Source organism: Rhamphochromis sp. 'chilingali' (assembly GCF_963969265.1).
Source record: "Rhamphochromis sp. 'chilingali' genome assembly, chromosome: 7".
NCBI classification, from domain to species: Eukaryota; Metazoa; Chordata; class Actinopteri; order Cichliformes; family Cichlidae; genus Rhamphochromis; species Rhamphochromis sp. 'chilingali'.
In genome coordinates this window covers 8,509,018-8,630,913 of record NC_137934.1, presented here as the reverse complement: position 1 = coordinate 8,630,913, position 121,896 = coordinate 8,509,018, and the positions used below count along the sequence as shown (strand labels likewise).

The 121,896-nt window shown below is 39.1% G+C and overlaps 7 protein-coding genes across 13 annotated transcripts; 3 read left to right on the top strand and 4 right to left on the bottom strand.

The window, feature by feature from the left end:
- Window positions 1-1,247: 1,247 nt before the first annotated feature.
- Window positions 1,248-4,088, bottom strand: LOC308400123 (uncharacterized protein). 2 transcript variants are annotated; one of them, XM_080887622.1, is made up of 4 exons: window positions 2,805-4,088; window positions 2,348-2,506; window positions 2,213-2,269; window positions 1,248-1,783 (listed from the first exon to the last, which is right to left on the bottom strand). In XM_080887622.1, the coding sequence occupies exons 1-4, from the start codon at window positions 4,012-4,014 to the stop codon at window positions 1,536-1,538; spliced, it is 1,674 nt and encodes a 557-aa protein (XP_080743748.1). In that variant the 5' UTR covers window positions 4,015-4,088; the 3' UTR covers window positions 1,248-1,535. The 2 variants fall into 2 exon arrangements, with proteins under 2 accessions (XP_080743748.1, XP_080743749.1); XM_080887623.1 differs by having other exon boundaries at window positions 2,213-2,266.
- A 72-nt stretch (window positions 4,089-4,160) lies between these two features.
- Window positions 4,161-10,242, bottom strand: LOC308399656 (histone-lysine N-methyltransferase set-1-like). The gene is made up of 7 exons (XM_080887016.1): window positions 9,724-10,242; window positions 8,930-9,055; window positions 8,684-8,846; window positions 8,378-8,570; window positions 6,957-7,058; window positions 6,640-6,745; window positions 4,161-4,770 (listed from the first exon to the last, which is right to left on the bottom strand). The coding sequence occupies exons 2-7, from the start codon at window positions 9,030-9,032 to the stop codon at window positions 4,754-4,756; spliced, it is 684 nt and encodes a 227-aa protein (XP_080743142.1). The 5' UTR covers window positions 9,033-9,055; window positions 9,724-10,242; the 3' UTR covers window positions 4,161-4,753.
- A 19,975-nt stretch (window positions 10,243-30,217) lies between these two features.
- Window positions 30,218-55,716, top strand: lrrc17 (leucine rich repeat containing 17). Of its 2 annotated transcripts, none has more exons than XM_080886669.1 (5): window positions 30,218-30,634; window positions 39,484-39,833; window positions 40,749-41,235; window positions 49,562-49,717; window positions 54,815-55,716. In XM_080886669.1, the coding sequence occupies exons 2-5, from the start codon at window positions 39,561-39,563 to the stop codon at window positions 55,255-55,257; spliced, it is 1,359 nt and encodes a 452-aa protein (XP_080742795.1). In that variant the 5' UTR covers window positions 30,218-30,634; window positions 39,484-39,560; the 3' UTR covers window positions 55,258-55,716. The 2 variants fall into 2 exon arrangements, with proteins under 2 accessions (XP_080742795.1, XP_080742796.1); XM_080886670.1 differs by having other exon boundaries at window positions 39,481-39,833.
- A 2,458-nt stretch (window positions 55,717-58,174) lies between these two features.
- On the bottom strand, window positions 58,175-63,390 carry LOC308399410 (ras-related protein Rab-19-like). The gene is made up of 4 exons (XM_080886671.1): window positions 62,427-63,390; window positions 60,167-60,350; window positions 59,353-59,456; window positions 58,175-59,269 (listed from the first exon to the last, which is right to left on the bottom strand). The coding sequence occupies exons 1-4, from the start codon at window positions 62,619-62,621 to the stop codon at window positions 59,078-59,080; spliced, it is 675 nt and encodes a 224-aa protein (XP_080742797.1). The 5' UTR covers window positions 62,622-63,390; the 3' UTR covers window positions 58,175-59,077.
- A 1,385-nt stretch (window positions 63,391-64,775) lies between these two features.
- Window positions 64,776-74,708, top strand: LOC308400138 (tetraspanin-8-like). The gene is made up of 9 exons (XM_080887636.1): window positions 64,776-65,379; window positions 66,031-66,096; window positions 66,452-66,565; window positions 66,712-66,786; window positions 66,905-67,003; window positions 69,109-69,195; window positions 72,925-72,984; window positions 73,236-73,319; window positions 73,436-74,708. The coding sequence occupies exons 1-9, from the start codon at window positions 65,299-65,301 to the stop codon at window positions 73,538-73,540; spliced, it is 771 nt and encodes a 256-aa protein (XP_080743762.1). The 5' UTR covers window positions 64,776-65,298; the 3' UTR covers window positions 73,541-74,708.
- Window positions 74,709-85,625: 10,917 nt separating this feature from the next.
- On the bottom strand, window positions 85,626-92,801 carry LOC308400308 (tetraspanin-8-like). Of its 2 annotated transcripts, none has more exons than XM_080887944.1 (9): window positions 92,592-92,801; window positions 89,646-89,711; window positions 89,240-89,356; window positions 89,043-89,120; window positions 88,879-88,962; window positions 88,056-88,145; window positions 87,339-87,410; window positions 87,121-87,204; window positions 85,626-86,698 (listed from the first exon to the last, which is right to left on the bottom strand). In XM_080887944.1, the coding sequence occupies exons 1-9, from the start codon at window positions 92,649-92,651 to the stop codon at window positions 86,564-86,566; spliced, it is 786 nt and encodes a 261-aa protein (XP_080744070.1). In that variant the 5' UTR covers window positions 92,652-92,801; the 3' UTR covers window positions 85,626-86,563. The 2 variants fall into 2 exon arrangements, with proteins under 2 accessions (XP_080744070.1, XP_080744071.1); XM_080887945.1 differs by having other exon boundaries at window positions 89,046-89,120.
- A 6,524-nt stretch (window positions 92,802-99,325) lies between these two features.
- pus7l (pseudouridine synthase 7 like) lies at window positions 99,326-106,881 on the top strand. Of its 4 annotated transcripts, XM_080887138.1 has the most exons (11): window positions 99,332-99,386; window positions 99,488-99,517; window positions 99,928-100,749; window positions 101,115-101,274; window positions 101,435-101,654; window positions 103,803-103,901; window positions 104,038-104,119; window positions 104,463-104,628; window positions 105,039-105,165; window positions 106,127-106,180; window positions 106,281-106,881. In XM_080887138.1, the coding sequence occupies exons 3-11, from the start codon at window positions 99,960-99,962 to the stop codon at window positions 106,599-106,601; spliced, it is 2,019 nt and encodes a 672-aa protein (XP_080743264.1). In that variant the 5' UTR covers window positions 99,332-99,386; window positions 99,488-99,517; window positions 99,928-99,959; the 3' UTR covers window positions 106,602-106,881. The 4 variants fall into 4 exon arrangements, with proteins under 4 accessions (XP_080743263.1, XP_080743262.1, XP_080743261.1 ...); XM_080887137.1 differs by lacking the exon at window positions 99,488-99,517 and having other exon boundaries at window positions 99,326-99,386; XM_080887136.1 differs by having other exon boundaries at window positions 99,326-99,740.
- Window positions 106,882-121,896: the final 15,015 nt, after the last annotated feature.

Here is a 121,896-nt window from a genome sequence, read left to right as displayed (position 1 = left end):
GAACGGTCCACATGATCTATCCATTACTTTTCCACTGCAGTAATTCCACATGCCCAGCACCATATGACACATATCTTACTCTGAACTGAAAGCCACACAAAACAGAAACAGGGACTTTAGAATTAAAAGCCTATATCACCAAAAGCACTTATCATGAAACAGTATTACTTTGCCGTGATATTGAGCTGGATGGAACAACGGAAATAGGAAAAAACAAAACAGAAATAGGAAAAAACACAAGGGAAGTATTTCTGGGGAGACAATAACACGACGGACCAGTTGCAGGAACCCAAAACATGCTAGGTGTGTTTTATCATGATTAATACTGATGACAGATTTTTAGGCTAATAGTTAGGCTAACACACTTACCTCTCATCTATTCTTTCCTCACAAAACCAATAGAACCTCCACTTCTTTTAAGTGTCTCTCAGCGCAATTCTTAGTATATTTTGGTTCCTGCAACTGGTCCGTCGTGGGAAGAAATACTTCCCTTGTGCTTTTGGACATGTGTTTTTTCTATTTCTGTTTAGTTTTTTCTCATTTCCGTTGTGTTTTGTGTGCTTTTGCAGCATTTTTCTTATTGCTGGTGTTTTCTTAAGTTGCAGTCCATTTGGCCTCTCAGGGCCACCATAGGGTATCTCTCAGGGCAGATTTTATAGAATTCTGAATTTCCAGAATATTCCTTTAAGAAAAAAAAAACAAAAAAACAAGAAAGCCACAAAGCTGCTGCTTTCTTACAACAGACAGCGCATAGACACACACACACACACACACACACACACACACACACACACACGGGTCTATGTGGTATGGAGGGACTATACTACGTCAATCCGCCCGGTGGTGGTTTAAGTGGACTACCATTTTCAAAGGACTTAGAGCCAAGGGAGCGAGGTTAAAGTGTTCGAAAAAAATCTGAAAAAAAATTTGGGTCACTTCAGACCTCATACACTCCCTATAGAAGTCTAGATACACTGATACACATCAACCAGATTCTATTGTGTTTTCTGTAGACATTGTCCACTTGACAACAATGTGTTTTATGAGGTCCAAAAAAAAAAAAACCAAAACAATATTGGGTCTTTAAAGGGACAATGATGTAATATTTAAATAGCTCATCATTACCATGAATACACATCTGACAGGACACAGGATTACTGGAACATCATTTTATTAGTGTTCTTGGATCTGAACATTAATTTTAACCATAAATAAAAAAGAAATCTATGGACAAAAATGCCCACGCTTCCCACAGAAATATAAAAATATAGAAAACAGAAAAATTAAAAACATTTAAAATGAATTTTAATAGTCTAAAGGTAAATATTAAGGGGAGAAAATATGCATTTATAATTTTTTATTTTAAATATAACCTGTCAAAAAAAACCCCTAAATAAATTAAATGTAAAAATTATGAAATACAAACTACTTCTGTAATTAACAAGAACTTTTTTTTTCTTTAAACAGAACATCAGTGTTAACAACAATTGGCAATCTGACCAAGATGTAAAACCACATCTGGCTAAACAGTTATTTTAGTTCATTTTTTTCTGCCTTTTTGCAGTTAATCCTCTGTTTCTTACAAAATCTCGTATGTTTTGAACTGTTCTTCCTGCCAACACCGGATCTTCTACCAATTTGCAATGACTGCATTCATTTTTGGTGGCTAGTTTCCCTTCGTTTATGTGGTCTTTAAAATGCCTCATCACTGCAGCAACCTCAGCCTTGGACCACATGTTTTTGGGAGCTCTTCGGGAATTGTGGGATTGAGCAGCATTTTTCTCTGGAAGATATATAAAGTAGTAGTAGTTAAAACAAACAAAAAACCAAACAAAAAAAACAAAAAACATTTGGTGGTTAAAAGAATGGATGCTACCCTGTACTAACTTCTGAAATGTGTTGCTACCATCTATATCAAAACGAGCTAAAATTCTCTTTGAAAATTTATCAAATTTCTAAAATGAGACATTTAGTGTTCCGCTGTGAATAAAAGACTGAATAAAAAGTTGAATAAAAGTCTCTTGATGCATGCTCAATCATCCAGGTAAGTAAATCCCAAAACGTTGATTCTGTTAATCTGGACGTAGCGTTTTCAGTGGGAGAAACATTTTGTCACTCATCCAAGTGACTTTTTGCCACCACTCTGCAGTTTGCCATATGTTGCAAAGTGATGAAACAATAATAAGCTTAGAGAACCAACTGCACCCCTTACCTTCAGAGGGAGCAGCAGTCTCACTTGCTGCAGGCATTGTGAGTGGTCCTTCATCTGCTGATTACACAATTTGATTAAGTTTTAATATTTGTAACAAACATTTTATCCACAGAAACCAAGCTAGTGGTAACTTACCACAATCTACAGTGTCTTGGAGCTGCGCTGTGTTTGTGGAATCAGCTACTGCATGTACAGGCTCACTGGTGCCACACGCCAACATTGTGAGTGCTGTGTCATCATCATCTGATTCACTCTCACTGTCCTTTGTTTCAGCATCACTTAATGCAATTTCATCTGAGAAATTGTGGGAAAAACCCCCCAAAACACCAAACACAAACCCCCCAAAAACCTCACATTAACAACGAGATATGACAAAATACAGAACAAATACTGGAAATTATAGTACATAGTTTTACTATTTAAGGCCACCACTCTGCAGTTTGCCAAATGTTGCAAAGTGATGAAACAATAGACTTCAAGAACCTTAAATCATGGACATTTAACAGAATGGTCTGTGCTTTTAGGTTTTAATTCTGTTGATAAAGCATAATATTCAACTACTGCCCTAATATTTGCTCCTTTCAATACAAACCTTCTATTTTGATCTCATCCAGTGATTTCCCCTGGATCTGGGAAAGTTGTCCTTTTTCCAGTGTTAAAAGCAGTTTGGAAATCTTGGCCAGCTGTGTTGTGGGAACTGGTAATCTGTAGAATTCGCGGTGAACGCGGATATCATGACCCAGGAAATCTGCAACCTGATCAAGTTCGTTGTTTTTCAAATTAAGGACTTGTGAGAGTGTGGCAACATGTTTTCTGAGCTGTGTCGATCTTAGATACTCAGGCTGCTTTGCTCCACACTGGTGTGCATGAACACGCAAGGAATCCATTCCTCTGTAATGACTCATTGATCGGGGTCTTGCAAAGAGGTAGATATTAGTGGCACAAATACCACAGTCAGGCCTCCTACTAACCAGTAGTGACAGAGCATCCAGCATGCTTGGTGTTAGCAGAACTGGAACATTTCTGTCCCTTTTTCCCATTATTTCTATTCTACAGAAATAGTTACAGAGTCTCTGTTCCATTTCTGAGAGCCCCATGGCAACATCTGTGTGGAGTGCTGTTTTGTCTCTTTCAAGAAAACTTTTGAGGCGCATCTTTGAAACCTCTCCAGAACGTCTTCGGTTGAACACAATGATTTGTGAGAGTGTAACTTGTGCAAGTTGGGCATAATTCTGAGCTGTGGCTTCGTTCTCCAAGCTGCAAAAGGCACTTTCTGCAGATTTTTGAAGGTAGTGATGGAGAATCCGAACATCTTCTGTAAAGGGCAATGTTGATGGCTTGTTAAACTTTGCCTCACTCAATGTGTTCAAGGCACGGTGAGACACCATCTCAGACCATTTGGAGACATACAACTTCTTTAACGCATCAGTGGACTTGATTAGGGCTTCATCCTCTGTCATGAGGGCACGACAATGGATAATGTCAGACATTTTATGCAGTGTATGTCCCAGTTTCAGCGCAAGGCTTGGAGTTTTGTATGACAGTGTCTCTTCATCAAAACCTGAAACTTTCTTTACTGCTTGCACAACTCTCTGGAAATTAGCAGGCTTAATAGCTTCTTCCATGTTATGCACTGAGAATTCTGTGCGCAGACACAACAACAAACGTCCCGCTTCACGAAGCTTCTGTCGTATATAATCATACTTTGTAGGGTCTTGTCCATGTTTATTGTAGAGGGACTGGGCAAACTGAATAACAGTAAAGTCATTTCGCACAGCTGAGGCAATCTCATCTTGTTTCATAACAGCAAGAACCTTCCAGACTCCACTTGACACCTGCGGATAACACTGAGACTCCAGAGTTAAAGCCAGGCCGAGTACTTTGGTTCTTCCAGGTTTTTTATCCGTGTCATCTTTTGGTTTGTTAGGACATCTGCGGACATGTCTCCAAAGATCCTTGCGAACATACATCCCTTGACAATAAAAGCAATGAGCAAACTTTCCCTCTACTGCTTTAATCTTGGGTCTTCTCTTCACTTTCAGTGGTCCCACTCCACCATGCAAAACTGCAGCATTATGCTTAAAATTTCCCTTATTTCTCAATTTCTCTAACAGACTTTTACGCTCGTTTGAGTCTCTAGGCAGGGAAAATGCATGCACAACATCAGGAGCCGTTTTGTGCGTTTTCAGGTGGCGGGAAATTTTAGCTTGTGGTTTGCCACAAAAATAGCAGTAATTTCTTTTACTTAAAGTCATTTTTTCTGATTCAGTTTCGCAAAGCTCACTTTTATCTTGTGGCTTGTCCTTTGTCAAGTTGTGGATTAAATTCGTTGAATCTGATTGTTCATGCGCTTTGGAGATGTCATCTTGGCATAGCAGACCTTTTGATGTGCTTGGCAATAATGAGATGTCTTCATCTGAATCTTCATCATATGACTCTGAATCTGGCACATATTCTTCTTCTGATATGCTGTGGTTGCCATCATCATCGCTTGATATTTGATCCAGAACTGAATGTGGCAATCCATCCTCCCCTGAATATTCAGAAATTTCTTCTTTCTGGAATGTAAGAACAAAAGTTTTTTTTAATTGATCAATACTTTAGACAGGTAAAAAATTAAACTGAAAAAAAGTCAAGCCAAATATGAATGGGATACACACCTGTGTTGACTGGTGGCAATTCTGATTTGCCAATTTTGCAAGGCAAGATTTGTGCCAGACCCCTAAACAAACTGAAACACATTTTGATAGACTTAATTTAGCTTTGCAGTTCTATTTAAGTGAAGTAGTTTTTTGTCAAAGCATTGCAGTAATGTCAAATGCTGAAAAAAAAAAAAAACAAACAAAAAAAAAAAACTGTTCACATTAAGGATATTTTAATGACTACACATACACTGCTAATCCCCCCCCCCCAAAAAAAAGGACATCCCAGATGTGAATGAAGGAATTATTCTTATTAAATACTTTGTTCTTTAGGTAGTTGAGTGGCATGAAAGTGTGTAGTTGAATGTGTGTGGCCTCCAGATGCCTGTACGACTTCCCTACAATGCCTGGGCATGCTCGGGATGAGGTGGCGGATGGTCTCCTGAAGGATCTCCTCCAAGACCTGGACTAAAGCATCTGCCAACCCCTGGACAGTTTGTGGTGGATGGAGTGAGACATGATGTCCCAGATGTGCTCAATTGGATTCAGGTCTGGGGAACAGGCGGGCCAGTCCATAGCATCAATGCCTTTGTCATGGAGGAACTGCTGACATACTCCAGCCACATGAGGCCCAGTGTCGTCTCGCATTAGGTGGACCCCAGGGCCAAATGCACCAGCATGTGGTCTCACAAAGGGTCCGAGGACCTCATCTTGTTACCCAATGACAGTCAGGCTCTCTGGCAGGCACAGAAATGCCACCCCTCACCATTACTGACCCACTGCCAATATGATCATGCTGGAGGATGTTGCAGGCAGCAGAACGTTCCCCACGGCATCTCCAGACTGTCACGTGCTCAGTTTGAACCTCCTTTCAGCTGTGAGGAGCATAGGGTGCCCGTGCTGAAGTTGCCAAACTTTGTGTTTTCTGGCAAATGCCAAACATCCTGCATGGTGTTGACTGCAAGCTCAATCCCCACCTGTGGATGCTGGACCCTCAAGCCACCCTCATGAAGTCAGTTTCTGACCATTTGAGCAGACAGATGCACATTTGTGGCCTGTTTGAGGTCATTTTGCAGGGCTCCTCTTGTTCCTCCTTGCACAAAGGTGGAGGTAGCGGTCCTGCTGCTGGGTTGTTGCCCTCCTATGGCCTACTCCACATCCAGGTAGCACCTCCATGCTCTGGACACTACACTAACAGACACAGCAAACCTTCTTGCCACAGCTCACATTGATGTGCTACGCTAGATGAGCTGCACTACCTGAGCCCCTTGTGTGGGTTGTAGACTGTCTCATGCTACCACTAAAATGAAATCACCGCCAGCATTCAAAAGTGACCATAACATCAGCCAGAAAGCATAGGTGCTGAGAAGTGGTCTGTGGTCACCACCTGCAGAACCAGTCCTTTATTATGGTGAATTGACTATAATTTCCACTTGTTGTCTACTCTATTTGCAAAACAGCATGTGAAACTGGTTGTCAGTGTTACTTCCTAAGTGAACAGTTTGATTTCACAGAAGTGTGACTGACTTGGAGTAACATCACATTGTTTAAGTGTTCCCTTTATTATTTTGAGCAGTTTATGTTATGGAATGGGGAATTGAGGACAATCCCAAGTATACCATTTTTACAAGGTCCTGCACCAATGAGGTAATACTGTATTTCTTTAATTAGACGTGACCACCCATTAATTAAAAAGGGAGCAGTGTTCATTTCAGCTAGTCTTAACTTGTTGAACTCTATTAATGCTTTTTACTATACACTGTACCTATTCACTAAATGTCTCACCTTTGCACTTATAGCCAAGCCACTTGAGGGAGGAAACCGGTCCCACACACTGAATGCACTTGTCCAAAGATGATATTGTTGTGCACACCAGACGATGATTGTGACACTGTTAGCAAAATATTGCAACATTTATTTGTTTTGGACAGTTGGAAAGGTGTGTTTTCAATTCAGTTGCAGATATCAACTAATAAACTTCGTCCATGTAAATCACATCACACCCAGGTGACTGCCAAACACACACACACACACAGCATCCATAAAGAATGATGATAGATTAAATTATTAGTTCATTAAGTGGTACACTGGATTATATTTACCCTTTCAGGCTCTGGATGTTTCAGGTCCAGATCATTGTTTGGAAAGCTGTTTGGTTGCGGCTTTAGGCAGCTCACAGTCTTCTGAATCTGGCTGGTCTCCGTCTTCGTGTGTAACAGATAGAAAATGAATATACAGTGCATTTTTGAAGAGGCTTTTGAAACATTAAATAAACTGTATGAGAAAGATAAGTTTCAAGCTATTGTCTTTAAAATATTCACTGTCATGTATAGAGAATTTAAGGCCCTATGATTAAGAGACAAATAGTCAGTGTGATTTCTTTATTTTTTAAGCCATTGCTAAAGGAGTAAAACAATCACCTGTAGCAGCAACGAACTGTCACTAGGGCCCATTTATCTTCGAGGGACAAAATTTAAAATGAATCTAACTAAAGAGGCTACACAGCAAAATCTCCAGTGTTAAATTAACACTAGAGAGTGTCTATATGGGTCCACACAACACTGTTGAGTGTTGAATTAACACTTTTGACAGTGTTATATGTTTAAAAGTAACCTAGTCAGTTTTGAAGATTAACAAAGACTAACACTGAGCAGTGCTGATTTTCTAACACTGGAATATTTCTAACATTTTGAGTTATTTTCCAGTGTTAGAAAATCAGCACTGCTCAGTGTTAGCCATTGTTAATCTTCAAAACTGACTAGGTTACTTTTAAACATATAACACTGTCAAAAGTGTTAATTTAACACTCAGTGTTGTATTTAACACTCAGAGGTGTGGACCCTTATAGACACTCTCCAGTGTTAATTTAACACTGGAGATTTTGCTGTGTAGAATCACATTAAACATCAATCACTGTTAAAATTTAGAAACCGAAAGCCATTTTTTATTTCTGCATACCTGCTGATATTTTTTTAGTGCTTTTAGAGGGCTTTGATGTGGCAGCCATCACAATTGCCTGTTTTCCATTAGTACCTACCCCTGTTTTTCCAGTAGGTTATAGTACCATGTAGTTTTTCAGTAACTACTGCAACCAAGGTTCCAAGTGATCCAAAGTGATCAGAAAATTTGACATAGACTGAATGCCACCAGGTGGCTGGTCAATGGTGTCACTTGATAAGTTATGAGTGTGCCTCCTTCGTGAAAATCCAAGCCATCATTTTTGAAACTCTGAAATGTTTGAAATAGCGACCAAAATTAACAGCGTGATCCCTGAATTGAACACTAAAGTATAGACTGAGCAGCAGGCATTTTGTCACCTTGACGTCCATGCTTGCTGTGGCATTTATATCACTGGATGCTCGGCTGCATTGCTATAGTTACCCCAGGCACAGTAGGTGATACTCAATTTCAGTGAAAAACTAGATGCCCTAAGTCACGTTAAGCCAATTTGAGTAGGTACAAATGTAAAAATGGCTTAGGGTATGCAATTTATCAGTTCCAAAAAGTACAATTGTAGAAATACCTTGCATCTCCAGAGCCAATCCGAGTCACCATAATTATAGTCTATTTCTTCACCTGGACTTATGTCTCTGCTTGCAAATAAGCATAGATGGGGCTTTCCATTGATATTTAATATTTTCATCTTAGCACTTGGACTGATGTGGTTGTCGTTGACAAGTCTGCCTAATGACCCATCTTCTTGAGATGCATCCACACTGTGGGGTTAGGCAAAAAAGTATTAGCTTAACTAGTTAGGAAGCTTTTTTTTCATAAATCAAAAGCAATGTGTAATTTAATCTTAATCAAACTACACTGATATAATACGCACCACCAGAGTTTTCCATCAAACTTGAATTCAAACATGAACACCTTCAGGCTGTCATGATAAACTCTGTGTCTCTGCTCACATTCTTCTTTTGTTATGAGTTTACCTCTGTATTCCAAAAGAAAGTCTCCTTTTTGGAATGGAACAGTCGTGAAAATGCCCCGACCTGAATTGCAGAGGCATACCAAGTGAGTGACAAAAGACAAAGTGACAAACTCCAAATCTAATCCAAACTAAAGACCAACTTACCTTTGAAGGCATTTATGTAGTGGATATCAAGTCCCAGTTTGTCCCTTCCAGCAGAAACATGACAGACTGCATCCTCCCGTGGAGGAATGCGTCTCCTTCGCATGTTCTCCTGTACGTTTTGATTGGCTGTATTACCAAAGCATATAAAGTATTACGATTATCGTCATCATTGTCATCATCATCAGTAGTAGCAGAACTAGCAGTAGTGTAGTTTACAGCATAAACACAGCTGACTTATTCATAGTGCTAAGGCCTAGTACTCAAAATGGCGACATGTGACATTTCTGTAATGGCGACTGCAGAGAGTGATACAAGTACTGAGAAAGCTTAGGCATCAAAACTGTAAGAAGTTTTTTCTTCAGGCATATAAATAAATAAACGACTAAATACACTTATACCCTTGCTTTTATTTTAGGGCTGTCAGCAGAATGGACAGACATTGGACAAACTGCCCGAAATTAGCTAACAGCGACATCAGGGATTTTGACTCAGACTGCGCTGGTTTAATTGTTAATCGCGTTAGTCGCGATGTCGGCATTAACACGTTTAAGCCACAATAATGCTTTAACACCGAGTAAATCCTAACACGGGTTAGCCCGCTTTATCGCGTTGACGCGGTTAGTCGTCAGCCCTATTTTATTTACTCAATGACAAACGCTGGGGCCGTTTTACTTCTTCAAAGACTCACTAACAGTCCATAAAGCATAAATTAAACCAGTTTAATATAGGCCTGTGCACCTATAATTTCATATAGTATTAAAGTCATGGTGCATTTTACATTAAAAAAGGCTTACCTTTGTGTTTTTAATCAGTCTTCGTATTGCCGTCGACATACACTTGTTAAAGGGCACGCGCGCGAAAGTTGTGGCGCCGTTTCCTGTAGGTACCGCCTATATATATAGCCTACCAATCACAATGACTTCCGGCCGTGTGTATTGAAAATGTGTATTAAATTGCAGTACCTACACACATCCACTCTAACTCGAAACGTCGCTGTGCAATACACTGGAATACACAAAAATCAGGTGAGGGGTATAGGTGGACTTTTAAGAAAATCAGAAAATCTTTTAATTATAGTTTAATAAATGAATTTACACTACAGTTTAAGCAAATACAGGTCAAAAGATAAATAATGACCTCATAAGAAGTAGAAAAAATTATTATTTAGACACTTAAAAATGCATTTACAAGTCATGTTTTAGGGGGACACATGAATACACAGCAAAAAGTCGAAATGTCCCCGGAGCCCAGGTACAGCGCAGGTCAAATGTCAATCCATACCACATAGACGCACTCACACACACACACACACACACACACACACACACACACACACACACACACACACATATATGTGCAGACTTTAGCTTGTTAGTGTTGGAACACAGATGTTCTAATGAGAAGTTACCCTTAATAGTAAATCACTCTTTGACACGCCATGAATGTATTTCATTCCAACATGCAAACACTCTGGCAGATACTGAAGCTGAGTACACCCTAAATCACAGATTTGAAGAAAACACCAAGAGATCCTATATCATATAACAAAAAGATTTATTTATCTCACAGCAGTGAGCAGAACATGTGAGCAGAGGTGTATACACAGTTTGTATAGACAGACTATGATGTGGGACAGTTTTCTACTTAATGCCTAAACTGTTTCACTCTTTGTCTGTAAGAGAAAGACAGAAAACAAGTGTGAATTTTTCCCCAGAACACATTACGCGAAACTGTCTAATAGAGTTCTTTGGAAGTTGAAGGAGATTTTGCAAAAACAAAAAAAAAATACTATGCGGTATCTGTGGTGCTGACTCGGCTTATTTTCAAGTGGAGATGCACTCAGCCAAGAAACGGTTGGTTCATCTCTCAAATGATGTGTGTAAGAGAAACACTTGTGTTGGATATAGGTTCACACAAAGTGGCTGACACACACAAACACACGCTGCAGTCTTTTAGATGAAATTAAGCTTTGGCCAAAAGTCTTGAGTCCCCCCTCATTCCTTTATATTATGCTTCCAAGGAGCTGAACTTTCTCGTAATTATTTTAAAGTGGTTTCAAACAAAAGTTCTCCAGTCTTTCTGAATGTCTGAAAGTATAGAGTAAAAGAAGAAATGGTAGGCCTGAAAAGATAGCTGCTAGAAATTTTGCACTTAAGGAAAAGAAAAAACAGCAGCCACCTGACACAGGATATTGGAGATGCATCTGCACCTTCAGTTGATCCATCCACAGTTCAATGAAACCTCATCAGAAATGGTCTCAGGGGAAGGGTGGCTGTCATGAAGCCAATCTTAAGGGAGGGAAACGGGGAGAAAAGGCTGAGGTACCCCAAATTACACAAGAACTGCATGTTTTTTATGCATTGACCTCTGGTGTCTGCCATGCATTTTCTGTGGCTTTAAAGGTGTTACACAGGCTATTTTGCATAATGCTAAATTAATGCTTTTTAACCACTAGGAGCATGTTTATTAGACATGTAATTTACCAGAAAATGTGCTGTAATATCTAAAAGGGGATATTTTCTCCAGCTCAGGCAGCTATGTTCACATCTTTCACTGTTGTAAACAGACATCCAGTTAACGGAAAGAGTCTAATAACTATATTTTAAGGCATCAGATCATCATTGACTCACAATACTGTGCAGTCAGGTTTATAATGCCTTAAACAGCTTTGGGCTTCATGGGTAAGAGAAACTTGGAAGAATTCCAAAATGCATTAATGCTCCTTATCCTTATCACCACAGTGAGATTTGCAAGAGTCCAGCCAATATCAACAATTTTACCTCTGCCTTATCAAAGCTGTAGATTATTAGCTAGTAAGCCAGTTGTAAAATATCTCTGTAAATTAATGAAACATAAATAAAGTGCAAATGCTACATTGATTTTAGGTGGCCTCTCAAATTAATGTGCCAGATGTAGCACATCACATGTGCTTGGCGCATTATTACATTTTCACACATCTCATAATGTTGGTCATAATTTACTCTTCTTTTGTTTAAGCAGCTATTTCTAGACTGACACTAAAGACACCCCGTGGACATTTGCAACATTCCGATTATGAGTAATCTCAGTTTGGATTACATTACAACATGTACGGTATCGTAGCTAGAAGTTATGGCAGTTCAAGTAATGACATGACAACAACTGTCAGCCCCCATTTCTCCCCAAAGATTTGGCTTGTCTGAGAGAAACATGAGCGGGTTTATTGGACAACATAAAGCGCACCTGGACATCGGCATGATAGAATTTTAAAAGTAGACTGGATTCGCCTCATGCGAGTTTCTCTTCTCTCCCCCAAAAGGCTTGGCTTGGAAAACTTTGCCTTCTTTTGTGGAAAAAAGAAGCAGGGGAGTATGATGAAAGCTTACCATTGGTATAAATTTGACATGTTCAAAGACATCTGGAAGGTAAACAGAAAGAGGAGAAAAGAGAGGCTAAAATAAAGGGTCAGGAAAAGAATAAACTGAATAAAATGATTTTAAAAAGACAAAAAAAAAAGTCTAGGATATACAAATGGAAAATGGATGAGTGAAAATAGTGAGGGAAGATGAGATGAGTGATGAGAAGGGATGTGGGTTGAATAAATGTTTTTGGACATAGCTGGGATGGGGGGGAAAAACAGCCTCCAGAAAAGAGGAGAATGTTTTGCAGACATATTTTAAACTTTCATGGGAATCAGCAACATCCTCTTTGGCTTAAGACATACAGACCATTTACTCTTTCACAGTTTGACTATGCAAAGTTACAAGTTCTTTTCTATATTGCAAGTACAGTTGAACCACAGTCAGGTTTATTACAGCGATGAATGATTTGTAGACTATAAAATCATAAACAGCCTCCTTTTATGGCTTCTGCTGAGCTCTTGTTCTAACCCAGAACACCGATGTTAGATGATTACATCCCATGGAAACTATTTCCAAAGATCACACTTAATATTTTGAAGTAATTATTCCAAAAATATCCATGCATGCCAACTGCAGTTTAGCTAAGGTGTAACTATAAGACTACTCTACTTAAAACTACAGCGAATAAGCCCATAAACTAAACTGTTTGAGGTTCTTAAAATAGACTGCATGAGTGTGTGTATATATGGATGATTTCTATCTTCTTTGTTATGTTTTTGTCCACTATACTGGGACAGCTGCTGTATAAAGCTGGCTGGCAACACTGACAAATGGCCCATTGGGTGGCAGAAATCAGAGTACTTCCCACAGCAGTTTAGGCTTGTGATCTTGATTAAATCACAGAGTATGCATGAACATACTGGTATATAATCTGGTCTTTAGCAGGTGATAAAATCAGGTAAATACAACATAAAAAACCTTGACATATTAGATTGTATCATTTTTTATTAAAAAACAAACAACTATATCAAAATGTTGAAGCAGTGGGTGAAAAAACGTGTGCAACGTAATTGCAAATTTTTAGAGCAGTACAACATTTAAAGTAGCATTTAGTACAATATTGCATAGTAAGAGCTTTTATTTTTATGATAACAAAGATAAAAAATAAAATCCACAGTGCAGAGTGTGCTTGAGAAACTGTCGGACAGTTTCTGTGTGCATCAGGTGTGCACTAAGAGAGTGCCAAAGAGGAAAAACATCAGTGTGCTTAATCTTAAAGAAGGGTTATTAAATCATTTCCAAATAATTTAAAGTCCATCGTTCAGTCCATCATTTACTGAGAAAGACTATTCACAAGAGGAAAACATTCAAGGCAGCTGATGATCTTCCCAGGAGTGGAAGTCCAAGCAAAATCACCCCAAGGTCAGACTGTGCAAGCCACAGTTAGCATGTTAAATGTTAAAGTTCACGACAGCACAATTAGAAAACGACTGAACAAGTTTGGCTTGTTTGGAAGGGTTGCCAGGAGAATGTTTCTTCTCTCTAAAAAGAACTTGGCAGCATAACTTACGTTTACAAAGTTAAATCTGAACAAACCATAAGACCTCTGGAACAATGGCCTTTGGACAGACAAGACCCAAGTGAAGATGCTTGGCAATAAGGCACAACACCATTTTTGGAGAAATCTAAACACAGCATATCAGCATAAACACACTGTAGCGCAGTGGAGGGATAATGATTTGGGCTTGTTTTGCAGCAGGACCTGGGCACCTTGCAGTCATTAAGCTGACAATGAAGTCCTCTGTACTTCTAGTTGTCTGTACTCATTTGACTACTCTAGAGTCAAATGTCACAATAGCAAATCTACAGCAGAATGGCTGAAAATTAACAAAGAATAAAGAAAGGTATTGCAATCCGGTTGTTCAGTCTGACGTCACTAGCCGTGTCTGGGTCTAAACTCCGCTGCAGGTCCATATATCAAACGATCACTGTGGCATTACTGAGAGTTGAAAAACTGTCTAAAGTCTTTCATCTTTAATAAAATGATCAGCGTTCTGCTCTACCAGGTGTAACAATTGAGTTTAACATCCAGGCATCCATGAAAACGGAATTTATGACATTTAACGGAGTTAGAAGTTAGCAGGGAGTTAGCTCGCTAGCTTCTATCTAAATACAATATAGCATGTCCTGACTGCGGGGTTTTGGAAACAAATTAAAACGTACAGCTCTGTTATCACTTCCAGCATAAATGAAGACAGAAAACTAAACAGCAGTAACGTTTGTAGGGTTACTGAAGTTGGGCTAGCTGGTATATAATGATGTGCTGCGTGACCGCTAGCGACACAGCTACGTTAGCATAATATAAACAAGCTAACTTCTTTTTCCACTCGATAAAAGTTACCGTGAGTGTTCTCGGTGGTCAGGAACAAATGTAATCGCATGGCAGGATGCTGTAAAAGGACCAAACTTCAGCCAGGAGAACAACTGAGATAATCCATCCACAATACGAGGTTAGTCATTCATATACTGCTGCATGGGCTGGGCTGTAGTTACATCCTAAGGTTTTAAAAACTGAGCTTAAATAAATGATTAGCGGTAATAAAAGCCAAGGGAGGTCAACAGTGATCACTGACTGTTTTAGGAGCTTTTTGAGATCAAATAGAAGAAAATACATAGCATTAAACATGTTAACAACACAAAAGCCATATTAAACGCAGACTACTTTAGACCCGGAAGTAGGATTCGTCGCGTCATCACTGAACAACCGGATGGCCCTGTAAAAGGCCTCAGACCTTAGCCTGAAATGGTATTATGGGAAAGCTGTGCACTAACAATGCCTGGAAACCTGAATAAAATTAAGCAACACTGAAGGAGATTTCCTGTACGATACCAAATTAAGCTAGGCAAGAAGGGAAGAAATGGCATTCCTACTGCTCACATAGACAGAGAACCACATAGATGAGGAAGAGAGCAGTGGGAAAACAGGGAATAAGAAGTCAAACCAAGGACAACAACAAATACAAAGTATTGAATTTAGTTTTTTATTAATAATCCACAGCCTTTAGAATCTATTGCATTTGCAGATAATTGAGACATATTTTCCTCTGGAGCTGTGTATTTATGTGTGGACTCATAACACAGACCAATGATTCTTGGAATATCCAGTTAAATGGAATGACATGTGATACATCTTCAACAAGTAATTTGGGTTCTGCAGAGCATGTTCCTTGTTTTATGTGTCCTTGGATTAAAGGCTTAACGATGTCATCATAGACAAAAGAGATAAATGAAACATGCAAAAAGCAGCTCTGCTTTAAACAGGAATTAGATACAAAAATTGGGGTAAAAAAGCATTTAGTGGCAATGAAAGCAATAGTGATTAGCAGCTTGCACGGCTCATATTTCAGCTTGAAATGTTGGCTTAAAAGGAAAAAAAGACTGAATTATGTTCATCATTTTGTAACATTGCACTAGTAGTTTTGAAACTAAAACTGCTTCCAGATCGCATACGCAATGATTGGTCTTGATTTGGAGAGACAAGAATTGGTACACAATCAATTGAGAATATTATTAAGGTATATGTTTGCACTGGCCTGCACCAGTTACCAGTCACTTTGTGGAGCATTGGACTGCCACTACCTCATAAGACTTTGTTGTTACACTATCTCTTACCGTACATTACCAAATCTCCATTTGCACTACTCTGCCTGGTTTGCACTCAATGTCATTTACTCATTATATTGTATATTGTATAGCTTTCTTGTTATATGTAAAAATTGTATTGTATTTATTTATTTAAATTTTACTTTTTAATTATTTTACTTGCATTTTTAATCACTCTTATATTTAAATGTTCATTTGCTATTTTATCTAGGGATTGAGAGTAACGTAGTTTCTATTCTCTGTATGTCCTGTACATGTGGCAGAATTGACAATAAAGCTGACTTTGACTTTGACTTTGACTTAAATTCCGCTCTCAGACAACAAGAGAAGGATAACCTCTAACAATAGTAAGAAATCTCCCTTCTATTAGGCATTAGCCTTAACAGCATTAAGTTCTACAAAGCAAGACCACAGGTCTAGCATAATGAACCCAACGCTTCTTGTAACAACGTCTCTTCTTCATCATAGCATGTTTCCTTCTTTCTTGATCCTCCCCCATCTGCCTATCAGTGGCAGAGCAGTCTTGTAATGTGGACAGACGAACAGCTGTGGTATGTTTGGACAGTGCTGGCCTCCACAGTATGGTCTCCTTGGTAGCAGAAGGAAGTGCAAGAGAGGTTCTGTGAGAACTTTTAGCAACATCAGGATTAAGTGGGATTTTTACCATGTTACAACAGAAGGTGATGGTGAAGTGAAAGTGATTATTTTTCGTCTTTTCTATCTGTGTTGGACTGTCTGCAGGCAAAGCAACATGCTATTTTCATCACCCTGCCCTGCAACATTTGCCAAAAACCTTAAGTCTGTGAATGTCACATTTTCCCATATTGCCTCAAACTCATAATTATCCATAAACTATGTATCAATGGAGCTTATCCCAGCTATCCGGGGTAACATTCAGATTCTGATATACATATATTTATATTTATTTTTATTTGTTATCAAAAGGTGAGACCCTTCTCCCTCTGGTGCACTACACAGACTCTACCCCACTCCTAGAAAAATTTATTTTCCTTACACAGATTCTTCAGTCTAACATGTGCTATTGTGTTATTGGTTAAACCAAATTTACTCTTTGAAGGGGGCATGTTGAAGATTTCCATTTCATGCTTAATTTTAGTTATTGACAGGGCCATTGCATCAGAAAAACGAGTGGAAACACTGAAACCAGATAGTTAACACAGCGGAGAATTCATTCCTGGTCTCGGGCTGATGCAACTTTTGAATGTTTAAGGTGATTGAAACCATTTTAAGTTAAATGTAAGACACTTGAGAGCCAGAGAACACATCTGGGTGTACTCAGTGCAGTACATAATATAGCCTGCAGCTCCTTGCTATACTTGAGTAAGAATAGCCCATTCTCTCATTTTCCTAGACATACTGTAGAATAGCTTAGCAACACAAAAATTCAACCAGGAGACGACAAGCACCACACATTTCTGAGAACAAAGCTAGTTCAAAATGACTCATCATTTAGTCAAAAGGAGATTATTATCTATATTTGATGGCATGGGTCTAGGCAGTGGCAATTCTAGAGTCTGTTAGGGGGGCATCTCCAGCCAACGCTCATCACCATTATCTTATAAATAAGCTGACACAAGCTTCAACAACAGGAACTTTAAAATAAATAAATGCAGAGCTATATATGGACAGGCAGAATGAAAACTTATAGTGGACTTTTAATAAAATAATCCATAAGATATTGCGTCCAAAATGTCCAAAATTCCAGAAGGTTTAGGAAAATCATGAGAATCCAGTCGTTAAGTGATGACGTGACGAATCCTACTTCCGGGCCTAAAGTAGTCTGCGTTTAATATGGCTTTTGTGTTGTTAACATGTTTAATGTTTTGTATTTTCTTCTATTTAATCTCAAAAAGCTCCTAAAACAGTCAGTGATCACTGTTGACCTCCCTCGGCTTTTATTACCGCTAATCATTTATTTAAGCTCAGTTTTTAAAACCTTAGGATGTAACTACAGCCCAGCCCATGCAGCAGTATATGAATGACTAACCTTGTATTGTGGATGGATTATCTAAGTTGTTCTCCTGGCTGAAGTTTGGTCCTTTTACAGCATCTTGCCATGCGATTACATTTGTTCCTGACCACCGAGAACACTCACGTTAACTTATCGAGTGGAAAAAAAAGTTAGCTTGTTTATATTATGCTAACATAGCTGTGTCGCTAGCGGTCACGTAGCACATCATTATATACCAGCTAGCCAATCTTCAGTAATCTTACAAACGTCACTGCTGTTTAGTTTTCTGTCTTCATTTATGTTGGAAGTGATAACAGAGCTGTATGTTTTAATTTGTTTCCAAAACCCCGCAGTCAGGACATGCTATATTGTATTTAGATAGAAGCTAGCGAGCTAACTCCCTGCTAACTTCTAACTCCGTTAAATGTCATAAATTCCGTTTTCATGGATGCCTGAATGTTAAACTCAATTGTTACACCTGGTAGAGCAGAACGCTGATCATTTTATTAAAGATGAAAGACTTTAGACAGTTTTCAACTCTCAGTAATGCCATAGTGATCGTTTGATATATGGACCTGCAGCGGAGTTTAGGCCCAGACACGGCTAGTGACGTCAGACTTAACGACCGGATAGGAAACCAAACCAACCAGAAACATGATGGGAGATAACAAAGCACCGCCAGCAACAAAGGACTGACCGGGTTAAAGCACACACACTGAGGGGAAAAGGGAAGTGGAGACAGATGCAAGGAACAACTGGAGAAAATAAGATGAGGGAAAAAATGACAATAGTTTCTAATTAAAACAGGAAGTAAAAAGCGATTACTAAATGGTGCAAGAGACACTAATGAACTTAATAAGGTGGAAAAGACACGAGACGATGGAACTAAACTCTTAACAACCAAAAACTGAGAACAGGACTAAACAGCAAAATAGATAAAGAATATATATATATAATATATATAATATAACTTATTCTATAACTGCAGTTAAGAAAATGGAGCGATGGCAGAGGGAGAAAGCCAGAAGTGAGGATAGAAGCTTCAAGCCACCTTACATGAAAGAGGGAGAAGTTAATGAGAGCAGATTGGATATTAAAAAAGTCACACTGAGGAAATTGTGTAAGTTATAAAATAAAAATGCACTGTGAGCTTTTATTTCTTTTATAAAATGTTCTCTCTTCTGTTTGAATTCAATCTTTGACGTTAAGAAGAACTCATTTTGCTGCAGAGGAGCAGAGGGAGCAGAGAGTCTTAGGTCAATGCAATTCTGCTTGGAACAAACTACAAAGATGTTCCTTCTACTCTTTCCAGAATGCTGTCACTTTTGGTTTGCTTCTTGTGCAGCTGTGAAATAAAGTAATGTGGAATGAAAGCGTATTATGGTTCGCAAATGATGAGCTGATGTAGAAAGACAGGTAAAGTTTGGACACGTGTCAGGATTTTCTTCAACATTTTCAGGGAAGTCAAGTTATAAATCTAAGGGCAAGTCATCTAAAATAAACTAAAGATGAAGCATTTCAAACGGAAATAAAACCCCAGCAAATAAATAAGTCTGTGATATTTTCATATTCACAGCTCAGTGTAAAGCGCTTTTAAAAACAGCAGACCAAAGCAGTAATTAACCACAGTCCTTCTAATTAAAATGGTTTATGCTGAAATTGCTTTACACAACAACACTGAAATTTATTTTGACATCTTGAAGAAGTTATGGAATTGGCCTTGATATCTCCGAGACAGAGCTATTTGGGGTTTGTGGAAAACTGTTCTACTGCTTTCCCCAGTTTTCCCCCTTTATGGAATAGTAACTGGCGACACAGCCAATATCAGCATTGTTGTCTTGATCTTTTAAATCTTAAAAATAGAAAACATAGAACAAAGTAGACTACTAATACAGACTCTGATCAGTGCTAGAAACATTTGCAGCCAGTCAGAATTGTATTTAAATATGCACAAAAAGATACATCTGGCCCCAGCTTGCACATATTATTTTAAACACCTTATTATCTGCAAGGGTCTTTCTTAACACCACTCATCTGGCAGCTTCCTTAGGAGGTCAAATGATTCGTGCAGATTATTTTTAAATGAATGTATCTATATTTTCTTTCGCAGCACTGAAAACACCGAGCTTCCCTGGAATAGTGTTGGCTTGGTAGAGGAAATTTCCGGTCCCGGATAACTTGTCCTGGTGACCTCATGGTGCACTCCACACAGGGAGTACAGCTATGTTGCCTAAGGGATAGTATGTCTTTAGTTTAAGCTTTTGTCAGGTTGACTAAAGTTTGCATTGTCTTTGTTCAAACTCCCATTTTATAATCTTTGGTCCTGAGGGAAAACAGAAAGGAAGATAAGTTGGATAACCATGCCTGCCTCTCTGGCTTGTTATTTTATCTCATTGGAGGAAAGCGCTGAAATGATGGTAACAACTCTGAAATGGGATATGGCCATTAGAGGAATAGAAAGCATGCTGGTTTAATTTGGAACTTTTATTAGAACTTAGTGTGATGATTTTATTACTATGTCCAGTCTGTTTTTTATTTAGTTGTGCCTACCTAATAGTGATATGTATCAACTCCTCAAGTAGTAAGATGGAAATAATTGCAGTAGCTAATCTAAAAAACTAATCCAAAGTCTACAGCCACCCCTCATTTCTTGATATTTTGCTTCCAGACTCTTGAGCTTGGGCTCCAGACTCTTGGCTTTGAGCAATAGGGCTTTTTTTTGTCATCTCCAAAACAGTTAGACCTTTTTTTTTTTTTTTTACACCAACAAGGTGATTCCCAGGGAGCTATTAGCTAAAATCTTGGTGTAACCTGTCACGGTTTGGCATGGCAAACCGTGGGGGGTGTGGGGAAGGAGGACCCAGGCGCGGTGCTCTATGCATTTATTTACAGTGATGGAACTGATACACAACAATAATACATCCCCGTGTGCTCCCGACTTCCACTCCGTGTCTTCTCCCAGTGTTTGTGCCCATGTGTCTGCTCCCTCGTGCCAGTGCACTCTGTGTCTGCTGCCCTCTCATCCAGCAATCCTTCCTGGGAAAATAGAGGCAGTAGTTAGTACCCTCAGTTCACTTGGTAAGCTCACACTCACAAACAGACCAGCTGGAGAACTGACGGGAAGTCTCACGAAATGATCCCACGCCGGTGGGAGCTCCAAGACTCTCTTAAGTAGCTCCCCCGACGAGGCCTGATCAGCAGCAGGTGTGTGGCTTCGGGTGTGGCCAGTCCGCCAGCAGGGCCACACCCACCAGGCCTGAAGGCGCCCGCAGAAACACACACACACACACACACACACACACACACACACACACACACACACACACACACACACACACAAGCAGGGATAACGAGGGACAGCAATACAAAATATATATTATAATATTAGTCCATAACTGCTCAGGGATTCTGGGTCGCTCAGACCCAGGACCCTGACATAACCTTAGTTTTGGCATATGTATTTACTTATTTATTTACACACTGAACTTGTATAGATTATAAAATAAATGTATGCTTCATAATATGTTTTGCACTAATATTGCATGCTTTTTACATATCCTACAGGGCTCTCAAAATTTCAAAATCCCTGGTAGCCCTTCGGGCAGGGACTCTTCAGTTTTTGGTAGCCCAAAATAAATCTAAGTAGCCCGAATAAAAAAAGAGAGCAATTTTTTGATTGACGTTTTGTTTCCTTTACAATATTATACATTAAAGTATAATATTGTAAAGGAAACAAAACATTAATCAAAAAATTGTTGAAAAACAAATTACAACATTGTATAAAAATTACAATCATCAACTCAAATACTTGGTTCTAATTGAACAGAAATTTCTATGAACTTGTAAGAACTGTGTAGGACATGAATCAGTCTGTGTCAGATCCTGAATTTGAAATTTCCGCTGAAGTCACGGGTAAGAGACAAGTGGAACCAAGATCTAGGCCATTTGCTTTTTGAAGTTTGCAAAGACTGCTAAATTTTGCCAGTGGTAGTTCACTCTTTGCAACATAGTACGCTGTTCTAAACAGATTTTTCAGGTTTATTTTTAGTATGTTATTTGCAATTGGTGTTTGTTCTGGGAAAGATATTGCAGACTGAGCAATAATGCATTTCTTGCATTTTTCATGGGTTCTAATGGGGCCTTTCTTAAAATGACTGGTCCCGGTAACAAAGGCGCTTGTCGACTCAGAAATCGAGAGAAAACCAACAACACACCCGGCAGAACATTATGTTATTTACACGGGTGCACATAAGTGGTCCGCATGTGCGCATTTGCTGTCAAAATAAAAGACGCGCACCAGATAAGAAGTTGCAACGCGCTTTTGCGTCCATATAAAAATCACAGTTTTTGTCCGCTAGAGTGGGATTTTCACGGCACATTCCGCACCACATCTCTGTGCGTTCATCATTTGTTTGAAGCCAGCTCACCTCCTGCAACCACTTTTCTTTTGTGGTTCGGACTCCTGACATTTCTTTGGAGGTGGAGGAACACCAAAGTAATTGCTTAAAGGAGCTTCTTCGACATCTTTAAGAGTTCTAAACAAATGTCTGTCCTCCTCCAGAAAATCTTATGCATGCAAACACGCGTTGCAACTTCATATCTCGTGCGCGTTTTTTTTTTTTTTTTTTGACTGCGAATGCACACCTGCGGACCACTTATGTGCAGCCCCGATTATATAGCTCGTCATATTGCAGCCACAGAAATTCTTTTGTCCATGAAACCATAAAGCTGCACTTTCTTTTTGCCTTATAGTCTGATTTGTCATAACTTTTCCGTTTTGTGGTAAGCTTTTCTTTGGCTGTCACTTCTTCACCCTGACCTGTCTTATTTGGCTCAGCAGAACTAAAATATATATCCTGCTGCTTTTACACACACACTCACATAACGGTCAGCGATTCTCTGCGCGATCAACCTCTCACATGTTTAAGCTTGCTGCGGGAGATTTCACTTGTCATGTTTGCATAGTAAGCTAACGATTGATAAGACGATGTCAGAGGAATTGGTGCGCAAATTATCATCACTCACCAATCAGTGCTGTCGCTCTCTATACACAGTTCGCGCGATTGCAAAGTGAAAGCAAAAAACAAGCGCAAATTCAAACGCGATTTCAATATGTCACATATTGACAGTGGCTCACCGATGCCAATGACATAATTACCCAGCTACATTTCCGAAAGAATGCAAAAGCATTGACATATATTTTTCCTTCCTACAATAACCCGACGGGCAGGGCAGAGATAGATTTTGGTAGCCCGACTGGAAAAATCGCTAGCCCCGGGACGTCGGGCTAGCGATTTTGCAAGCCCTGTCCTAGATTATTATATAATTATTTACTTTACTATCATTTACCTCACCTTATTAATTTATGTGTAACATTTAGGGTATTTATTATGGTCACTTTTGAGTGGTAAATTTGGTTCCTAACTAGTAGTGCCTGTTTTTAGAGTTCGACATGCTCTGAATGTCAGTTGGGAAGAGATTGGAGTAAAGGTTGAGTAAACTCTGTCCTGCCCTGTTGGTATTTATGTGATACTTTTAAGAGAAACTGTAGCCCACCTTACACCCACAGCCCACACAGAATACTAATGCAGCCAGAAATGACGGATACACTGGCATGTCCCAGGGTGGTGAGCATACTTAGAAAAACAGGACAGTGATCAAATTGAGGATTAAAGAGAAGAAGTGTCAGGCTTAAAACCCATCTACAACAGATGAACAGTATTTAAAAGTCATAGGAAAAAAATCCAGCAAAGACCTGACACAGAACCTGAGAAATGCATCTGGCCCTGCAGCGGCTCCAGCTGCTGTTCACGGAAGCCTCATCAGAAAATGGTCTCAGTCGGAGGCTGGCTGTCAAGAGAAAAAAAAAGGGAGAAATGATGAGTTATGAATCACACAGTGAAGTAAATTAGTGGCAACATGTGTTATGGATAATTGAATCCAAATTTAAATTTCTGGTTCAAGTCAGTGTCAATATTTTCAATATTTTGTGGAGGAGGTCAAAAGAGAGGTAGAACAGTGTCCACAGCCATCAGTAAAGGCCCCAATATGAATTGGGGATCTTGTCAAAAATGATGGAATAATGAACACAGAAAAGTACCAACAGATGATATTACATGATCCACATGCAATACCATCTGGAAAGCGTCTGTTTGGCAGTGGCTTCATTTTTCATCATGACAATGATGCCAAACATAAGAGAGAAAGTTCAGGCTGTGTTGAAAAAGATGGTCGTACCAAATATTGCTCATTTTCAGTCTCATTGGAATTGTACAATCTCTGGTTTTTTATTATATGCTGTATCTCTTTGCATGCTTTCAATAAATCACCTATTTCCCATTTTCCAAGCAAAATCTAAAGAAATGGGGGTGGCGCAAGAATTTTTCACAGTGCTGTTCATAAAAACACATCATCTTGAATTCAATACAAGGCACATTGTTGTTTATGAAAATAATGTGTTTGATTTTTATTAGAATTTTTTTTATTGCTTTTGAGCTTTTGGCAGAACACAGAACAACAAATAATGAAGACACTGAAAAGAACTTACATTTAGAATAGTTTACGATTAAGAATAACAAATTCTCTAGTTTTATCTCTGAATTTGGTCTTCACTAAATCCACGGTACAAAATAAGGCTCTTTCCTGCTAAATCTTCCACTGTGTTCTCTAGCTAGTGGTTAAAGCTAGGCATTAGCTAGCGGCTAACCGCCTACCATTTGGGTATAGCATACCAACTGAGCTACGGAGCTAGATGGCTCACAACATCACTGTATTCATTTTTCAAATAAACAATGAACAGAGGAGCATGAGGCCTGCAACCAATAAATGCTGTCAGTAGTCATTATTCACCTTACTCTCAGGAATACTTTAGGGATGAACCATGGTTTAGAGTTATATTGAGAGCTGCAACATACTGCCATGGAGACATTGCTCATATTTGTCTAGAATTATCCACAGCCCAGGGTTTAAACCAACACTGTCACTTATTTAATAATCATTGCCAAATTCCAGAAAATATTACTTACAGTTCATCATGATGTGATTCAAATCTGCCGTGGCTCTCGGGATGACAAATTGTGACAGCAGCTGATGAAGAAAATATATCCAAACAATCTTCTTTCCACCCTCCTGTTAGCCTCGATTAATGGTCAATATTACGCTAAACGCAGTTACAGCTAAGCAATGTATTAATCAGCGGAAAGCACGGAGCCGAAGGCAGTTGTGTTATTGTCTTATTGATGTCTATTTCTCTATTCTCAGTCCAATCTTCATTTGTCTGTTTGCGAAATGTTATGATTTTTAATCCACAATGACATCCAGAGAAACACACTGTCACAGACACCCAGTTAATTACCCATGTGAGAGCAAAAAGTATGTAAGAATGACTCTTTTTATTTCTTCGAGTCAGTGTTTTGCTCTCTATTTCACTGAGTAAAACAGCCATATTCTACCATTCTGGCATCTTTTACTTCCTTAAACTCTTCTTCAAGTACAATAAAGCAAACGGGGGATGAAAAAAAAGCAGGAGAAGAAAACTGAAGAAGAAAAGCGGAAGCGGCTGAAAGATGACAACGCAAAACAAATTAATCACCTAAAGGAGTGGAAAGAGGAGGAAAGGGGCATGTAAACAGTGAGGAAATAAAGAAGGGGGGGAAGAAGGTGACGTGATTTCCAGAGCAAAGGAGTTATTAATGCTTGTTGTCTTTGAAGTGAGCAATTACCTGTGGAGTGTGTGCTGAATCACTGCTGTACACTGACAGAGTGTAACAGAAGGGATTCAGTGTGCAGCACTTTGCTTAAAATTGGATCTACATTTATAGCCAGAGCAGATGGAGATACTGGGTCATCTGGTTTGTCTAAATACTTGTATCCGCATGAACAGCGTGTACATGTGTTGCTTCAGCATGCTTCCAGACTGTTATGGATTGCGGCCAGGTAGAGAAGCATGGGACTCAGACAGAACCAAGGTCAAATAAAGTCAGCCAATACAAATGAGAAGAAGAGAGCAGAGTTAAGTGACTAAACATGCAGGTTATTCAAGGGTGTCTCATAGGTGGTACAATACTAAAAGCTTACCAATATCTCTGATGTTGTTGCAAAGAAAACATCCAATATGTGTCCTCGTGCAACTCTTCAATTACTTTCAGTACTGCTGCTTCTCTGTGTGTCTTTCACACCCCCATTTCACAGGGAAAAAGTCTGAATGAAATTCAGCTTTAACTTCATTTGAATGAGGAGAGATCATTAGGAAAAATTAAACGTAATTAATCAGTGTATTTGGAGATTAGACTCCGGTAGGAGATGAGTTGCACAAAGCACAGTCTGAAAGGGAGAATGACAGAGAGCATAGATTTAAACCCTGCAGCGTAGATGCTGATTGGTTCAAAGCAGGCACGCAAGAAGATGATTGGAGCAGAGTATTGAGCTAGACAGCGTGGGTAGCGGTAGTAATATGAAGAACAGACTAGCAGCTGAAAAGCGATTACAGATCTTAATTGCTGAACTTCCGCATAAGCTTCATTAGAAAGCTGTTTTTGTGTGGCTAAACAAAAGGCCATAAAAAGATTAGATGAATTTCTTTGTTGATTTAAGCCTTTAGTTCCCATTTACTCCTGTATAGAGTAGAATAGAAATATATAGAGTGATTTTATAAGCTTTGTTTTGCTTTGTTTTTTAAAGCCATCTATTAGAACTGCTTTATTTTTAGAGCTATAACCAAGTATAAACACAACTTTTAGCTGCCTTGTCTAATAAAATTAAATATTCACACATTTTGCTTTCATCAAAGATTATTTTGGAAGTTTCTACACCGTTTGGAGGTTATAAAAACGTTTTAAATGGATGCAGTGGATTGTCAGGTTGACCTGGCTCTCAAAGAATGTTTGAGACATTTTAACAAGGCACACATCCTTCATCTCCCCACTGGCAGCACAGCTGGCCTGGCACACAAACAGACCTTCTCATTCCTGGGTATTAACAAACACACATTCAGGCAAAGGTTTTCTGACTGCCCTGCAAGCCTGCTTTTGTGCATGTGTGTATATATACTTAGCTTCAGTGTATGTTCATTTACCACTGTTAAGTAGACAGGTTATATAGCCTTTTGAGAAACTAAAAATGCTTTGCATGTCCCCATACCTGCTGTCCTACGTACTAAAAATAAGTGTTCTGTTATAAGTACCCCCAGGCCTTTTGAAGTGTTTGCCAGTAAACAATCCCTTTAAGAAGCTGCAGAATGGTGGTCCTAATATGGAACTGTTCCACTCAGTGTTGATCTAGAGACCAGAAGTGCTGAGCAGTATGTTGACTATCAGGGATTACTTGTCTCCTACTAAATTAAACTTCACAGATCAACAAAACTGTCACGGTCCTGGGTCTCCTGACCCAGCGTTTTTAGTTCTTTGTGATTTTTGTATTATTGTACTTGTGTGTGATTTATTCTATGGCTTCTAGTTTTGATCCCTTGCCCTTCATGTCTCTCTGTGTCCCCTCTGTTCTGTGTAATTGTGTGTCTTTGCATGTTTGAGTTTCTTGTTTTCTGTCACTCTGCATTGTGCATTATGTTCTCATGGTTGGTTTTTTGTTACTCTCTCTAGTCTAGTCTCTTGTGTTCCCAGCTGAGTATTTCCCTGTGTATTTTGGTTCTTAGACCTCTGCCTTATGGTTTATGTCTCTGTATTTCTTAGTTGCTGTCTCCACTGTGTCAAGTTCGCGTCTCTGTGTGATACTTCCTGTTTTACTTTGATGGTCCGTGTCTCATGTGAATGCGTCCTGCTTTGCTTGTCTCGTCAGTCCTGATTTCTCCCAGCTGTGCCCTCCTTCTGTGTCTCATTCCCCTCGTTACTTCCCAGTGTATTTAAACCCTGTGTTTCTCTGAGTCAGTGTTGCGTCGTCCCTCATGCTGTGTGTGGATCTCCCTGTGGCTCCCTGTGAGTTCTTAGTTTATGGTTTCCCAGTTTAGTCTAGTTTTGTATGTTTGTTCTACCAGCAAATAAAGCTGTGTTTTGAGTTCACCTCCCCGAGTCTGTGAGTCCTGCATTTTGGGTCCAACTCCTGCCTGCCGCACAGCGATTCATGACAAAAACACTATTCTGCTTTGTTTTCTTACTCATGTTTGCAACAAACTGCAAGTGTGCAAGTGTGTCAAGTGAATATGTTTATTATTAAACAAAAATGTCAACTTTTATCAAAGAAATTATTAAAAATGCGCGAGTAGTCTTGTGTTACAGAAGTGCTAAAGCAAAAAAATACACTGTTTGTACATCCACTGCAGTCCTAAGTTGCATGTGAGAATGTAGATGCCCACTGCAGTATTATCAGAGTTTAAATAGTCTTCACCCTCCAAACTCCTTACTGCAGAGTGTGTGTGCCATTTCATTTTTGCTGATGTGAGAACTGTGCTGGAGAAGTGTAAGTGTCTTATTTTGCTGCATATGTGTCACATTCACATGTTTCACATCATCAAACAAATGTTAATGTTAGACAAAGATGATAATGCAAAATGCAGTTTTTAAATGAGAATTTTTTTTATTAAGAGCTCAGTAAACAATATTGTAGTAAACACACCACAGACCAGTTGACAATTCAATGCTTTTCAGCATGATTGTGGATGCAGCTCAGGTGTGTCCACCTCCCCTGCAGCGCCACAGACCACGTGCTGCCGCACATATATTATATGAGAATCTAATGAAATTCAAGAACAGATGAGAGACAAAATTATTGACATCTATGAGTCTGGGAAGGGTTATAAAGCTATTTGTATGGTTTTAGGTCTTCGGTGAACCATGACGAGAGCTGTTATCCACAAATGGAGAAAATCTGGAACACTGGTAAATCTTCCCACAAGTGGCCGGCCTACAAAAATTACTCCAAGAGCTCATCAATGACTCATGTAGGGGGTCACAAAAGAACCCAGAACAATATCTGAAGAACTGCAAACCTCAGTTAACTCAGTTGAGGTCAGTGATCATGATTCAACAATTAGTAATAGACTGGGAAAAAATGACATCCATGGCAGATTTCCAAGGAAAACACCACTGCTGACCAAAAATAACAATGCACAAGAGTTTGGAGAAAATATTCTGTTGACCAATGAGGCAAAAGTTCAACTTTTTGGAAGGTTTGAGTGCCATCACTGATGTAAAACTAATATAGCATTTTATAAAAAGATGATCATACCAGTAGCAAAGCATGGTGATGGGAGTGTGATGGTCTGGGCCTGGATTACTTGCTATTGATAGAACCATGAAATCTGCTCTCTACCAGAAATTCATGGTTCAAGTATTTTAACACACTGGATACAATTTTAATGTAAGAATCGTGCTTAAAGTCAAGATGGAGCAGCTTTACTTGTGGTTGGGATTCTTGCAGAATTTTCAAGACAGTGTTTGAAGAGAGCCCATCCTGAGTCGAGGTTATGTGTTTAGAGCTGAACTGCTGCAGGTTCTTGCCATTCACCAACCTGTAGAATATATTGGCTTGCTTGCTTTTTATGGACAAATGCAGAATCATCTGATTATATACTAAATACACAGCTGACAACACAAACCGCTTGTTAATTCTCTTGAATTCTTAGATTGCAGCTTGTTTTTCTTCTTTGATGCTCTCTGCACCCAATGTTTCATTGCTGATTGGTTAAAAATAGAAGATCCATTCAGTCATCTGTTTGTGAAAGGACCTGCCCTTTGTCAAATAGTTTCCAAAGACAATTTCTGACACGGTTCTTGTAACAAGCAATCAAATATGACAGATTAATCGTTGCATGAACATCAGCCAAATGTAATGGCAATGATTTATGGGGAGTACAAAGCACAAATGTTAAGGTGCTGATACTTAAACCCATACTGTGAGGACATAGTATAAAACTCCAAATGAGCTCTGGTTACTTCTCTTGTGCTGTTGTATCCTAAATTGATGCAATCCAGGTGTTGAGTGGCAAACTGTTTGCAAAACTTTGTGAAACCCCACGCTCTGCTTGCAAGATGTATGTAACATCTTCCAAGGACTAATAACAAAACAGTGCTTCACCACTGAAGCAGATGTTGGAAGTGGACCAAAGTTATTTTGGAACAAGCCTGTAAAGATTTAAGGTAAATCTAGAAGGTTCTTTCTTCCTTGAGTAGCACAACAGAAAAAAGAAAGAGACAGACAGGCTGGCACACTGGTGTTTGCATTGGTGGGCGAGTGCATGACTTCACAAGCTCTCTCTTACTCAGAGTACTCTCTATCAGGCCAGTTAGCAGCACATCTTGGGGGTAAGTCCACTGCTTCAAGACGGAATCAGTGCAGGGTTGGAGCCCTCCCACACATGTCTGTGTGTGTGTGTGCATACTGCTAAACCAGACAAAGCCTTGTAGCTCCTTCGAGAATCAGTTTTACATTGCTTGCAGTCTCTCTCTCTGTGTCTCTCTCTTCACACTTTCAGTACAGTCTAGCTGAGTGGGTGAAAAGCAAGGAGTTCATGAGAGAGAAAAGGAGAGAGAGAGAGAGAGAGAGAGGGAAGGTGAGAGAGAGAGAGAGAGAGAGAGAGAGAGAGAGAGAGAGAGAGAGAGAGCAAGCGCAGCCACTCATTCGTCCCTCACTCCAGGCTCTAAGTTTACAGGCAGCCAGGCAGATTTTCTTGGCTTGGATGCAGCGCTCATGACAGGATTAGGAGCCTGGGATACAGGATCAACCGGAGATCTGCAGGTTCTAGTGGATGAGCCCAGGTCAGATTCTCACCCTGCACAGGTAGGAAAAAAAATAGTGCATCAGACCTTTATATATAAAAGTTTGCAACCTTGGGATTGTTCAAAGTGTATTTCTTTAACAAAATCTGATTCTCCAAGTGTTAACAAAAGGCCACAGTGAACCAGTTAAATCATAAAGTAAAGGGTGCAAAGTTGCAGAGTTGACTTTTAATTTTAACAGACATATATTACTTCCCCTTTGTTTTAACCCCTTTGTTCTTTAGAAATTACAGGGAGTTTAAAGGCGTGCACTAACAATGAATGAAAAAACTCTGTCAGTTTTCATTACTTACTAAAGGATTGATAGTAAGAGAGTCAAAGACAAGTTTTGGCAGATGCAGAAGCAAAATTGAAATTCTGGATTGAGTGTCAGACACTAACTCAATAACAACTCATCACAAATGTGAAGCTTTGAAAGGGCAGAAATGAGCAACACACAAGTGTGTAGAACATGCAAAATGCAATTAAAACTCATAAACAGGGAGGAGATTAGAAAATCTTTTAAAAAATAATTTCAGCAAAGCTCTCTCTTGTTTCTTGCTCTGTATTTGTTGATTTGTTGAATTGCTGAAGTAAGCATTCTTTCCACTATGAAATTTTTAGCTGGAAGTGCTGAAGAGGTGCCAAGTTTATTTTAAAATGTGCGTGTGGGCGGATGGGGATCATTGTCGCCAGAGATTAATTTTGAAATCTCTGCAAAAGCAGCAAAAGAGAAAAAAAAAAAAAAAAAACAGGAATGAAACATCCAAGTTCTTGTTTCAGATGCTTCCTTCTTATGTTATGTAACTGGCTGGTGGTCCCGCTCACACTGCTGCGACAGATTGAGCCGAGCACCACTTCTGCCAGGGAGAGAGGTGAATTTCTTTTCTTGGACCCTCTTTGCACTGTAAGGAAGAAATTATAGATAGCCACGCCCTTAGAACCCTGTTGTGTGCTACTTCATGTTCATTGAATGCAGCCGGTTCTCTATCTCGTTGAAAATGAAGAAGGACTGCAAGAGAGTTCAAGGAAATGGCAAAAAACATTGACATTTTCAAAAAGCTTGATGTTAGAATATTCTAAAGGATCCACACACTGCTGCACAGATTGTGCTGTTTTCTCGCAGGTTGCTTATATTTGATTATATTTGCGCATGTCCTTGCAGCAATATGCACACACAGATTTACGTGCCCTCTTTTAACTGAAATTCCAAACGTATGCTTGGGAAGTGGGAGCAGTGTGTGGTTTCACCCTGAAATTCTTCAGGGAGAAAAGGAGAGAAGAGAAACTTGGTAAAGTTGCAGGTTTACTCTGATTACAAAGTGCATTGGTGCCTTTTAGTAAAACTTCCTTCTTCTCAGTCTTGTTGCAGTTACATTTAAATAGAGCACGCTGGGGTAAGAACATGAGTGGGAGAACTCTGTTTGTCTTTACCGCTCAGATGTGTCTGGCACCAAACCAAAGCTGGGTGGTGGGGGAAGGCATTGTGCATGCGTTTGAACTCTGTTAAACATCTTGTGTCAGCTTTTGAACTCCCTTTTAAAAAAAAGTAGACACTGAAGGTTGAGGACATACTATGTTATCAAACACCGCAAAATATTGCATAATAATAAGATAAAGCACCTCCCCTGCTCTTTGTTTTTTAGGATGGGTGGTGGTAGGGTAATGACTCCATAATCTTTACTTAAAGCTGGCCATTTTTCCCGTACAGGAGTTGCACAGATGCAGCTGGACTCTGGCCACTCTCAAAGGTGACCAACTGCTGATTTTGGACATGCTTTTGCACGTGTTTGGATTTCAAAGTGTTCTAGAAAGCTGTTTCTCGTGGGTCTTGCAGGGGGAAGACACAAAGACAGGCAAAATGGCTCGTTTCTGTCAGAAAAGTCCTTCTGCTGTTTGCTTTTGTGAGCGGGGGCACCTCTGACCCTCTCCGAAACACTCAAGCGTTCACTTTCTGTCTCCAAACATTTCTTTCACAGCACTCTCAGTTTTCCTCCACTGCAGAAATGAACTTGTATGGTTTCAATTAGGCTCTCAGGGACGTGTGAGGGTTCTCTCTTGAATGCTTTCTACATGCGCAGCATGTCTGTCTCTGTTACTGTCTCATCCTCTCCTTTAGCATTAAGGGATTATTATTATTAGACTTCCCTCCCACTTCTGTTTTCTATACATTCCCACTGTCTGCACTTTTATTCTTTCCCTGTCTTCATCTCTCTCTGTTTGGAGTAGCTTGTCGGTAGGTCTGTTAAACAGTTGCACTTGGGCATGCAGGAGAGTTAACCCAAAGGAAACAAAGCAAGGTCAAAGCAAGGGAGGCTTTCCAGTGTATTAAAGAAGAAAAGTCACCTATCACATATAAGCTCACTCCTTGTCTATGCTCTCCGATTTTCTGTCTTTTTTTCTTCTCTTATTAACTGCCTGACTTACCAATTGATGGCTTCCGTGTGCATGCGACTTGGATGGAATTTTTACATTTTGTATTAGTAGCTAAGCAGGAAAACCTCATTCTTGTTTTTACAGCCTCCCCTTCTTGTTCTCACTTCTCTCTCTAACACAGTGGCCCTTGTGTTTCTGAACTGTTTCCCCTGGCGGTCTGAACTCTTTCCATACCAAGTGGCCTGTCCACTGTTACCACCAAGATCCTCTGTGGTCGACCAGTGCAGGTAGCCACTGTGCAGTCTCAAGGCTTTGCTGGCGATATACTGTTACACTAATCACTACAATTTTCAGGGTTTATTTTTTATTTTATTTATTTTTTTGCTTTTTAGGTACGCCCTGCTTCATCATCAGTCTGGAAGTCATTGCCGTGGTTTTGACTTGTCTTTTCATCATTTGTAAACCAGCAACAGCGCTCTATCCTGATTATGTAATATCCCTGCAGTCATCGAGAGGTCACCGGTGGTCTGTACTTTGACCCACAGATATAATCTGACTAGATCTATTACACGGGCACCCTTTGCTGTTGCAGTTTTCCCCCAGCTAGCCAGGGTTTTAACCAAAAGGCTTTCTTCTTTGTTCTTGGCTTAACAAAAACAGTGACACTTAAAACCAAACAAAAAATATCTCCTCTTTGCCAGCAGGAATTTCCCTTTTGCTGATGTCACTTTTTTTGGTAACTTAAATTTTGCCTTTGGGACTTGCACTTTCTTCCTGCGGTTTCTATTTAGTCTGAAACATCTTTTGCATCTGGTTTTCGAATAAACAAGCAGCCACCATCTGTATTTGTCCAAACTGCAGTCAGTGCCTCTTCCTGATGTAGGTGGTATGCGATGGTTTTAGAGGCCAACCTGTCTGCTCTGGTCTACTGAGCCCAAATGGCCCATTTGAGCCCACACAGACAATTCAAGAAACATACACAGACACTCAAAGACAGAGCATGCTCAGGCATATGTCTGCGGGTGTCTGTTGTATGCATACTTTGCTATCTGCTTTATTATCCAGTACTGACAGCCCTAAATTATGTGTATATTTTGTGCAGTGTGGGTACTACTGTACATATAGTCAATGAATCACTTGTATCTTTTCGTTTTTTGCACAATATCCATTTTTATTGCAATGCTGTAAACTTTTATTACGTTACTATTACACTACTAGAGATTCCTTGAGAGTAATCATACAAATATTCGCATATGAACACAAATCCCTAATACCTTATTTTGTCTGGATACAGAAGATGTTGCATTTAAAGATAAACTCACAAGACACTCAATTTGCTAGTATCCTTTAGTCGTTGGACGCACTTCAACTCTTCATGGCATTAATTCAACAAGGTGCTGAAAACATTCTGCAGAGATTTTGGTCCATGTTGACATGTTAGTAACACACAGTTTTTGCAGATTTGTCAGCTGAATACCTGTTATTCAAATCTTCCACCGCATCCCAATGGTACTCTATTGGATTGAGACCTGATAACTGTGTCAGACCATCTGAGTACAGTGAAACCAATGTCATGGTCAACAAACCAGTTCGAGATTAAATGAACACATAGTACATTTTTTGAGTTACTGTTAACTTCCTATAAGAGTGATAGTTCTCCTCTGAAATCAACAAGGCACTTTTTCTGCCACTTATTGCATATTTTCCCTGTTTTTCGGGCCATTTTCTGTAAACTCTAGAGAAGATTGTGTGGGAATATTCATAAATCAGCACTTTCTGACATGCTCAGACCAGCCTGTCTGGCGCTAACAAGCATGCCACGTTCAAAGCCACTTAAATCTCCTTTTTTCCCCATTCTCATCCATGGTTTGAATGTCGGCAGGCCAGCTAGACCATGTCTAAATGCCTAAATGCATTCAATTCCTCCTGTGTGATTGGCTGGTTAGTAATTTGTGTTAAAAAGCCACACAACATGTGTACCTGACAAAGTGATTGGTCAGTGTAGCATAATTGGTAAAAACCATCCTGGAGAGCACTTCACAGAAAAATGTAAGAGAGATTACTGTAGAAATGGATGACATTTTCGGCCTTAATCCCTGTCCAAAAAATCAAGCTACTTTTAATTGGTGCTTAGTTGGGGTCAGTATACACTCAGCTTGGGTCTGGAGATCTTTCACTTATTGCTTTATTATAACACGTTACTTTGGTAGGTGCTTGAAGGCATTTGATGCTGTGTTCTCAACAGACCAGAGCTGTCTCTGGGCAGGGTCCAGTTTGCACTTCACTGTCACTTTGTTGTTGTTATGTGAAATATTTTATGATTCATATGTGCAAATGTCCACACCCTCTGACAACATCTCATGCGTGAACTAAAATTGGGCAATTGTTGCAATGCAAATTAAAATCCAATTTGATTTTGATCATATGCTTTTTGTATATAATCAGAGAATGCTTAAAAACTGAGACTACAACAAAAGTAATCTCACTGTTTGATTAGTAACTCTAATTCCAATACTGAAGGTAGGAATGGTTGTGCGTTCACGGCATTACAGATGTATGAATGTAATATGAATGTTATAATCTGTTAATTTTTTATGTGTTACACCGAGCGCTGCTCATAAAATGACATAAGGTAAAAAATAATAGGACTTTGGATAAGGCACATTAAAGCTGGTTCAGCAGGGAGACAATATATTCAGTTAGATCAACACTCCCTGCAAACTGTCCCCAAAACATATTCCTCAGACTTGGGTATTTATTCAGCGGTTTGTTTTCATTTGTGTCGACAACTTAAAGCTCTTTTGCTCATCTAAAGACTGCATGCATCAATTGTCTTATTAAAAAGTTATTGGTTTCTTTGAAAAATAAATTCCTCACAACTGAGCCAGAAATGCAAAAAAGTAATTAGCAACAAGAAAAAAGAAAAAAAAAAACCTCAAAGAACATGCTGTATCTTTATCGTTGTAAAGTAACCCGGAGACAATTAAATGTCACTCTTGCTAGCAGGCAGGACTTTTGCTGAACTTGTGGATACAACTGTGTTCCAGACTGGGCACAGACATGACACTATCCACACAAAAATTATGAACAAAAAAATGAACTATGATTAAGGTCTCTGAGGCAAAAGAGAGGACTCGAATTCTTTGCAGAGGTTTATTTTCACGTAGTCAAAACGCAGGGACACGTTGCTACCACATTTTACGTCTAGACCAAACTCTATTCTTGTTCAGGACAGATGTTATAGTGGCAGGAAAACAGTCTGTGTGATATTTAGAGACGCCCCTGAGGATAAATGGGCCTTCTGTAGATGTTCTAAGATGGAGGGAGAGTTTTTTTTTTTCTTTTTCTTTGACCACTTTGGGTTGGCATACACTGACCAGTGGTAGCTGGAGTGGGAAATAATACCAGAGTGGAAGGACTAAACTAGTCTGCTGTGGCCATGGGGCTAACCAAAGGGACGGGTTTAGCCTGAGTGGGTTTATTATGGTCACAGCTGGAATGTGTGCTGGATAATGTAGAGTGACTATGCCAATAGTTGTCTAGAAGCTTGATAACCAGATAAACTAGATAAAAAGAGAGATAGACCAGCACCACAGTTACATATATAAATGGGTAGGTATACATCACAAGTGGGTTTGACCCCCTTTTCTTCATGGCATAGATTCAAAAGCTTCTGGAAATATTCTTTATAGATTTTGGTCCATATTGACATGATAGCATCTGCAATTCCTGCAGATTTGTTAACTTCACATCTGTTATGCAAATCTTCCATTCCACCACAGCCCAAAGGTGCTCTATTGTGACATGGCTTGTTATCCTGGTCAAAGTATCCATCACAAGATCAGTACACTGTGGACATAAAGGGCTAGACATGTTCAGCAACAATACTTAGGCTGTGGTGTTTGAATCATTCTCAGTATTTTATGGGGCTCAAATATTTTCACCAAGAAAATATCTTCCACACCATTACCCCACCAGCAGCCTGAACTATTGATTCACGGCAAGGTGGATCCATGCTTTCATGTTTTTTATGCCAAATTTTAACTCAGCCAACAATGTCACAGCAGAAATTGATACTCATGAGACAAGCCAACATTTTTCCAATCATCTGTTGTCTAATTTTGAGCGAGTGAGTGTGAACTGTAGCCTCAGTTTTCTGTTCTTAGTGGACATGAACGGCACCCAGTGTGATCTTCTGCTGCTGTAGGATGTTTGCTTCTGGGTTCAGTGATGCCCTTCTGCATAGCTTGGTTGTAAGCAGAGGTCATTTATATAATATAATACAATTATTATTATTATGCCAGTTTAAATGGCTTAAACTGAAAGCACTTACGTTGGCAAATACTTAAATAGTGATACACAGGGGATGTGTCTGGATCTCCTCAACAAGTCTCTCTGTGCTTTCAACCTGAGTCTAATCTAGTCTGGACTTTATACGTGGCACAAGTCTCTCATTGTGTTAAAACATGCCACTCATCAGCTTCATAAACATTTACCACAGGATCTATAACATGTTCTCTTGCTTGCACACTGGCACATAAATACATAGAAAGAAGAAAGACAGGCACAGTTAGGCAGATAATGTTAGGTAGTGACTTAGAAGACCAATTCATTAAGTTCTTCTTGGGTTTGGAGAGACAGCTCGCTGGAAGGGAATTGCTCCATATAATGGCTTCAGTGAAAGAAACTGAAGGTTTATTTTTGCTTCATTTGATTAGAGATCATTTGTAGATGGACAGAAGATTTCTCAGTGAAGTGCAAAGTATTTCCCCAGATACATTCTCAGCTGTTTTTGCTTGTAGCTAGCTACATGCCCTGTCTGTTCTTCACAATGGAACGACACCATCTGCATTGACAGGCTTGTTCCACTGTATGAGTCTGAAAGACGGTAAGAGAGCTGCGGTTTGGTACAGTTGGCCTTAGTCAGCACACATGTGTGTCTGTATGTGTGCGCGGGGTGCACGTTGGCAGACCTGTCGGCCTCCCCCTCTTTTTTTCTTTTTGGCTCTGATAACACAAGGGATTCATGACTCATATATTTTGGCATGAAATGTGCACACCCATACACATGCGCATATTAACATAGCCAGCAGGCTGTGAGAACAACCAACTGTAGAGTAAAAAAAAGACAATTACCATCATTATTAGGCAATAAATAATAATATTTACAGTCTTGACATATTCATATTTGCACCTGATGACAATGTTGGAGTTTGACAGTGCAAATGGCAAGAACAGCAGACCAAGAAACAGACATACAGGCTCTATGTGGTTTTAAAAGAAATGGTTTATTTGGGAAATTTGGTAGGCTGCTGTAAATATGAAACTACAATCAGCCTTGTTTGCTTTGCAAAATGACTGGAAACCAGTAGAAACAGCTTGCCTGCATGTGCCCTGATATTTAAAAAAACAAAACTGCTTACATTACCTTTTAAGTTCACTAATTAACACGCCACATTTTGGTGGTTTGACCTATATAGTAAATGGTGTGTGAACAAACCGCAAACTTGTGGCTTTACATGGCTTTTTATGTGCAGTACTACATCCAGGCCAGGTTTCTGTGGTTCTGGATGATCTTCACTAGTTGTCTGGGAACCTGACAGATAATGAAACATATATTGTATTGTCAAACTGTCCAACTAACACGTACATGTGGCAGATATTTATACACATAACACACTTGTTACTGTATCGAGCACTCTTGGTGTTTTTAGATAAAGGAAAATAGCTCTAAACACATGAAACTACATGATTTCAAATGCAATACACACACACCCCGACCCTCTACTTTATAACACAAACAATTCCTATATTATAAGGAGAAAAACTGTGTTTAGAAGATCTTGAACATTCAGCTTTGTTTGGCTGGAGGCAGAAAATAAAGAAAACTGAAAGAAAAAATAAAAGAAAACTGTTATGAACACACATCAACCTCGAGAAATGTCTTTTCGTTTTTTCTCAAAAACCCCTTTTCCACCCCCACACCCCATTTCTGCCCACTCCACAATCACTCAGCTTTCCCACTAATTCTTTCAACATGTTCAGCATTACTGCTTTAGTTGTTGCCAGATATTGACAGATTGCCAGATGTTGACAGATATGCTGTAATAAAGCAGATACTCTTTATCTGTGTCAACTTCTCCTTTATGTTGCACATAAATGCACACAATAATGTGATGTCAAACACTGACATTTTCATGTTTTCTATTCTATAAAAGCATTCAATGCAAAGTGCTCATGAAGATTAAAAAAAAAAGTGTGATACTCAGCAAATGGGTTCAGGTAATCCTCAAATTCCTGGTATAAAGAGTACTGAGGAAAACCTGCATATGGACCAGGAGAACATCCAAACTCCACACAGTAAGGCCCAAGATGCAGGTTCTTATTAAGGACTCTCTTGCAAATCTTTTAGGATTTTGTGAGAAGTTTCCACTGAAGACCTTTGAAAATTCATTTTCTTCTCTCCCTCTCTTCCTCTGTTTGCGCCACCAGCAGTGACTGACCTGTATCCCTTCCTCATCCAACTTCCGAAATTGACCTGATTGCCAGGCTCCATCCTCTCCTCTCCTGTCATGCATCTCCTTGTTTCCCTCCTGCTCTTGCTACTCCTTGGATCAGCGGAACCCCGGAGAGGCCCTCGGTCAAAGGCTGTGGAGAGGGGCGCACGGGGCCATGTACGGGGTAGAGGCAGGCCCGGCATCATGAGGCGTCAAACTGAGGTGTGCTTGGAATACATGGAGTCAGGAGAAAAATACCTTGACTGCCAGGATAGGCAGCTGACCACTGTGATGCAGGACTGGCCCAAAGATATCCACCACCTACTGCTGGCGAGAAATAGGATTCAGGTATTTACAGGCAGATTTCTGTTCACCTGGTGCAAAAATAACAACTGATGTTAATTACAGCGGACTGGAGATCTTTTTTTTTTGCAAGAAATTGGGTTCTTTGCAGCAATTAAGCCTGAGTTAAGTATCCATAATCTATTACTCTCTATGCTTCAGATGGCTTGTTGATGCCATGAGCATCTGTGCACCAGTTATTTGGGAGCAAGATCAAAGACAGACTTTTCTTCCTTATGTGTGCAGCTTTTTGCATGTCTGAGCAAGTACAGGATGTTTATGTCGCAGGTGCTGAGAGAACTGAAACAAAATGTTAGCCTGCAGGATAATAAGTGGAAATGACTGAGCAATAGACACTGATGAAAGCAATGAAAACAGGTATAACTTATGCGGGAAGTCTTCGGCACTTTGTTTTGGATTTAAATAGGATATATTTTATCATTTAAAACATCTTTAACATGTATTTTTTACACTAAAAATATGTAATTTGAAAAGTTAGATACTTGGAATTACAGATAGAGAAAACTGATCCATGCTGTGTCTTTCACCACTTGCAGCACTTTGGGTTTACTGTTGCTGTTCAGAAATGGTAATCTTAACATAGTGCACCACTGTATTTTCCAAATGTCTGACATCTGGCTCCAGCAATATGGGAATTTTAAACTTCAGGCTCTGAAACAGTTGCCTATACATCAGTGGGTAATGCCACAGTAGTTATGGCCATTTTTTATATAGAATCTGTGGTATAACATGGGGTCAAATGGCCGTAGGAGGCTAAATTCCTACAAGCTGCAAACTGCAGACGATTGAAGTTTTTTAGTACAGTAAAGATAAGAATAATGCACAAGTAAGCTGATGGTAAATGCTACCATATTGTCCAGAAATGCAAATAAAACAACTCAAGTACATCTCTCCTTTCAGGTTTTGAGGGACAACATGTTTGCTCAGTTCACCCAGCTGAAGAGCTTGGATCTCCAGCAGAACCGCATCTCCAGGGTGGAGGATGATGCGTTCAGTGGCCTCTCCCAGCTCAAAACCCTGCTCCTCCAGCACAACCAAATGACAACAGCCTCCGAGGAGGTCCTGCTCCCCCTACCCCGCCTTACTTATCTCCGTCTCTATGACAACCCGTGGAGCTGCCTGTGTCCCTTGGAAAGCTTGATCAGAAAACTGCAGCTGCCAGGCAACCGCAACTTGGGCAATTACGCCATATGTGCAGAGCCTCTTTCACTGAAGGGTCAGAAACTAAAAAAGTTGACTGTAGACCTGCTGTGTGAGGAAGACAAGGGGCCAGAACCTGGAGTTGTAGAACGGCCAAAGCCTCCGCCAAAAATAAGGAAGCCAGATGCCACCTCCATGTGCCGCACGTACATGTTTCCCAAACCGCTGCTGGACTGCAGCAACAAAGGTGAGAGATTGTCAAGTTCTGTCTCTCTATATCTTTATCTATACATTGTGACCTATTCTTTAAATCTGTGTCTTCTTGCCTTGAAATCTGAGGCAAGAAGACACAACTTGGATGCCATTATAATATAAGTTGACGTATGCAGGTCTTGGTTGGGGCAGCAGAGGTTACCTATTAGCAGCATTGCTATGAGGATGCTGGTTTGTCCAGATGTTTTAGAAGGACTGGTGTGAAGGTTTGTGCAGAAAAACTTGGACTAAAAGCACCTTATTAAAAAACTCATTTACAGAGTTTGTTATGTTCAAATGTTTTTTTATTAACTGTGAAATGGGGGAGGGGGGGGGGGGATATTTTTTTTGGACGGTGAGCATTATGTACTGGATGGGGAAGTTGTGGTTAGTAAGACCACACAAAAATCATCTTACATCCAAGCTTTATTCTTGGAAATGTGGTGAAAATAAGAAAATATTACCATGTACTAAACTGAGCTGGTGAAACATAGTAATCTTTATACTACATGTTTGTTTGCCTGTTAGAAAAGTTGCATTTCAAATTAACTACAAAGTACTTTATAAGACTAATTAGATGCTGAGTAGCCCAACTTTACATTTACGCCATAAACGCAACACAAAGAAGAAGCCATGTGGGGAGTAGGATGTGATTATTTTCTTATCACTGACAAAGTATCTCGAGGACTTCACTGAAAGAAAAGCCAGGGTGCAGTACATAGAAAATTATGGCATTTAACAGTTGTTTTCACTAACCTGTCAATCCGATTTAATTAATTTTCTCTAATTGAAGGAATGTTGTTCTGGAATGTGACTTTGACCTCGTGTATCATCCTAGCTTTAGTATATTGATATAACTTTTAGTCAAAGTTAAAAAGACATTATAGAAAAACACAGATGTTTATTATTAGTGCAATAACAGAAAAATGATCAGCTTTAATTAAACTAAATGTAGGAATGAAATAAACTCTGACAAAGAACAATTTCATTGTTTCTGAATCAGACAGTATTTGTCCAATTTCAGGTGCTTTGCTAAACTTGGCCGCTTCTTTGTTGCAAACAGATAAACTGCTGTGAGAGGAGTACTTCATATGAAAAGGCACATTTATTAGCTTTGCTCAGCGCTCTTCGGGACACAGTCCTGCTTATTTGTTCATTGAAATTAGGCGCAAGAGTTTTTTTTGTTGAATTATGTTTGGATTATAATCAGGCGGCAAGCAGAGACGTGTTTGTTTTATTAGCAATTTCTACACTGGCTGTCTGAGCCTGGCTGGGCGCTCTCTTCTCCTTTTTCAAACTCTTGCTCAGTAGTGGAAAAGTTAGGATTAAAAAGTAAGGTTTCATATATATCATACATGTACAGGTTTTTGTGTGAAGGCAGATGTCTTTATCTGATCAGCCAGTATTTTAGGCTTGTTCTTGTTATTACCCATCATGTAATGTGACATTTGATGAGTTAAACTTTTGCAGTACTATGAAAAAGTATTTGCCCCTTCCTGACTTCTTCTTCGTTTCTTTTCTTTTTTCTTTTTGTGTGAATTTTATAGGATTTTTCACATCATCAAATAAATATTAATATTAGACAGACCACCTGAATAAAAGAAAAAAAAAATTGCAATGAAGCCAATGAGTCTTTGACATCGCTGTAGAGGAATTTTGGCCCACTCGTTTTTGCAGAATTGTTTTAATTCAGCCACATTGGAGGGTTTTTGAGGCTTTGCAGCGTTTAACATGTGGGTCATGCTAAAGGTTTCTTTGTTTTTCTGAGCCACCTTTTCTGACCCCAAAACAAAATGAACATTTTGGATTGGCCGAGTCAAAGTGCAAACTTAAAGGCATTTGAGATGCTGTTGCATGACCTTCAACAGAATTCCTCCACAGCGATGTGAAAGACTCACTGCCAGTCATTGCAAACACTTGATTGACAAGGACTTGTGCTTACCAGTTTTTAGGTTTAGGGGCAATTACTTTATCACAGCACTACACGTGCGCTCTAAACTTTGCAAATATAGTCCAAGTTCTCACCCAGGTTTTCACATCTGGTTCTATCTTTGCATTAAGCTGTCACTATGAGACTGTTGTCATAGTGACCCCAGTGTTGCCTTCAAAAAGACAGATGGCAATTTCTGAATTTGTGCAGATCCCTTGTGGTTACTTTCATGTGGCCTCTCCAGTTCCTCTTCTATCTTCTTTTTGTTGTCCTCTCACCATCCATTTAATTTAACACACTGTTTAACACACACTGAAACTCTGACACTTTCTGCGTCCATTATTCTGACCAAGTCCCACATGAGGATTTGAATACATCTATCAATGGCGAGCTTGTATCCTCCTGAGAAAGCAGTCTTTCATAGAGAATCGACAAGCCAAAACCACACAATGCAGCTTCTGTGTTGTAAGGACTTGAAGAAGCTTTTGCATATTTTCCTAATTATTTTTTTTCTACAGTAAGACATTTGAATATGTTCTTTATCTGAAGCATCATAAGGTTTCTCTGTTTTGCTCACAGGGTGAACATCCCATCCATCTCTCCACAACTTTCCTTTTTTATGCCCAGTAATGGTTCTCCCCATCCTGCCTCTTTCTAAACCACACCGCACCATAAAAGCTGTATGTGTTGTGTGAATATTCCTTAATATGGTGCAGCTGTTGTGCATGACAGTTAATTCCTGGTTTTGTGCTTTTGATTTGAAAGGATGCCCACGCTGCATATTTACTTCTCATTTTGTTCTTTTCCAGCACTTGTGTTTTCATTTAATAGTTGTATTAGCCGTGTGAAATCTAATCTAAGCATTACACTTACATGATTTCCCCCTAATCGTTTGTCTATTTGACAATCTAAGTGCTTAGAGTTTTCTTTGCTGTAATTCAGCCCAAATGAACTACTGTTGTAGTGTCTTGATGCATGAAACTAGCACTACTGAGGTCAGTTTCTTGACTATTAATATGGAAATTGTCATGACCAACAACAACCACTGATCAGAGACCACTGATCAATGGCCATTCACACAGGGTTGTGGAATTGCTGCAATCATAACATTGTAAGATGCTGTGATTCCTTCAGTTCAGAGATGGTCTTTCCCTTTTTCAGTAAACGGCCTCCTTGATTTCTTCAACTAACCTGTAGGTGTGAATAGAGTGCGGAGTCTTGGTCTGATGAGTTAGCTCTTTTGTGTTTTGCCATGCACTTCACCAGAGGTTGTGGGGTTTTCCCCGTTACTCTGTGGGGGACCAGATCCTTGGGGTGGACCAATTTTTGGCACAGAGTATTTTGGTGTTTGAAAGCCACAGGGACACAGTGTCTCTGTGGCTTAAATACTAACAAATCTTAAATACTGATCTGTATGCATTGGTTACACATCAACTTTTGAATCTTACAGTCTAAGAAGGCTAACTTGATATTTTTGGTTAACTTGATGTGTTGGTCCACTGAGTTAATGTGACCAGTGAACCGTGGTATATCGTCAGATTTGATTTTCACCCAGGTGTCATCCACATACCTGAACCAATGATTTGGTGGTGTTCCAGGGTAGGACAGCAGAGCCCTCTTTTCCACTTCTTCCATGAACAAGTTGGCCACAGTGGGTGAAACTGGGAAACTGTTGTTTGCCCATGTTTTGGGCTGACCAGTTTTTGTAAAAAATGTGGAAAGAAGACAGTTCCAAAAGCAAACACACTTGGTCAGTGCTGAGAGTGCTCCTGTTGTTGAAGTTGAGGTCATTCTGTAATTTCTTACGAGCTGCGTCCACTGCTTCAGTAATGAAAGATGTAATAACATCCCTTTGTCAACAAAATCTAATGTCTTTTGGATGTGGTGTTTAGAGCTGCCTACCAACGTGTTGAGAATTGAAGCCAGAAACTTTGAGATGTTATAGGTGAAGATGATGGGGAAGGCATACTGTAATAAAAGGATAGAGTACAAATAGCACAATGTATCTCCAACTGCCACATCTGTAAGAAAAATAAACATACAACACCTGGAACACAAACTTTTGAAAATGCACAGGTGCATAAATCAACAATATACCTGTGTGTGTGTGAGTGTGTGTGAGTGAGTGTGAGAGAGAGAAAGAGAGAGAGAGTGTGAGTGTGTATGTGTGTAGGTGTGTGTGTGTGCGTGTGTAGGTGTGTGTGTGTGTGAGTGTGAGTGTGAGAGAGAAAGAGAGAGAGTGTGAGTGTGTATGTGTGTAGGTGTGTGTGTGTGTGTGTGTGTGTGAGTGTGAGTGTGAGAGAGAAAGAGAGAGAGAGTGTCGAGTGTGAGTGTGTGTGTATGTGTATGGGTCTTTGTCACGAATGTACTTGAAAATGATGGTTAGAAGCCACAAAAACGAAGCCCGGGAGCCAGAAGCAGACAGAGATGGATCGGGGAAAACCGGGCCACCCGCAGCCCCCAAGAGTACTGAAGACCTAAGGCCAAACATCTTCACCCAGCAGGAGAAGGAGGGATAAGTAGACACCCCCCTCAGATTATACAGAGCACTGTGATTATATTGGTTTTAGGGCCATGATGTGATGTTAATGCCCATTTATCTACAGTGTCTTAGTAAAGTCCTTGGCCACTGTTATAAGAACAGTTTGAGTTCTTTATAGTTTGCTTCCAAGGACCCACACTATCTTTTAGTTGTTAAAGTACTCTTGAGCAATAGCTCTTCTGTGTTTTTCACAGGCTTTTAAGGTTTTCCTTTGGACATTGGCTGCTTTTTCGCTCATTTTTAGTCCAGTCTTGGTACATGACCATTTTCAGAATGTCTGTCAGGCTGAGTAGCCTGACAGACATTCTGAAAACTCATAAAAAAAGCACCCAACTTGATGGATGAACCAGTGTTGTGTCTACGCATAACAGAAACCTTAACTACACTAGAGTATATAAAATATTCTAGGAAGCCCCATCACTTCTGATATTGTAAGATGTTATACATAAGCCAGACGTGTTAAATGAGAGCAAAAATCTTCCATCTTTTAACAGTCCCCCCGCCCAACATTATAAATCTCATGATGATGCTCAGAAACCCAGTTTTATGTTCCTAGACATTGTTTTCAAAGCTGCTGTTACAGCCGGTAAATCATAGATTTCAGTGGTAACAAGTGCTGTGTAAAAACTTGGGACATTTGACATCTGAGTAGGCAGCACAAAAATGAGTCATTTGTATATGGTGACTTGGCTGCACATACACCCACACTCATAGCACTGTTATAGCTCTCTATGGATCTCGTGGATCACAGACAGCGGGCAGATCGTTAGCAGAAAAAAAAAAAGACCATATTTTAGGTTGAGGAGAAGTTGCTGTGGTTTCAAGGGTCCTGACTGCAATGTTAACTGTTTACCTTTTGGGAAACTTTTTTACTTTTTCACACTGGGGTGAAACGGTCACAGAAGCAATCAATGTAGCATGGGAGGAGCACTGAGTTGGTCACCGTCATAAATATAAAGTAAACAGAGTTACTAATAGGTTTTCCACTTAATAATAATCTCAACTCTGTTGCTAAGGGTTCTGAATAGACTAAGATTCATTGCACTGCATATCTGTGTTTCTTTCTCTGCCATGAAAGCATTTACATTTACAATTTAACAAGTAAGGTGCATTTGACCTCACATGACATGTGGAACCGAGAAAGGCCCATCCTAATATATAAACTACTTTATTGCATCCTAGTGCTACTATGCAACACATAATACTGCCTAACATAAACATGTGAAGTAACCTTTTCCCCTGTCAAAAGTGGGGTGTGCTTCCAAAAAAGCCATAAATGGCTGCTTACTATTCACTATGCACAGTGGACCCCCTGTAATCACATCAGCACTGTAAAAAATTAATGGCTTCACTTTCTGCTGTCTAAACAGTATAAAAAGGTTTTGCAACACGTGCTCTGAGTGAGTTCAGTGTTTTTGCACAAATTGAATATTTGCTTTGCAGGAATGACTGAAGCGCTTCATGATATTTTATGGAATCTGAAGCCAAGAAAGAAAAGACTCTGGCTACGGTCCGGTACTTCACTCCACATATCTATTTAAATCATCCTTAGTGCTAGCACATAAATAGTAGAGTGGGTTACACAGATAAATTTCCAGATTGATGCTCTGCACTCCTACTAAATAATGTAAATAGCTTCGTTCTTTGTATTGAGACTGTGTAAATACTGCATTTACTCCCTGTGTTCCTGTGTTTAACTAGTATTAGTTGTACTAATACAGGAACCTCTATGCACTGCATTGGTGAGTGGCCACGTATATTAGTGCTAAAAAGTTATTTAAAGTTGGCCTGTTGAAGTGAACCAGGTGATTCAACTTAGACTACAAATAATAGATTATGACATCTGTGAGAATTTAAAAAATATATATATATTTATAATGGATTTTTTAAATAGATTGGGTTTCCAAAAAGGAAACGTTTTCTCATGCAGCTATAAAGCATGAAGTCCTTTTAAAAAAAAGAAAAGTCCAAGAGGTACAGCTGTTCACCGAACTAATGACTTCAGCAGATTCAGTGAGAGCCCAGTGCAGTGATAAATGACTTTCACACTTCCTGACCCAGGTCCTTCCTCCGTATCTTCCTTCATTCATCTGTCTCATCAGTAGATACATGTTAACAGATGTTAAAGCAGGAAAGTGCTTAACACTTTATCTGCCATATCTGTGCCATGAAAAAAGTGACTCCTGATAAAAGCTTCCTGAAACTTCCTGAAAACACAATTATCTCCAAAAAAGAAGAACAAGCAAATCGGTCTCTGCTCACCCAACACCGTAGCTCAGCTTTTTGTTGAACTTTTACTACCCAGAGGGAAACATGGACTTCTGGTCACAGACACTACTGTCACAGCTGAATACACAGTGTAGGCGTAGGTCTTTATTTATGGTAAAACACCGAAGACCACAGATGTATCTGTCTTTGCAATGGAGGATTTGCGTTTGGCTCGGAAAACTGAAGTCCGATTTCTCACAAGGGAATCAGGAAGTTTAAGTCTAATGTTGGAATGACCGCATTTCCCTTTCCTAAAAAGCTGCTTTGACAACATTTCAGACACATTTACACCTATTGGCAGGCTGGGATTCCCTTTAGGTTTTCCAGAAGAAGATTTCTCGCCACATTGGACTGATAACATGTGCTGGAATGCTCTCTGAAGACAATTTTTGCTTCCCTGCATCACATCACAAAACAATAATCATTACACTTCCTGAGTCTGTTGGCTACATCTGTGTGTGTGCTGCATGTGTGTGTGTTTTCTTGGAGTCTGTGATGATTAATGGCACCATGCCTGCATAATAAAACCAGCTATAACATCTGTGGCAGTAAAGAGTACAACATCTGCGCTATAAATGTGTCTATAAGCATACTTCTGATGCAGCCTGTGTAAATAAATACATTCAGGAAACATCTTTGTATGCTTTGCCACACACATTTCATTCATGATTTTACTTACAAATCTACAAAAAGTTGGCATTCAATACCAAAGCAAAGCATTGTTTAATTATGTCTTAGGCCGCGCTTGCTGCCTATGCACACTTATGTTTCCTCCAGTCTATTTTGCTTCACAAACAATCAGCTATGATCCTTTTGATGATACAGGTTGCATGGGCCACCTAGTCTGTTTTAAACAGCGCTACAATGTGATTGGCACGGCAGATGGGACTTCCAATTTAAAAGATATTCATGATGTTGCCCACCATGACAGGTTCAACAAATCTAATGACTCAAAAAACCACAAAGCCACAAAGTCTAATCTGTGAAGGCTTTGATCCAAAACCTCCAAAAGGTAAACTGTGATCAGAGAAACCTGAATCTATTCATTGTTAGTGCCGAACATACAGGTTTCAGCCTTTTATTTTCAGTGGTTTTGTAGTGACAGCGTCAAATCTTTATTTCACCTCCCCCATCACGGCAGGAGGAACATTTATAAAATCTACCTCCGGTGTGGGACTTTAATTCAAAACTCCAGAGAGGCTCTGTTATAGAGATTGCGATACGTAGGACGCTTTGACTGTTTAGTGCATTACTGACTTCAAAGACAAGTATGAGTGTGTGTGAGTGATGCTTCCAGTGTAAGCAGAAAAGAGATCCCTCTGGCAAATAAGTGAAATGTTGTCATACATGATGTCCCCTTTGACTACATCTTGAAAATGTAAAAAGTTGCACACAACCTGCAAACCATCTTGAAGCCATAAAGATGCAGACACATTTCTGTCTGAGTTGAAGAGCCGGAAATGTTCACACCCTCTGTTCACATATCTTTTTTTTGTGTGCACTGATGATAGTAAAAACTTTTGTCTTTCAGGTATCATGAAAGTTGAAGGCCTAATGTTTCTGAACTTTTTCTGTCTGCAGATTTGATTAGCATCCCACCTGACCTGCCATCTGACATAGTGAGGATGGATCTGTCCAACAATAAAATAAAACATCTCAAGCCAAAACATTTTGTGCTGTCCAAAGACCTCAAACTTCTCAACCTCAGCAGTAACAACCTGCACCATATAGACACAGGTAACAGAAGCACCGCTCACATATTCTCTCTCTCCCACACACACATGTGAATCTGAGCATTCGTATCTGGATATCCAAGTATTTTGTGTTGTCACAGCACAGAAAACAGACCCAACTGCACAACTCAGAGATAAGATAAATTACATTTTTAAGGGTGGTTCAATTCAATTGTATCTATATAGCAGCCAATCACAACAATCTCTTTAAGGTGTTTTCTGCCAGGGGTTAATAATAAAAAATAATTAAATACAGAGTGGTGTATAAACAAAGAGATTTAAAAGTGGTGAGTGAAGAAGAAATGCTGAGTACATCATGGGAAGCCTCAGCCGCTTAGGCCTATTGCAGCTTTTCACAGGAGCTTTTGCAGGATTCGGGGTCACCTGATGCCCTAACTACACTACCTGGCTTGGATTTAACTAAGCAAATAGGTACAAGCCTCATATTGGACAATTACTGCATGGGGGATTATCTTTCAGCTGGCAACAACTTATTTAACCCCAACTGGTGCAATGAGTTCTTTCTCATTTCATAAACAACCGCGTCGAAAGACACATCTCATGATCGTGAAAAAGATGTTAGTGTGTTTGAGAAGGGTTAAATCATTGGCACCCATCAAGCTGAGAAAACATCTAAGGAGATTGCAGAAACTACTAAAACTGGGTTAAGAACTGTCTAGTGCATTATTAAAAAGTGGAAGGATACCCATCATCAGAAAAAAAAAAGTAGAACTCAGAGCTATGTTTAATAGTAAACATGCACAAAGCGAAGGGAACTCAAGGGATTGGGACTGAACAGCTGTGTAGCCATAAGAAAACCACTAATCAGTTTGGCAAACCAGGAAAAAGGGCTTCAATTTACTAGGGAGCATAACGATTGGACTCTGGAGCAATGGAAGAAGGTCATGTGGTCTGATGAGTCTAGATTTACCCTGTTCCAGAGTGATGGGCGCATCAGGATTCGAAGCAAGGCAGATGAAGTGATGTACCCATCGTGCCTAGTGCCTACTGTACAAGCCTGTGGGGAACGTGCTATGATCTGGGGTTGGTCAGGTCTAGGTTCAGCAACAGTATGTGGTCCCAGAAGGAGGTCTGACTATAGTGAATGACAAGGTTATTCCATCAATGGGTTTTTTCTTCCCTGATGGCATGGACATGTTCCAAGATGACAATGCCAGGAGACATCATTTTCACACATGGATTAGCCACCACAGAGTCCAGACCTTAACCCCATTGAGAGTCTTTGGGATGTGCTGGAGAAGGCTTTGCGCAGCGGTCAGTCTCTACCATCAGTGCAAGTTCTAGGTGAAAAATTAATGCACTGGATGGAAATAAATCTTGTGTCATTGCAGAAGCTTACCGAAACAATGCCACAGCGAATGCGTGCCGTAATCAAAGCTAAAGGCGGTCCAATGAAATATTAGAGTGCGTGACCTTTTTTATGGTGGCCAGGCAGTGTATATGCTTTATCAAGAATGAAAGTTTTTAGCTTAATCTTAAAAGTAACCAAGAAAGTTGCCAGTGATACAGTGATAACAGGATGTATCGACATTTCAACACATCCCCATTTTGCTGTACTAATGACTAAGAGTAAGACCCTGTGACGCAATTTGTTACAAATCATAGTCGATTGACAAACAGATGATCTGAAAGACGGGGATAATTGTGAAACAGTTAACCAAAACAGAGGGTAATCCTAGATTTAAAAACATTTTTACCATACCCATGATATCATATATATGCTTCTAGCTCTTGAGAAAGAGTTTTTTTAATCAGCAATATAAATCAAAGGTTTGAACTTTTACTTCTGCTATTTGCCAGGCAGACGTACTTGTGATAGGCTGCATTCACTATCGATAACTTGATAGCATTCTTAGCAATATTTTGAGTTCTGCATCAAAAGATTTTTTTAAATAACTCAAACAATATTTGTAGGCTTTTCCTAAAATAAGATTCAAAAAGCTTTTCCCTCTAACTTGCATTTACTATGCATCATTAATGACTAAGACCATGCAATTTCATATTTTAGTTACAATAAGCCAAGAAAAACAATAATTATACTTGACTACATTTTTGTAATGATAACAAGCAGAAATTCTGGCTACTCCTTGAGGGCAGGGGCAGGACAACCATCCTCTTTGCCTACAGAATCTCCCACAGTTCTCTATTCAGGAATGTCTTATAATGTCCCACTAGAGGATTAAACTCCTTGAACACATTGTGATATTTCACTTTTTTCCCTCAAGAAATACTGCACAATTATTATTTTTTTTATTTAAAATTTATTGAGATGAACCTGAGAAAGAAGCACATGTGCCACTCACAGGGAAAACAGATATCTGTGATTTATTAGAAAGATGTTGTTTATCACCTCATCTCTAAGCCTCACTGGCTTGTGCTCAGGGTTCATTTTGAGGACATCCAAGTCAATCAAAATGTGACATATTTAAAATTGTGAACAGGTTCATGGTACACACTGGGGAAAATGTGGCTAGAAATTGCAGTGCAAGCAAAATGATTGAATATGCAATGAACTTGCAATCTCATTACCTTTGAAATGGCTGTTTTGAAGACAGGGACCAGGTCTGTGACCACTCGCAGTTAGCTGTTATCTTCAAAGCAAGTCAAGCAAGTCAAGGCAGCAATAAAATGGCAATAAGACAGAAAAAGTCTGCTGCCAGTTTCTGATTAAATTTAATCAAGTTGCCATTTACATATAATAGTTGCTGCAGGACAGCAATTTAACTGCAAAATGACATAGCTGCTTGTCAACCTTGACCTATAATGGCTATCAATACATTGATGGTTGTTGCGCGCTCAACCACTGGGCAACCAACCACTACAACTACTCGCAACTGGCCTCAAGAGGCAAAAAATTGCAATGTAGTTTACTTAACTGCATTGTGACTGATTTATTAGAGAGTTCCCAAATCCTTTCCTTCCTTCAGAGGCACATAAATGCTTCTTTCCTTGTTTATTTCAGCAGTTCCCAAAATAATGTAAAATTACCCTATAGTTCATGAGAAAAAAAACCAATTTTTATGGAAATATGTAACATTGGACATTGACATGGACTAGATGAGAAAGTATTCGGAATACAAATTCGACCTCAGAAATAGAGGAGTACCATTAAAAAGTGAGAATTCATTAATCTCACCGAGCTAATTATGTGCGAGTCCATCCCTTTTCTGGCAAAGAGGGAAATTCAAAAAGCTTCATTATCCTGCAACAGCACATGCAAACAATCTACTGTAGCTCACCCCACTGTGTCTAACATTCTCTGGAAACTCAAACAGAAATTCAGTATAATTGTGAGAGCTTGTGATTGCCAGTGGCATGTGGTTTAAATCCCCAAACCCTCTTTTTAATCATGTCCACATTCAGAGTATATTCAAAAGAAAAAGTTGTTTATTTATGCTTTTCATGGGAAAGGTGGCCAGAGAGAAAAGAAACATGAATGAAAATGCAACATAAAAAAATCTGGCACATTGCATCAGTGTTCTCTTATTTGTGTTACTTTTTTCATGGAAGTCTTTGGCAGATTGTTTTGGTTTTCTAGGCCAGGCAAAACCCCAGAATAGACAAAGCAGTAATTTGATGGTCACAGGATAATGCAGTGCACTTAAAGCCTAATTTTCCTAATTTTCCTCAGACTAATAACTTTATATCTTAGAAAATGTAAAAGGAAAGGGTCCCACCCAAGGTTAAATAAATAAATAAATAAATAAATAAATAAATAAATAAATAAAAGTTCATAATAGTCTTTAACTAAGTCAGTTTATCCAGCTGGCATTATTTCTGTGTTATTGCAAGTGAAGTTTCAGTGACCGGATCGCGACTCTAAGTTTAGATGCTTAGATTAGGATCTCTTGAAGAGCATGGAAGAAAAGGTAAGTGTCCCTAATAAACAGTTTAGCCTTTAGGAAATGTGCTTCAGACTTTCTGGCAAAGTTGGATGAAAGGATTCATGTATTTCAGTTCCTGGGAAAGTAGCATGAATGTGGTCATTGTGGCTCCAACAAGCACATGAATAGTATCCAATTTGGGAGAGCCTCAAGCCTCATGAGTCCAGAGATAAGACATGGGAGGAGGAGGTGAAACGAGCATCCCTGCCTCCTTTATTACACTTCCTTCCTCTGCTATAGTTTCCTCTGTCTGTGTTGTTCTTGGAGATGAATGTTCATAAAGCTAATGTAGACACTGAAAGAACCTCAACACCCAACCAAACCAAAAAAAAACTTTTTCAGTCTTCCTTTTCAAGTTCCCAATGTCATGAATTTCCTCCTTCTTAGTTCTCTACCTCCATACGTTCCTCCCCCCCTTTCCGCTCTGTAAAGATCAAAGCCTGGCCAAAGGCTGGGGAGCGTGAAATGGTCTTTGCTGTCCCATTACTCCCACTGAGAATGCATCCATGGGCATGCACGTGCACACATTAGAAAATCAGACAGCTAACAGTGACTGGAAACATTTGAGAATATCAGCAGTCACCTTTTAAATCAAAATGTTTGATTTTGCGTGTCATGAAGCCCAGCTGAAACCCAGTGTCTATACAGGGAAACTGGCCTCGGCAGCTTGCACATCTGGAAAAGCACCGTCAATACTGAAAGGTTTTAGAGCAACGTATGCTCCTATTCAGATGGCATCTTTTTCAGGTCTTGCATATTTTAAGTAAGACAAGGCTAAACTTCATACGTCATGAATGGAATCAGCCTTTCACCAATTGAAAAAATTTGGCACAGCATGAAACCAAAAATGTGACCTAGAAGACCCAGGTATGTTGATAAGCTAGAAAAAAAGCTAGAAAAAAAGTTTGCGTTGTTTTGCAACTTTTATGGTACTGGGTTATAAAAAGACTTGATTACTTGATTATTCTTAAAGATAATCAATCAGTCAACAATGAACTAAAACGGTCCAAAAGCCAAAAAATATGTCAAAGACTGTGAGAAACTATGGTAGAGTTTAAACTGTGGCAATTTCTTTGTGTGTATTTTTCTTCCTTTTTAGTCATTTTATTCTCTGTTGAGTCTTAAATTGCTCTTTAAACCTCATGAATGCCAACAGAATGCTAACTAATTTAGTTTGCACTTTTCCCTGCTCCCAGCTGCATTTGCAGGCCTGCTGTACCTCCGTGAGCTTGACCTCTCCAACAACAGTCTCCAATACTTCCAGTACAGTGTACTAGAGGACCTCTACTTCCTACGGAAGCTCTCACTGGACAACAACCCGTGGTTCTGCGACTACAACATCCACTACCTAAATTACTGGCTCAAGCACCATCCTGGCGTCCATCACACTGGCTTGATCTGCTCAGGGCCGCCTGAGTTCAAGGGCTGGCGTGTCGCGGATTACGTCAAGACCTACAACGGGGAATGTCCTGTAGATAAACAAACAGAAGGGACAGATACAGGACAGGGGGCACAAGAACAGTCAGAAAATGACGCACAGAAGCCAGGGATGGACAATAGTGATGGACAGGGTGCAAATCTTCCACAACACCTGAAAAAGGCGGCACCAAACAAATTTAAAATCATCAGGCTGAGCTAAAATGCAGACGGCTCAGAGGACTGGTAGAAACGTATACAATAAGATTGAAATGGATGTCTGAGAACAAGCTGAACGATGGCTTAATAAAAGGAGGAACTCTGTTTTGTGGTAAAATCCATTACGTAGGCTATTAGGGATAAAGCTTCCCTGTTCTGTATGGGTTGCAGAAATACCTAACTCTATCACTTTTCTCTCTTACAGTAATTTTAATTTTGACTTCAGGATATACTTTTTTTTTCTTCTAAAAAGTAGTTTTTGGTCTTTTGGTATTAACGTATGCTTTTGTCTACTTGTTTTCAGGAAATAAAATTTGTTGTTTTTTGTATTGTTTTTTTCTGAAAATGTGTTTTACTATGTGATCGAAAATTTCCAGATACATTGCAGGTAATGTGTCAAGGATCACAAATGATTATTGCTAAAGTGTTCCATATTCCATATCATTAGCTGCTTATGGTGGGGGGGGGGGGGGGGGGGGGGGTGCTGGAGCCCATTTCAGGCACAGGCACAGAGAAGGGTATCTAAACACCACATAGAAACTCCCAACACGATAAGAAGGTTCTTGCTGTTTACTGATCGCCACCGGAGACTCCCAAGCAATGAAAAATTATCCATACAATGTAATACTGATCAATTTAAAAGGTACCCAAGAAGCTTAAATTTATAATGTTTTTTTTTTCTTAAATACATAACATAATGAGTCCCAAGACGAACCTAATACAATTTAATGTTCTTTTTTTTTTTTTTCAAGGACAAGGCACATTAATCACCATTAGTATAAATGTGCTATTTTTTGCCAAATGGCTCATTTTGAGTTGCTGTTCCTGGGCCAGATGTTAAATTATCCATTAAAGGGCTGTAAAACATAAAAGAACACAATTAAAGGCCATTAGAAAATAGAGGAAGGAAAAAATAAAACAGGGTCAAAACTTGAGAGAATGGAGCAGGTAGCATGGAAACAATGCTGTGCAATAGTCTAGGAAAATGGGAAATGTGTGTTTGCTGAAGTCTAGCAAGCTTTAAAGTCAGTATTTGGTGTGATCACTGTTATTCTTCAACACACCCTGAACTCTTATAGGAAAAATTCTTGAATTCATAATTCCATCAATTTAGGCAAGATTTCCTATACCACTGAAATGCAGCCCCAAACCATCACAGAGCCTCCAGAGTGTTTTATAGATGGCTGTAGACACCCCTTTCCTTAATTTCTCTGTGTATAGTGATTATTTCAGGCAGAAATTACAAATTTGGATTTATCCCTCCATAAGATCTGTTTCCAGTGAACTTCAGTTCAGTGCTTGTGTAATTTGGCATACCTCAGCTTTTTCTTCCCGTTTCCCTTTCCTAAGAAAGGATTCTTGACAGTCATCCTTCCACCTAGACTATGTGAACTGAGGCTTCAGTGAAAAGCAGATGGATCAACTGAAGGTCCAGATCCATCTCTCAGGTCCCTTGTTAGGTCTTTACTGGACTGGACTTTATTTCTTAAAGGCATGGCTGTCAGATACTGTTCATCTGTTGTGGATAGTTTTATACACCTACCACTTCTTTTCTCCTCTAGTTGTCTAATTTCATGGTTTTTGGCTTTGGGAATCACCTTATTATTGCAAAATTACAATTTTATGACTGTTGATCTGTGTTATTGTTGGATTTTTTTTTCCTGGATTCACCCAAAGAAATGGGAACAAATGTGTTTGTGATAAAGCCAGCTAGTAACAAAATGAAGTAAAGATATATAATTTAAAAAGTTGTTCTTTGCTAAGTTGTCTGTTGCACATAGACACAACACTGGTTTGCCCTTAAACCTAGATGCCTTTTTAAGCTTGAATGATTCATAGGTCTGTGTTAAATAGTTTGACATAAAAAACAAACAAACACTTTTCTGGTGAGAAACAAGGACTGGATTGAAAATGAGTGAAAAAGTACCACTTTAAAATATGGCTTTTAAAAGTCTGGTTCCTTTGAGACAAAATATAAGGAATTGATGAGTGGCTCAAGACTTTTGCGCAGTACTGTGTATAACATAAAAAGGAGTCTGGAACAAACAGCAGAGTCAGTTAAACCATAATGACATAACAGCCCTTTACATTACAGATGACAAAGATTAAGCTAACTAATCAGACAAAACTGACTAAAAGGAAAGGAAGTGAGCACCGATGATGGCAATCTAACTGCTTTTAAACCAGACTGCGTGCAAAGAAATGATAATCCAAGCAATAATTCATTCTTAAAGAATAACTCACAGACTGGATCAAGGAGAAAAAAAATACAAAACTCACATGTATTTATAATTTGTTGCTTGTCAGATGCAGCACAATGTTACTGATAAGGGACCAGGCTACACCTGGATGGTCTTTTTAAGCACTGGATAACCAAAACAACAAACACTGATGATCAGCATAGCATTTGTTACATTGCTTCAAGGCTGGTGTTTCAGTGAGGTCTGCCAACTTTGCATCCTGGTTTTGACCCTGTCAGCTATGTTTAGAGGAAGTAGTCTTGGCGTGGTTCTGCCTTTAGGCTAATGAGACTTTTTCCTGCCTCCTGGTTTTCATATAAACTTGGTTAATTGTTTTTAGTGCCCTGACAGATGTTCCAAATAACCTTAGTCTTTAAGTCAATAAACAATCAGCCTACCTCATGCACAATGTGTAACAGCACAGTGCCATCTTGTGTTAACTCATAAGGAAGGCACCCATTCAGTACTCATCAGCCCAGCCCTTCTCAGGAAAGTTCCCCTATAATCGGCTGGGAACTTAAAAGCAAGTATGAATTACTGTATGAACTGTGAACTATATTAATTTCTGGTGAATGTGGCCTTCTTAGTCTCAGGATCCCCCTCATTAACACACTAAAAATAAGGACATATGTTGGAAAAAAAAACCCAACCTTCAGAAAATTTCACAAGTGCAGACCATGGTGCATTAAAGGCAGTTTCATTTTGTTCACAAGCATTAAAGCACAACAAAGTGCAACCTCTCACAGACATTTTTAAGCATGTAAGATATCATTATCCGTGTATCTTTTGTATCTTAGAAAAAACACAAGGGCTTAAAAATGACATTATTCACAGTGATTTGGCTCATAGCAGACCCCCCTCTGGACTTTTTCAAACACACTGCAGCAGCAGAGGATCACAGCTCATTACAGAGACAACACAAGAGGTCACTTGGGTGAAATACTCAGTCCTCTGAAAGCATTTAGTAACAACATCTAATTGTCTTTCACTGGCTTTTCAAAAGCTCTATAAAGGCACAAAGAAAAAACTTCAACAAAAAAAAAAGAAAGTAAGAAAGAAAATTGGGACTTTTTTGTGTTTAACTGATTGCACATTTGTTCCCAGTAGGTGTGATTGTAACTTGTAAAAACAGCCATAATAGCTCTTCAGTTTATAAATGAATTGCTGGATTCATTTTAAGTAGCCTCATGACATCTTGTGGAAATAAAATGGTATTAAATGGGAGACAAAAGCAGTCCAAGTAATGCTTGACATGAATGAGAAACGTTTACTGGAACTTTCCCACAACACTGATTACTCCCATCACCACTCTGTTATTCTCTAAATGAAAAGACTGGTCAACTATTTTTCAGGTCAGGTAAGTCACAAAAAAAGTACACTGGTTGTTTTCTTGCTTGTTTTTTTAAGGCAATTATTTTCTGATAATTGCCTGAATCCCCTCGATGCATATATTGTTGAATGTTCTTGAGCCTGTGCTCGCCCTTATTCCCACAGTGATATATCTCCTTCAGTTCTTCAGCTCCATCTTTCTCTTGCTGCCAACATCCAACGTCGGTCCCTTTTCTTGTCCTGTCTGCATTTGTATCAGCAACACGATTTTTTTTCTGGTGTGTGTGTGTTGGCACTTATGGTGCCATTGATTGGCCGAGAGTTGGCTCGCAGCAGAACTCGAGGCGTGTCCTTGCTCTCGGAGTCTTCAGGCTGCACGTTAAGGCCGTTACGAGACAGCAGCTCTCTGGCCATCAGCATGAAGGCTTCGTCCACATGCTGACTATCCTAGAAAAATATAAAAAAAGCTCTATATAACAAGTATCATCAGCATTAAATGGTCCCATCTATTTATTATATGCGTGTATTACCTTTGCAGATGTTTCTAGTGCAGCCAAAATGCCTTTTTGTTTTGCCAGATTGCAGGCTTCTTGAAACTGAACCTCCCGTTCCTGCTCCAGGTCACATTTATTACCTAAATGGAGAGAATAAAGAAGCTAAGTGATGTACACACAGTGACACAGGTTCTGTTAATATTACCTTGCACCTAATTTACATAATAAAGTCAAACTCTACTCGTGTCCATACAGTACTGTGAGCAGTAACACATGTTAATTTTAAAATGTAGTAAGCAGCAGCAAGACTCCCAAGACACAAATCAAGCTTAATTGACTAAAGATAGGGCATTAAGTTAGAAAGAACAAAAACAGGTGGCTGGGTTGCAAAGTGGCTTGCAGATCGCAGGAACAGTTGAAAATGATACAATTGTATATTTTGCATAAGCAGGCCATGCTAACTACAATATTTCTTTATTTAGTTGAGCATGGTATCATTTTCACTTAAAAACAAAAGTGCATTTCTTCAGTCAAAGCATCCTACTCACCAAGCAGCATTCACTTATTTACACAATGACTGATGCATCACACCAGTTTTGGGGGGGAATTGGGAAAGACATTCATGATTCAACCACTGAACATCTGTGTGAACAAGCCTTTCGAACTCCTTAGCCACATCACAGGAGAACGTTTTCACAGTAATCTGTGTAAAAACTGCCAGGAGAAGAGGCTTTTTCTCATTTAAAGGCTATTGTAATCAAATTCCCAGTATTCTTTAGGGCTAACAGCATACCAAGAAATCTTCATTTCCTTAATGCTTTCAGTCGTTATCAGTCCTATCAGCACTCACCTATGAGGACGAGAACCACATTGGCTGCTCCATATAGCTCCACCTCTTCTATCCAGTGCTTCACCGAGTCAAAAGTTGAACGCCGTGTGATGTCATAGGCAATCACCGCGCCGTGAGCGCTGCGGTAGTAGCTCTGGGTGATCGTACGAAATCTTTCCTGACCTGCTGTGTCCCATACTTGCATCTGCAACAATAAATCATATTTAAGAAATTACAGGAGGATGGTATCATAGTAAAGTAAAGAGTATTATTACTATATCGAGACAATCATTTCTGGATTAAGGTTTTTGTTCTCAGTGCTCTGTATCAGTGAAGTACTTACTCCAAATAAAGATATCAGGATTTTGGAACATGAAAATTTCCACCTAGTGCAAGGCAGCTCAGTGGATACAGATGTTAATCTTTCAAAATGTGATATGGAGTGCCCCGCAACACGAGTGCTATCTGGACCACCCACCTACACACATAAATGCTCACACAGTTGAGCACTCATTAGTCTTCCCCTGAATAACAGTCCCCGAGGACCAGACAGACCTTGTTAGTGTGGTAACAACTGTCATAGTAACAAACGAGACTCACCAACCCCACCCCATTTGTTTTAATGCTATGTGATGGTTACACCTAATGCAGATTATAGACATATGCTCAGATCTTTTTTGAGCATAGACTTCTACATGCATATGATGCTGATCAATATAAATCTGCAATGCCTTTAAAACAGGCTAATGACTCTTTTATGTCGATGTGAACGGCCTCGTTTTGTGACTAAGTAACTCTTTGTAGGGGCTTTCAAATACCTGCTTTTCTGCCTTAATGAACATCATACGAAAAGTCTATCATTTCAATAACAGAAGAACCCAACAAAATAATTTATAAGAAATTAATTTTAAGTTCCTATTGGTCCATACGACTGTGATATAACTTCTGATCACCAAGATATCCAGATATTTTTAATACCAATAGTCTGAATTATGAGGTCTTAGGCTTGCAAAATTAGATGGTGTTGTAAGACTACTTATGAATTACATCACCAGTGTGTGAATGTGTGTGTGAATGGGTGGATGACTGGATATGTAAAGCGCTTTGGGGTCCTTAGGGACTAGTAAAGCGCTATAAAAATACAGGCCATTTACCATTTTACCATGAATTGATTGAATCTTTAAGATGATCCTACACTGTGATTTGCCGATGCTTAAAAACAGACAGGCTAAAGTGAAAAATAGAAAGTTTTCAGAAGATTCAATGCAGCTGAAATGATACCAGTTAACACAGAATCTTTAAACATCCACAGTTAAAACTCGCCATTTGAAGTTGGACTACTTCCCTTTGCGTGCTTTTTTTTTTTTTAGAAATAGTTCACATCATTGCTATACTAACGCACGGATAGTTGTAATATTTCCCCTAGCTTTAAAAAGATGATCTATTAGTTAAGGAGAGAATGCATGCCATGAATTTATATCATGCAACCATCTGTTTGCCCACCAAACACTGCAGTTACTGTATTTGTGTGTTTGTCTTGAATGACATACTGTTTCTTCCCCTGTGATTGATGAAGTTAGAAATTAGGGGAACAAAAAGGAGGCATTAAAAAGCCACACTACCATGTCTGTGTTTACTGATCAGTGCAGATAGTGAATGAACATGTATTATACACAAGCCACGACTTAACTGTATGAATAAGGAGCTAGATGTATTTATCCAAGTAGGCATTCAGACCAGAAGTATATCACAGCAATCATGATCCACCCAAACAATTAGTTCCTTTTTTTGTGTGTAATGACAGCACAGAGAAGTTTATTTTTACTCATACAAAAGGTCAAGCAGAGAAACCTGAACTACAGGTCCTTCGTGTGAGTGGCTGGCGTGACCCGTTTACAACTCAGCATACAGTAACTCGCACTGTAACCGAACGACTCCCCATTGTTATATCATTTACTGAGAAAATGAGAGAAGTTCATCACATCTGCACATTTAAAAGAACTATTGTTCCATTCATCCAGGTTCCTCACTCCTCATGACATGAGCAGACCTGTCCTAAATGATATATTTAATCTAATCAACAGCATATGGACCGGCTAAAGTGACTTAAAATAGATGTATTAACTAGTACATTAACTAGTAAGCCAGAAACTTAACTTGGATTTTTTTTTTTAGCCTAACTCAAGCCTCAGAAAAGGAAAAACCCAAACTCTCTCCCACAAACGCTACCAACTGCCTTTCACACACACACGCACAGACACGCACATTACGGGGAACTCACCTTCACCTTCTTCCCCTCAATGTTCAGTGTCCGTACAGTGAAATCTACTCCGATGGTGTTCTGCTGTTTCTCTGAGAAAATCCCAGACTTGAAATTCTGAATCACGCAGGTCTTCCCCACGTTTGAGTCTCCAATAAGGATTAACTTAAACAGGAAGTCAAAAGTATCATCATGTTCAGGTGCTGGCATCTCCATGATGAAGTCACAGTGGAATGTGTGTCTTTTCCTGGGAATAAATGGAAGGAAATGATCCCTCCAGTAATGTAGATCGCTAGGAATGGGTTTTCTTTGAGGGTAAGAGACGCTGGGTTATCTTTGAATTTGAATCAAGACTCAGTCACAAGAAGGAATATGGATATCAAACTTGTGGTGTGTTCAAAGTTTCAACAGGGAACAACTGAAAAAATGCCCTGGCTCCTTCTTCTTCTAACAAAATCTACAGTTGGTAAGCAGGCTAGATTTCCATCAGCAGAGTAGGTTTAGGTAAATATGGCCTGCAAAACCAGTTTAAGGCTGGTGGAAGGTTTGTCAAGATAGAGAGCAGTTCAAAGGTTAAAAAAGCTTCAGACAATCCATCCAGTCATTCAAAAAAATTTCCTAATAAGTCTGCATGTCTTCTGTTTTTAGTTCAGTCTGCCCCTCTTGTGTTCTTTCAAACAAAACCGTCTGAGTTCTGCTTTTCTTTTCAGCAACTTCTCAGTTGTTGACCCACTTTTTAGCCCCCAGCAAAAAACAGCACACGGCCTGTTGCCCCTTTGCACAGGTTCTGGCTGTCGCAGCAAAGGAGAGCTTCCTCAAAATAAGAATTTTTAAAGATGTGTGTCCGTAATCCAGGTTGTCTAATCCACCTGCTGCTCTTTCACACACGTGTCACTTTCCTCCACCTGACTCTCTCCCTCCCTTTTATTTTCTTCCCTCACCAGTTCTTCCTGTTTTCTTTTTCGCTGTTTAGAGCACCTGTCGTAACAATAGAAACCTGCTCTACCTGCTTTTCGCAAGTAACCCAGCCCAGCATCATTGTTGGATCCTGGGAAATGGAGTCTGTTGACCACCTACACACACAATATGTCTGCTGAAAATCAGAGAATATTACATTATTGAAACTAAGCATATTTCTTTAAGTATTATACTTGAACTCAAAGCTATTTACATTTTAGGTGCATAGGTTTTTCATATTTATATCCTGTTCATAGCCTGTACATAGCTTGTACTCACTACAGCCTGTACATACTTATAGTTATAGAATATTCACAACATACCTCATACTGTGTACATTATAACATAATAGACCCATTTCTGTAATATACTTACATATCTATATTATTGCTAATATATATTGTAATATATCTATATCACTAAAGCACTTCTGGATGGATGCAAACTGCATTTCGTTGCCCTGTACCTGTGCATGTGCAATGACAATAAAGTTGAATTCTATTCTATTCTATTCTATTCTGATGGGAAAGAGAAAGTGCACTCTTTTAAGTCACTTTTAAAATTTTGCATATTAGAACATAGTAAAAATTTCGGCCTTACTAGTTTCTAAAACATTTTTAGGAAAAACTACACAAAAATCAAAGAAATGTGTGAAAAACGGAGAAAATTCAATTATTCAGTAGCTTGAAGCACCAACTTTAGTAGCTATTACTGTGACATCGTCAGCCTTTGTCCCAATTCTTTTTACTGTATAAGTTTCAGTTCGCTAATTTATGCACAGCTCTCTTAAGGTCTTGCCTTAAGAGAGGTTGAGGTAGAAGTTTTGACTTCGACTGGGACATTGCAGCACCCTTTTCAGCCATTCTGTTGTAGATTTGATGCTGTGCTTGGAATCATCAAATCAAATCAATTTATTTATATAGCACTTTTCACAGGATAAAAACCACAAAGTGCTTCGCAGTAATATAAAACAGGAATACATAAAATACATTAATAAACAAACATACAGCACAAATCTAATTAAAATCTAAATAAATGAGTCTTAAGCTGCTTTTTAAAAGAATAAATACAATCAAGGCAACGTAATGATGGAGGGAGAGCGTTCCACAACCTGGGGGCCACCGCTCTAAAAGATCTATCACCTCATGGTCATGACGCATGACCCCTTTTCAGCCAAGCTTTAGCCATCAGATGGATGTCCTCACATCTGACTGTAGAACACTGAGATGCACAGAGGAGTTCTGTGGCTGCAAAATAAGCCCACAGGCGTACTCAAAATGTGTACTTTCAAAAACTGCATCTGCAATTTACTTTCATTTTTGTTCAATAAATAATGACATGGTGTAATGCCATGTGTCACAGTTCATCTCAGACTGTATTTTCATAATTAAAGACCACAAAAAATGACCATTTAAGGACCACATAACTTTGAATTGTATCCTAACACATAAAACCTTAGAAGTGATAGAGGGTGTACTTTCGTTTTGTCATTTTTTTAGGTGAAATACAGCATTTTTGTTTTACATTATATATAATGTAAAATAGGCATACAAATATATACATTTGTATGCTTGTATGGATTCAGCAAACCTGGCACATTGTAGTTAGACATGCACAGATTAACATTTGGCGGCTCGAATAAATTAGCCTGTCTTACTGAGTTTTGTTCAGAGGATACGAGCGCTTCCTCGATGCTAGCTGTGGCCATGTGGCAAGAGCCACTGCCTTTAACCGCGGTTAAGCTAAGCATTACTCCCGGATTGCAATATTTCCGAATGCACCTGAAAGCGGCACAGACTCCTCATCCAGCACATCACAGTGACGTCCTGTGCGGATACAGCAGACAGATGCCCTGACTGCTACGGTCCCAGGTCTACATCCGTAACGTTTTCTCCATGTAAAAGGGCGTTTTAAAGCCCGGGGGAGCAGCAGCAGAATGCAGCGGAGCGCGGTGGTCGTGGTGGCGGATAAAACGAGCTTGAAAAGGCCGTTTATTTTTGCAAATTCAGTCCATATGGTAGGAATTTTAAATCAATGCATTTAAAGCCCAGGGGCCTGTTTGATATCTTTTTATAAGGTTAAGTAGTTCATTTGTTGTCGTGTTCCCACTCAGATCAATTAATCTAAACCAAACAATGCTGTTTTGTCTGTATACCACGCGTATCGCGTGTAGTGTACTGCAGTGTTTGCTGTATGGTTCTTCCAATGTGTTTTTAAGGTTATACACTAAGAAGTCATCAGAAATGGGGGTGAAATTGCCATTGTGATGAATTTCTGCCTTAATATAAGGACACCCATCCTTTTCCGTCCATCTTCACCCCAGCATCTTCCCTTCAAATCACATATGCAGTATTCTCACATTGGTAATGTTTACAGTGTTCTGTGTTTTCCCAGCTGAGTCACATGTAAAGGCCTTCTGTTTTGCTGTGCTGTTACCTTGCTGTTCAGTACTTCTGCCTTCCATCTGCACTCAAAGGAGCTGCTGCTCCTTTAAGAAGTGACACCCATGATTTAAGCCCTAAACTGAGAATCTTTGCAGTTCCACATTCCCCGAGCTGCAAAACAAGCAGACCTATCATTAACCTCAAATATTTATTTCATTGTGACATCCTCTTAACTCAAAGCTGTTTGCACACTTAACACATGTTTGCGTTCTTCCTCTCCAAAGGCGCTGTGCTTCTTCTTGCTGACAATGACAGTGGCTTATCATCGAGATATCTTACAAACTGGAAAAGTAAGACCGACTTCTCATGGTTTTGGGGTTTGGAAAAAATAGTTTCAGATGTGTGCATTTATTGAAGGTGGCAATAATGCTTGTCAGGCTTCAGTGGAGACAACTGGGGATTTATACTAGGGGTCTCATCAGTGTCCTTGAGGAAGACAGTGAATAATCATCATGCTCAGTGCACATCTTCTGAATGCAAGCATGACTGTTAACCTCAAACAAACCTTAAAAGTGAATGTTAAGTGTAAGCGAAATTCAGGTCGGGTGAAATCTTTCACAAATGTTTGATTCAAGGCTTATTCATCAAAACTGACAAGTCCAGTCGGTGTATCATTTTAACACCATTGTGGTTTTTCCTCTTCAGATGGTGTCTACTGTTTCCGTAGTGATGTTGTACGTGATAGAGATTGGCTGCCTGCTGCTCTCGGTGCTCGGCGTGTTCGGAGCCTTCAAAGAAAAGAGATGGTGTTTTATTCTGGTAAAAGTGTGTTTGTGTTGCTGCTGCGCATGTGGGTCAAATCTATGTCAAATAACAAAGCTCGACTCATTCATTATTCTTGTTTTCGATTTCGTTCATTTGATTTCTTTGTCACTAAAACTTTCACTGATTTTGTTTGTGTGCAGTATGCAGCTGGGATGGCAGCAGCCAGTCAAACAATAATTGTTAAAGCAGCACTAAGTTACCAAGATATTTATGAGGTATGACATTACGTGAAGGCCCTGCAGTAAAATGTCACCTAAAGCTGCTAAAAAAAAGCTTTTGCTGTGGTCTTAATATGCTAAGAGAAGATTTTAATGTTGATTTCTTTCTCCTCAGAAACGTGTGGTCAATGAAGAGTCCAAGCTGCTGTCCATGATGCCACTCACTACAACAAGCCAAGCCAACAAGACATGGCTGTATCATATTCAGCAAGAAGTAAGCAGAAGTTACTTATACAGTGGGGGAAATGATTATTTGATCCCCTGCTGAATTTGTAAGTTTGTCCATACAAATGGACAGCCTTCTAATTAGTACCTTGAGGCAACTGTTGTTGTTGTTGTTGGCACTATATAAATAAAATCGAATTGAACTGATTTTGATGATAGTTTCATTTTACATAAAAGTGATAACTTGATTTGCATGTCATTGACTTGGTGGTGAAGCCGTTGTTGGCAAGCACAGTAATAAGATGTTTCTTGTAGTTGGTCACCAGGTTTGCACACATCTAAGGAGGGGGTTTGACCCACTTCTCTTTACAGAAACTGTAAAGAGAAGCTTCTGCTCCTTCAGCTCCTTTGACATTTTTTCTATAGGACTGAGATTTGGAAACTGGGTAGGCATTAATGAGCTTCTTCTTTATGCACTCCTTTGATTCGTCTTAGCATGTTTTGGGTCATTGTCATGCTGGAAGATCCATCCATGATGCATCTACTGTGTTCTGTCTGTCTAACGGAAGACGTACATTCAATGGTACACTGCCCCATCTGTTGACCCCTCAGCGCGGTGAAGCCATCCTGTACCCTTAGCAGAAAAACACCCACAAAGCATAATGTTCACCAACTCTGTGCCTAACTTTGGGAAGGTGTTCGTTGAGTCTGTGCAGGTCTACAATCTTGTCTCTGACATCCTTTGCAAGCTCTTTGGTGTTTCCCACGGTAGTGGAGAGGTTGGAATGCAAGAAATGGATTCTGTGGACAGCTGGGATTTACACACATAACTTTGAGATCAGGAGTATCTGCAATCGATTGATCGATTGTGAAACAGCAAGTCTGTGCGAACCAGAATTCTGGCTGGGTTAGAGGCGATCAAATACTTATTTCACTCATTTACATGCAAATCACTTAAAAACTTTTATGCAATGTGTTTTTTCTGGCTTTCTGGTCTGTCACCAATAAAACGAAACTGTATATTAAACAGTTTATTTCTTTGTAAGTGAGCAAACCTATCATTTCAGCAGGGAATCAAATAACTATTTCCCCCATGTTAGGGCCAAGTTTTTAATACTATGTGTTTAAGTTCTCCAGTACAAACATCTCAAACACCTTGGCGATACAACCTTGGTTCTCTGTGGTAACACAGACCATTATATACTTGCTTATTCCCTTTAGAAACAAACTGAAGAAACTGAAGTTCAGGCTCCCTGCTAGCTCCCAAACCCAGTATATTCCACTGTAATCTAAAATAAAATTTGATTGGCCATTTATCCATTTTCTTACACTTATCCTTATATCAGCGGGTGGTGTGCAGCCTATTCCAGCTACCATAGAGCAAGAGGCGTGGTTCACCCTGGTAGACTTTTTGTTGTATTTCATTCCAATTTGGCTGATAAGTGTTGCTAGTTATGGAACTGTAAATAGAAACTATAATGTAACATTATGATAAAGGTCATGACTTATTTTTGCCCTGTTTGTTTCAGCCAGCTTTTAGCAACTTTTAAATCTACAGTATGTTAGGATACTCTGACATAAAAGTATGTTTTATGTTAAAAACACTAACCTCTTTTTGAGTATTAAAAAGATCCAAAGTGTGCCTGCCTCTGCTAACTGCTGACTTTTGCCTTTTTTGTATACAGCTAGCATAGTGCAGCTGTGCTAGCTACACTTTGCTAGTGTGAAAGTGCTTTGTTGTCAATCATGCACGCCAGAAACATCTGCTATTACTTGTTTTCTGGTCACCACTGACCACTCGTGAGTGTTGTTTGGTTTTGTTTTTTTTAATTTGGCTACCTCAGGAAGGAAATGTTGGGTTGCATGCATTATGCTTAAACAAAAGAATAGGCCCATTACAGTAGCGATGTTCAGACCCGTTGCTTTAATGACAATACTCTCCCTCTGACGCCAAGAGCCTTCCTGAAACTCGTATCTTTGGAATAAACACAAGTCTGTAGTGAAGGTTTCCAAATCCAAACCGAACTAAAGGTCAGAAATCAGTGCTACACCTTGTGTTAATGAAACTTTAAAGAACTGTTGCAACTTTTTACTAAATGATACAAAAAATAATTACTGCTGGACCTGTTTTGAACCTTTGTGTTTCACCTCCAGCTGGAATGCTGCGGTCTCGTTGAAGGTTACAAAGACTGGGGCTCTTCCATCCCTTCATCCTGTAACTGCCAATATCCAGGAAAATGCGTGAGTGTCTTTCTTTTATAAGAACAGTGGTCATTATGTTCATCTCTGGTCCTGTAACCACACATTGTCCTCTAGAAACTGAGGAACCAATGACATATTTAAATTAGCAGTTTCACTGGTGAAACTTGAAGACACAATTGGTTTTCCCCATAGCAAGTGCCAGTGTAATTTGAGTCCAAGTAAAGCAGTTTTTTCATTTAAATATCCAACTAGCAATACGATGAATGTAGTTATTTATTCCTCTTTGACTCTGTGTATAGCTTAAGTTGTCTTGGATTGAGGTTAACTAGTTGTTGTTTATCCACAGACCAAAGTAGAACTCATACAGTTTTAATGGAATACTGCATTTGAGATATTTCTGAAAAAGATTCAGGCATACCTAAATAAAAAATCTAAATGGAAACTAAAGTTGAATGTATTCTACACTGTAAACCCAAATGTAAAAGGAATATAGTTAATAGTAAAAAAGTAAGTGCTATTTAGTCCTCTCAGCACATCATGCAAGTACGTACACATTTGGGTTATTTATTTCAACCATTTTTTGTCAAAGTCAGACATTTATGTTTATGATTTCATTAACCTTTCTGTAATTTGTAGCATGAATTTGACTCTGAAACGCTGCAAATCTGTTGGCTCACTTTAAAAAATATCCCAATTGCCCGCATGCGTGTTGTGGCTCCCCTGCGGCACTCTGAAAGGGAATCTAAATACATATTTAATGAGATCAGCTGCAAAAATAACTGTGTCCATGGGCCAGATTCACTAACACAGCACGACAGTGAAGCCTAAAGAACCCTCTTTAGGCTTTAAAAAGCTGTTGTCAGGATTTAACAAAGGGGTGCAGTGTCAGTTTTCTGACTGAAACGCAGAGAAAGATGTTTTGGTGGTTGGCCTTACTGTATATGTATTAGTAGGAATTTCCCTATCACTGCACAAAGTTTTGGAAGGAGAATATGAATCTTGCAAATTCGATTTATTAACTTTTGTAGCATGCAGTGCAATATTAAATTTAATGCTGAAAAAAGCATTTGTTATTTTGGGCGTGTGAGTTGTGATAGTTGGGAATGAGAAGGGGAAATGTTATCAGAAAGAGCGTGTAGCGGTGATGTGTGGACGACTTAAAGCCTTGAGAGCAGTACTATATGTTCTGTCACTTTTCACAGAGAATGTTTATAGCCATTTCTTTTTGCCGCTCATTATTAATGCTAGTATTTTATATTTAAAAAGTCTCTGGATGTCTTTTCTCAGCAGTGCGCACACAGAGTGGCTTTTGGGTATTTTCTCTCTTTTAAAAAAAGTCTCTACATTGGAGCCATATTGAAATGTCTGCCAACATACAGCGATTAACTTAACTGTGCTAGTGTGTCAGACTTACACTATTAGTGCGTGCAGCCTCACACAGACTCCAGAAAAAAACAAGAAGAATGTGCATATTTGTGCATGTGGAACAAATGTTAATTAATGCAGGGACGACTCATGATCTGATGGTTAAATAATGTTTGGTGTTCTGTGCATCACACAGGGCAGCTGTCATAGATTTCAGGTTTATGTGGTGGAAAGGTTTGCAATAACACACTGAATAATAATCCTACACTCTGTCCTTTGGAGGAAAGATAAGTTCACAGTTATAAAAAAAAAAACAACCCATTTTTCTTCAGTCTATTCTCATCTAGAGACACGTGTAAAGCTTGAGCTTACACTGTCATTTATGTTAGGATATAAATTGCTCGTCCTCACTTCCTCATCAGCTGCGCATGTTTTGGAGCCACGAATCTGCACTTGTATTTGTATTAGGGCTGCCACGATTAGTCGACTAGTCACGATTATGTCGACTATTAAAATCGTCGACGACTAATTTAATAGTCGACGCATCGTTTGAAGCTTTGTAAGATCACAAAGGACGCAGGAATGAGTAGTAGGATTTAAGAGTGTAATAACGGACTGAAACAGAAGATGGCAGCACTGCATGTACAAGGATGCCAGCTGCCGTTAAACCCCGAAGAAGAAGAAGCTGTGTCCCAGAATTCATAGCGCAGCTGTCAACAATGGCGGCAGCTAGTTAGTTTTAACTTTACTCTTATTATTCTTTCTGGGTCACAAAATAAACGTTTAACATATTTTCAGGCGAGAATGTAGCTGTGTAAACCTCAAATATCTGCTCAGTTTATCAAGACACCACATATTTTCAAAAGCGCTCCGACGTTTTCGGAGACGTCTGTTACCCACTAGCTCGTTAGCTAGGCGGGGGCAAGGCTAACTAGAGCCGTGAGAACACCGGACTCCCGGCAAATCGTTTTCAAACCCACCGCCGTCTTTCGCTAGTCAGGTTAAACATATATATAAGTCACTTAGATAACTTAAAAATGTTATTGTTTGGCTTTCTTTAGTATTTTATTTGTTCCTGAGTAAATCTGTTTGGCTGAGATTAAAGTTATAGTTTTTTGCACAGCTAAAACTGTCAAGCAGACAGCTGATTATCAGAAGTGTGAGACGCTGGGGAATATACTCCGGTGTCCTGTTATATTTTAGAAAGCAAGGAGTTTATTAAACTTCACCGAAACAATCTGCAAATTTAATTAAAAATTAATAAACTACCATCTTGTCTTTATTTTTAGTTAGCACAAACACTTCAAGCTGTAAGCTAATGATAGTTATATAAGACCAGATGCTGCTGGTGCAATAAGCTGTACGCTGTACGTCCAATGGATGATGATCTGATTAGTTGACTAATCGCAAAAATAATCGGTGACTAGTCGACTATCAAAATAATCGTTTGTGGCAGCCCTAATTTGTATACGAAGTAACTGCGTCTTTGTGGACAAATGAGTGCATTAATAGTTCACCCATCAGACTTTCCATTCTCATAGGGGCATTGTTTTTGCAAATGCATCATCATGTTAATGTGCCCTGTGGCTTTATGTCACAAAAGTGTTTTTTTGGCAAACCTCACAGTAGCTTTTTGATGCCAAAAAAGGGTTTTTCACTGGCGCAGTTACCTAATCTGGCCCTAAATGACAACACAATTTCTAACAATTAAGCTGTGCATATTTTATTTTTGTACTTGGTAAAAAAAATGGCAAGGACTATAACTCTGATTCTAACTGTGGCATTTCCATCTTTTTTAATAAATATAATTAATCATTTTGTATTAATGTGACATTTTTATCTATACATTCATACGCCACGTCATCCTATACAGTTAAAGCACTTTATCTAACTCGCATATATGCACAGTTTAATGCACAATAAACCTACATGTCGTATGCATGTCTTTGGACCGTGGGATGAAGTACCATTAGTGTTTGGAGGATGAGGCTCAAAGCAGAAGCCTGATTGCTGTGAAGCAATAACGCTACCCACTGCACCACCATGCCACCCGGTGTTTAAATAAGGAGTTACAGTACTTGTTAGTTACTAAAGAAAAATCAGGCTTTGGGTACTTGGTAGGGGTTCGCATACACTTTAACCTCATTCTGGGTTCTTCTAGATAATCTTTTAGCGAACCTAGTTTTTGGGGAATTTCTAAACTTAAATCATTTTATGTTTTTTGTTTTTTTTAGTTCTGGGTTTCAGTGTAGCTTCATCAGCATGAGTGTGTTGTGCTGATCAGCAAGCAATAGCAAGAAAATCTGAAAGGAACAATCAACGCCGGGCACAGCTAAAACAAAAACTGGTGAAATTGTCTTCAATTTGTTGCATTGTGCTGTGAGATTTTGTGCTCTTCGACAGATTCGACTACGAGGCAGCGCCACACTCGGGGCTCCAAAGAACCACTATGTTTATCAAGAGGTAAAAAGAAAATTCTTAAAAACAAAAAAATATTGATTTCTTGTAGACTTTCTTTCTGATTTTTAAATTCAGGCAAAGTTTTTTAACCCCTGCACAGTGAATCATCACCACTTTGCTGGAGGTGTCCTTCCTGCACAGTATACTTAAAGTATAATGATATAATTATGATATAATCTTGTTATCTGGCACAGATGAAGACAAAACTAACTATGCTCCCCTACCCACCTGTACTTTCACTTTTTCGTTCACAGCCTTGCCTTCCAATTTACGTTTCCGAGCTGAAGCTTGCATTCTCGTTGTCGATGGGTATACAGTTTGGAAGCGGAGTGTTTTGGGTATGTGGTTTTTATATATATATATATATATATATATATATATATAGTTATATGTTGGTGAAAAGCATCTTGAAATATTTTCCTTGTGCTAACTTTTCTTTTCTTTTCTATTCCAGGTTATTTTACTTGTTATGAGCATCAAGTTGATGGACCAGATCAGAAGGAAACAGGACTTTATGGCTCTTCTCGAATCAAACAGATACGTTCCCGGTGCTTTCTAGCCCCCTGCTGTTTTAATACACGCATCCTAATTTCCATAACCTGGCTGTCTTATCATTTTTCTGTGTTGATGTTTAAATGCATGTCTAAAAGTAATCTACTTGCGCACAGTAGATAAGATTTAAATGACTCGTCTGCCTTACTGCTGTAAAAAAAAATTTTAAAAAAGGAGAGAGAGAGAAAAAAAGTGCAATTTAATGACATTAATCAATTTGAACTAGTTATCACATTTTCTTATGCTTTTTTTTCTGGCTTTTTGTTCTGTACATTAAGACTTTTGGATATATATCAGTGAGGCTTTCAAAAGGCAGATATTAATCTAATAATAATTAATCTGCTTCGATGTTTTATTGAAAGCTTGCCTCACTGAAGCCAACTGTAAGTTCTGAGTTTTGACGTATGTACCTCAAGTCAAGATGGCGTAATGAAACACGAATACTTGTCTTAAGCACACATTGACTTTTAAGCATTAGAGCAACTAATAATCTTTGCAAAATAATATTAATAACCTTTATGTAGCAGCTTTTTTAAACACTGTTTACAAAGTGCTTTGATTCAGTTATTCATTTAGCCATGCATATTACTGCATAATCAGGTGAGACAAGGGAATGATTCACATGTCTCTGGGACGGCAGAATGTTTTGATGCCTTGTTATGCACACTGAATATCTGAAACCTTGTCGCTGATTTCAGTTTTTCTTAAAGCACATCTAAAAATTCGACCTTGTGTGATCATGCCCAGCAGAGAGGAGCAGGTGAGGAGGAGGAGAGGGGATTCTATTTTGTTGCACATACAGTAGACACGCAGTAAAATCCTCTTTGATTTGAAGGTTTTGCACAGATGTTGGCAAGGCTGCTGCAAAGAGGTTGTGAGAGGCTCTTGTAGGAAAATGTGCCACCCAATTTCTTGCAGAGACTGTAACGCCCCAACTGATGCAACTCTCACCAAAGAAGCCTTTATGCCACGCCGCGTCTACTTTAACTTGCTGCATGAGCTGCCTGCTGTTGAAACGTCTACTCGACTCATATATTGTCAAATTAATTTAATCTGAAGCAGCAGATCCAGTGTCTACCTGTGCACTTTAACCATTATTGCCTAATATACACGTTCTGGCAACGTATGGTGTCTTTGTTTCTGTCACACACTGTTTTTGTTTTTTTATTTGCATGACATGATGTAATATTTTGTAAATAGAATGAATAAAACAAGTTTTGTCTTTTTTTTTTTTTACGTCTTCATTTTATTTTGTTTTCTTACGAAACTGAAACTGCCCGTCCTCTTAATGACGCTAACAGCTCGGTTAACCCAGCAGCAGATGCTGAGGAATGTAAATGATAGTTGTATGCATTTTAAATGTAAATTTTGGCAGCTGGCCTAAATGATACAGCACAGTGAAAAAAAAAAAGGCACCTCATACTAAACACCAGTATATAACAAACACATCGTATTAAAAAATGAACACAAAGTAGAAATGTAAAACTCGAAATACAAAAAAAAAGTAAAAAAAAAAACAAACAAAAAAAACAACAAAACATCGACAAACCAAATTTTACACAGTATAAAAAAATTAAAAGCTACCGAATCATCAAGTATTAAAACAATTCACACATGATATTCAGTTTGTTTTCGATATATGTTTAGTTATATTAGCTTTAAACAGTGCATTTTCACTCAGTGTTGATATCCCAGATCAATAATCTCAATCAACTGAGTTGAAATTCAGAAAGTCATAATAAAGCAGTCCATAATGCAGTTGTAGGATATGATATATTCAATATAACCAATTATCATAAATATATTTATTATTTAGCATGCTTAAATAATGGCCATCACTGCTGGAAGCATCAGAACTAGCAAAGACATCGGAAGTGGTCTGGAGGCTCTGTGAGGGTGGTGCAGTTGCCTGCTTTTGCCTCTGCACCTTAGTTCACTACCGAGGTGTCTCTGTTTCGATTCAGCTGGCACAAGATGGCTCTACACAACACGAGGGACTACATCTACAGGAAAGTGAAACAAAGATTGATTATTTTACTTCCTGTTCATCTTCTGTTGTTTCTTGACTTGCTTTGAGTCCTCTTGCAATTTTAGAAAGAGACTGAGGAGGGCAGAAAAGCCAAAGAAAACAGACACTTGCTCGCCTCTGGTTTCTTTAAACTCCATTTTTCTGGTCTTTTATGCTAAATTAGTAGATTGCGACTGTACTTACCCACAATAATAAAAATCCCAGTAACGTGCCCAAAAAAAATCTTAAATCCATGCATGAGGATTTCAACAAGGTACGTAAGGCATCCCTGAAACAGGAAAGGCTTAATAGGATACATATTTTCTAAAGATGAAACAAACAATTTGCATCTCAGTTGCATCAGATGACACCATAACAGCTTATAGAGTTTGCAAAGGTTCCTGGAAAAACTGATGAGAATGTCTTTAATACCTGTTCATAAATCATAACAGTCTGATTTTCCTCCCAGCTGCCTCCAAGAGTTTCCACCTAGAAAACATAATCATTTTAAGAAAAAAAAAGAAAAAAAAGAATGACAAGCAGGGATAACAGAGACCAGAGTAATGTTTAAAAATTTATTTGTAATTTAAAAAAAATCTGAATAATTTTGGTGTATGTGGAGAGCAAATTTGCAAATTTATCCCAGTTAACTGCCATATTATCAAAAACAGATTGCATGTAATTGCCAACTTGATGCCATTCAATCACAAAGTGATGCCAGGCCGACTCTGCCTTGTTTCGACTCATTAAAATTGTTTTGAAGTTGGCAGCTGATACAGGAGGTCACTGAACTCGTCCCCATCTTCGAAGCAACATTTCAACATTCAAGTGTTTTTAAATCAATTGGTCCTCCATAATGAATGAACACTACTAATAATGACAGCCTTATATCAACAGGTTCTATTACAGAAGAACACAGTGTAGGCATGTTAGCTTTCACACTTACACACAGATTAGTGGACTCTTTGGCACAAAGGCAGGATTTTGGGATGTTGGACTTCCAGTCCTGGTAGCCCTGAAGTCTACAACACTCCAACTGAGATGGAAGTCAAAGGAGAACATAAGAATACTTAGAGACAACTGCAAAACAACCACTTCCTAATTACCTCAAATTGGCTACAGGTATTAACAGAGGTATGTTTCAGTGTGATTGCAAAAACATGGACATCCTGACTCGCAACCTCAAACTACGAGGTTTCTTACATCTGTCTGTAAATCGTCGAGCAACTCTTTGCTGCTTTCCGTCAGCGGCAAAAGCCTCAGGTATTCCTTCTTCAGCTCTTCAACTAGCAGCACAACAAAAACAAAGTAATATTAAAAATATTATTACAAACAATACTGTGTCTTCTAAAACACATTTTGGATTAAACTAAACAAACACACAAAAAACCCCCCCAAAAAACCCCCCACAGAAACTCCACATTTTAAAGTCAACTCGGTGATACCTCAGGGTGGGAAGCCAGTCCTAAGAATAATAGAATGATAACCATCAACAAGACGATACTCTCTAAAAATCACTCCAACTGCATACTGTCACACACTGTCACAATTTTTTCTTGGTTCACCTATTTTGGGATATTTACACGTTTTATTTGTAGGTTAATAATTGCTTAATTCTTTGTTTTGTTATTTATCTTTGTAAGTCAGCCAGGAAGAACTGCAAGGTCATTAACTTTAAGTAAAGGGACTGGTATAGGACCAGCATGCACTGGGGTGGGCTTATGGTTTTTGTTTTTTTTACCAGATTTGCAAGAATCCCTTTTAAGTTTGCAACTGCCAGAAGAACAAGTGAAAATGCAAACTGCATATTTTCAGTCCAAGGTGACAGTATTCTGTTTTTATAGACAATCCCACGTAACAGACAGGTCTGGCCCGGCTCTAGTGTGAAGCCAGACACTGCTGGCTGACTGGCATGGTAAGGGGTATGTCAACCAGATGTGGGCCAGGTCTGGCAATGATGGCACTGTTTATGTGATGGCATGCCACATCTGGCCCGATTGTGGTTTGGCTTATGCGTCCCAAATCTGTCGTCTAACCGGCATGAATGTGTTTTCTAGCAGTATCAAGTTACTAAAGTTACTATTTGTACTGGATGTCACAAATCCTCACATCCTGTGAGGTCAGATACAGATTCAATAAGATTTTTCTATTTTATTCTCAGTTTCCAGGAATTTCAATTTGTTGTTAAAAAAAAAAAAAAGTGTTTTGGTTTTGTCTCCATAGGACTCATTTATTTCACATGAAATATGTTAAAATGGTATTAAAACACTGTCATCATGTCAGTTTGCTGATAAATGCAAAGATTAATAAGCCATCAGAAACTCAGGGCATGCATTTGAGTATTGGTATGTCACATATTTAGACTGCTGGGGTTGTAGATGTGATTTTAGCGACATGCCTTGGAGGTGTTTTACTCTATAATCTGCTATTAAAGACGTAACTAATATTAACCGTGTTTTGTAGAATGATTTCTAACATTTAATGTTGTTAAGGCATTTTGCTAGAGTTGTAATTTTTCAGTCATGAGTGAAACGCTTAAGTTATCTTCAAACAATGTATTTAGCCTTTTATCTTGAAAATGTATTTCTACCTCCATAGAACAGCATATTACATTTTAACATTCCCTAAAGTAACATGCTGGGACTGTAAGGGGGGATTTAGCTTTCATAGCAGGCTTCATGATCATGCAATTGCACCCCAAAAATTTTTTCATTCCAGGATCAATACAGTTAGAAGAGACCTGATCAGAAAATTGTAATTAAGAAAAGATAATGCCACTTCCATGTTTAAAGAATATATTGTTATGGATTAACTCTAATCAGTACTACCTTCTTATTCTGTGTTTACTTCATGTTCTGTTAGGTCTGGGCTTCCCGGTGATCGTCATTCCCTGGATGGGGCTTCAGGAGATGAACTCCCTTAAAAGAAGGAGAAGCCTGTCAGGTTCTGTGACCCACCTGGCAACTCCAGCCATCTCCTACATCTACAACTGCTTGAGGAGCCAGGAACCTCTCCTGTGGGGCCAGTCCATGCAGCAGGACGCAGAGAGCATCAGTGAGTGGAAACTTATGACGGCAGAAACAAATTAAAGACAGTTAATGTCTCCATTATGCTCCTGTTTCTCTGGTTCGCTCTTGTTTTTATCACTTGAGAAATATTGCTAAACTGAGTCCCATTGTATTATGCTCTGAATTGGAAATTGTTACACATGCATTTGTTTCATCTCATTTGCACTATTGTAATTGTTTGTTCACTTGTTTATGTAAGGCCCCCTTGGAACATCTGCTGGGTTGTTCAGAATGCTGCTGCAAGGTCTCTGACCAAGTCTTCTAACTACTCGCATGTCACGCACCTGCTGATGCAGCTGTACTAGCTCCCCATTAAATTCAGAGTCCACTTTAAGATTATGACTTTGACATTCGGGGCTCTGCATGGACAAGCGCCAAAATCAACATCAGAGATAGTTTACATCCGTACATCCCTAGCAGGTCCCTGGGGTCATGTGATCAGTTCTTGCAGGTTGTCCATAAAACTAAGCTGAAAACGAAAGGTGACAGAGCTTTTGTAACTGTGGCCCCAGACCCTGACACTCTCCCTCTTTGAGTTTGAGATCTGTGGACTCAGTGGTCTCTTTTATAAAACAGCTAAAACTCATTTTTTTTAAAACTTGCTTTTGGTTCAGTTTTGTTTTATCTTTTCTAAAGCACTTTGTGATTTTTATCTCGAAAGGTTCTATACAAATATAATTTCACTTACTTACTTAAATCTCCATTAGCTGATATAAGAGCTGACTGACAGGCTGTTGGGCAAATTGTTGACTTGATAAATAAATGTCACCCTTATAAACAACAGCAACAGGTAAACCTTTCTATCCATTACAACAGAATTGTCTTCTTTTCAGTTTGTCAATTAAAGGAAGCATTTTGTCATTACTTGACTTCATTGCACAGACACTAGGTGGCACTAACACCTAACACTTTCTCAAGAAATTAAAGTCACCATAATATACATTGTAAACTTGTCAAGGGCATTGCTGTGTCAATATTATGTTATAATGTAAGCAGTAGGCGTAGGACCTTTGTCACTTTGTGCTCGTATTCTATTTTCAAATTCACACCAGTTCTTTTTCCTGTTTATATGTATGTTTATGGACAGTTTAAAGTTTATAAGGCACGCCTGACTGTAACAGTAATACAGCAACCCTGCAAAATTAGGCAGAGGTGCACCTCTGTCCTTATGATCACATGCATTGTCTCCTACTGTCACCACATTACACAACCATAAGTCAGTTTTTTTTTGTGTGTGTGTTCGTTCTCAGGTAAAACAGTGAGTGAGACAGACCGTGGAGCTGTCTCAGTGGCCGTTGAAGGAGTCTTAGAGCTTCTGGAGGCTTTTAATATAAGATCAACACAGGTTCCAAAAGCGATCTCTCGCCATTTTGATGAGCCTGCAATGTCAAGTGAGCACATTTGAAGACCTAATTCAATTGATTTATGTTTACGTTATGACTGTTTGCAGCCACATGAATAGTTAATGATGTACTATGGTTGTTGTGTCTCTTTGTGTCATGTATATTGTGCCTGTACTCAGGAAGGTATGTATTTTTATGGTCTTAAGAAGTCTGATAATGAGCTAAACATTACCCAGAGACAAGTATGTATTTTCTAATTAGCAATTTTTTTTTAAATGTATTTTTCAAATTGTTTAACAGCCAAATCTTCCTACAGAGGGAGAATCCACCTGTGATGTCGTCATGAGGGATGACGACAAGAACGAAGACTCTCACCAGGAAGCATGGACTGTGTTTGAGAGGATGTTTTCTCATTTATATCATCTAAGGTGGTTGTTTTTGTTATTGGAGTGTTGTGATTCCACTGGTGATTATACTACAGATACCAAATTAGGATTACTTACCAGCACATATGCTGTGATTTAGTTAAATAACTATGTCGCCATCAATTCAAAAGTGGTCGCATTCCGCTGTAACACTGTAGTATTGGGGAAAAAAACTTAAAGTGAGTAAAGTCTCTTACATAATTTCCCCGGGGATTAATAAACTACATTGATTCTAATAATGATGATGGCTGTAAAAAAAAGAAAAAGAAAAAACTAACAACAACAAAAAACAAAAATGCAAATAACAGCCAAATCTTTCTAATTGTGGAGGAAGAAATTGACAAATTACAAAATAATCCAGCCCAGTTATTAAAAAGTCCATGCTTGGTGACATGAACTAATTTGCCAGGACAAAAACCACACTTTGGTGAAGTGTAGCTTGTTTTTTGTTCATTCTGCTGACCCCCTGAAATCTTTTGGTTTCTGTTATGTTGTAGCTCGGAAGTGTTCAAAGCTCTGGGCTTTGACCCTCACACCAGTCACTGCGTTCAGCCAGAGGGAGGTCCTCCACCACCACAGGAAGTCTTGGCCTGTTTGCAAAATCTGTCCATCATGCCAGTTAAAAAAATACCACAGGACATTTCACTCATCTTTCATTTCAGGTTTGCATAAGGCCCCTTCCTGATCATTCTTTGGATTATAGCTGTGCCTCTTATAGAGAAATGTATGCATCACAGTCACCATTTCACAAATCTTATTTGTACATCTGGATCTGTGTCCTTCAGTAAACTCCACAGAGGAGTTTGATCTTGCTTACCTTTGCCTCAACAAGTAGCTTTTTGAAGGAGTCCTTTAAACCACCACCCGTCTCCTTCTTGTGTGCATGCGTTTTATGTTCTCATTGCTCTCAGGCTCCAGAGGTGAACCTCTGCCTGCATTTGTCAGAACTATGTTCCAAAGTACTATGGTGCCTGAGAGCAATGAAAGCATAAAGGACTGGTTTAAAGGACTCCTACAAATTGCCTAATAACAATCACCTGCTGAGGCGTGGGTGTGTCCTGAGGTGGGCTATCAGCTGGTCACGGGACCTATTTAAAGGGAAGCTGCAGAGCAATGGAGGAGGCCCCAGATATGATGAGAAGGAATGTGTAGAAGTGAGGTATCTGATAGGTTGTGTAATGTGGTGACAATAGGAGACAATGCATGTGATCATAAGGACAGAGGTGCACCTCTGCCTAATTTTGGAGTAGTGTATCTCCACTGTTGTTTACTGGGTGCAGTCGTGTTGGGGGAGGGCTATTAGCCAGGACAGCTCCCCGGATGATGGTTTTGGCCCATATCGGTCTGCTTACAGGATGATGGGAGGCTTCTCCTCGTCCACCCGGGACAAGGCTGCCGTGGTCCCGCTCTGAAAAGAAAGTGCTTCCCGGTTGTCAAACATTATCTAGTCTTGTAGATGGTCTGACAGCTGAGAATAATGATGAGTCAATAACAACAGTGTGCTCTCATCTTATGCATGTGAGTTTGTCATTATAGTTTTATTTGTAAGAAAATGATGAACTTCACAATGTGTACCTAATCAAAGAACATTTCATAAGTCAGTTTAATTTCATTGCCCTATGAGAGCTGGGATAAACATATCCTGACAGTTACAGTTGAGCACACTTCAGTTAAATCTTGAAACAGTAGAGACAGATAGAAATAGATTCACCTTTGCATAGACAAAAGCAGATACCGCCTGTGTTCAGTCCATCATATTAAAAAGGAAACTATAACATGCTCCATGTCATCTTGCATCCACGTCTAAATTGTTGACAAGCAGCCCGGTGTTGTTGTTCTGACTGTATTTAAAACAGGGCTGTGCTGTCCAGCTTCAAAAGCTGGTATCTCTTGGTGGCGGTATTGGCTATATTAATTATTGTTAATTATAATTATTATATTCTTAGAGTTTTCTCTTTCTCTTATATTTAAAATAACCACACTACGGATGGATACTGTGAGAAGGAACATTTATGTGGATGACTGTTTAAAATCTGTTGCTTCACAAGAAGAGGCAGTGCGCATGCTGCAGAGGCTGATATCTGCATTAAAGGAGGAGCTTTCAAAATGGATCAGCAACAGTCACACAGTGCACATCTCAATCCCAAAGGAAAGAAGAGCAAAGGAAATCAAGGGTCTGGATTTGGATCAATTTCCAATTGAGAGAGCACTGGGTTAGTTCAAGTTCAGAAACTCTCCGCAGGATCGTCCACCAAGTAGAAGGGGCATTTTGTCTGTGATCGGCTCACTGCATGATCCTTTGGGAATTTTGTCTGCTTTCAGTATGCCAGCTAAACTGTTGCTACAAGAACTTTTGTTGACAAAATTTGAAGTGGGACGAAATTATTCCCCACTCTCCCTCTAAGCGGGGGCGTGACTGGGTGGAGGAGCTCCAGCTGATTCAGTGGAATGCTTTCTTAAACCAAGTTCCACTGGAAGACCAGATAAAGCACAACTTCATCATTTTTCTGATGCAAGTCCAGATGGTTATGGGATAGTGTCATATTTAAAACTGGAAAAGAATAACATCTCAAATGCTGCCTTTAACCTGGGAAAAGCTAGAGTTGCTTCTTTTAAGCAAACTACAATTTCCAGGCTGGAATTGACAGCTTCAGTTCTTGCGGTTTGAGTGAACTAACTTCTGCAAAAAGAGTTGCAGGAAAAGTTTGAAAAATCTGTTTTTTGAACTGATAGCACAACAGTACTGAAATACATCTCCAAGGAAGCCAGAAGATTTAATACCTTAGCTGCAAATAGAATTTATGTTGTTCAAGAAGCAACAGATGTGAATAAGTGGAGATATGTTTCCTCTAAGGAGAACCATGCAGACGACGCATCCAGAGGCATGAAAGCTGAGGATTTTCTCAAATGTAGGAGATGAATAAATAGGCCAGAAGTCAGAGGAATGGCCTAAAATGGATGTGGATCACAGTGCAATTCCTACAAATAACCCAGAGGTCACAAAGGACCTGACAGTGAGCATTTTTTGTGAAGGAATCACAAGATGCTACAAACTGTCTGATTCATTACTTCTCATCTTGGACAAAACTTCAAATCTCAGTAGCCTGGTTTTAAAGCTGAAAGAGACCTTGGTGTTGCTGGGACAAAAGAGGAAAGAGTTTGTTGTTGCAGATCTGAATGAAAATGATCTGGAAAGTCAAAAGAAAGAAATGGAAACAAGAATGGGAAAATCTGACTCAAGAAGATTTGGCCAAAGCAGAACAAGCTGTTATTCAGCATGCACAACAACAGAAATGTAAAACTGAAATGGCTTTAATAAGCAATGGCCTCAAAGCAGTTTCCAAGGGGAAGTTCTCCCTTCAAGCTCGACCCAGCATTGGATGCAGGGGAATAAACGTGTTAACATTGATTTTACGGCATTTCCGTCAAAACTTGGCACATGTAGGAAGAGCGTACATCCTGTCAAAACTAAGACAAAAAGACTGGATAGTAAATGCAAATTCGGCTGCCAAGAAAATAATCTCTTGTTGTATCATGTGTACACGCAACAAAGAAAAGTTTGTTGAACAAAAGATGGCGCAGAGAGACTCCTGCCAGACACGGCTCCGTTCACAAATGTTGGAGTGGTCTACTTTGGGCCTATAAGGACAAAGTCTCTTTAAAAGGTATGGGGTTCTTATTCTTTGTTTGACCAGTCGTGCAGTACATCTGGAAATTGCATAAACACTCAGTAAAGACTGCTGTACAAATGGTGTCTGGAGGTTCATCTATAGACAAGGCCCAGTTTCGTCCATCAGATCTGATAATGCTAAAAATTTTGTTGGTGCAAATTGAGAGCTGAAAGAGAGCTTGGCTGAGCTGAACTATGCTAAAATTCAAAACGCTTTTATTCAGGATGGCATCAAATGGAACGTTAATGTCCCGGCAGCATCTCACCAAAGTGATGTGTGGGAGCGTCTCATTCATTCCATAAGGAGTATTTTAGTCTCAGTTCTCAAAAAACAAGCTTTGGAAGATGAAGGCCTCCAAACAGTCCTCTGTGAAGCTGAAGCTATATTGAACGACAGAGCCTTTACCAGAGTTTGCAGTGACTCAATGACCTTGAAGCACTCGCACCCAATTATTTGTTGCTGCTGAAAAACAAACCAATTTTGCCAACAGGAGTGTTTGATCAATGTGATCTTCATGCTAGGAAAAGGTGGAAATGGGTACAGTACATGGCAAAGCTGTTCTGGAAAAGATGGCTTTCTAAAGACATACCTCTGATGCAAGAAAGACAAAAATAGCAGGGGACTAAAAGATGTCTTATACCTGGACATATTGTCTTGATTGCAGATGCTACAGAGACCTGTGTTTTGGAAAGGCCAGTGGCAACACTTCTTTTGCTACTGGAAGCATCCTCTTGAAGAAGTAACATCATCAATGAAGATTAAGGACATGCCGGAGGGAATAGCTCCTTTTTTAAAGAATTTTGAAGTAACTGTGATTGTATGCACAATTAGGGGCCAGAGTGTTGGAGCCATTTATTCTTTATTTTTATTATTTTGAAATTTGTTTATCTTTGTAAGTCAGCCAGGATGAACTGTAGGGCCATTTTCTGTAAGTACTAGGACTAGTATAGGACTAGCATGCACTGGGATTGACCTATTTCTTTTTTACGAGAGCAGAAGCAACAGGAAACAGTAAAAACTTATTTTTGTTTATTGCTTGCCAAACTCAATAAATTAACCATAAAATGCCATGTTCAAGTTTTGGACATTGGACTTTTTTTTTTGCTTGTGTGTAAAATATCACCACAGTGCAGCAGTGGCTTGTGGATTTTAAATTGTTGAATGTTTGTTTGGATAAACAATGGAATCGTCACTACAAAAGGTTTTCTTAAGATATATAAAACAGATGTGTTGCAACAAATACACAAAGACATATGAAACATCAGAGGGGGCTTTTTAAAAAAATAGTGTAGAGACTTTTTTAGTTTAATCAGTGCCATCATATCAATAATTTTTAGATGACTTCTAATTGTAAAATGTCTTTTAAAAAATTCTGTGGAACAGGTCAAAATTGAGTGATCATTTTACTTAATTAGTTATTTAGTAATTAGTATTGTTAGTTTATGAAAGCTGTAGCCATTAAGAAGTGGGCTTGTAACCTAAGGGCTGCATAACTTGATAAATCATTACTGGTTTCATCATGTCACTTGATTTTATGTCAAATTTAAGTTTATAAAACAAAACAAAACCAAGCTATATGAAGGGAATATAAAATGTTTTATTACACAATGAAAAACAGTCTTTCGAATTTTTCTAAAATGTTCCCACAAACCTGGGGAACAAGAATCAATACATTAACTGTGGTTTACACAGTTATAGGTGTAAACTGTAAGCTGTATATTTTCCTTTTGTCCTTTCATTTATTAGCGCTTTGGGGTCCTTAGGGACAAGTAAAGCGCTATACAAATACAGGCCATTTACCATTTATGCAGTGGATAAAGGATGTGGGATGTGCCACAGCAAGGATAAGGAAGAAACTGGATTGAAGGATTTTTTTTTCTTTAGCAGCTGATCTAAACGATACGGAGCAATGAAAAAAGGCATCTTATACTGAATACCAGTCTTATCAAATATGAGAGTATTAAAAAGCTTTGAATGGAAAAAAAAAGTCAGAGTTAAAGAAAAATGAAAAGCTACCAAACTACAAAATATCAGTTAAGCTTTAATTCACCCGTACTACTCATAAGTGCTTTTTTACTGAGCACATTAGCTTTAAACTCTGAATTTTTACTTATTTTCTTGCTTGCCGGTGCTAAAAATCACAGATCAGAGGTACTAGATTACGCTCCATGTTGGTGCAGAATTACCACCAGTCTCCAAACACAGAGCTCAAAGGCGCAAAGCAGTTAACACACTCTGTCGCTTATCATATCCCTCTTGGTTATACTGGATAGAAATATTTATCAAAAAAGGAACATAGTCTTTCACAGTTCTGTTTTTTGTGGCACAGCCCAAATTTACAGCTCATTAGGGATTACATAGTGAATAGAAAATACCCTTAACAAAGAAGTTCAAAATACACTTACATGGTATGATATAGTCAATATATCCAATCATCACAACGTCTTCTATTAATCCCATTGCTTCCGAGGTTTGTCTTAGCTTTGCTTAACATGCTGAATCAGAAACAAAGAAATCAGGAGTGGTCTGAAACCTCTGTGAGGGTGGTGTAGTTGCCTGCTTTTGCCTCTGCACTGTAGACCACTGCGGGGGTGTCTTTCTTCCGATCGAGCTGGCACAAGATGGCTATACACAATACTGCTGACAATATCTAAAACAGAATCAAACAGAGGTGGTTTATTTTACTTCCTGTTCATCTTTTTATTATTTCTTGAGTTGCTTTGAGTCCACCTGCAATTTTAGAAAGAGGCTGAGAGAGAGCAGAATAGTCAAAGAAAATAAAAAGGCAAGTTTGCCAGCGCAGCGAAAACAGATACTTGCTCGCTTTCATTCAGTTTTCAAATCTGTAGTTAGCAACTGCATAGGAAGATTTCAGGATGGAAAAGAGTTTTTGAAACCCTATGACTGAAAATATTAGTGAAAGACGAATTTTAAGGGAAAAATTAAGACTTTGTACAAATGGGATCACCTAAGCAAAATTCTCGTAACATTTCTGTCAACAGCCATGCACGCTTTGTAAAGATCACATCAAAGGAGCTATAACCATGAGAGCTACAGACTGATTGTACTCACCCACAATAACATGACTCCCAGTGTTACGCCCAACACAATCCTAATCAGACTCATTATGATCTCGATGAAGTATGGAAGGCATCCCTAAAACAAGTAAAGGATTAATGAGATAAACCGATATAAATGGAAACAAAGTTCATAACAGCTTATAGAGTTTACACATCTACCTGTACTTGAAAAAAAAAGAAGATAATTTCTAATGAGAATGCCTTTAATACCTTTTCATAAATCATAATAGGCTCGTCACCCATCTGGCTGTTAAAGAGGCTGCTGTTTCTAGGAGCCGCCACCTGGAAAACACAGAAATTATAATTGTGCATGAAGTGTATGCACACACAGACAACATGTAGTTTTTAAAATGTGATGATATTTGTGTGTCAAAGCTTTTAAAACATGCTTTTTTAACTGACTGCAGTCATTTTCAAGCAGATTTGCAAATAACTGGTGTCTTATTTTTAATGCAGACAGACTGCCAACATGCTGCAAACAATCGAAATAAGACTGCATGATGGGCATGGCGTCAACGTGTTAACGAGCTAACCACGCTAACACGTTGATTTCGTGCAGCCCCACGCACGGGGCGATCCGTGGTAACTCGTTAATGTAGATTTGCCGCGTTAATGCGGTAATGGCGTTGACATCATTGCAATTTTCACCAGTTAATAATAGTTAATTGACATATTATCACAAATGCCAGCTTGACCCCACTGAGCCAAAATCTTAATGACGTTTTATCGCTGACTTGATGCACTAAAATTGCTTTACCGTCTGAAAATGGTTTGGTTGTACCACAGTCTCCAACCACTGTTTTCCCAAGTGTTACTGTAGCACAAAGGAGCCTGGTGGTGCTACTTTGGGAGGAAGTTGGGCTTTGTAAATGAAAATTTATTGAAAAATGTTTTTAACCGTGTAGGCATGTTAGCTTTCACACTTACACATGGATTAGTGGACTTGTCGGTGCATAGGCAGGAATTTGGGATGTTGAACTTCCAGTCCCGGTAGCTCTCCAGTCCGCAACACTCCAACTGAGATGGAATCAGAGAAGAAAATAAAGAGACAACTGCAAAACAACCATCTCCTAATCCCTTCTACAAACAGTTAAGTCTGACCAAACAGCATCTGATCTGTGCTGCTGAAAACTGTATCAGTCATGCCAGGACAGTCTGGTTGTACTTTTGGAAAAATATGTCCGTCACAAACAATAAATTTATGAGTGTTATCTTTCTTTTGTTAAAAATCAAGAATACTGCATTTCTTCTCTGTTCTCACTAGAGTTCTCTATAAAACACTAAAACAGCTATTTTAAGTTGCTAATATTATAAGAAGAGCATGTGCCTAGCATCCAGTTAAGTTGTGTATCAGCATTGTTTAGTTATGCCATTAGCCTTACATATTATATGTGAGCTCTGTTTTTAGTTAGTTTTGTTTGATCACCTCTGAAACTACTTGGAACTGCAATTCTACAAGATTATACTTACAAAAACTGGCACGGGCTATCCATTATCGCTGCTCACAAACATCTCTATGACCTCATCGGCTATTATTTCCTTGTGCCATGTTTACACTACTGGCTGCAAGTAATTTTCAGTATAAGCTGGCAATATGATGCCTCAAATTGACACTGCAAAATTTTGTTATCTGAAAGACCTTAAATTTGTTTACTTATTAATGGGTTGTGAAGCTAGATGAATAGCACACACACACACTACAAACACATGCACATCTTCACTCACAACTTCACAACACAAGGTTACCTACTTCTGTCTGTATATCATCGAGGAATTCAGTAGCATTAACCAGGGGTAAAAGGTTCAGGTACTGCTTCTTCACATCTTGACGTACCTGCGCAACAAAAGCAAAGTAATATACAAACAGTTAAAAAACATTTCTGTATCTTCTAATGTGGAAAGGCACTTTGGTAATACCTGAGATTGTGAAGCCAGTCCTTGAATATTAAGCCCCAACATGAGTAGACTACTCAGAATCATTCCAACTGCATACTGACAAACAGAAACACATACACACAGAAATACGGGAATAAGGATCTATTTGTTTTTGTTATAAATTGTATTTTTATTACAGCTACCAAGATTCTTGTCTTCTTTTTTTCTTTACCCACCACTATTAGAGCCCACCGTATCTCTTTCCAGACACCGATTGCGCCAAAGATGGTCAAGAGAATAATTACCGCAGCAATAACATACATAACATGTATGACTGCAATCTCGCGTTCTGCCTGTGGAGAAAAAACAAAGACGCAGGTTGAGAGTGAGCAAGGGTGTAACCTGACTTCAGTGCCCCATGCAGATGTTGTTTGTCATTAAGAATACTACAGGAAAGGAAAACACTTACATGCTGGCATTTGTCTGACAACGGCTGCATAATATTTGCTTACTTATTTTGCCACTAATATAGAAATTGCTGCTGAGCCATATATGTGTTGTCGTACATACAATAGGACATTGTTAAATCGCACACACATTCATGTGTCATAATGCAAGGTTCTATAAATATACATTTTATACCTCTTCCTGTTGGTGTAAGTGTCCATGGCTAAAAAGACTGAATCCCAGCAGCAACAAACTGATTATCTGTAAAAACAGTAAGAGACAGTTCAACACTTTCAGGGCTGTAACAGGCAGAGTGAGAAACGCTAAGGTTACCGAAAGTCATCAATGATTTCTCCTCATCCCCAAAAGAATTGTGTACAAATGAAAGTATTAATTCTGCTTATTTAGAATTAAATGATAAGCATTTACATATTTAAACATTTACTATGCTTTACATTAATGATCTTGAATAGGTTATGTGACACCTGATCAAAATAATAATGAAAATATGAACATATAAGCTACAAAAAACATATTTTTTTGTAGTAAAAAGATGTAATGATTACTAAACCCCTTATACAAAACCCTTTTTTCAAACACTCAATATGTTGGTTAGCAAACTATAACATGGTACATAAGCTTTTGTGAACTTAACAACACTGACGTAAGCATTGTTGTATCAGATGAACTGCAAAACATGACATATTACACACAAATGAAGAAAAAATGCAGAAGCACTCTGTGGGAAACTAAGTCCACTCTTACTGCTTACACAGGAATCAATATGTCAAAGTGGAAAGACATCAGCTATGTGATTGCTGGTGCTCATTAGTCTGGTAATGCTTATACGATCACTTCCAAACAATTTTAGTCCATTTGTTCTACAGAGAGAAGGAGTGGACGTCTAAGGAATTCAATCCAGGGTCTGGCCATGCAACAAACAAATACAGGAGCTAAATATCAGATGCTACACGGTTCAGTTTGATGTTCAGGTTCATGACAGCACGTTTAGAAAATGGAAGGGATGTCAGGAGAAAAGCCTCTTCTCTCTAACAAAAACATGCCAGCACAGCTTAGGTTTGTACGTTTGCATCTGACCAAACCATAAGACTTCTGGAACAATGTCTTTTTGGACCGACAAGACCAAAGTGGAGCTATATGGCCATAATACACAATGCCACACTACAGCAAACTCAGCACAAACATACCCACTGTCAAGCATGGTAATGGAGGGGTGATGACTTGGGCTTATTTTGTAGAGACAGGACCTGGGCACTGTACAGTTTGTCAGTCAGTCATGATCTCTGCTTTATCTAAAAATGTTCTGCAGTCAAATTTGAGGACACCTCTGAATGTTAACACTTGGCCAAAACAGGGTCATGAAACAGGACATTCATTCAACAGAACGACTTCAAAAACAAAGAATGAAGGTGTTGTAAATGCCCCATCAAAGTCGATATCTGAACTCATTTGAAATGCTGTGGCAGACTAAGAGAGTAATCTCCTAAAGGAGAGTGAGAACCTGATAAAGTCATACAAGAAACAATTACTTCAAATTAGCTGCTCCTTTTTTTTTGCACACAACTAATAGAGGGTACACCTGGTTTTTACCATGACTGTGCTTGTGCTTGCATGTCTTCAAGTAAGGTTTTAGCATTTCTTCAAATAAAGTCATAGAACTGTTCCTAACTATTGTGACGTATGCATTTTCCTCCAAAATATGCAAGAAAAAAAATAGCCTGGGAACTGGAACTGGTTTGAACAAATCCATTTATAAGATCTCTCACTTAACAGGGGTAACGCCTAAATACCAGCAAGATACTTAATCCACCCCTTGAGTATTGATCCATAATTGACTTATGTTGTTACAAGAACTGGAAGCCTAAGAGTTTGGCATCTACATGAGGAGCTCGGGGCATGAAATGAAACTTGATAATTATGCTACTTTGCAGCAAAACCATTGACCCAAAGCGCAGATCTGAGACAATCAAAGTATACTTGGTGGGATGTACTTCTGAACCATCTTGGTTCTTGGATTATGGTTTGGTTTAAAGAAAGTGCTGACATCTGTTAAACCCAACAATATTTGTTAAATAGAATCATTTGAATTTCAAGAATGTGTTGACTAATGACTACAATGAAGAGTAGAACTACTGAAGAAGTTAATCCAGCTTTACACTGTTATGTTAATCTGATAAATAGTTCACCCTGTACATTTGTTTACCCTTTTGACATTTGGCATCAGCTCTTATAGGCTCGTGCTAATCTTAGTGAAGTATTGCACAATGTGTTTCTTTTGTAACAGCTCTGGGCTAAATCATGTGGTGGTAAACCACTGTAAATCAGTAAATCCAAAGCAAGTGATGAGACACATAGTGACAGCTAAACCATGAGGGACAAGCTGTATTAGCGGGAAAAACATGTTGCATAATCCACTTCCCCTCAACTGTGGGAATGATGAGAAGAATAAGGTGGGAGAAGGAGAAGAGGGAGTTAATAGGTTGGGGAAACCAGAGCATCACGTGGTATAACTGCCACTCAATCAGGTTTGGTGGGTCCCAGATGTTGTGCCAAGATGGCGATGCTGGCACATAGTCTGTTTTCTACAGTCATTAATGTCATGTTGCTGACTATGTGCCAAGAGTGGGCCACATTTGCACCGTACGTTTGTCACTCCTAGCTTTTGTTCTGTTTTTTCCTCTTCATTTAACAAACAAACAACCAAACAAGCAATTTATGACATCATATTTTGGATTTTTGGAAACATTATGCGCATTTTAACTGTTTGTTTTCATACTTAAAAAAAGGAAAACCAATGATGACATCACATAAGACTACAAGCATTATAGTACACATTATTGTTTAATACAGCCCCTAATTTAATTGTTATTTAACAATCTTACCGTTTCCTGGACACTGTTGTTTTCCCGTCTCGCTAATTATTCCAATGTGTTTCGAATAAATAAAACAAAAATTTAAAAAAAAAAGGGCCTCCTACAACCTTCATTGGCAACTCGATTGAGTAAAACTGAAAAGGGTTTAACTGCAGCATCTGGATAAAGTAGATTTTTACGCATAGCACGAGGAGGGTCTCAACATCTGCATCTAAACAATCTTTTAGCGCCTTGTAACCATACTCACCGCGATCAGACTTATCACGACAATGAAAGTCCGTTTCAGCCACACATTCGCTCTTCCCATGTTTGGGTCTTCTGATGTCGCTCCACGAGTGAATGTGTCCCTCAAAAGTGATAGTTTGTGTGCCCGTAAAGAAATAAATCTACTTTTAAAGAAGCGAGACCCGTTAAAGTCCCTCCCCGCTAGACTACTGCGCTCCCCACCTGGAAATGGTGAGAATGTGGGTGGGTGGAGTCTTATTCTCCAGCTCATGAAGTTGCTTAACCCTCTTAATTTAAAGCCTGAAACATGAAATAATGAAGAAAAATCTTATTTATTTTTTGCAAAATAGAATGTTTTGTTAACCTTATTACGAAATAAAAAATACCATTAATTTGCAAATCTGTGTTTAAATTTGCAACATAATTTATTTCGGTCCCCTAATAACGTAGAAGCCTCAAAATTTAAATATGATGCAATTGACTTTAATCCCTAAACGCAGGTGACTGCTAAGTAACATATTTATTACCAATGTGATCAATATTTATGAGCACGAAAAACGCACGATCATATATGGATGGGGTGTCATATTAACAGGAGTGTAAAGTTTTGGAAAATGTGAAAGAGGACATAAATTTTGAAATGTATTTTAATTAGTTTTACAGCTTTTCTAACAGATAAAGACTCCCTCTATGGGCATTCAACTACACCAAATTAAGTTATAGTTATATTTTAAAACCACTGAAGTTGTGCTTCTTTTTCTTATATTAAGATCTCTCATCTGTAGTTGAATTTCTCTACACTGACAGAAAAGGGAGATGCACCCGTCTGGCCCACATGAGATCAAAATTAGCTATATGTGATGTACTTGGGAAATATGACCGCAAATGGAGTGGGAGTGTGTGGGTTGTTTTGTTTTTTTTCACTTTGTCTGACATGTTTCCTGCAACAAGTTCTTGATATAGGAAGTGCATTTTCCAAAGTAGCTCACACATACAGCAAAACACAGAAGACACAATGACAGTGGCTTCAGCTCAATTCTCTAATGACATTTACAAGGCAAGGCAAGGCAAGGCAAGGCAAGTTTATTTGTATAGCACAATTCAACAACAAGGTGATTCAAAGTGCTTTACAGAGACATTAGAAACAAGAACAAATAAAAAGCATGATTTAAAATTGAATAAAACAAGCAAATAAACTAACTAACTAGTTAACAAACAAACAAACAAACAACAGTATATAAAATCAAAACAGATAAAATCAGAACAGTAGATAAAATCAGTAGTTAAATGTAAGTTTTGAAATTTAAGCTTAAAGTGTGGATTTGGTGCTTTATTCAAATGCAGCTGAGAACAGGTGAGTCTTCAACCTGGATTTAAATAAACTGAGTGTTTCAGCTGATCTGAGGCTTTCTGGGAGTTTGTTCCAGATATATGGAGCATAAAAGCTGAATGCAGCTTCTCCGTGTCTGGTTCTGACTCTGGGAACTGATAAAAGACCGGATCCAGATGACCTGAGGGATCTGGATGGTTCATACTGGGTCAGGAGGTCATTGATGTATTTTGGTCCTAAACCATTCAGAGCTTTATAGGCCAGCATCAGAACTTTAAAGTCTATCCTCTGACGGACAGGCAGCCAGTGTAAGGACCTCAGAGCTGGACTGATGTGGTCCACTTTTTTGGTCTTAGTGAGGACTCGAGCAGCAGAGTTCTGAATGAGCTGTAGTTGTCTGACTGATTTTTTAGGTAGACCTGTATGGATGCTGTTACAGTAATCAAGCCTACTAAAGATGAATGCATGGACTAGTTTTTCCAGGTCCTGTTGAGACATCAGATCTTTTATCCTTGATATATTCTTGAGGTGATAGTAAGCTGACTTTGTTATTGTCTTAATGTGTTTTTCTAAGTTTAGGTCTGCATCCATCACTACACCCAAATTTCTCGCCTGGTTTGTGGTTTTTAGATGTATAGATTGAAGTTCTCTGGTGACCTGTAATCATTTTTCTTTGGCGCCAAAGACTATTACCTCAGTTTTGTTTTTGTTTAGCTGGAGAAAATTGTGGCACAACCAGTCATTGATTTCCTCAATGCATTTACCAAGAGCCTGTACAGGGCCTCGGTCTCCTGGTGACATTGTGATGTATATTTGTGTGTCATCTGCATAGCTGTGGTAGTTTATTTTGTTGTTCTTTATAATCTGTGCCAGTGGGAGCATGTAGATGTTAAACAGAAGGGGTCCCAAGATGGAACCTTGGGGAACTCCACATGTGATACTTGTCTGCTCAGATGTGAAGTTACCTATTGATACAAAGTATTTCCTGTTTTCTACGTATGTTTTGAACCAGTTTAGTACAGTTCCTGAAAGACCTGTCCAGTTCTCCAGTTGTTTGAGTAATATGTTGTGGTCAACTGTATCAAATGCTGCACTGAGATCCAGTAAAACTAGGACTGACATTTTTCCACTGTCTGTATTCAGACATATGTCATTAAACACTTTGGTCAGAGCGGTTTCAGTGCTGTGGTTCTGTCTAAAACCTGACTGGAAGGCATCGTAGCAATTATTCTGTTTTAAGAAGTAACTGAGCTGTTGAGAAACTGCTTTTTCAATGATCTTACTTAAAAACGGGAGATTTGAGATCGGCCTGTAGTTGTTCATTTGTGTCTTGTCAAGATTGTCCTTTTTCAGTATAGGTTTGATTACAGCAGTTTTTAGTGATTCTGGAAACACACCTGATAATAAAGAAAAGTTGACGATCTGCAACAGGTCTGACTCTAAAGTCTTTGAGACCTTTTTGAAAAAACTTGTTGGCAGGACATCTAAACAGCAGGAGGAGGAGTTCAGTTGACCTAAGATGTCCTCCAGGTCTTTGCTGTTAATAGGTTGAAACTGTTTCATGGTGTTTAAACAGTTTTTTGGTGGACACAGTACATATCCTGGATCTGCTGTTGATGTACCAATTGCTTGTCTAATTTTTTGGATTTTTTCAGTGAAGAATTTGGCAAAGTCATTGCAGGCCATGGTCGAATGAAGTTCAGCTGCCACTGACTCAGGAGGGTTTGTTAGCCTGTCAACTGTAGAAAATAAGACCCGAGCATTATGGCTGTTTTTAGTGATGATGTCAGAGAGCATTAGGTGCATTAATGATCATATACAGAATTGTCTATCTGTGTTGAAAAGACAGTTAATGTAGTATTTTTAATCTGTTAAATGCCTTCATTCTGCCTCAATATGGTTTGGTTTGGTTTTTTCCCCTATTTCAGCACTTCATTTTCTTTATTTTCCTCTATTTTGCTCTATAGCATTTTGTGACTGATTCTCTGTACACAGCGCTTTTTAAATAAACTTTATTTACTTACCTTAACTTTCAATAACATATCTGCAACATTTCATTGCACAAGTCATCACAGAATATGCAAAATAGTTTATCTAACTGTCAAAATGTGCTGAGGCCACAGCTGTAAGTGACTGATAAGTCAAGATACATTAAGCTGCAGAGTTACAGCATTGGGTAAACACAGAAAATGAGCTGATAAACACTGTACAGCCTGTTCACTGTACAGAAGAGGATATATATATATATATATATATATATATATATATATATATATATATATATATATATATATATATATATATGTGTGTGTGTGTGTGTGTGTGTGTGTGTGTGTGTATTGTAACGTTCTCAAGAACCAGACGTTTTGATCTCAGTTAGTCCATTTATTCCGTAACACAGGTAAATGGGCCGTTAACTCCGGGGACACCTGTTGTAACTCTCGTACAACACCTCACTTCAGCCCCGTACAGTTACACAACAACAAGGACCCCTCCCCCCCCCCCTCCCCTTCCTGCACACATTAACTCCCTTTTTCCTGCAGCACAACCAAACATGTATCTTAAAGAAATGACAACAATGTGCTAGATAGATAGATAGATAGATAGATAGATAGATAGATAGATAGATAGATAGATAGATAGATAGATAGATAGATAGATAGATAGATAGATAGATAGATAGATCAACCTCACATGCTAGCTGGCTAACAAAAGATTTATCTAGCTAGCTCTTTCATTAGCTAGCTAGCTGGCTTATAGCTCTTTTGTGAGGTGCATCTTCACTGCTGAGGTTTTCCTTCAGTGGTTAAGCAATGTAGTTATCTATTTTTTCATTTAACAGACCAAATCCTAAAAAACCTACCTCGAAAACAAAATGTATGACATATTAGACATTGCATCCTGATCTGTCCAAAATGTATAACTGAGCACCTCCTTCATAGTCAAAAATTGTAACTGGGCCACAAAATGTGTTCTACTATACTGATGCTCACATCTGTGGGCTTGGCAGATTTTGACAATTAGTTGGATAATTCTGTATGTTATGACTTCAGAGGCATATCCAACCAAAAACTTTACAAAATGAAGACTTTTGAACATAGACATTTAAAAATACTAAAAAAGAATGTAAACAAACTTGTTAACAAACTGAGTCAAAGGGTTTCACAATATTGTTTTGATATCTACAACTGTTATTGACAAATTGAGTCAAAACCATTTCCTGTTTATTTTGCAGATGTATTTGCATGATTAGTGGGGGGACTTTAAAAAAAAGAGACAGAGAGAGAGAAAAGGATTGGTAGCGTATCCTAATATTTTCCATTGAAAAGAAGAGGAAAAGCTTGAAAAACTTGACAATAAAAAAGATGGGAGGGGACTGACAGGAAGAGAGATCACACAGAAGAATGTAAATTTAACATTGGGGAGTTGTATCAGATCCTTGTTTTCCTCTTTGTGTGCCTCTGTGACAGCTCGGCACAGTCCTCCTCAATAAAAGCCTTTTTGTCTGCTGGTGTCTTGGAAGAACAGATTGTTAGAAACTCTGTCACATGACCCCCTCACTGGAGTCCTGCGTGCATGTACAAACACACAGTCACACCATATGTCTATGCAACTCACACAATTTCACCCACACACATTATGTGCACTGCTGCAATGTTATTAGTCACTACATTCTTTCTTACAAAGGCTCATTCCAGAGGAAAATATTTCCTGATGGACTACAGAAACATCTGGAGAGTATAATCAACGCACTCATCACACTCTGCTGGCAAGAGTATGGACCCTTATCGTAAGATTTTTCTGTCCAGTGTTTCCAGTACACATTCAAAACATCTTTGGCACACATTCAAACTGTGTGACCCAAAGGCACAGAGCCATTCTACTGAACAGAGGATATTGGTGGGTGGAAAAGTACAAAGGGTCAAAACCCCCAAATAGTGCACCCTTTTATTCTCTTGGTGTAAATATTGAAAGAAAAAGAAATTCCTTTGCCTTTTTAAAATTAGGGTTACACTGAATGTCTAGTTATTATTATTTTTTCTATTGCATACATGCTGTGGTTTACTCATTCACTTTGCTAGTGAAAAGTTGTTAGTTTGAGTCAAGCCAGAGACACAAATTCCAGCTAGGAGTACACAAGCTAGTATAATGACTGTTACAAGTCTGGATAGAGGGAGGACTGCATGAAGGAGGGCATCTGGGGTAAAAACGCTGCCAAGTCAAACATGTGGGGCTACCCGCTGTGATGTCCCCTTCTAACAAGGGAGCAGCTGAAAGTAGCTTAAAAAAGTTTAAATAATACAGGTTTCGCATATGTTATTAATAAGATCTGTATATACTTATGAATGAACACAATACCTTGTCAGTCTTACAACATGTTGAAATAAGATTCTGATCTTCTGAAATCCATCACTGAAGTAGTTCTGTATTTTGAATTTTGCATTTATGAGAAGACAGAGTGTTTCTCCCAATGTCACCATTGTTTTTGGAATCTTTCATCTTTATAAGGAACATTTGCACTGTGGCTACTCAGCAGCTCAACCTGAAACACAATGAAGGATTTCTATACAGCCATGTGAATCTTTACATAAAAGCACACCTAAATCACTGACTGACTTTTCAGACAGATAACACTTTATGAGGGCATCCGTACTAGTTGTAAGTAATACCGCCCTTATAGAAATATGCATTCAGGACCAAAGGGGGTCTGACTCTCTCTCTCTAAAACATGTGCAGATAGACTGATGTGTGATAATATCTGTCTTGTACTGATGTTATTGTACTGAGCTACCAAGTGTTTCTTGGTAAGAGTGAACATTTGATTTTGGATCCTTACTGGATGCATGACCTGGCAGGAATTTAAACACCCAACTAGTTGTTTGAAAGGCTCTAATGTTGCCACACAATTGCCTCACATTTCTTAATAGTTCCTTCACAAAGCAAGAGTTTCATTTAATTTTTTAAACTGGTGTGGACCAACAGCTCTCTAGGTTTTCTCATGGTATTTCAAAGTTGTTGTTTTTTCGGTGGCTGATGAACTGACTATTTCATTTTTAGTGAAGCCACAGTGACAGGACTCATTCAAACACTAAAAAAAGGATGTTACTCGAGTGATGAACCATTACTTATGTCATTAAACCACATGTAAAAATCCCCTAAAAAATTACGTTTACTGAATAAAGAACCAAAAAACTTCCCCCTAAGCAAGAATGTTAATAAGAATAAGAATAAATGTAGGTTGCACTTATAAATAAACATTTTTGTGTATGTTGTTCATTCATGTCTCTAAGGTTTCAAATATGGCCCAGAGGTCAGAACCATCTGCCCATAACCCTCCTACTAGAGGGTCCACATCTGGGTTCTGCGTTGCCCTTACCTGCCTGTCTCTTTAAGAAAAGTCATATGATGGTCACATGACCCGGAAGAATACCGAAGTCATTCAGCGTGGTTGTGTTTACAGGCGTGTTGTTTACTTGGCGCCTGCAGGTTTGTGCTGTAAATAAACCGTTAATTTACGATAATTAATCCTTTAGACGTTTATATTATCATTCAAAGAATAGTAACGTAACCTGCTTTCTTTTGTATAGCAGCCACAGCTCTCTGCTATCAATGTCGAGGTAGGTTTATGTGAAGGTTTTAGGTTTACTCGAAATAGACGGATTGCTTTGCTCTCAGTAAAAGAACTTACACGGAAATAAATCACCGATAGAATTCTAACATTATTTTAATGGTGTGCGGCGACACTAGCAGGCTTAAAATCCGACTCAAATCTCGTTTGTCATGTATTAGCATCTCTTCGTATTTCGCACAGGTGTGTTACAGATGTTTTAAAAATCTCAAGTAAGCAAAAAAAACATTACTGCCGTACGTTTTTAACGTTTCCCGATTTGCATGTATCCTCTCATTTTGAAATTGCCCTCATTTTCATTGACTTTTGCTTTATAACAATGACACGGTATGACATGTGTCTTCAGTTACATTGAAGCAGGTTTTGATAACGTTTTATTTCTGCCTCTTTTACCCTCAGGAGTAAGTAAAAACATTTTAGATATATTGATCATGAAGCAGGTTAGTGAGGCTGTGAATGTCCCTGCATGCTTCATATCAAACCATGAAGGCTTTCTTGGAAGCATCAAAAACTTCATTGAGGATTTTGTGGTGACTGAAATAGATATCTATGGACAGCATGTTAACACAGCAGCAGCCACACAGACACCGGGCTGTGCCTCTTCAGTTGGAAATGACAGAACCAATGCAGAATATAAAGAGGACAGTCATTCTTCAGCCTCACAGGATGTTGATGTCCCTCTGGATTGGGGGGTACACGACCCACTCCCTAGTCTAGGGAGTTTAGATTTAGGTGTGATTTTAGGTCAGTCGGTCAGTGAGGAGCTCGAGCAGTTTGTGTTAACTCTCAGAGATAAAAATCCACCTGAGCTGGAGCTCTCCCTTGGTTCCTTTGCTGACAAACACCAGAGAGCCAGTGTCCACCGAGCTGTCAGACACCGCTTCCCTTTTCTCATGACTGTCACCATTCAGCCTGAGATCAGGGTGAGGGAGGACCCAGACTACAGAGAGCTCTCCCAGCTTGTTAAGGAGGATGAGGCTGAGGACTTTTTCAGATTTATAGATGCCAAAGTGAGAGGTTCGTCCTATACGTTTGGACCTGATGACAATAAGGAGCACAGGACGGCAGTCCATCACTTCCTGAATCGAAGGTTCGGGAAACTGGTGGAGACTAAAAGCTTCAATGACCAGGGGAGGACATCGATCTCAGTTAGGCTGAGGGAGCGAGGGAGGCCAAAGAAGCGAACAGCAGAGGAACGTAAAGATGATGAAGTTTACACTGGTAAGGCATAGCATTGCATGTTATTAATCATTTATAAAATGTAAACAACAGGAGAAAACTCCAAGGTTAATGCTTTAGATCAAATTACCTACTTTAAGTAAACAAATAAATAATATAGAAAAAACTGAAGAAGAATGAAGAATTTTAAATATAAATAAAATAATTATGGCAGCTTTATTTCACAGTAATTGTGATTTGAATCGGTCAAAGCAGGAGAAAAAGACCAGAAAACTCTTAGTGAGAAGGGCAGGATGACACAGGTTAAGAAAATGAAAATCAAAGATGGTTTAAAAAAAATCAGATTTCCCATAGGGAACATTTTCAAATGTGATAAAAATATAGATGTTTTTTGCGTGTTTTTCCAGCGTTCACTCTGTGTAAGGAAAACCTTGAGACTCTGGAGGCCATCAGCTACATGGCAGCAGCTCTCGGGGTCCTGCCATCTGATTTCACCTATGCTGGGATCAAGGATAAGAGAGCAATCACCTACCAGTCCATGGTGGTAAAGAAGGTCTCACCTCAACGGTACTGCTGTGTTTCTTTCATGCATTTTGAGTATATATTTATATATATATATTTTTTCTTTTTCTTATTTACAAATCATGGGATAAAAGCACCAAAAGTTGTGTTATGTTAGAGTTCTTCTTGAAATACTATTTATATATTTTGCATTTTGTGTGACTAGGTTGAAAGAGAAGAATGCAGAGTTTCAGAACAGAGGGATCCGCGTGTTTCAGGTGCGTTCTGTCAGCGAGCCTCTCCGGCTTGGACGACTGCAGGGGAATCACTTCGACCTGGTTGTCCGGGACCTGAGACCACACGGTGCCGGTGACACGCACTCCTCTGGCGGAGACGTGCACACACGGCTGGCAGCACTGGTGAAAGAAGCAGTGGAGAATGTCAAGGTATATTTTGAGTTTTAGGTTTTCTGCAATCCTGTGGAAAAAGCATATGCCAGGAACCAGGCTTTCTTTAATGTTTTATTAAAAAACTTTTTTTTATTGGATATTGACAAACTTAAAAAGGCACCTAACTTAAATAGTGAACCAGTGTTGTGTCTGCACTTGCACAGCTTGGCATAGAATACATTTTGAATTGTATACAAAAACTCTTCATTTGTTAAAGTTTATTTATTTGATTCTAATAATGCAAAGATATCACAGTTTGACCAACAAGGTGATTCTCAAAGAGCTATTAGCTAAAAACCTGGTATACCTCAGTGTAGTCTAGAGCAGGGCGATATGGCCAAAAATATTTATCACGATATATATTTGAAAATTTGCGATAACGATATAACTGACGATATAATTGATGCGAGACAAAATACAACTCCACAACATTACTAGCGCAAAAAGACAACCTTCCATTTATTTTCACGTAAACAAGAAGCTGGTTTTTATGTACATTAAAGCTTTATAAAAATGTAACAGTGCAAATGCAAATTCCTTGCTGAAAGTTTAACCAAAAGGCATTTCCAGTAGAAATGAGCTGACATATCCTGAGCATAACCATGTATAATATCCACTGAAGTTAAAAAGAGGTGCTTTGCAACATTAAACTGCAGTGTGCAGTACGCATTTTTCGGACCATAAGGTACACGGGATTATAAGGCACATTAAGCGAAACAAAGCAGTCAGATAAATCAAACTTTATTAAACTCATTCTTCTTGCTTCCTCCACTTCTGTACCATTGATTCATTAATGTTGAATTCTCTGGCAGCTGAGCTATTCCCATGTTGTTGCAGTATATTAATGACTAACCTCGTATTGTGGATGGATTATCTCAGTTGTTCTCCTGACTGAAGTTTGGTCCGTTTACAGCATCCTGCCATGCGATTGCATTTGTCTCTAACCATGAGGAACCTTCACGTTAACTTTTATAAGTGGAAAAGTGTTAGTGTTCCTCCTCCAGCTTCACTGTTTATGTTATGCTAACATAGCTGTGTCGCTAGCGATCACGTAGCACATCATTATATATCAGCTAGCCCAACTTCAGTAACCCTAAAAACGTCACTGCTGTTTAGTTTCCTGTCTTCATTTATGTTGGAAGTGATAGCAGAGCTGTACGTTTGAATTTTTTCAGAAATCTCTCAGTCAGAACATGCTATATCATGCTTAGGTAACTAGCGAAACTAGCGAGCTAACTTCCGCTAGCTTCCTGCTAACTTCCAACTCCGTTAAATGTAATAACTTTTGTTTTCATGGATGCCTGGAAGTTAAACTTTATAGTTACACTTGGTAAAGCAGCAATGCTGATCGTTTTATTAAAGATCAAAGAATTTAGACAGTTTTCAACTCTCAGTGATGCTGCAGGGTTGTTTGACCTGAAGTCAAATATACGGAGTTTGGGACCCAGATTACTCCCAGATTTAAGAGCATCTTAGTCCGACAAATACGACAATAACAACGGCCACTTGCATGTTCTGCAAAAAAAATGTGCTTTGTTGTGTATCTGATGGACAAACACCAAACCAGTTCCACATCACGGAAGTTGCACCATTTTTACAAACCAACAATCGGCCATGTGCGTATGAAAACAAAGGCACTGCGCATGCGCGTTTTACTCCCATTCTATCGCGATATTTCATTTTCCTATCGTTGCCTAACATTATACCGGTATTACCGTGAACGGTATAATATGGCCCAGCCCTAGTGTAGTCCTCCAAAATCTGAGGAAAGTGAACAAATAGAGGAAAAAAGAAGAAGTGGTAATCCTAAAAAAACCCACACTGCAGCAGAAAAACAGAATCTGAACGTCATGTCCTTTAAAAATAGGAGGGGGAAAAATCTGGCAAAGGCCTGACACAGTAGCTGAGAGATTCATCTGGCCCTTCATCTGCTATTCACTGAAGCCTCATCAGAAAAGGTCTCAGTGGAAGGGTGGCTGTCAAGAAGCCACAGCTGAAATTAGTCCTCGACTAATCATGTCTTTCCTGATAGAGTTTTAAAATATGTCTGCTCATTAGCAAGTGGTTTTGTTGGTCCAGAATGTCTGCTTCATACAAGCTACATGGCCACCACCACACATTGACCTCTGATGTTTTTCACTGTAGGCCAGAGGGTTTGTCAACTACTATGGACCACAGAGGTTTGGGAGTGGACAGAGCGTTCAGTCTGATCGAGTAGGACTAGCTCTACTGAAAGAGGATATGGTGAGCGTTTGAGACATTCGCTATGTATTCAAGATGATAATACTGTTGGTTACAGTCATATAAAGCTAATCCACGACCGGCATTGCTCAGTGAAAACAGCACATTGTTGAGTTACTGTATGTAATGTGTGTGTCAGGTGAGTGCTGTACGTCTCTTCTTCACTCCAGAGGAAGGCGATGATCCTCAGAGTCATGCAAAGAGACACTTCCTCCAAACAGGTTTGTTTTAGTTTTATGGGAGCTTTTTCTTCCTTCAGAAATTTCTAAAATGAGAACTATTCTTTGCTGAATCTGAGGTTTTTTTGCAGAACAGTGTGATGATCTGTTCCTCTATTTATTTTTGAAAGTTGGCTGAAATTCATCATCCATGTTTGGCTAAAACCTTATGATTCTGTAATGTCAGCGTCTGCTGTTCTAGTGAATTCATGACACATTTCATAAACCAAGTTTTGGTTTATGAAATGTGACTAAATTAACGTCATGCAAATGCTTTTTTTAGAATTTGCAATTTCAATATGTTTTGTCGTTTTATTTTTCTGTCTTTCACCCCTCTCCACTCCAGATAACGCTAAGGAGTCCTTAGCTTTGATGCCGTTGTCCAAGCCCAGGGAGCGGTTGATGCTGCGGGCCCTGAACCGCTATGGTACAGGTCCTGATGGATGTGACCAAGCCTGGCTCAGCCTGCCACACAGCATGAGGATTTTCTACCCTCACGCTTACTGTAGCAGGTCAGCTGCAAGGAGAATCTACCCATCCATCCATTATCTTAACTGCTTCTCCTGTTCAGGGTTGCGGGGGAGTTGAAGCCTGTCTCATCTGTCATAGGGCACAAGGCGGGGCACGTCTTTGACTATTTTTTATGATATTAAATAAAAATCTTTGAAAGTAACACAAACAGGTTTGACAGATAGCGATATGTAAAAAAAAAAAAAGTCGTGCATTTATTAAAGCTGGTTTCCATTATAGGTGAGGGAGATAAATTGGCCTTAGGTGTAGCCCAAATAAGTGGTTTCTTTTATTTATTAGGAAATTAAAATAAATGTTATATAAAAGCCAAACAGTATTTTTAATAACACGCCATCCCAGTGCTTTAGATCTTTAATTTGAAAAATTATGTCGATGTTCTTGTGGTTGTCAGAGTTTGGAACGAGGCGGCGGCACACAGGCTAACTACAATGGGTCATAGTGTCCGAAGAGGTGACCTGGTGTGGTTACGACAAGGTCAAAACAAAATGGAAGATGCTAGAGAAACCAGCATGGCTCAGGTAAGAAGGCAGATAAAACAGGAAAAGGAGATCTTTTAAAAGTGATAACTGATTAAAAAGATAGCTCAGGAGTAATTAGGATAGCTTTGTGTTATAATCAGAGCAAACACTTTTCCAGGCTTTGTGACTTGGTTGCATCTGTGACAAACATTATCACAGAAGTACAGGAACCAGCTTGTTGACTTCATCGTGGACCTAAATGCTAGAATTGTAGTTCCCGCGTTCGTTTTCACACATTTACCAGATCCTTGAATTTTTCTATCTTAAACTTGGTACAGTCATGTGTGCTGCGTCCTGCATGCTACCCAGGCAGTGCCCACCGCTTAAACCACACAGTATTTCCAGTACAAGCACATCTAAAGCTGAGTGTTTCCTCCTGTGTGTTCACATGTTCATGCAAGCATGAGCTTAAGTTTTGTCTTATTTTTCAAAGTAAAGTTTGCACAGGCCAAACACCAAAGGAGGGGATAAAGGAGGAGTGGCATTTAAGAATCCAAGCTGGAGAAATGAAAGCATAATCTTGGCCTGAAACTGCAAAGCTGGGGTTAGAATGGGGGGTGAGAACAACACGAAGTATATCAGCAAACAGTGCGTTAAAATTTTTTTATCAATTAATTATTTATTGTTTCTATTTGTTTCCTTTTAGTGAGGTAAACTACCCTTTTTAGTGTGCATGAAAGGACAGAATAGAGGTGAAAACTGTGGTTACTTCCTTTTTTTTCTGCTTGTTGAGGCTGTGATTTACAACAGTAACTTTGTTATGGTTTCACTTACTGTACTTTTGTTGCTGCTGCAGTCCAGAAATACCTCCTGGTAATTTCAACAGTAAATAGGATTATTTAGTGACACATTTTTTTGTGCTCTTTTGGTCACAGGACACATTTTCGATGTGAGGACACGTTGTTACTTTTTTCAAACACCTTGTCAGTGCCACTAACTTTGTGTTTGTGCTTTCTTCTAGATCCATGTGGTGACAGATAAAGAGGAGCAAGATGGTATCTATAAACTAGAACAAGTAGGGAGTGTTTGGAGCTATTTGTGTCTCTGCCAAATGCTGTTTTTTGTACACTACAGTAACACTGCAGTTGCTACTTGTTATATTATTGTTCTGCCAGGTTGTGTTACCGATGCCAGGAAACACTGTGAAGTATCCAGAAAATGCCATGGGAACTTGGTACCGAGAGAGGCTGGTCAGAGATGGACTGGAAGATTGCCGCTTCAGAGTCAGCAGCCTCAAACTGAACCTGCCTGGCTGCTACCGCCCCCTGCTGGCAGTGCCGCACAACCTCAGGTATCAGCTGCAGAGAGCAGCCAGCAGAGAGGGTGGAAGAACGATGGCAGGTTCGGAGTCGCTCACTCTCACGTTAAACTTCGACTTGGACTCCTCGTGCTATGCTACCATCTGCCTCAGAGAGATCATGAAGTGTGACCCCTGAAGGTTAAAGGAGGACATAGCTGTTGTATTTGTTTGAAGGAGAAGAAAACAGCTTTTCTACAATACTTTGTACTTTCATTGACCGTTATTATGTTACTAGTAGTCTTTTAGTTTGTTGTTGAAGACCGTAAGTATAAAGAAAAATCATATTGTGCACTTCAAAAAGCATAATGAAAGGAGGCCACTGCCAAATGTGAACAAATGTCTATGTAAAAGAATTCATGCAGTATGTTTCTCGTGCCATAAATAAATCCTGTAAAACAACAAAGTTTCTGATTTTTAAAAAAAAAAATTTCTGTATTTTCATTCAGAATGTTTAAGTTTGAAATCTTAAAAACACAATTTGAGTGGGTTCAACTCCACACTCTCCATCTTAAAGATAATAAAGCATTGACCTAAAATTTCAGAAATTAACTGCAATCTTAACTAAGTCCACTTAAAATGTGCATGTGATTTTTTTTTTTTTTTTAAAAAGAGAGACCAATAACCTTTGACCTTCACAAAGGCTTTGTTCACACTGCAGGCGAAGGCGCATCAAATCCAACTTTTTTGACCTTATGCGACCCATATCCGATCATGGTATGACAGTATGAACAGCACAAATCTGATATTTTCAAATCCGATCTGGGTCACTTTCGTATGTGGTACTGAATCCGATACGTATCTGATGTTTTAGAAAGCGACTGCGGTTTGAACGGTCATGTCGCATTAAATCCGTCTTTTACGTCACTGACACAAGACAGACGGCAATTAGCGCTGGAGAAGGGCACAAGAAGACATCGTGAACGCTTCCTGGCCATCCAGTGAAACTGTTGGGAAGACAACGTTGGAGAAACATGAACATTTTATTTGTACTGTATAATCTGCAGGTTCTGACAGAAATCTGCAACTATCCTTTGAAGCACCGCTCCACTCTAAAACAGCAATAAGGATAATTATTAGGCCATATGTAAATAACAATATAACTTAAAGAAACATTGGGAAACGTAAAGTCCGAAACAAGTCTGTAGATTAAGGGCCATCAGTCAAACAATACGTTTGGTCTGGGTCTAAACAGAGCACGTTGTGTGTGATGTCTTCTTTTGCGCATGTGGGCCGCTTTGAGGGTTCACACTAGAGCGGATTTGATCAAAAAATTGGAATTGAGCATTAAGATCTGCAGTTTGAACGTAGCCAGAGAGGTTCCAGAGCCTCTGTTGTGCTGTTGGGAGCATTTTGCTGGCATGATTGGAGTCTGCTTTTTCCCTTCTCCCCAGTTGTCGTTTTAAAGTTGTTTTGCAGGTGGACTCCATCTCCCTGTTCTCTTCTTATCCCGGCTTATGTAGCATTTAGATTACACAACTGCCATTCTGATTGCTCAGCAAGGTATATCAATATGTGCTATCACAAGAATATTTAAAGTGTCTCCCAGCATAGTCTCCAACATTGAGTGAGGAGAGCAGGACAGGGTCATTGAAAAGCATTAACCCACTGCCAGAGCCCTGAAAATGACCTCCAGTGTACCTGTCAGAAACGGACTCCAATAGTATGAGGTGAGGTGGCAACATCTGGCAGAGTTACCTGTGCTCACAGCTCAGCACCATACAGATCAACTGACTTTCACCAAAGAACACTGGGACTGGCCGGTCTGCCACTGATGCCCTATTCTCTTCACAGATAAGATCAAGTTCACACTGAGCGCATGTAACAGTCCTGAAAGAGTCTGGAGACATTGTGGTAAATGTTTTGCTGATTGCAAGATCATCCAGCATGACCAGTTAGGCAATGGGTCACTGATGGTCTGGTGAAGAATATTCTTAGAGCAACACGCAGATCTCCACATCCATGTTAGACCTTATGCTAGTGACATGGGGTTGGCAATACTCTGCACCAGAAAGAGACGCTCATGGATAACTGATGTATTGATGCTAATGAACCACCGTCACATTTGGTAAACCTGAATCCAGCTGAGGCAAATTGGGCCACAGATGCTTACGGATGCACTCATCCAGGTCTGAAAGGAGATTCCCCAGGACACCATCCACTGTCTCATCAGAGGCATGCCTAAACATGATCTCACGCTGCCAATAGTGACAAGCACACTAGCAATAAGCAAGAGTAGAGGAAGGATAAGGAACGAGCACTGATCTGTGGCCACCACCTGTGAAACCATTTCCTTTCTGGGGCTTATCTTGTTGCTTCTCCACCTGTTATCACTTTGATGAAATGGATTTGCAAATGTTTATGCTTCCTAACTAGAAAGATTTAAATTTAACAGACTTTATGTTATGTCACTGTGATTATCAAGCGTTACCTTATTTCTTATTTATTTTTTAAAGAAGTGCAAATAAATAAATCTTTCATGGGGGTTTGAAATGTATTCTTCCAAATTATCTAGATGCTTTAAAAAATTGATTAAATCACAGTAAGTGATATCCTCTCCTAGACTAGTCTTGATGGGCAGCTGGGGCTCAGGAGGCTCAGGGGGTTTTATACCAGTCAAAAGATTTATGGTTCAATCTCCAGCTCCTACCCAAGCATGTCCATGCCCAAGCATCCTTGGTGATGAATGCTGATAGATTCATCATAATGTGAGTGTGTGAATGTTATATAATGTGCTTAGGCATAGAATAAAAAGCACTGAGCGCGTAGTTGGGTGAATCAGACTTGCACTAAAAAGCACTTTGACCACTCAGTTAAAAAGTGCTCTATTAATACCAGTGCTTTTAGATCGTTCTCTTATTTATAGACTGACAAGGCAACGTGTTGAAATAATGCAGCTATCCATTTTTTCACCATTGGATTTAATCTGCATATGGCTTGTTTCCTATTAAGATACTCATATTTCCATTTGGAACACTGGCATGGATTTATTACACTGTCAAACAGATACCACCAGATGGCGAAAACACACCATATTAGTCAAGCAAACGTCACAGGTACTCCTAGCGGTGTAGTGTCACACAGTAAAGTGGTTTAAACTATTTTGTAGAGTATGGACTCCTTAAGTGTTCACCAGTTTACTATTTTCCAAACTGGTATTATGCTCATCATCTTATCTGACAGAACAGCAGCTGCCCCACATAGCTGAAAGGTTAATGATAATGTTTAGGATTTCAGTGCACTCCTTTTCTGTGACTGAATCCAGCCCTCCAGTTCACATGATCCCCTCTCGTTTAAACATAGAGCGGTGGACCAGTGAGAGAGCCATTTTAAGAACCAATAAAAAGCATAATGAAGGATAAAACTCGGGTGTAATTACGTTGCTAAGGGGCAGCTTTCGATCTGGATTAAAACGGAGCCAGCTTTGCCTCATGTGACTAATTTATGGAATTTTGATGAGAATGTTTACAGACACCAGCATATGAAACCAATCTCATGAATAACTCATGCTGGTCATACCTCTAAGCTATTCTTAATAGCTATCACTGTAAGTAATACGAAAAGCGACTGCTTGCATGGGTGTTGTTGTTAAAGGTGGGTTCTGACATGCAGGCTGTCATCAAACCACTGCACTGCTTGATAAAATATCTGCCTGTAAGCTAAACTGTCTGGTAAAGAAATACATCAGCACTAATGAGTTTCTTCACTTGTTGAAGATTTTTGTGGCAAACTTGCATGCTTGCACAGCGCACAGACTACATCCTACAGTACTGAACATTCTGTTAGATGCCACAGGTGTACTCTGGATATCAAATGTTTTTAGGTCACTGTTATATATTGATATTTTGTCATTTTTAGTCTTAAACCAAGACTCTTAAACCAAGAGTCTTATCAGTGGCTAAACCTTAAGATCTACCCATCCAATCAATCTTCCACCAATCAAAATCCAAAGAGCAAAATAACTAAAATAACCATCTCAAAACTACTAAACTAATGATATAAGCTTAAACGTTTAATTTTCCATTGATCCAACAAGGTGCCGGAAACATTCCTCAGAGATTTTGCTCCACATTGACACAAACAGTTGTGGAAGATTTGTGGGCTATGCATCCATTATGGGAATCTCCCATTCCACCACATCCCATAGGTGTTCTCTTGGATTGAGATCTGGGAGACCTTAGAGGTCATTTGACTCCAATGAACTCACTGTCATGTTTAAAGCGCCAATCTGAGATGAACTTTGCTATCCTGCTAGAAGCAACCATTAGAAGATACACTGTGGTCATAAAGAGGTGGACATGTTCTTGTCTGACCCAACCATCCTAATGTGGCAGCAGAAATTAAGATTCATCTGATTGTTTTTCCAGTTTTCTACTGTTCAATTCAACTGTAGCCTTAGTTTCTTGTTTGTAGATACCAGGAGTGGCACCCGGTGTGGTCTGCTGCTGTAGCCTATCTGCTCCAAGGTGTGACCTTACACTGTTCTGCATACCTTGGTTGTAATCGGTATGGAAGGTGTGGCCATTCTCCTCTGACCTCTGATATCAACCATTTTCACCCAGAGAACTGCAGCTCATTGGAAATTTTGCCTTTTTGAGACCATTTGCTGTAATCCTAGACACGGTTGTGTGGGAAAATCCCAGTAGATGACCAGTTTCTGAAATGCTTAGTCTGCCTGGCACCGACAAGCACACCGCAAAGTATTTAACATGTCTACATGCCTAAATCCACTGCTGTGTTGCTTTGATGTGATTGGCTAATTGCATATTTGCATTAGCATGCTGTCTTAATTTAAAATGAATATAATATTTTATTATACCAGAGATTTGGTTGCTTTTAATATTTTGAGCGTCAGAAGTATCATTGCTCACAGTAATAAACTGTTTTTACATTGAGTACTTTGAAATGTTTTGCTTTACACTAACATTTAGCTCACTTGCAGTTTAAAACCAGTGCCGAGTAGTATCACTCTACATTATAGGCAAAGAGTGACTGACACACGGGATGAGTGACTTCTCCTCACTCTCGGGCTAATTCGCAATCCAGCCGGCTGTGGAGAAATGTTGACCCACTTCAGCAGCAAAGATGACAAATTTACTGCACATCTCACTAGCTGAAAGGCCTGAGAATGACAAGGAAGTTATGAGAGACATTTAGCACTGATATGGTCTGACGTTTTCCCCCTCACAAAGAGAGATGGAGGAAAGGCTGTGAAAGACACCATCAAATGAGGAAGCACTGTATATCACTCTTAATTTTCCTAGTTTTTCATTACCTGGTGAAATTTGGTTGTTTCTTACTCAGTCGTCAATAATATATGTTTATGCCATTTCTGGTAGTGGTTTGGAGGCTCCTGTAGTTACTGAGGAGGAGGAAGCCTTATATGACAAAAGGAAGGAATGCTGGATGAACAATGGAAGAAGTAAGGAAAGCAAGCAGGCAAAATCACTTAGCAATCTAATGCAAAACAATGAAATGCTATATATGACTAATGGTGAAATTAAGGGCAATTTTTGAAGTGCACACTGCTGTTTCTGGTTTGACAAATACAAAACATGCCCACACACACTGATTGAACATATAAACACATTTGACCTCTCTAAACTGCCTGTCCCTCACTCAGTTGACTGACAGGTGGTGCACAGTGTAGTTAGACAGACACTGATATGCAGGTGGACCTGTGTTTGTTTTGATCTGCTCTGTCTCTGTGTCAGTCTCTGTTTCTGTCTCTGTGTGTGTTGTTGTTGTTTCTAAGTCCTGTCTACCGTGTTAATGCAGTAACCACTGCGGAGTATTCTCCAGACTGGAGGCTGATCATTGTCATGGGAGGTGGGATAAGGACGAGCAACGCTGCTATTGTTACCATGTCAAAATATGTTTTGACTCTTCCTAATAAAAGAAAACATTCCCATCATTGCTGTGAACCTGCTCATACACTTACATTTAAGGTATTTGTTTATTCAAATGATGCACTGAGTTCAGTGGCGCTTCTTGGATTGGATTCTAGTCATTTTGCGGGAAATGAAACTAACACGAAGGAAGCTGTTGTCAAAACAAAGACCTTTAAAAAGTGGTTTAAAAATTTGGTATGTGGGCCAATCTTTTCTTTTTGACGCTGTTATTTAAGATGTAGTTTTAAAAAGCATCTTCTGTTATTGGCAAAAAAGTTGTGTATTACTGATTTAAGCCATGCCTGACTCTGCTTGCAGCTGCTTGCCCTATAGCAGCAAAACTATTCAACATAGTTGACCAAGGTTTTTTTCCTCTTTAGTTTTTGAATTTTCATTTATCGTCTGTTATAAATGTTCATACTGATATATTGGCAAATAGCTAATATTGGCCATTATACCAGCCCTGCCGTAGTATCAGTAACTTAAGAGCTGACATAGAAGTATCAAAAAGCGAATGCTTGTTATCCTTCTGGTACGTTTTTGGACACTTCCTGCAAAAAAACCCCCCAAAATTCAGATTGTGATTGACACAGTGTCATTAAAAGAGAATGTTTTCAGATTATTTGGTTTAGGGTTTTTCCTCCAAATATATTTCTTGGACTGGTACACGAGCTAACAGGGCATGTTTCCTTTCTTTTCATTTTAAAAAACGCACATGGCCATGCCCTTTTATTATGCTACCATGCCATTCAACAGTAACACCACACAACCTCTTTGCTGCCCAGAGGCTGCCATGTCACCCATTTTAGTGTTCTCCAGTGTCCCACATGTGAGATGCCTCCATGTGGAAAATGAACTGACCCAGTAACTGCAGCTGTGGTATTGACAAGTGGAACGGAGGGGAATGAATGAGTGAAACAAGATTGATTATGGGATAAGTTAATGCTGCTGTGCTGCAGGAACGGTACTGGTAGCACATGTTAGATGTGCTACCACTTCATAGGACAAAACAATGATGATGAAAGGTGTAATGTCAGTCCACAATGCGTAGTGTGTTGTGTCTAAATGAGAATGGCGGTCTCAAAGTAGTGTATAAATTTCATATCATTCCTTTTTATTAAAATGATGTGATGCAGATGTGTAGAGCAGCACTGATGCCAGGTTTGAGTGCGGCTCAGGCAGCAGTGAAAAACAGCAAACCTGCTGTGCCAGTTAGAGTTTAAGGAAATCCCTTTTTTGTGTGGAAAAATTAATCTTATAACCATTAGACCAATTCCATTTCTAGCTGAAAAAAGCACAGCTCCAACATATCTCTTTTTTTTAAGATAAAATAAAAAGCTATAAAACATCTGGCTGCTAAAATATAAGAAGTGCCTGTTGCTAACTTTTGGATATGACCAGGTACCACGTCCAGCCAATGGAAAAAGTTAATTTCCTGCCCTGTTTGTGACCCAACTTTTTACACACTCCGGCACACCAGCGGGATTGTGGTAAACTGCCTCCACATGAGCCCTTAATGGGTTACTTGCTACAACCGGGAATTTTTCTCACATTGTAAAAGTTAAGATTAAAAAAAAAAAAACTTGTTAAACCTCTTCCCTACACTGTGGACTCTGTGCCAGAGCAGAAGACTCTCACTGACTGCAAGGCACAGAGAAACAGAGGAAAGCTCATTATTTTTAATGGTGTCTCTCCACTGGTTAAGAGAGAAAAAGAAAGAGGGCTCAATAGCTTGTTCCAGACTGCAGCACTGCAACCAGTGTTTAGCAGAAACATTAGGTCTACCTGAATATATATATAATTTCTCGTGCCTTAACATTACATATGAAGCTAAGAGATGACCAGATAAGTTGTTGTTTATGCAAGCTTTTAGTATGTTCTATAGTAATGTTTTTAAGTTTAGGGACCTTTATGGATTTACCAAAATGTGAGTAAAAACGAAATCAATACAAGTGTTTTTAGGACACCTTTTTTTAGGAAGTCAGAGTTAGGCGATGGTTAGCTTAGCTTAGCATATAGCTTGTTGGAAACGGTAGGAAGCCGCTAGCATCAATAGACATAGCTATAGGGAACTCACTCACTGATTTTGGAAGTCTCATTTTGAATAAGATCCCATGTTGTTTTTTAAGAAATCCAGATGTGAAGGGGGGAGCGCCTGGATGTGAAACAACTTGCTCACTGGATAACAACTTGTTTTCTATAAGTTGTTAGCGAATGACCATACCAGGTATCAGCCTCCTTGTTGAAACATAGTATGGCAAAGGTTTACAAAATCAATTTGATTTTGTATTCAATATGACCTAAACTGTCGGGATATTAAACCCGCTGACTTATATAGGACTGGAAGTCTTTTTGGAACCACAGCTATTGCTATTTAATGCAGGTTTAAGATACTTCCACATTTTCTTCATTTCTCTGATGTGGAAGCTACATTAGGGTGACCAACCGTCCTCTTTTCCCCGGACATGTCCACTTTTCACATTCTGTCCAGGGCATCCGGGGGGATTTTCGAGATGGATGAAAATGTCCGGGTTGCTTATAGGCCTACAGAGGAGCCATATGTGCAACATCATCCCCGAACTGCTGTGTTGTAACTGGTTGTTCCGCGCTCACAGATGGGACAGAGCATGGAGTGGTGCGCTGAAAAGATGAATGATTGTAAAAGAAAACAACTATTTTATACAGCTAAAAAGAGCAAAAAAATTCTAAAGGGAACATTTATTTATTTTTATTTTATTTTATTAGTATTTTCCTTAAATGTGTCAAATATATATTTTCTCATCTAAATGTCCACTGCGCTGTCAGCCAGGGGGCGGTAATGCGCCTTAACATTGGTTGCCAACCAAGAAGAAGAAGAAGCTGTGAGCCAGGAGGGAGGGGGTGAGTGAGTCCTGAGTGATTCGCTTACGCTACGATTCAGCACAGGAGGGAGGGGATGAGTAACTCAAATGTGCTGTTAGCATGTTAGCTGAGCGATGCTCCTGTGAACCGAGGAGCTATTGTCTTGATGTGAGCTTCTACTCAGGGGTTTTTCTTCCAGTTCAGAGCAGAAATGTTTTTGTTAAGAAACTGGCTGTTGTTTTTCCCCCCACAATTTTAATTATAAGCTAGATATATTTCTACTAATGGAATTAGATTGTTAACAGCAACAGGGATGAGTCAGTTGCGCTTGTGAATCATGATTCTCGAATCAGTAAAGTGATTCTCAAGTATTGAACGATTCGTTCACGAATCGAACATAACTACACCAAGACTGAAGCTATTGTCAATGGTGTGATAGTGCTACATTCAGTGGAAGTCACGCTTGAAGCTCTTAATGAAATCCAGAACTGTGGCATTTCTCAGACTTAAGTAACCATGGAACAGGGAAAATATTCCCAATCATACTTTGACTGGAAGAATGGTGGTGCGCAAACAAAATTAATTGAGGTTAGAAACGCCAAATGAGACAGCAGAAACTATTGCACAATACCTCACTGGTACCTCACTATAATTTTTCTTATACGGATGAGGCATTATTTCTGTAACATTATTTAATTCCAGTGGTTTTTAAGTTTTTTTTTTTGCACTTGTTGACTTGTAAAAGCCTATATGACATTTTCTATTTCACCATTCATTAACCGCACAAAGAAGGCATCTTTTAAATATGTTAAAATTTTCTTGAAACAAACAGTATTATTAAAATTCTTCATGACTGGGCCAAATGTCCTCTTTTTTTGGAAATCAAAATATGGTCACCCGAAGCTACATCAATGTTTTATACTCTCTGTTGTCTATATGCAGTATTATTTTTTCAGTTAACACATTACCCTTTACTATTTATTTAAATATTTAACAAATAATCTAATGTCAACAACTTTTGATCTTACCTGCATTTACATGCTCACATTTCTTAGAATTTATACATTATTTTTAACTACAGTTCTGGCAGCCTAACTATGGTAAGAAGACTTTAAGCATTAATGCATTCAGGGTACGAAATACTTGCGATAGGGTCAGGTAGACGCAGATTTTCGCCTTATGTCCACTTGATTCAATTGACTGGTTGTGTTCTGCACATGGATTTGCCACAAAACAACACTGGAATAAAGTTGGAGGTATTTTTTTAAACAGTTTGCACCACTGCATTTCTCAGGCTCTGTATTTCAGTCTTAATGCCAGGCTAGTAGAGCTGGGCGATATGAGATTTTTTCATATCACGATATGTTTTTTTCATTTCAGGCGATAACGATATCTATCACGATATAAGCCAAATAACTATATTTGTAAGATTTAAATGTGCCGTTGCTCACAAGTAAAATGTGAAATAATCAGCAGCTTGTTTTTATTTAAATATTTATTTCCCATAATAAGTTCAACAGGGTAGATGTACTTAAGGAACATGAGACTTTTTCAGATAAATAAAGGCAAATATTGCAAACTACACAAAAGGCAGCCGCTAAAGCGTTTAAGTTTCAAAATAGAACAAATGAAACAGACTAAATTGTCAATTCCACTTAGAAACAAAATATTAATTCTAAAAATAAATCTTAGTTTGTTTTACAGAAGAACAGACAAAACTGACTAACTTTTGTCAATATCAAATAAACTGAGAACTAAAAGGAAATTCTCAATCTCTCCTTGTTGTATAGCTGAGCTTTTCAAACAGTTTTAACAGTTACTTTAGTCTGACAAAAGCCGAATGACGAATTAGCGCTTCCAGTCAGAGACTGAGGCTACGTCCACACGTACACGGGTATTTTTGAAAACGGAGATTTTCCATTTTCGTTTTAAAAAAATAATCCCGTCCACACAATAAAGGCAGAAATGAAGGAAAACGCTGCTATGAACATGCCAAAGCAGCAGGTGGCGCTAGATTCCTAACCGTGCAGAAATACTGGCCAATCAGAAGTCTAGAAGCCTCGGTGGGAAAAAGTAAACAAAGCTGGGGCATAGAAGCAGAACCGAGTCGTATGTGTGGACGGACAGTAACTTTGTGTATATGTAAGCATTTAAACACTGCAGAGAGTAGAATTAACAGTATTGTAGAAATTCATTTCACCGAAACAATAACGTGGCGCACAGTGTGACGCATGCACCAGTTTATTGTATTTCCAGACTTGCTTTCGGCACAATTTACAGTGCACGCTACTCTGTTTTTTGTCAGACTTGAAATAGCCGAAATACCTTCACACTACGGAACTTCTATGGCTCTTCCGTTCGACAATCTCTCCGGCATTGGAACCATCATCTGTTTTCTCTTCGGTCACGCTCGGTTGATTTTTCTAGTCGGCACACTCATTTCCTCCATTACGCGCTGGCTCCATTACCCGCTGGCTGCTTCCCAAACAAACACACGTGTGGCTTGGCACTTGTGCTGTACGTAACAAGTCACGCGACGTGACGCTGCGGCTGTGATTGGTTCGGCTCTGCGCTACTTAATTTGGATTGGCTGACCTTTCTTTTTTTTTTTTTTTTTTTTAAGAGGACAAGAGCGGCGAGGTCTATCGCGATAGCTTAATTTCTCTATCGAGTAAAAGTTATATCGCGATACATATCGTTATCGTTCTATCGCCCAGCTCTACAGGCTAGCAATGAGCGTATTTTAAAAAAAAACAACTCTCTTTACAATGTTGAATATAGTTTTTACTTTTCTGTAAAATGTGTTGTATGTTGGAAATGTTTAAGGTGGTTTTCACTCTCTCTCTCACTCTCTCTCTCTCTCTCTCTCTCTCTCTCTCTCTCTCTCACACACACACACACAGATCTTAAGAGTTACAGTGCTGAGGTTTCGCATCCTGTGTCCTTTCATTGCCATCAGCCTCACTCTTTTACATCAATCAGTTTCTCGGCGGTGTAACTGGTTTGGAGTCTGCCCGTAGTCCTGTAATTACCGACTAAATCCCAGCTGTATGTGTGTATTTGCAAAATGTGTGTGCTCACGGAGAGATAGGAATGAAAATAGCAGGCAGGCCACTTTGGAGCAGCTGCGCTGCTGCGTCTGTTGGGTTTAGTGCCCGAGGAAGAAAGTAAAAGAAAGTTGTCTTCACAGTGATTGATGGAGTAGCTTCCTGTCCTGATAGAGGTTATTGAAGACCTTGGAGGGACTGTCGTTGTTTTCCAATCCTCTTAAATATTCTGCTTCTTTCTGCCCTAAACCCCCTTCATCTTTTTTACTTCCTTACTGCTTCCCCCTCCTCTCTTTAAAGCTCCATGCTCCATTCCCTTAACTCTCCCCTTTGTTTTACAAAGGAATGACATACTGTTTACATATGACTTGCTGATATCGCCATATGCCAAATTATCTCCACAGTATCTCACATGTGGCCATGCTTGGACAATTAGATAATGTGCTGAGGAAAGTAAAAGCACTATTTATCAGAATCAGAATCAGAAAGGGTTTTATTGCCAAATGTTGAGCAGGTTTACAACATTAGGAAATTGCTGCGGTGCTTCAGTGCAAACATACTGTCATAAAAATATAAAAATAAGAATAAGAATTAAAAGTGCTAAGTGGATAGATATATACATGATATATACATGAGTGCAGGTGGTGATCAGTGCCAAACATGGAATGATGCAGTGAACACAGCGTATCACAGACGTAAGCTTACAAGCACATTATACCCTGCTAAAATTGGATATGGCACATATTTCATGCTGTTATTCTCTGTCTACACAATCAGTCGAGCCTGTAGAAAATATATCTTGCTAGTGTTTAGCTAGTCCCACTCTATTCATTCCAGCTTTACTCTCACTTGTTATCTTTGTTTATCATCATACTTACTTTCCTTCAGCTTCACGTCTTCACTACAATGTAACAACTCATGAAGGAATGTTTTGAAAATCGAAACTCTGGTCAGCAAGGTAAACCAGAAGCTAGGGCAAGGCTAGAATTAGCTTAGCTTAGCATAAGCACAGAGTGACTAAGCTTCATTCATGTATCTCATTTGTTTAATTTGACTGCAAATAAATGTTCAAGAAGAGCATTAAGACTTATGAGAAAGGGTTTACGAAGACATGCATTTCATTGACATGAAAAGTCGTGTCCTGACATGAGTTAAATCATTTATATTTGCTGAGATTTGCACAATCATTTACAAAAGTAGCTGAATTACTTTGTTATTCTGACTTTGTGTTGTTCGCATAACACCACAACCATCCACTCATATTGTTTTTGAGAGTGCACTGCAGGGTTTTAGAGGACTTATGAGCTTCTGTGAGCCATTTAACCACAAAGCATGTACACTTGCTCTGACTGCCAAAATATACTGTTGGTTTTAGCTTGATTTCATACCTACATGGCAACAGTTGGTTCATGTTACTTTTTTGAAAGGTATGAAAAACAAATTGACTTTGACATCACCTAAGCCCATAAAGCCATCTCAATAACATTAAATTGTGTTTATGTAAAGAACAGCTGTGACCTGAACATGCTAGTGTTGCCTAAATATTCATTTTTAAGCCACTCACAACATATTTCTCTCTTACTGATCTTAGTCAATTCTTAGTCAACAATTAACAGACATTTTTTTTATTACCAAAGTGGGTCAAATGGCCTAGTCTTGGTCTGATTTTTCGCCTGGTCGCACAGTTGCTGCAGATTTGTTTACACATCCATTATGGGAACTTGCTGTTCCACCAGATCCCAAAGACTGGAGACCTTTTTCCTTCAGGACTGCCTTAATTCATCATGGCATAAATTCAACAAGGTACTGGAAGCATTCCTCAGAGATTTTGGTCTATATTGACATCAACAGTTGCTGCAGATTTGTTGGCTGCACATCCATTATGGGAATCTACTATTCCACATATCAAAGGTTTTCTATTGGAGTGAGATCTGGTGACTGTGGAGGCCATTTGAGAAAATCAAACTCAGTATCATGCTCAAGAAACCACTTTGAGATTATCTGAGCTTTGTGACACGGTGGATTATTTTGCTGGAAGTAGCCATCAGAAGATTGGTACAATGTGGTCAAGGGCTGGACAAGAAAATATCCCACACATCATTACACCACCAGTGTGAAATGTTGATACAAGTCAGGATGGATCCATGCTTCTTCTACTTTTTTTTCCTTCTTTTTTTTTTTTTTTGCAAAATTGAGACTCATTTGATCAGGGAATTTTTTCCCCAGTCTTCCAAAAGCCCATGCACATCCGATGAAGCTTCAGTTTAAAGATGAGCCATGCCTATTTAATGTTAATGGCTTGGAAGATTACATGTTGATAGGATTGCCACAGAGTGGAGTCATTTTACTTTAAACTGGTCACTGGTTTTTAACTAGAAGTGAAATCATTTCTATGCTGATGACATTCAGCTGCATATGTATTTTAAGCCTCATCAGCTGGATTGGCTCTGTGACAATGACCTTGTTTTAAAAACCTAGACTGAGACCATGATTATAGCTCCTCCTGAACTACATTCTAAAATCAGTCAGGTTCCTGCTTCTTTCTGTCCAACTGCTAAGTCAAACATTCAAAATCTTGGGAGTGATATATGATTCTTCTCTGGGCCTTGACTTGCTTGTAAAACCTTTGTCTCGTTCCTGTTTCTTTCATTTAAGGAACATTTCTAACTTGCGACACATGGTCTCCTAAGCTGAACTGGAAAAGAAATTGTTCATGCACTTCTGTCATCGTGTTTAGATTATTGTAATGTCCTGTTTACCAGCTTGGACAAATCATCTCTTTCTTGCCTCCAAGCTATACAAAATGTTTCGGCCAGACTACTAACACGTTCTAGCAAGCGAGCTCACATTACTGCAATTTTATATTCTTCCTATTGGCTCCCAATAGATTTTAGCTTTTTTTAAAAAAAATTCTTCTTTTAACATACAGAGCACTAAATGGCCAGGCTCTAGATTATCTATCTTGGCTATTCTCACAAAATACACTGCTGCTCGTTGTCTCCGTTCACACACTCAGAGTTTGTTAGTTGTTAGTTGTTGTCTTTCGGTCTGTGGTACCAAGGCTGTGGAACAGTGAACCACTACAACTATGTTTGGTTGACTCTGTGGATACTTTTAAAATAAAATAAATCAATTTGAAAAATTCTCAACAGAAAGCCTGTTTAGACAGAAAAGTTTTTAACTGCTTTTTAAAACTACCTATTAATTTTACTGTTTTATTTCATCTTTTGTATTGTCTATACCTAATGTTCTTGTTTATTTTAACGCTTTGTCCCACCTGTCTGTGAAAAGCTCTTAATAAATAAATTTGACTTACTACAAGTCTTCCTAGAGCTAATTAGATGGATCCTTCCCTATAATCCAGACATATACAGAGATATCCCACCAGACTCCAACCACAGTTTAAAAGTCTATTCTCTATGCATTCTTTGTCATCTTTCACATGTGAAATTTACAGTCTCTTACCGTTAAACTTAATTCAGAAAAGCTGACCATCACTCGGCTAGGCTATAAACCCAAATTACTTTAACTGCCGGTGAAGAGGGTAGAGATGACAAAAAACAAAAGGGCTGAGAAGCAGGAACAGTTCAGTGTCTAATTGAATTAAGTATGAGGGGAGATTTTCCAAGAATGGTGCCTTTGTGCTGGAGCATCT

Excerpts from the sequence above, each read along its gene's own strand:
- LOC308400123 (XM_080887622.1), bottom strand. The coding sequence starts at position 4,014 with ATGAAACAAGATGAGATTGCCTCAGCTGTGCGAAATGACTTTACTGTT. Across the intron at positions 2,507-2,804 it reads GGATGAGATCAAAATAGAAG|ATGAAATTGCATTAAGTGAT; the intron begins GTTTGTATTGAA and ends ACAATTTCTCAG. Across the intron at positions 2,270-2,347 it reads CCAAGACACTGTAGATTGTG|CAGATGAAGGACCACTCACA; the intron begins GTAAGTTACCAC and ends TTGTGTAATCAG.
- LOC308399656 (XM_080887016.1), bottom strand. The coding sequence starts at position 9,032 with ATGCGAAGGAGACGCATTCCTCCACGGGAGGATGCAGTCTGTCATGTT. Across the intron at positions 8,847-8,929 it reads CTACATAAATGCCTTCAAAG|GTCGGGGCATTTTCACGACT; the intron begins GTAAGTTGGTCT and ends TCTGCAATTCAG. Across the intron at positions 6,746-6,956 it reads AACATCCAGAGCCTGAAAGG|TGTCACAATCATCGTCTGGT; the intron begins GTAAATATAATC and ends TTTTGCTAACAG.
- lrrc17 (XM_080886669.1), top strand. The coding sequence starts at position 39,561 with ATGCATCTCCTTGTTTCCCTCCTGCTCTTGCTACTCCTTGGATCAGCG. Across the intron at positions 39,834-40,748 it reads TGGCGAGAAATAGGATTCAG|GTTTTGAGGGACAACATGTT; the intron begins GTATTTACAGGC and ends CTCTCCTTTCAG. Across the intron at positions 41,236-49,561 it reads GCTGGACTGCAGCAACAAAG|ATTTGATTAGCATCCCACCT; the intron begins GTGAGAGATTGT and ends TTCTGTCTGCAG.
- LOC308399410 (XM_080886671.1), bottom strand. The coding sequence starts at position 62,621 with ATGGAGATGCCAGCACCTGAACATGATGATACTTTTGACTTCCTGTTT. Across the intron at positions 60,351-62,426 it reads TTGAGGGGAAGAAGGTGAAG|ATGCAAGTATGGGACACAGC; the intron begins GTGAGTTCCCCG and ends TTATTGTTGCAG. Across the intron at positions 59,457-60,166 it reads TGTGGTTCTCGTCCTCATAG|GTAATAAATGTGACCTGGAG; the intron begins GTGAGTGCTGAT and ends CTCTCCATTTAG.
- LOC308400138 (XM_080887636.1), top strand. The coding sequence starts at position 65,299 with ATGCAGCGGAGCGCGGTGGTCGTGGTGGCGGATAAAACGAGCTTGAAA. Across the intron at positions 65,380-66,030 it reads TTGCAAATTCAGTCCATATG|GCGCTGTGCTTCTTCTTGCT; the intron begins GTAGGAATTTTA and ends TCCTCTCCAAAG. Across the intron at positions 66,787-66,904 it reads GTTACCAAGATATTTATGAG|AAACGTGTGGTCAATGAAGA; the intron begins GTATGACATTAC and ends CTTTCTCCTCAG.
- LOC308400308 (XM_080887944.1), bottom strand. The coding sequence starts at position 92,651 with ATGGGAAGAGCGAATGTGTGGCTGAAACGGACTTTCATTGTCGTGATA. Across the intron at positions 87,411-88,055 it reads ACAAGTCCACTAATCCATGT|GTGGCGGCTCCTAGAAACAG; the intron begins GTAAGTGTGAAA and ends TGTGTTTTCCAG. Across the intron at positions 87,205-87,338 it reads CTATTATGATTTATGAAAAG|GGATGCCTTCCATACTTCAT; the intron begins GTATTAAAGGCA and ends TACTTGTTTTAG.
- pus7l (XM_080887135.1), top strand. The coding sequence starts at position 99,858 with ATGACATGTGTCTTCAGTTACATTGAAGCAGGTTTTGATAACGTTTTA. Across the intron at positions 101,655-103,802 it reads AAGCAGTGGAGAATGTCAAG|GCCAGAGGGTTTGTCAACTA; the intron begins GTATATTTTGAG and ends TTTTCACTGTAG. Across the intron at positions 105,166-106,126 it reads GAGAAACCAGCATGGCTCAG|ATCCATGTGGTGACAGATAA; the intron begins GTAAGAAGGCAG and ends GCTTTCTTCTAG.